At 40.8% G+C, this 113,976-nt stretch overlaps 3 protein-coding genes across 5 annotated transcripts; 2 read left to right on the forward strand and 1 right to left on the reverse strand.

Moving 5' to 3' along the window:
• The first annotated feature begins 1,144 nt into the window (after nucleotides 1-1,144).
• pebp1 (phosphatidylethanolamine binding protein 1) lies at nucleotides 1,145-3,358 on the forward strand. Its single transcript, XM_070833927.1, has 4 exons — nucleotides 1,145-1,328; nucleotides 1,632-1,741; nucleotides 2,216-2,316; nucleotides 2,889-3,358. Exons 1-4 carry the CDS (start codon nucleotides 1,194-1,196, stop codon nucleotides 3,104-3,106), a joined length of 564 nt encoding a protein of 187 aa, XP_070690028.1. The 5' UTR covers nucleotides 1,145-1,193; the 3' UTR covers nucleotides 3,107-3,358.
• A 1,071-nt stretch (nucleotides 3,359-4,429) lies between these two features.
• Nucleotides 4,430-69,906, reverse strand: taok3a (TAO kinase 3a). Its single transcript, XM_070833295.1, has 21 exons — nucleotides 69,886-69,906; nucleotides 43,957-44,086; nucleotides 36,891-37,148; nucleotides 34,124-34,195; nucleotides 33,223-33,324; nucleotides 32,815-32,860; nucleotides 31,939-32,035; nucleotides 31,346-31,459; nucleotides 30,064-30,155; nucleotides 29,738-29,831; nucleotides 27,115-27,196; nucleotides 22,884-23,051; nucleotides 21,267-21,464; nucleotides 18,778-18,915; nucleotides 13,454-13,690; nucleotides 12,273-12,401; nucleotides 11,051-11,254; nucleotides 10,437-10,676; nucleotides 9,719-9,931; nucleotides 9,019-9,201; nucleotides 4,430-5,823 (listed from the first exon to the last, which is right to left on the reverse strand). The coding sequence occupies exons 3-21, from the start codon at nucleotides 37,020-37,022 to the stop codon at nucleotides 5,662-5,664; spliced, it is 2,703 nt and encodes a 900-aa protein (XP_070689396.1). The 5' UTR covers nucleotides 37,023-37,148; nucleotides 43,957-44,086; nucleotides 69,886-69,906; the 3' UTR covers nucleotides 4,430-5,661.
• Nucleotides 69,907-72,894: 2,988 nt separating this feature from the next.
• Nucleotides 72,895-80,521, forward strand: suds3 (SDS3 homolog, SIN3A corepressor complex component). Of its 3 annotated transcripts, none has more exons than XM_070834332.1 (12): nucleotides 72,895-73,096; nucleotides 74,740-74,809; nucleotides 74,942-74,997; nucleotides 75,658-75,729; nucleotides 76,751-76,770; nucleotides 76,888-77,044; nucleotides 77,296-77,391; nucleotides 78,126-78,187; nucleotides 78,297-78,318; nucleotides 78,706-78,811; nucleotides 79,726-79,810; nucleotides 80,382-80,521. In XM_070834332.1, exons 1-12 carry the CDS (start codon nucleotides 72,985-72,987, stop codon nucleotides 80,478-80,480), a joined length of 957 nt encoding a protein of 318 aa, XP_070690433.1. In that variant the 5' UTR covers nucleotides 72,895-72,984; the 3' UTR covers nucleotides 80,481-80,521. The 3 variants fall into 3 exon arrangements, with proteins under 3 accessions (XP_070690433.1, XP_070690434.1, XP_070690435.1); XM_070834334.1 differs by lacking the exon at nucleotides 72,895-73,096 and adding an exon at nucleotides 73,797-73,903; XM_070834333.1 differs by lacking the exon at nucleotides 78,297-78,318 and having other exon boundaries at nucleotides 78,126-78,191; nucleotides 78,688-78,811.
• The last annotated feature ends 33,455 nt before the right edge of the window (nucleotides 80,522-113,976 follow it).

Here is a 113,976-nt window from a genome sequence, read left to right on the forward strand (position 1 = left end):
TATTATTTATTTTTCTGGTTCAGTTGTTACAGTCATCAAATCTTGTTTCATATATGTTGACTGCTCTTTTCTATTGATGCATTCTTTAAATACCAGTAAAAGATTATCCTCAATTGAATTACAAAAACAAAGATAAAAATTCTGCATATTTGTGACATGCAAATATAAACTACTGTCATAAGGAAGATTATAAATATTTGCCATTTCTGGTGATCAACATGTAGGGGAATGATGTGCACTCTAATGTATGTGATCCTGGAGTCTGCAGGTTGTCAGAAAGACTTAAAATGCCTGATGCGAAAGCTTTAAAAATTTAACATGACATTTCTTTTTTAATGAAATGAAGTCTTACAGAATGTTTAATTCTTTTACATATTTATGTTGGGAGAATACACATAACTTGTGTCAAGTTGAAATAACACTATCAACCTGATATCACTGGTTGTCCAGCAGGCCATTTTTCTATTTACAACATCTGGCTATATCTACCACAGACCTGCCACAACCTCATAGAGGCATAATATTGTATAATAATATCAATTTATCCATCAATAGACAATGCTCTCATAGATTGTCTCTAAAAATGGGATGAAAGTGTGTTAATGGAGCATGGGGGCTGGAGGAGGGACAAGTTCAGGACATGTGACCTGATTGACAGACATTTCGGCGAATCACAATCCGTGAAGCAGCGAGGCGACAGCGCCCTCTGGTGGTCACTTTGATGTAGTGTTGTGTGTGCCATTCACGTGTAGTTAGATTACTGGGAAAATATAGTTCATCACAGGGGAACAAAGATAAGAAGTAATGAAAAGTTACCTTACTCTACATTTGACGTGGTGGTGAAGGAGGTTAGTATAAATAGTCACAAAAAGATCGTTACTATGGTGAAAAAGGGCACGAAACTTAGTCAAATCTATAAATGGGAATTCACATCAAAACTATCAGAGATTATTAATGCCACAGCAGGGAATTAATTAACAAAACATGATTATCATTCACTGTAATTATTTAAAGGCTGATTTTAATTTCGTGAATAAAGCTAATATGGATTGAAATGGTTCAACTTGTCAGCTAATCACACAAAAACTACACTGATGTTTATATTTTGGGGCGGTACGTGAACGCAGCACTGTAGCAAGTTATTTGCGTGCCTGTGTGAAACGGTGCAAGTCAGCAGTCACGTTTAACTCAAAATGCCCGTAGATTTGAGCCAGTGGACCGGGGCTTTGGCCCTCCAGGAGGTCGAGGAGAAGCCTGCACAGCCTCTGACCATTAAATACGATTCTGAGGAAATCGATGAGCTCGGCAAAGTGCTCACGCCAACACAGGTTAGTCAGCTAACTGATGTTTGCTAGTCAGGCTAACAACGTAGCTAACGATAGCTAGCTAAAGAATGCTATCTGTAAAGCTTTAGTGCGAGTATCGTGCTACCGCGTATTTGTTTTAACAAATACTGCTTCGTTTGGTGCTGTTTGCAAATGTTTTGGCACGATGAATGAGGTTACATCATGCCTCCAGCATGTCTGCAGCTGTGGTCGGTGGCGAACAGCGCCCCCAAACAAAGCTGCAGAAGCACAAACGTGGAGCAGACGTCCCAGTTTGAACAGTTTTACATCCGTGCTCACATGCAGGTGCAGAATCGACCCACCTGCATCGAGTGGGAAGGATGTGACTCCAGTAAGTTGTACACTTTGGCCCTGACCGACCCCGATGCTCCCAGCAGGAAAGATCCCAAGTTCAGGTGAGAAGAACCTGTTCAATCATACACTAAAAATATGATGAATTACTAAAATGTGCAATTCATATGCAAGTAGTCTGACTTGTGCACTTTGAGCACAAGCACACAGAGGCCTGCACACAGAGACTTGGATATATATTGTGCTTGGAGCTCCAAATCAAAGTGCTAAAGTACAACCTGGCCTCTGGTTTGCTTTGTGTCATCAGGTAAAACCAAAAAACCTATGTGTGTCCTGATGATTTGATCATTAAACTATACCGTTCATTGCAACAGTTCAGAGGTTTAATAAGTGAGTAAACTGTTACTAAAAGCACACAATCTGAATGACGATGCAAAATTCTTATGTGCATCAAAAGAGAGAAATCATCTCTTGTACATAAAAATGAAGGCAGATTTTGACCTGTCAGTGTCAAATGATTTTAAAAGCATATAATTATTGATAATTAATAAATAGATTTTTTTTGCCTTTCACTGAAGGGAGTGGCACCACTTCCTGGTGGTCAACATGAAGGGGAATGATGTGCCCTCTGGCTGCGTCATGTCCGACTACGTGGGCTCCGGTCCTCCCAAGGGCACAGGTAAGAAACACTGTTAAAGTTAAAGACAAATATTGTTCCTCTAGATCAGGGACCACATACAGCCCAATTTGATCTCAAGGGGGGGCGGGACCAATAAAATCACAGCATAATAACCGATAAATAATGACAACTCCAAATTTTCCCCTTTGTTTTAGTGCAAAAAAGTACAAAGTACATTCTGAAAATGTTCACATTTAAGGAACTATCGTTTTACAAAACATTATGAACGACCTGAAATTTGTGTTGGCCCCTGCTCTAGATAGTGATTATTAATGTACGTAATCCTGGAGTCTGCAGGTTGTCCGGGACAGTGCCTAATCAGAAAACATTAAAAATGACTACAACATTGAATTTTTTTTATGAAATTAAGTCTTACAGAATGTTTAATCCTATTACATAATTATTTTTGGAGAATACACATAACTTGTGTCTAGTTGAAATAACACTATCAACAGGACTGTTTTTAAATTAAAGACATTTCCCTGGTCGTGCCTGGCTTCAGTAATTTATTCTTTTAAGAGGCAATTTTCCATCATCGCTAATGTAAAACCCTCTGTCTTTGCCCCCTCCAGGTCTCCACAGGTACGTGTGGCTGGTGTATGAGCAGCCCGGCAGCCTGTCCTGCTCAGAGACTGTCCTCACAAACCGCTCTGGAGACGGCCGCGGCAAGTTCAAGATCCAGAGCTTCAGGCAGAAGTACAAGCTGGGAGCCCCGGTGGCGGGAACCTGCTACCAGGCAGAGTGGGACGACTACGTCCCCAAACTGTACGAGCAGCTGGCCGGAAAATAAACGAAAAGACTCGACCGTAGAGCGTTAAGCACTAGGAATTCCCTCTGAAGCTGTTTGTCTATAGGAAATTCCCCCTCCTTGTGAGAAGCAAAAAGCCCCAACAGTAACAAAGCATTTTTTTTGTGAGCGTGCCACTTAATAGTTTTTTTTTTTTTTTTCCCACTGTTGCCTACTCGAGCTGTGACAAAAATAACTGCTCCTCTTGGTGATGTCACCTGCTTTATTCTGCAATAAATCAGTTGAACACTGCAATGGTTGCATTTGTTGTAGAAATGTTTAGTGATCCTGTGGTGGCTGATGAATGCTCAATAGACCCATAAGACCAACCATAAACTATAAAATAATTATGAGGAATAATGTGAAATTGGTTCCACTTAGATCTATAAAATTAGAAACCAAAGCTTTTAAGCAGTGTAGGTGGGTTACATTCAGCACCTTGCAAAAAGCATCTCATTTACTACAAATGTGTCGGCAGGTACAATATACCTGCGTTTCAACTAGAGGAACTTGGGTCTAAATTTGGTCCCTGAGTTGAAGGTCCTTGCTATACTTCTATTCTTATACTTCTCCTAGAAACATAACGTTACTGAGCAGTTCAACAAAATCCTTGGCGGTTAGTGACATAAAATGTAGCTTTGTTTGCAAATATTTTACTGGAACATTTAAGGAGACAGGTTAAGAGGAGTCCTGCAGACAGGAGTTATTGCCTTGAACTTTGCTCATCAAGCATAACTTTATTACCCTTTACTCCTAATGACCTCAGCTCGATGTCCCCACATTTGCTATATTTGATGATAATTTGTATATAAAAGCCTGACAATCACCTCATCTTTCCTGTGTAGTGCCGTTGTTATAAGTAGTACAATTTAAATCACTCAATAAAAAAAAAAAACAGAAACCTACATGGTAGTTCCATTTGAATTTTGTGCTCAGGAAAGTTTATCAGGTGGAATTAAAACCAGTTTGCTAGTTCTGCACAGTAAAAGTGATGAAATGCTGAAAACTTGACCACCCATGTTTTCAGCTCTAAGGTCAGATTGGAGCCCTGTAGAATATTATATAATATAATATTCACACAGTAAAACACTGAACCTCCAAACTGGCAAATTTAACTTAGCAGGTTTAAACTACTTTATTTCTCTGGGTTTCTTATCTGGTTTCTGCTGTTCTACACAATGAATATTAATACATTTTTTTATTTAAACAGGTGGTCTCACCGAGATTGGGATCTCTTTTCCAAGAGAGACTGTACAATGAAAAACAACTAAATTTGATGACTATATGAGGCTTCATATTGAACATAACACGTCCTTAGTTTGTGTGATGAGCACTTTATTTACAAATATAATTAAAAGCTCTGACAGATTCATGCTTTCTTTTAACCTGGAAAAAAAATTAAAGTGCATGCAATAATAAAGCATCATACTGGTCTGGTTTATAAGAAAATACACAGCTTGAGAGTTGTGTAAAGCAAAAAAATAAAATAAAATTTTAAAAAATCAAATGAAAATCCCATTGATAGATGACGGAGCCTCAAATACTATCTGAGGAGGGGGGAGGAAAAAAAAGCGGCTTTAAAAATTCTTTTTTGATTTGAGTGACAGTTAAAATACAATACGAAAATAAGTAAAAGCTCTCCATAAATCCTTCTATACACAAAGTACAAGTCCCCCCACCCCCCCACATGAAGCCCTTTGTGCTAGCTGGGAGTTGGAGTTCACGTGTCACATGTATTATTCACATTGGCTGCTAGTGCAGAGAAATCAGTACGATACACATGTCCAGTACCATGATTCACCCTCCCCTCAGTAATCAAATGAAGGAGTCACATTTATCAGAGGCGTACCTGTATGTACATCGTGATATTTGTCTCTCGAAGTATCAAATTATTCAAATTTGTCATAAAAATGTCCTGATGAATAAATACCAAAAAGTGTTGAAAGAAGCAGCGCAGACGAACGGCTGCAGAAGGATCGGCTGTTTGATTTATCGCTTAAAGAGAATTTTTTTTCCTTTTTTTTTGCACTGCTTGAGACCAAAAAACGAAACTAAAAAAAAAAAAAAAATCAAACACCTCTAAAAAATGCATGGTTGTGGAGCGATTTCGCTCATCGAACTGCCCTCGTTTTTCTCTCCCTCCTTCTCTCGTCTCTCACTTTTAGTCATACCAAAAGTGTAATCATTGCACAAGAAACAAGAAACACTGTGACTATGTTATCATTATTCTTACAAAAACATGACAACTACAGGAAGTTATCCAGCATATTTTTTTGTCATCTTGTGACACCATGAGAGGCAAGGAGGGGGAGGAAGTTAAGGTGGGTTTGGGGGCACTAAAACCTGCCATCGACTCGGTCTGACCGGCCCTGAAACCAGCTGATTCTGGAGCCATGTGTTGTTGTTTTTTTTTTTGCGTCTGTGTGTTTGAATGAGGGCGTCAGCAGCAGCGAGCACCTGCACTGTCAGGTCAGGTCAAAGGAGAGGAGGGGTGTACTGAGGCGGACGGACGCCCAAGGACCACGAGAGACGGCGGCAGCAGCGTAGACAGCAGCCCCTCATCTGTAGTCGTCCTTGGGAAGGTCCAGGGTGCCCAGGTTGCCGAAGCCCAGCCGCATGCTCTCCATGTCGAAGCTGTCAGTCTCCCGCTCCTGGCGCTCCAGCAGATGTTTGATCCGGTCGGTTCTCTCCTTCTGAAGGGAAACCAGCTCCTCTTCAATCTGCAGGAAACCCAGAGGAACACTTCTAATCATTATTATTATCTAATAAGTTAAGCTTTTATTTTGATTGTAGTTTTGGCTTTATCTTATACAAATCTTACTTTCTCTTTCTATTTTTTAAAAAATACATTAATGTGGGTCTTGTCATAAAAGATGTAGACACATTTTTAAAAAATCAAAATTCAATGCAATAAATGAAATATCAATTTTTATAGTGTATACTGTGTGTGCAAAAACTGAAACTGAAAAAATACACTGTTAAACAGCCCATTACAACATTTCTTTTTTTGTTTTTTGTTTTTTAAATCAGAGGTCTTCCTCAAAGTTGTAACCGCTAATTTGACTTGTGAAAGCACAGGTGGAACAAATAACACTAATGCTGAAGTGTTCCAGTAAGCCAGCAGGCGTAACTCCTGCAGTTAGCACACATAGATGGAAATCAGCAGCTGTTATCAGTGGTATTGTGTTTGCACGTCCAGCAGACTTTTCATTTGTGTTGTCAGACGTCTACACAGGGCCAGTGAGGAGATGGCTAAAGGATCAAAAACACAGCAGCCACAATATAAACCAGGTTATTTTAACTTTATGAATGATCCCATGCAGGTGTTGGCAGTTATTCTGGCTGATCAGACCTGGACCATCAACAAAATAAATGCATATATATGTATATGCAGGACATGCCTGCTGAAGATTGCCTCTACGCAGAGATTTGAAACGTTTATTGAAACCTTTACTACAAGTTCATTTTTTAGGTCTAATATTTAATTAGTATTTGCCAGAGGTAGATGCAAGAAAGAGAAGTGTTGCAGTTAGATGTCGTTCAATGCAGCTCAGAACAAACTGCAGCCTCAAAATGTACAATACACTTCTGACACAGTCACACTGTCACCTTTACCAATGCTGTATTTACTGCAGGGCCATCGTGTTGGTTTTCATCACACTGCAGAGTTGTTCATGATGTTTGTGTGCACGTGACAGGTGGTATACTGTGATGCATGTAACTGATGTGCATCGTTTCATACTGCGATTGTGTTAAGTTGTATTAATCGGCTCTGGTTGTGGCCGACGCAAGTTGTGTCTGCTGGATCTTTCGGCCGAACACCCACATGAACTCGGCACGCACATCCACAGGTGCAGACAAAGCCCCGCATGGCGCAATACGGCAATCTGGCCAACTACTGAGCATGCACAGAAAACTCCAGACTTTGACCATGAACCGAACCCGAGGACAATAGTGCTTCTAAAACCATGACATCATCCCCGTCCCAGAGTGCAGATCTGGATGCAGCCAGGAGATGGCGTCAGACCGCCGCAGCGCTCTCAGACGCCACTGGACCCAGCAGAACTGGATCAGGGCGGCATTTCAAATGTCTCTTCCTTTGTTGTCGGAGTGCTGTCTACTAGACTGTGGCGATGACGTCGGTCACTTTGCAAGGAGGCGTATTCGGCCGCTCTAATCTTATCACATGTCATTGGTATACACGGCAGGTTGCCCGGACAGGCAAATAAAAGATGCATCTCCATCGGGAGTGTCATGAAACAGAATTAGAGGGCACTGATTATAAAAACCTTGTCAGATGTATACAAAAACAGAATTGAAATTACAACAAAGTATGAGAGCTCGGTGTCAGCTTGCAACACAGCTGCAGATGTCGTAATTCACACTACTTCATAAATGAAGCAATGAAAATCTCGCAGGTTTACACTAGCGTGATTTTAGCATATCAAAGGGGGTGTAAGCAATTTAGATTGGACACATACAGCAACCTATTAACTAACTAACTGTATAAATTGTGTCTTATAATAAATTCCGATGACAAAAATGTCGTAACAAAAGAACAATACTGTTGTCTAGAGATTTCACCGCCATTAGGAGTGTGTGGGAGAGAAATGGTTGTCTGCTCCCTGCAGGAAGGCATGCCACTGTCATCACCACCTGTGGTGAGGGAAATCTGAGTGTGTGTCTGTGTGAACTCATGAATGTGTCTGTCTGGGCCGCCTTTCATGCCCGCATCTGCCTGCTGAGGTGGATGCAAATGTGTATCCGGACCTGTTCGCTGAAGCATCGAGGCGTGCTCAAAAGCCAGCGCTGGACTGTTTGCCTTTCAACTTATTACTGCCAGTTTGTGTTTGTCTACACACGTGCATGTCTCAGATCTTTAAAAGGTTTCTCTACTTCCAGCATGTGATGAACTGTAAGTCCTGTTAGAGGATGGAAAACTCTTACTGTTTATGTTCTGACTTTTTCTCTGTGTCTTCTTATGCAGGGTGGCATCACTACATTAAAGTTAGTCACAATTATGGGGTTTAAATGAGCAAATGACAAAAATCCAGCTGTCATACAGAGATACAAGTAGGAATAACTGCACAAACTGTCCGACAGTTGTCTCCTCAAAGGCATTCGTGGTGTTGCATTTGGTTGTCCACACAAAAAGTGACTGAAGTTTCCAACAAGCTCTTTTAAGCAGATGAGGGGTTTATTTGACTGGAGATGATTAAGACATGCAGCAACACTAACACCTCTAATTATTGAGGTCTGTAACCGACTTATGAATATCATCATTTTAAAATACACAAGTTAGCGTATTATTCAAATATTTTCTTTCAAAAAAAATTCTTAAAGCACACTGTCATTGGCCTTAACTGTGCCTAACTGGATTTTAAGTTGCCTCCTGTCTCTCTGTAGTTGTTGTCTTGAAAATTCTTATTAATTGTCACAATTTTATTTTTACATGTCTTTGTCCTCTCCTTTTTTTTCTCTGCATTGAAAAAGCACTTTGGAGAATTTGTGTTGTGTTTCTAGTTAAAGGTTGACTACAGTATGTGGGTGAAAGGACTGGATGTGTCTTGAAACTCAAACTGGTGGGGGTCTTGTAAGTTAAACACCATGTTTAGGCCAAAACATAAGCTGTTTTTACACGAGAGGGAATACTGTAAATCCTCCCATTTTTATTTTAAATTCCATATAGCCATCTTAATAAAGGCTTCTCACTTTCACTTTTTTGTATTTTTAAGAAGTGTGCCTTGAATTACTTGGGGTAATCAGTTCTACTCTTGTGGACAGTTGCATATATTTCCTCTGTTGGTTTTCGATTAAGTTGTCTGCGTTGATAGAAGTCGGCTGCAGAAAAACTTATGTATGTCGTCATATAGTGTGGCTCCTTTAAAATGACGGGAGCATTTCCTTCACCGCACCTTTTGTTCCAGGTGAGCCCGGCGCAGCGACACCTTCTGCTCCAGCTTCTGCTGCTCGCGCTCGTGCTGCGCCTCGGTCTGCATCTTGATCTTGCTCTGGTAGGCATTGAGCAGCTCCATCTCCTGCTGCAGCTGCTGCCTCAGGGCCTGGCACTCAGCTTCCTGGGCCTCGTCCAGACGCAGCTGACACAGCCGACCACGGACCGCAACAGGGGAGAGGAAGGTACAAAGAGGCAGAGAGCAGAGAGAGAGAGACGGAGAGAGAGAGAGATGGGTAGATGGGAGGGGGTACATTGATAAGACACACAGAAGGACAGAGAGAGGAGAAAGAGGGAATAGAGACAGACAGAACAGAGGGGAGTGGAGGCAGTGATGACGGGGTGGAAGAAAGTGGAAGGGCAACAGGAGCAGACAAGACATGGAAAGGGGAAGGGAGGAGGAAGGGTTAGAGATTTGTTAAAGATGTGATGACAGATTGTAAATAAGCGCAAAACAGAAAGGGGAAGGTAGAAGAGAAAGAGAAAAGACAAGATGAGGACGTACAAGGAGAAAAATATCAAAGCATGAGCAACAGGAGAGAAGTCCTCAATATCTCCTAAGAAATTACGTCTGAACTTCTTTGTCTTGAAATGTGCCCTTTTAAAAGAACAGCAAATTAATGGCCAGGAAAAAATGATCATGTTAACGTCTCTCCGCTCACCGCCTGCGAGGCCATCATCTCGTTGATGCTCTGCTCGTATTGCTCAGCCAGGATGGCCAGCTTGCGTGTCTGCTCATCCTTCAGGGCCTTGAGCACCGTCTTGTGCTCGGCCTTGGGCGTAACTTCCATCTGATGGTGGCGCAGGGCCTTGTACTGCTTTGTTTGCACCTTACACGTGTCCTGAAACTGCTTCTTGATCTGCAGCTCCAAAGCCTGGTGGAGTGGGCCGAGAAACAGTGAGAGGAGGATGTCGACACTTTAAATTTACAGCACATTAAACTCATTTTTAAGTTAGCTGTAGTTTAACTCTTTGTCTTTGGTCATGCCTTAAGAATGCTGCCGCCAAAGGTTAAAGGTTTAAAATAGCCAGGGGCAAAAATCTGCACTCTAGTCTTTGTTATCCTCAGAAGCACATCAAACTGGAATGACATTCAGAGATGACTCATTTTGTATGTTCCTTCACCATTTTTTCCAAATTAATTTCTTACATCCATCTTGCATCAGTGCTTTATCAAAACCTTCCAAACATAAAAGACATTGCTCATGGCTTGCGCCATCTTAGACGTGGATCCATTTTGCCTTTTCAAAGAAACAAGAGCATTTTAAAAAGGTTTTTCACACACAGCCCTGCATTTCAAGTACCTGGGTCCTCATGACAATAGCTGCCATATCTTTAAAATTCTGAATCAAAAACGCTATCATCTTTACGTTGACTCACTTTGAGGTTCTTGGGCTGCTGCCGGAGCTCCAGCACATGCTTGCGGTGGAGTTCACGCTCACGTCGGTTGTTGTATTCGATCTGGTTCTCCAGCTCTGTCTGGTGCTGCAGGCGGATCAGGTCCATCCGCAGCTTCTGCAGGGTCTTCAGCTGCCTGTGCTCTAGTTCCTGCATGGACTCGTCATGGCGGATCAGCATGGCATGCTCCATCTCTTTTTGGGTCTTTTTCTTGTTCAGCTCCTGGGAGGACCGAGGGCAAAGATAGAGGGAAACAGGGATGAACGTGAGTGAAAACGTGACGACAGTTCTGTGTATTTTCCCACAGAAAGCGTTTGGACCGAGGATTTCATCCAGGTTTACACAGCAGCTTTTCAGATTATGACATTGCTGCCTTACTTCACCTTACAATAATCTCCTTAAAGTTAATAGGAAACACCTCATAGATCTAAAGAACAATGGGTGTAATTATTAAGGTGGATTTGTTAAGGTTGTTTGCTGAGAAAAATATTTTGCTTTCATAATCATGTTGGGCCTGTTCACAGCAACATCACAAAAGTCTCTTTTTCATTTATTTAATCACACATTAGTATTAGAAGGATGTGTGTGCTCCACACCTCTCGGATCTGTTCCTGCTCCAAGTCGTGCCTCTTAATCATGACTTTGCGCTTGAAGGCGCGGCAGTTCCTGTCGTAGAAAACCCTCTGCTGGGACAGGAGATGGGCCTCCTCCTCGGCCTGGGAATGCTGCATGTTCTCTTTGTGCTTGGACAGACGCTCCTGTTTCTCCTTCTTGGGTGTGCTATGGTCCTCGTTCATCTCCTGAGAAGGGGCGAAAGGTCAAAGCATTGAGGAATTATAAGAGGAGTTTGTTTTTGACAAGTACAGGACAAAGGATGGCACTACTACTGAGTTAATATTAGGCCAGTTACTTTAAACTGTGATTAGTAGGTATATCTGACATTTTGGGTGGATAATTTATCTGTTATTAAAGTTGAATTTATCTGCGTGAATATCAGTTCAAACAAAATAAGGTTGGGATATCCATCATAGGAGGTGGGTGAAGAACGATCTAGTTTGAGATATTAGTGTAATCCAGTGGATATGTGAAAAGTGTCCAAACTAGATATGCAAATTTTGAACCTGAAAATGAACACAGCTTCCATAAATACTGCTGAAATACAGAATAGTGATGACCGTATCTAGTGTTTGTGAAGAAAGCATACGGCAAACTCCAATTGACCTTCTGGCTTGAACTACAGATGACTTTCATAGCCAGAGGAGGTTGGAAAAAAATTTCAGCAAAATCTATCCCCTCTCAGTAGGAGTCCTCTTTCTCTTTCATGGGCTTTAAGGTAATCTACAATTCGAGCTAATGCACTTAACACATGAGCCTGATCCCCGCTCTCTGTGGTGTCTAATTCCGTTATAGCCCTCAGTTGGTGGGAAATATCTCTCCCTGCCAGCGATGCTTTCTTTTAACTGTGCTGACCTAATTTTGGTCACTTATCTTGTCACTGAAAAAACACAGTGTATCACAGCCCAAGCCCACAGGAGTATTCTCTGGACTCAATTTCAAAGTTGTGGAGGCACACAGATGCACATTGTGCGTATGGATTTTTGGTTTTCGTGTATATACATGTGTAGGAACATGGTGAGTAGGCTGAGTCACTCAACACAACTTCCAAAAGACCACTTCGGAGGTAGTGAACGTGCATGTTTGTGTGGAGGAGGACTGATTCAACACTTAACAGCATACAGGACAGTGTGTCACACACGAGAGAGGCGTACAAAGGAGCTCGCCTGCGGAGGAAAAGGGAAACCAACAAATGTGGCACACCTCCTTAATCTTCTCCTTGCAGAGTTTGTACTGCTTCTTTTGATTATCCAGAAAGGTGGTCAGTTCCTTCTTCTGTTGGGCCACAATCTGCTGCTGGAACTTCTTCTCATCCGCCAGCGCTGTCTTCATCTGAGGGACACATGAAACAGACAGGGGCTGTTACCTTAGCACGGAGGGCTTATCTGAAGAAAGATTACATGCTCACCACTAAACAGTGAACAAATTAAGTCATGTACTTACTATGGTTGTACAACACTGCCTGCAATCAACAGTATATCAAGTTAAATTATCAACTTGACTTTGTTTCATTTTTCAACCTCAAAAGGCCAAACAATGACCATTTTTAAACATTTTATTGCCAAAGCGAATCCATCAATCGATAAAATATAATCAATTAACGATGAATAGAACCATTAGCTGAAGCCCTAAAGCGCATGTTGACTAATTATTTTATGTTTGTCATGTATATTATGTTATAATATGACACGTTAAAGACTGGACTTATTGGTTGGTAGGGCTTTTTATGTTATTGGCTGCTAATTTGAAGAAGACTGCAATAGGTACAAATTTTGGTCTGTAGGAGATTCATATAGTCATTTGATAACAACCCATTTTTATGCCATAGGACATCTTGTTGATGTTTTGTGATGTAAGCCAGTAGTCTAGTGACTTAGCTAAGTGAAATGTCACTCACGTGTGACATGTGACATTATGTGTTTATGCATGTTGGTCTACTGTATATAACAGATATACTATCTCCCTGGCTGGTCTGGCATGCTGCGTGCTAATCACATAGATATGCAGCTTGTTTTTCAGAGCGAGACATTCTGTGACCCACTTCTGGCCCTGTGTTTCATCTGATGCATCATTGGGTGGCAGCAGTGTGTAAACCCTTAAAAAAAAAAAACTTTCCAAAGCATTCAGTTCGAGTTTGGAGCTTAATGGTCTGAAACACTATAATTTTTGAAAGCAGTTACACCAAACTTTTCACTTTTCACCAGCAGTTATAGAATAATTCCATGTTTTTCCAAAGCAGACCTTATTCCCCAGCCAACTGTTGCATGGCATACATAGGCCAGTGTGATCACCTGTGAAATAACTTCGGGGTTACTGTGCTTCTGCATCCACTCATACCTTTCCACTCATATCCTATAACCTCCCCAACCCCTTGTGAATCCCACCTCCTTCTCAGTGTGCACGGCGTGGCGTTTAGCCAGCTTCTCCAGCTCGATGTAGGCGTTGTTGGCCTGCGTCTCCACCTCCTTCTGCAGCTTGAGCCGGTGCTCGTCCATCTCGGCTTTCAGCTTGTTCTCCAGGGCGATCAGCTGCTTCTGGTGCTGCCGCCGCATGCGCTTGTAGCCCGACATCTGCTCCCGCAGCTCGCTCTCCTGCTCATGCTCGTGGATCTGCTTGGTCACCTGTGGAGTGAGAAAAGTTAGGAGATCTGAGCGCTGCCATATCAGATTTTTGATCAGACTGAAAAGCCAATGACTGACCGCATACACAGATTAAAGGGTATTGCATACAAACAGCAACGCTTAACATGTCAACTGTTCTTTGTAAATATGCAACATTTAAGTATCCAGGGTATCTTCTCCAATACGAACTGAACACAGAATCAAGTCAATACTGTGAAGCGTTACAGTTCAACTGTAACTACAATCTGCAATCAGTCAGTAACAATTGTCAGTTTTACAGAGGAAATAAAAAGTTTCAACCTCTGATAGGAAGTTAAAAAAAGAAGTGCTTTACCACTAGACCCCAACAAAAGCTCTTTCATCTGACCATTGCACATACACAGTCACTGCATAGATCAGGCAACCACAAAGGTCTCAAATGTGTTTAAGCCAGATGGCAACATTAAAAAAAACAAAAAAAATATTAGACAGCTACATAATTAAATTTAAACTAAGACAAGGACCGTACTGGCATGCACCCCTTTTTTCCCCGTTTTTAAAAGCCCACACCCGACACACCAACCTGAAGACTGAAAGGGTTCTCCACATCTAGGTAGTACTCGCTCCGCATCTTCTCATAACTTCCACCTGAACTCCTCAGGCCAAACATGATGGCAACTTTAGCCAAGTACACCAGCATCCAGGAACCGTGTGCAGCATCCTATGCCCGACGGAACCCTGTCTGAGCTCCGATGCCACCCTGAGACCCCACCCTTACTGAGCGACGACCCCCCTTCCCTGTCTTTGGTTCGCGCCCTGGGCACGCAGAGGCCGAGGCAGGCGTGTGAACTGTGAATGAGGCAGGCCGACTCCGCGGGCCAACAAGAGCACAGAGCGGCTCTTTAGTCAGGCCAACGTTAAGCGGCGGACAGCAGGTGGGTCACATGAATACCTCATTGAGAGTGAGAGAAGTTGGTGGGGGGGGGGGTTAGAGAGGAGCAGGCAGAGAGATGAGGGGAGGGGGGTGATTGCAAAGGAGAAACAGCAGAGTGACTGGGAGAGAGTTATAAGGAAAAAAGAAAAAAAACGGAAATAATGAAAAGTAAAATAAGAGCATCTAGAGGGAATAAGGGGGGAGGGTGGGGGGGTTGGCGTGGAAATAGGTGGAGGTTGAGCCCCCCCCAGTCAATCCTTAATCTGTGCTGAATCAATACCCCACTGTAACAGCAGCTCCCAATCCTAGTCACTTGCCTCACTGCCACCCTGCATGCTGCCACAAAGGGCCAAGTCACGTCATGTGACGGCCTCTTTCACACAAGGCTCAGGGACTGGAAAGGAGATCATATTCAGGGAGAGGAGGGAGGGGGGGGCGCATGCAGGCTAAAGGTGAATGTTCCAGTGGGATCAGTGGGAATTGAGCAGCTTAGTTATTTTGCTTATTTTGCAGTTCAAGGTACTGAAAAGACATGATTTGTTGAATAGAAGAAATGCTGTGTTTGTGGTGGTCAATGTGAGAAATGTGTGTAATAACCCATAAGCAGGGCCACGCTCACATATTGTCTTCTTGCTTTTTGTTTGTATTCAAGCTAATAAAAACAAGAGTGAAATTAGTTAGCAGCTTTATTAATTATACAGCTAATATTTTACTGGCTAATAGCAGAAGAGTATTTCTTCTTCCAAAACACAAATCATGTTCTTCCTTATTACATTAAGAAAATACAGCATTTCTGGCCCAAACTGGCTCTTTGTCAGGTACGAGATGGAGGAAGACACGGCTGGACTTTGAATGTTGCTACAGATGTACAGTAACATATGGTGAAGTCATCTGGCTAAAGGGGGAAACAGAAAGCCTCCACAGACCCTCTTTTATTGTCCTGTTTTCCTGTAGATGCACAAATGTGGGGGGCTCTTTGGTCTCATATATCTGTTCGGGCCTCAAAAGGGATGCAAGTGTAAAGGAGGTGCATCTGGTTTAACCACAACCTCTGACATTCACCTGTGAAATACGTCTTTTAACTCTTCTTCTCTCTGCTTCATAACTAGAGAGCAGATACAAATTAAGCCTGTTGCTTTGAGTTATAAGCTTTGCCAAAAAGAGCTGCATGTTTTGATGCGTCTTTAACTCGACTGCTGTGTTTTTGACGATCTGCAACCGCAAGCTGAAGACGAGTTGAGCGGCAGATGAAATGTTTTACAATGTCACCTCTGATGCAGCCTTGCGCTTCCGTCAGTTACTTCATCTGACCTATAATAACCCCCACTTGCTGGTTATGTCTCACACTCGTTCTCCTTTTTGCTTGAAATCCATCTCTTTCTGCTGTTTCCCTCCCCATTCATCCTTTCCCCTTTCCTTACATCTCCCTTGATAATTTTTCATCCTCTCTCTTATCTGTCCCTCTCTTCAGTTTGAACCCTCCCTTCTCTTTCATGCCTTTCTCTCTCTCTCTCCCTCCTTTTCCCACCTTTGCATCGAATCAAACTCCTTGTTCTTCTTTGTCAGCCCACATCTCAATCTGCGCTGCTCTTTTGTCTCACCTGTTTGTTTATCTGTCCTCCTCATCCCCCTGATATCTGCCGCCTGTGTCATCCACCACGACTTTCCCCTCTCCAGCCACCATTCTCTTCCCCTTCATTCACGCTTGAATCTCTTCAAATCTCTCTCCATCACCATGCTTTTCGTCCTTTGTCTTTGCATACTTTTGTTTTTGACAACATGACTTCTTACTGACTGTATGTGTTTAATCTTCCCCTTTCTCTGTATAATATTCCCTTTCTTTTCCTGTTCTCCGTCCTCCGCTCTTTACTTTCTCTGGCGATCCATCACCCTTCACCATCTGGACCCCCCATTCTTCTCTCTCAGTCTGTCTTTGTCTACCTGCTGATTCCAGTCTCAGCGAGTCGCGGCCAACCTGAGGACGTCTGCGCTCGGCAGAAAAAGATGATGTCATCTCTTCCAGTGCCGGCAGGCAGGCAGGACCGGCACAATTACACCACACAGATGCTGTCGTTTACGAAATGCGCCTCTTTTCAAGAAAGGCAGCTTCAGTTACACAGAGCTGCCGATAAAGAGTGTGTCACCTCAGCTGCTTACTACTAAGGTATATTTTGAGCGTTTGTGTGTTTTGAGTTTTGAGGTATTGTTTTTGAGTTAGTATTCTGTAGTGTGCTGACAATACAAGTGATGCTGAGGTGATTCTTGTATAGATAATTGATAGGAAAAGCAATGAATGAAGAGCTGGGGAGAGGGGAGAATGTTTTCTCTTTTAAAGTTAAATGTATGTGAGTAGAGAACACAGGATACAACTCCCCGTCTTTTGTGCAGAACAACAAATTTCCCTCAACTTTCCAGAACACCATCTTTGAGTAAAACATGCTTATTGTCACTATAATCCATCAGTCGATTAAATCTGTCACCACAGCTAGCAGCAGGTTTGCTGTCTCTCCTATTAATTATTATGTTTGGTGTAGCAAACATGAGAAAGGAAGATAGTGTGTGTCTAAATGGTGAATAATTGGTATAGAGGAGTGTTTCCTACACAGGTTGCCATTTTCCTTATAACTATAACTTTAAATGAAGATTGCTGTCTTTTTGCCAGTGATGGGCTTCCATATTAACAGGGACATTATATTACTTTTTTCCAAACTTTGTTTTAGTGTTTGCATTACTGAATAATTTTCGGATATTTTCAGAACAGAACTCTATTCTTATTCATATTCAACAAGAAAATCCCTCTTGTTTAAACTGTTAAACATACAACTGGTGACAGGGGTCAGAAGCACATATTGCTTCGTTTCAAGGGGTCACCAGTCAGACAGGTCGGGTATGGAGGCTTCTGAGGACAATGCTGAGAGTGTTTCCCACAGTGAGACACGCACTAGAAATGGAACTGACATAATGCTATCAGTGCTTAGCTAGGTGTCCACAGAGGGAAAAGTACAACATTAGAAATGCAAGGCACCTCATCAATAGATGCATCAGGGTCCATTCTTGTTACTCATTTGGGAATGTGACAGCTTGTGTTATGAGGGATCCTGCTTCACTGTGGCATGTTTTTATTCCCAACCCTCCAGTTTTACAAAAGGTGCTCACTAGAATTGTTGCACTTCCAACGACACTGAATCTCACAGCATGGATATCTGAACACACAATGCTGGACTGTCAGTTGTTCGTGCTCTGGTCAAGGATGGCGTAAGGACACAGACGCACGCGCACACACACACACACACACACACACACACACCTTCTGTGCTTATGCTCGCTCATGTCTGGTTTAAGACGTAACAGCAGAAGGGGCTCACAATTAAAACCAGTGGGTCATGGATGGCTAAACACACACATACACACATACACTCACATACACTTACACACAACACCACAACTACTAGTTACTAGAGCTGGTTTCCATGACAACAGACAGGGAGGGAGAGAGAGAGAGAGAGAGAGAGAGAAAGAAAATTCCACCCCCTTCAACTCAGAATATTGAGTCAGATCTGAGAATGATGTATTATCAAGTGCGAGAGAAAAAGGAATAAAGGAGAGGGCGGAGGGAGGGGAGTGGTAATGCAAAGCGTAGTACAAGAGGAGAAAACAAAAGGAGTGAGGTGAATGAGCGGAAAGAAAGCAGAGAAATGGGGATATGTTGCCTAGACGGGGCCAAAACTAAAGAGCTAGTGACCGAAAGATGGACTGACAGGAAGAAAAATAAATGTGAAATAAGTGGAAAAGGGGACTTAATTTTTTTAAAAAAAACCAGCAAAAGGACAGGAGAGCTCACAAAGGACAGACAGGCTGCCTTTAATATAGATTTTTAAAACATCAGTTTGTTCGAACCTGGATCTACATCACATTTCTTCAGCATGGTGACATTATAGTGCATCACAACCACATTCAACGTTCAACCAAGACAGCTTTTAACAGAGCAAAACCAAAAAATGTGCCCTGGTATGCTGCAATTGCGTACACATAAATCTGGGGAAAAAAGATTTTGGGATTCTCCAAGAAGCATTTTTTCCCCCATTTTTTGGCTTTCAAAGCAACACGACTCTCAAGGTGAACGTCTGAAGAACATGACTTAGTATCACGCGAAGAAGAGTGTTATCAAACTTACCAGCGAGGCTGATTTTATGGTGGCGAAGCGGCCCTGGTTCTTGTAGTTCTGAGCCTGGCTGCCCTTGTCGGAGGAGGCCGGCCTCAGCCCTGCCCGGTGGTCCCTGTGGATCCCATCGTCCCAGTTGTACTGATGGTCCTGTGGGACACACACACACACACACAGACAGCACGGAGGAATTCAAACTGAGTTCAAGTCATCAGTCAGGTCACAGAGTTGTAAAACAATACAAATAAAATAAATGTCACTAAGTGAACGAGGTATAAATATGAAGATGAACGCTTCACAGATATTAACCCACTAAAACCTGTTCCAGTGTTTAAACTCGTCATGATCTTTCTGACTTTTTAAAAAACAAAATATTCATATATATTCTTCAACATCTAGATGTCAAAAGGAATGAGCATTTGCTAAAACTGTGTCAACTGTAACTTTGCAAAACATGATGAAATGTCAACACTCAGTCCGCCCGTTAAAGACTGACTGACATTTTTCAGGATCCCGGGGACCGGAGAGTCGATTCATATGAGGAGGGAACTTCATCAGCATCTGAAAACAATGTGTCACTTTCATTTGTTCTCAGCTCAGCCCCTGAACTTGAAACAGCACATTGGCTGTCTGTTCCTAAAGTGACATCCTTATTCATACACTGTCAAAATACAAAGAGCACACGAAGAAAGAGAATGACAGAGCAGTGACAGTCCTTTCCTCACAGGTTTTTGAGTCATATGAGATATTCAATGAGAATGTTAGGCATTGTGTTGACCTGTGTGTGTGTGTGTGTGTGTGTGTGTGTGTGTGTGTGTGTGTGTGTGTGTGTGTGTGTGTGCGCGCAGGATGACAGAGCTGTTAAGTGGGGAAATGGTGGGGAGTGTGTGCCGCTTGTCGACATGTGTACACAGCCTTTGTTCTCAGAGTGTGAACGGTGTCTGTGATGAACTTGAAGCGATCTGCTAAACAGTTAGGACTGTGTCGATGGTTTCCATGGTTTCAAAAAGGGTGTGTGTGTGTTGGGGGGTGATTACGCATACAGTTGAAAACAGTAAGAGAAATCCAGAGGATGTTTGCACAGAGCCGTGTGTCCTTTCCACTTCCGAGTGCACAGTTATTACCTCAGGAAGGAAGTGACTGTAACGTGGCATTTGTTGATTATGCTCGCTGTCTTTTTATGTACTCACTGAGACTGAGACTGAGATTCTTAGAAACCTACTGCAACAGTACACAGTTTGATCAAATCAAATAAGAGGACAATTACCGGAAAGGTAAAGATAAAGGTAAAGGTCCTTGTCTGTAAATCAAAGTTTTAGCTCCACCAAGGATGACTTAATTTTGGTGGTGTTTATTTGTTTGTCTCTATATCAGAAGCACATCTGAAAAACCTGAATGGAAATAGAGTGTTTGATGAACAGATGGGCCTTGTGTGAATGAACAATTGATTAGACTTCTGTGGTGATCCGGATTTGGGATTTCAGCCATTAGATACTTTTCTTCTCTTTTGCCATGATGAAACACTAATCCTTAAGAATGGGAATGCTTTATTCCCTCGGGCTTACTTCTACAATTGCCACGGAGCGTAGTGGAAACATTACGAAGCAAGTCTGCGGGTCGCCAACTCACACTTGATTGATAGAAGTCAGCTAATTTGAAAAAATAAATTTGGTAAAGAAGAAAATAAATGAAAAAAACCTTTATATAACCACAAATTTGTGTTTAGGAGAAAAATTCAGACAGGATTAAAAATTGGTTGCATGCTGTCCATAAACAACTAGACCTTGTTTTTTTACTTCGCATCTCTTAGTCTTTGTTGTCACGATTTTTTTGTTTGTATTATTTGAACAGCACAAGCTTTTCTGATGTTTTCCCATAACATTTTTATGATGTCCTAGTGTTTTTTCTGTGCTGATCTGTTGTGGCACGACGGTGGCATCATCATGAGTGGTGACTCTGTGCTATGCCAAAGTGTTCATTCTGATTACAAGAGTACACATCTCAACTCTGACCTTTTTATAGCTTATTGTCCATTTGTTTGTCTGACAGAATCTTATGGTGCAGAAAAAACTGGGATTTATAACTCTGTATGGATCCGTGCTAGTAACTAGTAAGCAAGTAGGCAGATAAATCAAAATATCTTGAATGCTTAGACTTAGACTTAGACTTCTTTTATTGATCCCCCATAGGGGTTCAATACATCTATTTTATTTTAAAAAAATTTAAAAATATTGTCCGCTCTTGTATTACTAATGGGAATAAATTATGGCCATTTTAAAATACATTCAGATGAACAGATTTGGAACATGACAGATGGTGCCAATGAAGGGGTACTTGGGCTCATCTCATCAGACAAAAGACTGTAGGAACCACTGAGAAGTGCTCACATTGCTTCCCAGTTTGCAGCTGTGTATTTTGTATGGTGCAACTTGTAATCAGTACCCCTGCCCTAAATACTCACCACCTCTCCCAATCATCCAAATTTCAGCGTGGACCTTTACCTTCTTGGTGTGTGGGGAGGATTCCAGGGTGCTGCTGTAGTCCTGCGGGTGCATCATGGTCATGTCGGAGCAGCTGTCGTCCAGCACCTCCTGCATGCTGTTCACGCTGCTGCTCTGGCTGCCCGTGCTGACCGACGTGCTGGGGATGGAGTGGTTGCTGCCCAGGCTGTTCATCTTACAGCTGGCTGCCTCGCTGTCCTGCACGGCAACACACACATATCCATAAAGACGTGCTTCCACAAATGGTAACTCAAGAGTCATGAAATTGTATACAGATGCAAACGTACACAAAGTCCCATGTCCTTCATCCCCCCAGTATGCACATGCCTTTCAAAAGCTCATCATCATCATCTAAAACAGTCACCTAAATACAGAGGAAATGACTAATGACTCTGGATTGTATTAGACACAAAGTTATGATTAACTGTCTATAAATAAATTGCAGACATGTGACTGTATATTTACCTGAATCAATTCCTATGTTAATGCACATTGCTCTGACTAAAGTGTCTTCAGATTAGAGGGCCACTTGTCGTGTATACACGATAGATAAAGGAATCAAACTGCTCAGGTTTTTGTTGCAGCAGACAATTTAGTTAAGTCTGCAGTGACGGACGGTATTAGGATGGTACAATCAGCCTCTGTATCTGCCCCTGAAACCAGAAAACGAGGTTTGAGACTGCAGGTTTTCTCTGTAAAGCCTTCAGCGGCATCTTGTTGCAGCGAGGTCTGGTGGCTGCTCTGGTGGCTGCTCATGTGGTGTAGGATGACACTCCTGCGAGCTGCCTGTTCATGCCGCCTCAGGCCAGGTCAACTAAGGGACATTTCATCTCAATGTCAGACTACTGTGGCTGTGGGAGGAAGGCTCCTGTTTGTTGTGATGTCAGAGTGCTGAACTGCTGTGAGCAGCCAACAGCTGTATTTCTGTGTTGTACTAAACCTTATGAGAACTAAAAAAAAAAGCAATTAAGAGGCCACTTTGCACAAATGTACTATATCTGGTTCCTCTTCTTTTGAGACTTTAGTGCCTTCTAAGGGTTACATTAGCATCACTGTCTGTGCTGTCAATCTGAGCACAAACAGTCGTGCATGTTGACTCAAATAAAAAAGACACTTGCTGGCGGTGGAGCTTCTCAAGAGATAAGCTTTGCTGAATATCTTAGGGGCTGGGACTGTTAAACTGACAAAGTATTAGACAAGATATTTTTTTAGACAAAACAATTAATCGATTAATCTAGAAAATAACTTGCCGATTAATTGAAATTACAAACTACATTGAGTTGTAGCCCCACACTGCCGTGTGTAACCTGTCCTGACTGTTGATTATTGCTTTTTAATTATTATTCATCCATATTCTAATGGCTATTGTCTCTATTGGTTCTATTATTGCTTGTGGTACTGTTCCCCTATGATTATACAAACACTGTGGACCTATAAACAAAAGGGACAGACTTTTCTTGGAGGTGAAATTTAGAGAATTGCTAAAAGAATTTAATCCTGACAATCTCTATAATTGTCACGTCTGTATCACTTCTTTTCCACTGAGACTGAGTCCAATCAACTCCTCCTCTTCTTTCACATTAACCCTGCCTTCCTCCCTCTCCCTCCGACTCCCACCTCCTCCTCCTCCTGGCTCTCTCCCATGGGACCGTTGTGTTTCTCCTGGTAGAGGATCTTCTTCATCTTGCGGTACTGCAGGTTGTCCAGCTCACGCACTGCATCCTTGGTCCTCTGGATGAGGTCGATGAGAATGCGCGGCGAGCGTTCCCGACGCACAAAATCATGCTGAAACAGGGGAAAGAGGGAGACAGTGAATTAGTTGAGTTAGAAGTTATTTGAAGGGGTAGTAGGAGGAGACAATTGGTTTAGAAATATATATATTTTTTCTATACAGTGCTCTGATGTAATTAGTTACATATCATTTTCATATCATACAATTTATTGATCTTAAATGGTTAATTTCAGGTTATTCTAATACCTTTTTTTCAAAATAGCTAACCAGCTATTTGTTTTCAACTGAAATTATTTGTTGCACACAAAATTTTACGATTCAAATTCACAAAACCAAACAATACGCATTTATTAGGAAAGCAAGGCCAAAAAAAGAAGTGGCATTCGCTGGAATTATATTAGTCTTAGAGGATCTTAAAGATCTTTTAAATTGTGTGTAAAGGACATGTGATTTTACACTATAGGGCCATCCACTTCTTTAATTCAGTGTATTACTTTAATGAGCACCACCACTGAGGCCGTCACTAGAGGGAGCCTGTTGGTTGTTTAGCCCATCCTGAGAGTCCCAGCACTCTACATCCACTAGTACACTGAACACATGGGATCTGTGTAAGATTGTCCATAAAAATCGATTTTCATAAATACTCTTAATCCTTTTCATTCCAGTCTTGACTGTGTTTGCCTTGGCAACAAGTTAATGAAAGCTTCAAGTTAATTATATCATGAAACAAAAACAGGCACTGAGTCATGTGCTGATAATTAATTGAGAGGTTTCAGTCTTTTGATCTGGATTTCTTTTTTTGTTTTGGTTATTCTGGCCGGTCTACAAATACAACCCTGAAAAGACAAATGAATTTAAGGTTAGAGTCATAATTATATACAGAGTATGATAGGGCCGCACTGTTTTCACACTGGATATTAGCAGCTGAAAACACATATTACTACAGCAAGAGAATTAAATATCAAGGTCAGGTTTTCTTTATAAAAACATGATTATTTGATGGTATGCTTTAACACATTTTTACACTAAACTGACCGGAGAAACTCATTCAGAGCACATTGCTAAGCTGTGACCAGTTCGACTGTAAGAGAGGTTTCTATAATTTGATAGAGGTGTTATTTGGTGGGGGTCAGAGCATTATGCATTTATATAGTTATTTACTTTGTGTTACATAACCAGCAGGTCAGAGTGGGTATGTGTGGCTGGTGGCTGTCGGGGAAGAATGAGGTGGTGATGATGTTTCACTTGTTTTTATTTATTTTTGTACTTTTTAGCAATTAACTGTACACACAGCGAGATGGGAAAAATAACAGATCTTCTCTCCCCTGTGCATCCACCCACTCCACCACACTCACATATTCACACCTGCTCTTAGTCACTCTCATTCATAAAATATTGTGTGCTCACATGGCTGAAATATATGCAACTTTGGAGTACAGGACTCAATATACATATATATTTTTAAAAATATATATATATTTTAGGTCTATTTCCAGCTCTCTCTCTGCACACCTTCCTCTCCATGTGACAGATGCTGGTGTAATGGGTTAGTCAGGACACAGGGGAATGACATCACAGTCTGAAAATAGAGATGAGAGTGATTTGTCCCGTTTTCTGACGGACCTACACCAGAGTGTGGGTGGTTGGCCACCTCCATCCCATCGACCAGTGAGAAGTTATCTGCAGGATTCTTCCTCATTATAAGGTTAGTGTTGAGAAAAAGCGACAGTTTCCAAATTAGCTTTAGTGCCTTGTAGTGTATGTATACTGTAGTCGGGGGTACTAGTCCATCCTAAGGGATTTTATCCATTAGGTATCCTCGCTTTGTGATATTAAATGCATTGTATCATATATTAGTATATTTGTATTGATGTATGCACTTTACTTCGGCCCATCTTGTTTACTTCTACTGCAATTATGGTAGCAGTAGTGACAATCCCCAGACAGTAAGCCCAACATGCTTGATATATTAAAAGAATGGCTTAACATTCCTGTTTCTTGCCAAGAGTCAGTGAAGGGACTGATACCACTCTTATATCTGGATAGTAGCTGGAGCCAGCAGCTGGTTAGCTTAGCTTAGCATAGAGACAAGGGGAAACAGCTAGCCTGGCTCTGTCCAAAGACAACAAAAACCACCAACCAAACTACCAGCATCTCTAAAGCTCAACAATTAACACGTTATATCTTATTTGTTTTATCTGTTCAAAGCTGTTTTACACTGGATTTTTACAGGCAGATTTTTTAGTCTTTGTGCTAGGAGGATACACTGATTTTCTGTTTTGTATTATTGTAAACTGAAATATCTTTGGGTTATAGGATTGTTGGTCGGGCAAAAAAAAAAGAAAAGAATTACTGTGAACACATCCTCTTGTGCTCCAGGAAACAGTTGTTGCACTGAAAATGTGGTTTTGCTAGTTAATTTATAGGACTAAAAAAGACATACACCCAAAAACAAACAGCACCCAGAGCTATTTTTAACTGTTCACTTCTTAAACGATGGGTACTTATGGGAGGAGGTCACTGAGAGGTTATTATTTCATTATGTATATAATTACTATTCCTCTGAATGAGGTATATACAGGGAGAGAGCGTGTTTAACCTGAAGCCAGAACACTGATAGCTCAAGGCCCCCAGATTAGTGACCTGATTTCCCCTTTAAAGAGCTTGGAGGGGCATGTGCCTGTGTGTGCACTGAAAGGAAAAAGTGATTTTGTGTGTGTGTGTGTGTCTGTCTGAGAAGAGAAAGTGGGGTATTAATCATAAGCTAACACCCCACCCCCCCAAGCCCTTCACTATAAAGCAGCCCCTTCGACACTGATCCAAAGTCTGTTTGGTACTTATCCCTCTTTAATGGTTTTTCGCCCAGGATTTGGGTCAGGGGTGTTGGGAAGAGTGAATTCCAGTCTGAACGTTGATCATATCCAGACGGCAGTCCGTTGCCCCTTATTTAACAGCTGCCTAACCTCACACCTTTCTCTCCATCCTTCCTGAGGTGAGACAGGTGTGAAAACTGCTGCTTGAGCTCTCGCACTGTTAAGCGTGATCACCGAGAACATAAAACTCTTAGTGGGCCAATAGGATTACCTGTTGGTCGCACAAACAAAAAGATCAACTCCTCAATTACAGGGAAGCACAATGATCACGCAGATCCACCGCATAGGTCCATTGTGTTTTTGTGAGCCGTTATTGGGCAGGATGGCTCAATAAATGTCATTATAAAGGCTGACTTGCAGCTGTATTTCCTTCTCAAATCTTTATCTTCTCAGATCATTTTGCCTTTTATTTGACAGATGACAGTGGAGAGTGACAGGAGGGTTCATGACTGTCCTTGGAAATAGCAGTTAAAAAAAAAAAATCTCATGAAATCCATTAAGGTCCACTCTTAAGTAAATTTTTCCTGGAACTTTTAAAAGGTACATCTAAGAGGACCTTTGAGGACCTTTTGATAAAACTTTGTTTTGGAAAAATAATAAAAGTAGGATAGAAAGGAAGAGAAAGGGGCACCCTGGCGGCCTACAGTTTAAGGCACCAAACCTAAACCCTGATGCACCCTGTTTGTATCTAGCCGGGTTTTTTTTGTTCCTTTCCCTTCTCTCTCTTCCCTCATTTTCTATCATCTCTCTTCTGTCTAACTGTCAGTAATGGCATAAAATGCACAAAAAACAACTTGAAGAATTGTCCAACCTGTCAAGAATAACACTATAAAATGGAAAATCCCTCAATACTTCTCACTTTGCAATTCTTCTGGCTTGCAAATAACAAATGGAAAGATACTGAATGACTGTACATATATAATGGGCAGCATCAGCATTTAAAAACCCATGCGTGTTGGATCCTGATCAAAGGATTCATGCGAAAGCGGCGAATACACGAAGTTCTGTGGTGCCCTGAAGGACCATGGCTAGAAGGCGCAGCACAGGAAATAGAGTCACAACAAAGAAAATAAAAAGAGAGAATAAGCCGTTCTCAGAGGGGTGCTTGAAGAAGACACTGTGTATATGCTTGCGTATTAGGGAGCCGTGGGTGGGTGGGTATGACTCATTCACATGGCTCAGGGACTGACTGAGACAGGAAGTGAGGTCACAGCTGGAAGGATTACAGAGAAAGCCCACTCACTCGTAGCAGCTCCCCTGAAGAGGGTCTGTCCTGAGGAATTTTCAGTAGGCAGTAGTCGACAAAGCTCCGGAAGGGGTCAGACCTGGATAAGGAGCAGAGTGAGATGGAGGTCAATGAGTCCTCTTCTCAGTCAAACATATTTAAATCAGAATAACTTAAGCAGAAATAGCAATGACGCCTTCAGCCACACCTACTGTACGTACTGTCAATGACTGTTTAACATGTTGAGCAATCTCTTCATCTGTTGTGCCATGTTTATCATATCAATGACTTAAACCAGAACAATGCTATGTAATCTCTTCGTGTAGCCACATATATGAACCATATAAAGATTATGTAAATATGTGGGGCAATAAAAATATAGGCCACTGGAGCTGTGGAACACTGTGCCACTGACTCTGATCTAAAAATATGCTCATGATAACACAGTATATTCAACACAGTATGTTTTGGTTGCTCCTATTCATTAAAATTAAGTAACCTGTGGTGCAATGTAATATTTTGCTAGACAAAATGTGCATTCACTTTCATTATAGAATCAGTAAGTGTACCAATACAGCACCTAGCTCCTCCTCAACCTTTATATCCAATGTCCTCTGTCGTTAGCCAAGGTCCATGAGTGCATTTGTATGTCATGCCAATGTGTGTACAGTGTGGCTTTGTGTATGCGCACTGAAGTTACACTATGGAGCTGATGTCTCTACTAGTCTCATCTGGCGGGATGTTGCTAACGCCTCGGGTCACTGGAGCTCCTCCAAAAATACCACAACCCTGCACCGCCCCACACAATCGCTCGCCTCAGCACGCTGCTAGAAACCAACGCTAATTTTACAACAGGCCTTTTCCGTCATAAGCAGCAAATCCTAACTTAAAAGGCTCCTCCTGCTTCATGTTCGTGATGACTTTCCCTTTGACAGAGCCCACGATATGTGCTCTCTTTTAAGGTCTAAAAATGTTATTTAATCGAGAGATTGGTGGGAAGACACAGGAAGGCCACTGACGCCTTCAGGCTGCTCTGAGGCAGGCAGGTAGAGAGCCACGTTCAGCCTCTTGCCTTTGTCTGTGTAGAAAATTCTTGCAACACATGACAAGGAGAAAAGAGGACCACACACTTCATTTTCATACCATAGTGGTGATAGCGTGAAAGAAGCACACAACGGTAAATTACAGGGAGAACATCAAACGTGGGTTTAATATTTGATGAGTGCTGTTACACCCAAGAGAATTGCACCTCACATGCAAAGTGTGAGCAGTGGCAACTGCAACTCAGAGCAACCTTGGAATATTTGCTGCCTCGCTAATTTCCTGCTAGTATCCGTTAACATCTTTTTTGCTGATTTGGATCACTTAATGCATTTACACTGCTACATAGCTATCCTCTTTTCTGCAGTGTCCAAGTTGACCTTATTTCCTACTAAGTCATTCCATTCTCTGGACTTTTCTCTCCAGGTTTGTGCAAGCTCATACTGAGTACTTGTGCATATAGAATAATTGTGAAAACTAGTATGGTACATAATGTTTACATTGATTAACATAAAAGATTACTGTACAAGTAAATGGAATATTTGCTGGTTAGTTGTGAATATTTAACATGAAATAGTTAGGGAATTGTGGCTAGTGTACACTGTAGTATTCACCTTCCTGCTGTGGCCAGCCCAAATATCTTGTTCATAAAATAATTCATCTTCCTAAAATGGAGTCCGCCAGGCAACAATGAACACCCATGATGTTATGAATGCTTATTTTTACAACTAAATTATGAAATCTTTTTTCTCGACAGACACTGAGGTGATCTGTATCAGAAACAAATCAACAATTCTGCACAGTTTCAAGTTCTGAGGTGAACTAAACATGAAAATGTTATACTTCATGATGATATCCAGTAGCACAACTAGTCTTAACTGAAAAAAAGTCGCTGCATTCCAGCACTGTGAGTGAGATGCTGTTGCAAAGACACACCAGAGAGCTGTTTAAAACCTGCTGGCTTAAATTTAATTGCTTAAAGTTTTTTGATGTCTGGAAGGACAGTCTCTAGAGGATCTATTAGCATCTACAATCATAAGCTGTGAGGCTGAAAGCAGCATAAAGCTGCATAAGGAAGGCTGTTTTCACATAATATGTTTAGAGGTCTGTGTACAAAGAAACATCCTAGTTAGCAGGGCAAACACACAAAAAATGTGACTTAACTACTAGAATAATATTAGAATAATCACACTGCTTTGTTTTGATGTTGATATCCATTTAAATACGCCTATAGCCCAGCAGGAATGGTGTGGTTATTTACTCGGTATTTCTTTGGTAGAGGTTACCCAGGTAATTACATAAGAGACTTAGAGTGTGACCTTGCACAAGGCCTGTCGCAGGGATCACAGGTCGTGCAGATTAACACAGGGATGTCTTACCCTGACTGAGCACAGATCGGATTGGGCTTTAATATTCACGGTTGACTGGAAGTATTGTATCATCAGTTTCACTGGATTTTTTCGATCTGTGGACAATTCTTTTAGTTTAATTAAATGACCATTTCTGTCAGTTTTACTGATCTAATCACTCCTCATTTTTAATATTAGGGATTAAAGAGAAAAAATCATAATAACATTTGGGAGGTGTGTTTTCAACTCACCACTCATTGGACTGTAGCGTGGGAGAGTCGTTCTGTGCGATGTGATATAAGGCACTCATGGCATTCATGTTGAACAAGGGTGGTTTACGCTCCGCTAAAATAAAATAAAATAAAGATGGGAGAGTCAGAGATGGATGGAGAAGAGCTTTCACAATCAGCAATCAGTTTCCTCTAGAATGGGGCTGATTAAAGTTTTAAATAAGGTCAAATAAGACATATTTCTTGCCCTCCTGTTTCACAAATAATTTTGAATCATCTTAAATGGGAGGCATTTCTGACCGCATGGGCTTATAGATGCATTCTTTGACTAGCACGTGTATGCTCACCAAGTTCAATACAGGTGATCCCCAGGGACCAGATGTCCACTTTTCCCTCGTACTGACCCTCGTCCATGGCTAGGATCACTTCTGGGGCCATCCTGAGTTCACAGCCATGCACATGCAAATACACACATAGACACACACAGTTTATTAAGTATGGGGAAAAATCCATGAAAATGTTATAATCTGCTAAGCCTCTCTGAGCTTTTAAAGACTGGTATGCTGTGATAGCAGCTCAGTTTTTGGAATATACGCGTGTTTCTGTAAACGTGGAGTGCCACAACTTGCGTGTTTGTGAATTTAACATGACCAGTGAGACAAAGCTGTGTGCTGCTGGCTTTTGGCATCATGAGAGTCGACACTAGTCCAGCTGTTTATGTGATGAATTTCACTCACCATCAAAGCTGCATGATGTGCATTAGTGATTATTATGTTGGGTGACATAGAGCTGATGTTCTACACGTGAGGGAGGATGTTACTGTGGTTTCTGTAACATTATATTATAGATTGACTGTCCTCAGACAGAAACACATGTGCTTTTCAACCATGGAATATTTAAGATTGCTGGCCTCATCAAGCTGTTTAAGTGCTGTCTTTCTGTCATTCAGGGTTTAATTATGCAAACGTTTCTTTTAGATATGTATTGATTATTAGAGAAAGAGCCACGATGCTAACACAATGGTTAGCATCTGGTGTGCAAGAGGGAGCGCTGTCGCTGCTGGAGAACAGCGGAGGGTTGAAAACTAATGGTATGAGCGATGAATGTGTTGTCAGTTTTCTCACTGGCTGCATCAGTGATTACCATCTTGGGCATGATGTACTCCTCCCCTTCTTTTCATAGTAGGACAATTAACACCCTTAATTCTTTTTCTCATGAATTTCATTTCATTAGTATTGCTAGATCTATATAAACTTGCTGTAGTGACATGACTGAGGTGCTCATTCAGACACATAACCAACATACTAAATTGCCATCACATTTATGTAACAAGGTGCATGAAAAGGACTCTCAAAAAATACACATCTGTTTGCCAAAAAAGGGTCCTATAATTCACGAGACTGGCTTCAGGTGTCAAAATTCAAAAATCACTGACACATGATGGCAGCAATGTGAACACCACATCCATACGCAACAGCAAGAAAACTATTTGTAATTTCCATGCAAATTCTAGAGCATTTTTAAATAAATAAATAAAATATCAAACAAATATTCCAGTTCATGTTAGACATGGACATATGGTAGTGCAACGAAGGACTACATGTTCTGTGAAGTCTTGCGTATACTGACCAGTAAGGTGTTCCCACAAAGGAGTTGGCAGGTGAGGCAATGGAGGCAGAGCCAAAGTCGGCCAGTTTGACCTGACCCAGCTCAGTCAGCAGGATGTTACCAGCTTTCACATCTCTGGATGGGGAGAGGTGGGTGAGGTGGGTGAGGAGAGTGAGCGTGAGTAGAGAACATATAGACATAACAGCCAAGAAAAAACACCAGTTCCAATGATCTATTCGACATTACACCTTTCCCTCGAGTCTGACTGATCACTGGTGTGGTCTGTTTACAGATATCACATTTAAAATGGCATACAACCCATTGAAATGAACATGTTGGATCTGTGACAACACAGAGTTATCAAAAGCATTCATATGGCTCCATTTCTGGATGCCACTCATATTTGTCTGCCATAAAAGATAATATTGTGGACACCAGAGAGATAGCAATGTTCAAGAAGGATGAGCACAGACATGAGTTTTTACAGCTTAATTAGTAACCGCTGCAGTAAAGTGAGGACAGGAGTGCCTCTCATCTTGTCTTATCATGTTTTTGATAAAGTCTCTGTATGTTCCTGTTGGGAAATGTTGGAGCATGGAAACAATCTGACTCACCTGTGAATCATATTATGGGAATGTAGGTAAGCCAGTCCTAGCAAGGCACCGTGGGTAATGGCAGCAATTTCCATCTCTTGGAGAGGTTTCTTATGAACTTGGGGATAAATAGGTGCAACGGAAATTAGTAGAAACCCTCTAAAGACTTTAATTATATAATAATAATGAACTATAGCAGTTATACACAAATGCCTACAAAGCAGACAATGCTTCTCCATTTAGTTTAAGTGTAGGTTTATTACCTGATCAAGATCTTGCCAAAATATCACAGTTTTAGAATTAAAAATACCAAACTCTCCTGCTGATAAAGCAATAACAAAGTACTCCCTTGGCATCTACCATATGGATAAGATGTAAACAGTTGTAATAAGGGCTCCTATGCTGGCTCCCTGTAGACTGCTGCAGTAACAGAGGGACTACGTGTCATAGCAAAAGGTCACGGCGGAGCTATGACTGAGAAATTTCATAAAGGCTAAAGTCCCAAAAGAGGCCAGGGCCAACTGTCGTGACTGTGTTTCTGCGTCAGTGATGAGTACACACGTCGGTGCTTAAAATAACACATTAGGCTCAGGTCAGGAATGCTTAGAGGGAGAAATTTTAGGGAGTTCAAGCTTTGAAAACTGGAAAATGTTGTTTAGGGCTTTAGAAAAAGTAGTTACCGGTCAGCTAGAATCCAAATTTCAGTAACACAGACATGGTCTTCCAGCTATAGAAATCTCATGAATCAAAGTGCCCAATGTCACATCACTAGGCACAGTGACTTCCCAGAGAAATGTTAAGCTTAACACCCTGATACTGACAATAAAAAAACGTTTTAAAATGAAGTGTGTGTGTTTTTGTGTGTGTGCACACATTAAACATAACAAACAAACTTACCCTCTAGTAGATCTGATGCGGAGCCCAGGCAGTACTCCATCACCAACTGAAATAGAATACAGTCACAGCTACATAAGTAATCATTCACATGGTGTAAGCCCGTTCATAAAATGTCCTTAATACAAAGCTTCAGGTCAGGTTTGTGAAAACTTGGGAAGTTTTTCTCTACTGCACACTGATCATATTATCTCGTCTGCAATGGAGGTGGTACTGATTACAAAATATGCAGAGGAGCAGTAGAAGGCTGGGGGGAAAAGAACAGTTGGTAGGAGATCAGAAAAAATAAAGATAAAGAGGACAAGAATCACACAAAAGGGATGGGATGGAAAAGATAAACCAACAACATTGAAGGACTGAAACAAAGAGGGGAACTAGGACAACATGAGATGTGGAGAAGGATCCACTAACCCAGGCAGTGTTGTCTTTCAAGTAGCAGCCTTTGTACTCAATCGTGTTTGGGTGTCGCAGCTGTCCCAAAAACTTGACCTCCTTAATGATGTCCTGCCACTTCTGCCAAAAAACAAATTCAGACACACAGATGGTTACACGCTACAGGTACAATCACAGTAACACTTAGGCGGGCACCGCTGTGACTTTGATTGCATTGGTGCAGCTCGCCTCACTATAGTAATCACTCACACAGGTATAATAGTTTTTACACAGCTGTTACCGACAGGAAAGTCTTTTAATAGCACTGCAACAAAATAAATGATACACTGTGCAATAAAATCCAAAACTATGACAGCTAGCTCTCTGCTTACCAGAAGAGTTGATATAGCAACCGAAAGGGTCAGCCGGGGGGGGGATCTGACAATGTCATGCAAGAGCCCTAACATTAAACCATCACTCAACAGTCAATAAGAAGTAGTATAAAAAGTTTATTAAACAGAAGTGTGCTCGAGTTCAGCTGAAGTTTAAACTGTGATCACAGCCTTCTGAAATACGCTTGTTCCTTATGCCTAAACTTATTCAGTTGTTTTCTTGAGGGAGGCACGTGTTTGATCCAAACTTTGCATCTGATGGTGAGCTATTAATTCTTTTCACAGTAAATTTATTCCTTTACGGTAATTAACTGCCACAACTGAGACATCTAACAGTCTCACAAGCTAGTGTCAAACTTCGTGTGAATATCATTAGCGCCAGACTGTTGTGCAGTTTGTGCCAAAGCATGAGGAATAAATGTTATCTGACTGTGGCCTAACCAAACAGCCACTTGACCTTGAGCTTGAGATATGGTTCAGAGACACAACCACCAACAGTGGTGATGTGTTTACAGTGGCACCTTGGTTTTGAAGGCTTCGGGACTTACTTCGGTAGTCTGCTTGCCATTATAAGACATCTTTTTGATGGCCACCACCTCATTGGAGTAGGAGTTACGTGCCTGGGGAAGAGAAAAACAAAAAGAAAAAAAAAGAGATCAATTTCTAGTTAAGCTTTGAAATTTGAGGTCTAAAAACCTATACACAGACAACTCTTACAAACAGACACAAAGTAATCGTTCCACAACACATTTTTTTGGTCCCCTTGCCTTAACACACTCACTATAAAAAGAATCTGGCATAAAAAAATACGGAACTGACACACATATAACATAATGTAAAAGGAGGCAACCCTCTCTATTAAAATGTTGCATCAAAATTTTTACAAAAGCATCACATGCAGTATTGCATTAACAGAGTGGTACAGCAGGATAAAGATTGTCTGAACTAAAAAGAAGCGAGATTTCATTGGACAGTAACTCTTAAACCCCATATTTAGGATTTATAAACATTTCATAAATGATAAATGTCCGATAATGAAGTTGTACAATGACAGTTTAAGTTTGATTAAAGTATTTGGCAATAATTATAACTTCTCCTATGGAAGACGTTTTATTATATTAACACCATCATTAGTGTTTTATTATACTGTCTATCATCATCTGTTTATAGACCAGCCTCTACCCACAGGTGCCCACAGGAGGCCTTAAAGTTGATGACAAGCACAGTAATAAACACTTCTGTTTACAAATACATTGTTGCATTATAACCCATTTATTAGATGTTAATATACTACTTATAACTGCCAAACAGGGGTTAACCTCACCAGCATTTGGCCTTATGGACAGCTAGCCTGCGGCTCAGCCTAAGCCCTTATCTCAGCTTCATCCCACTTACAAATGAATGGGAATTTCATGTTGAGAATCAAATGGAATTACAGTAACAGCAGGCAACAGCAGTATTCCCATTTGACTTTTTTTCAGATTCATTTGATCCATATGATTGCTTGTCAGTTCATGCATAATAGCCGTTCCCTCTGGTGTAGTGTATAGATAGATGGCTATAGAGAAGTCATGTACACTGAAATATTGAAATGCATTGAGGCTAATTGCCATTGCAGAAAAAAGGGGTGTATCAATAATTACCAGAGGCTAATTCATTCAGCATACGCTACAGTTGTGTGCGTTCAAAGCCCTGGTGGTGGGCCTGCATACTCAGGTGGGGGATTTCCTCTTGTTCTCCTCTATAATGGAGTTCCTCCTTAGTCTTCACATGCATAAAGAAATGTGTGCAATTGCATGTGCATTCATAGTTTGATATATGCATGCATATACAGTAATAACCAGAAGAATATGCACACATTTACCTTTCAATCAATCTTTTAACCTGCAGCTATATTTTTGAGTATTAGAGTTGCAGCCATTTACTTCTTCAATGTTCAACAATACAAATAAATCAAAGTACTGTAAAAACACAACTTATTGTCTGAGGTGGCTCAGTAGATTAGTAGTAGGTAACGTCGTTTCACTCAAGGACCCCAGTTTTGAATGTCCTTGCATTTTATTTACAATTTATGCAGCATTGTGTTTTGTTGTACTAGCATGACCACCAATGTCATGTTATATCCTCTGTTTGTATTTGGAGAATGCATATCTGGAAAAAAGACATGGGCTCCTTTCACTAAAGCTGCTCTGGCTAACAGCTAAAGCTAACAGTGTACCAGTTGTAATGCGGACAGCATAAGTGTGTCAGTGAGCACACCGCTGGCATCAGGGCAGGTTTTAGACACACACTGAATCCTGTTAGCCAGACGGACATGGGCACCAGGGCCACTAGTGATGTATTGGGGCTGTGTGTGTGTGTGTGTGTGTGTGTGTCATGACATGGGATAGAAGAGGAAAAAAAAAAAAAAAATCATGCCCCACTATGGACAGCTTCTGTTTTTCTATACCAAGAAAACAGCTGTCTTAGTAGAGAGGGAGGAGGCTTATTGCCCCCAGCCCAGCATCTGGGAGAGGAGAGGAGAGGAGAGGAGAGGAGAAGAGAGGAGAGGAGAGGAGAGGAGAGGAGAAATTAAGAGAAAGCAGAGCGATGCAGCATGCTTTCAACCCCCCCTCCACGCAGCTTTAGAATCAAAGGCTTGATGAGTAATTAGTGATGATGAGATTAATAAGAAAGGCTACAGAGAAAGTGCTGAGAGGGAATCTTCCACTCAGCCATAATGTAGCAGGCTACATTTAGTACATGTGTACAAATGAGTGAATCGATAAATGAATATGTAGGGTAACTAGTTAATAAATAAATCAAAGCTGCATTTGTATATTAACAATCGTCATGCAGTAAAGAGTTCAGAATGTAGAATGACTTCTTAAATGGTCATGACCCTTGTTCACATGCTGTGTTTTCTTTCAATTCCATCAAGGTCCAGTCAGATTCAATCGATAAACTTTACTTACAATGACATTAGACTTGCAATGCCATCAAATGGATATCAAATCAATATACATGAGCGACACTCAATATAAAAAGATAAGTCCCATACAAAAGCAAAAATTATTCTTATTCCAAGATAAGAATTCCAAGAGAATACGACCAGGACAGCAGCTTGTATACCTTTTTTTTTTTTTTTTTTCATGTAATATACAATACGACCAAGGATCTCTTCAAACTTATTTCAAGAGAAGACATTTGCATAGTGGTTGGAATCCAGGTTAGATGAAGTCCTTCAATTTGTGTTCAAAAACTCTTTCAGGGACTTTCGAGAACCTTCATGGCCTGTAGAAACCAAAATACATTCAATCATGAGCTGGCACTTACAAAGTAGACGGCCCCAAAGCTGCCATGTCCGATCTCGTGCAGGTCACAGAAGACGTCCTCGGGGTCATCTTTGAAGAAGAGGTCGGCCAGCTCGGGGTCCTTTGGCACCCCTTTACGTGTGGACGACGGCATTATGGGCTGGACATGGGCTAGGCGCCGGGGACCGAGCTCACATACACACTACTGCTGGTGCTGCTGGTGCTGCTGCTGCTACCGCCACCAGATGTCCACGACGGGCCCGGCATTGGCCAGCTTGACCTGGAAAACAGAACAGTGAAGAAGACAGATGATGAGCTGATTACATTTTGTTTGCTGTGCAGTGCACTGGACGAGACTGTGACATTTGTTTTTCCTTCAGGCTAACTTTCCTGATCCTCTTTAATTTGACACTAAGCTGTTGCCAGCAACACAACTTCTTGTGCCAGAGAGAATCGTTACCTGACCCAAGTGGGCAAATATTAAAGCTTTTATCAGTAGGGTGTAGAGTTACTACTAATATAAACAGTGTTATATTCATTGGTATGTAGTTTAACTAATGCATGATAAGGCATTAAATTACACTGGCACATACAACAACAACAGAGGTTGGTCATTGACACCTGGGAGCCACACATTGTTAGATTTAATGTTACTTAACAGTCCCAATAATATCAACATTGTGTGTGTGTGTGTGTGTGTGTGCCCCTTTGTGTTTGCATTTGTGAAGTTCATGGACAGCTGATTGGTGATAAAACAGGTGGAAAAAGTCATATGATGACAGCTAGCTGTCTAGTCCTGCTGCTCATCCAAGTCACAGTCACACTTGCTCATGTAAATATGCGTGTACACACACAGACAAAAAAAACACACACTTGACAGGTGAAGCTGAGTCACTGATGCATCATTTCCACACATGGACACAGTTGCCTGTATGCGTGCAGAGACACACACTAATGCTAAATGTTTTGTATCACAAGGCTGCAGCCAGGCCGTCAAGCGTGTATGCATCCTGGACACCCTGCTCCAGTTAGCTTCGCTGCACACGCATCACACACACACTCATCTCTCTCTCTCATCCCTGTTTCTGTCTCGCTCTCTCTCTGCTCATGAAATCTCTGTGCACATCAACCAGATGCAGCAAGCAAATCTGGCTGCAAAGGCCAGCCCCACACAGAGCAAGCTGACATACAGGCAGAGGCAGCAAGACACACAAGCACCCAGGCCAAGACACTAAGCATCAGCATCATCCTAATCCCCTGCTCTTAAAGGGATCCGAGCCATCACACAAACTCCAAAAATATCAGTCTTAAAGGCAAAGTCCTGTGCCCTCTGTTCTATGGCACCAGATGCATAAAGATGGCGGCCTCAAAGGTTTTTTTTGTGGGGGGGAGGGGGGTTCATTTCAGTATGGGATTCTCGGGCTGCACTATTTCATTGTGGAACTAAAACAACAACATGTTACAATCGATTACAGATTTCCAGGGATTTTTGAACAAACCAACAAACTTCACTAAGAAGTTGTAAAATACAGGAGGTATGCAGCACTCAAGTCTGGCCTCGAGGTTCAGCATCATTGTACTCTCAGTAACACACATTCTGCCAGTGTTCATGTGTTTAAGACCTACATGAAGAGATGCTTGGTATTTTGTACTATAATCCTGTAGAGTTGGGGGAGGAGGATATGGGTGATCGTTACCTTTCAACTTTGGAAAACACTGATTCCAAAAGCTTTGTGTTGGCAGTGAGGGGGGGGCTATGATTTTATAATTCATAATTATAAACACATGATGCCTCCTAAATCACCATGTCAAGCTGCTAAAATCGACAAAGCTGCCATAATAGAACATCTCAGCAGTGGGAATGGCAGCCAGTCATACTATAGCCTCACCTAACTTAATTTCATGGCATTGAGCTTTGATTTCTCTCTAAGAATATCCCAGAACATGCATGGAGACCATCATAGAGTTGTCACATAAACAACAGGCATGGCACGGTTTCAGTTTACCAGCTTACATAATAATGAAGATCATATATACAGGCTTACATGCTTCTTGCCTCAAGGCATCTCCTGGTCACTGAGGCTTTTTTGAGAGGCATGAAACCCTAAGCTGAGGCCTCCGCGCCTGGGACAGAGGTGTGACGAATGATGAATGAACAGTACAGCACAGCAATGTACAACCTGTGGGCTGTATATACTATTCATGGTTTATGGCAGTTCAGTGAAAAACACTTGGTTAAACTGCTATTTTTATTTTTTTTTCATTAGATGCTTTGTGTGATTCTGGTTCTTTAAATATATGAACACTGTAAATTAGCCATCAGTACTCTGTTGTTTTATATATGTGCATATTATCTTATTTCAAACATAGTACCAACAAATTTATGTACATATTCAACCATGCAGTGCCTCAATTTGTATGTATATATGTTTATGCTTAGGTCTTTGTGTATTTATGCATGTATTTCACTGTGTTTTCTACCTGTTTACCTACTATATGAACTTGCACGTGTCCATGTGTGTTAGTGAATCTGTGTGTCTCCTGGTTGCATCAGCGCTGTCGGTCTCTCATCTCTCCTGCTGGAGCTTTCCAGATAGCTACTGAAATAAACCCTGACACAACCCCCATCTCAACTGTCTCTCCATCAAAAACACACCCACAGCACGAGCACACACACCCACACCCACACACAGTATGACTATGTGCTTTCACTAATAGAAAATATGGCAAGAAGAAGAAGGTTACTAAATAATAGAGAAAAACAAAAAAAAACAGGGAGTAAGAAAATTGGACAGGGAAAGAGAGCGGGTTCGACAGAGACAGACAGACAGAGTCAGCGAGCAGTTTTACCCCATGTGAAGGAACTCTGAAAGAAGATCAAACCACAGTGATGGAAGGAGTCGGCAGATGAGTAAAAAACTGATAAAAATGGAACAAATGAACACTGGAGTCATGTGATTACTCTGGAGACTCTGCACACCTCCCTCTCACCCTCTTTTCCACTCTTCCTCCTCCTCCTCCTCCTCTTTCTCCTCTCCTCTAAGATGTGTGAAGTGATGCAACATGGCAACAACAGGTTGTAACACGGGGGGCTTGGTAAAGCTGCTACTAGTCCGGCAAAGCCCGGTGTTTGGACAGTTCGCTCTGCGTGTGTGGTTACTCTGGATCTATGAATGGTATTGTGCTGAGAGAGAGCTGATTAGGCAAACGGCTTAGACAGATTAAATGCTTGGTGTGAGTGAGCGAGTGAGTGTGTGTGAATTCTTTACTACATGTGCACTACTACACACCCCTGCTTGAGACTGTACTTAAGCGCAGGTGTGCATTTGTGTGTGTGTGCAGGAGTAACAAATGCCTTGCATGCATGTACTGGTGTCTGAGAGAGTAAATGAGCTGCCGTGTGTGTGTGGGGGTTATTGTGGGGGTGGGTAATGGTGCTACCAGATTTGCTATATACAATGAACTATATGTCATAAAAACAAATTATATGTAAGAGATTATACAGTTCATGATAATCTTGCCTGGACTGCACACGTGTGCACACACACACACACACATGTGCAAATACTGCAGGATTCAACGTTTTTTGAGGAATAATAAAAACCATTTTGTAGAATAAGTCTTGATGGCAAACATCTAAAAGTTTTAACTTGCCCAAGGATTTTCTAAAGCTAATAGGAACTTAGTGTTTTCCCCTACATTTTAATCTGGTGTTGTTGAAGAGAAACTTCAGAAACTTGTGACTAAACACTGATGGGCTCCAATACATCACAGAAGCCGGTCCAATTAATTTTCAACGCAGCAAATGCAATCTAGTAGACACAAGATCTAACTTATTCGTATCCGAAACTCATTCAGGGACTTCGTCACTGCTTGTATTTGTACATGAACACACGTAAGAACACTTAAATATGGGCCAAAGTTCAACATGTATGCGCAGGAAACAAACAAACACTGTACACTCTCCCACCCCCAGGCCCCCAGTTGGTGCTGTTATGACTAATTGATGTACCAACATGTTATTGCAGGACCATCAGGCTGGTGAACCATGTGCTGCAACACACATTTAAATGGGACATCACATTGTCTGCGTTTGGCCAGTTATATACCAGTGTTCTTTTTGTTTGACATGTATTTAAAAGTTTTTTTTTTTTTTAACTTCGAAAAACTAACCAAAAAAAGAAAGTTTGATAGAAAAGTTGATGAAAACTGCAGTTTCTTCTGTGTGGACACTTTCAAGGGGGATTCATCTCATTCTCCATCTTATCCCTGCATGAATTCCTCCAGTCTTGTCCCTTAACTGCTTCAGTTCTATAATGCTTTGCTTTAATTTCTCTTTGTAACTTCATTCTCTTTTATCAATTTCTTTAAAAAGGAAAAGCTTTGACATGGAAGAAAATGTGATTTTCTTATCATTCATTTGGCACTCACTCTCCTGGGCTCATCTAAACTCTCTTCTGAGTGCAAGTGAAGTGCATGCTTCCGAGGTTATGTGTGAGCATGTGTGTTGGGGGAATATACAGTGTGTGTTTACAAAAGTATGTGCTGGTGTAGTGAGTGAGTATGTGTTCATATTTGCATATACGCATGTATGGAGTGTGCGTGAAGATACATGTGCGCCTTTATGCCAGTGAGAGCACACTAGGGCCCATATGTGTGTGTCAGTTGTGTGTGTATGTGCGTGTATTATAGCCAGGGGGTTTAGCGGCTTACTGGCCCCCCTACCGGCTTTAGGCAGGAACAGGAATTAGGCAGACTGTGGGAATTCTTACTGGGATTAAAATCACCAGCTCTAATCAGAAACGGAAAAAAAGAACTGGTAAATCCGCCAAATTGTGCGTGGAGACATAGTATGAGAGCAGTGTGTGTTTAAGTAAGAAAGAATAAGAATTACGTAATGACTCAGTTCACTTAACTCCTTTCATGACATTATGTAGAGTGGGCTTAGAGCTTTTGGAGTGTGTGTCTGTGTGTGAAGGTGCATATGTATGTATGAGTGAGCAAGGAAGCCTGGATCATGCATGTACACATAGAAAAAAAAATTAAATCAGAGCACTTCAGTATTCCTGTCTAATAAAAACTTAAAGACTGTGAGTAGATAGAGCCTCACATCTCACCAGAGTGCAACATCCCTGGTGACTACTCCATGCACGTGTGTGACGTGTAGAAGCCTGTGTGCATGCCTACTGCATGAAATTAAATGGGTCAATCTCGTTATGAATGATATCGAAGCATATTTAAATGTGTAAACCCGTCTCTGGGTTGTATGGTGATGACTAGCCAATTTCAAGGGCCAAATGCGATGGGGTTGTTTCTTATCAACGGATACATCTGAAGTAGCTGTGAATCGACACACGTGGCCATGCATGGTTAGAGCGTAGGTATCCATGCATACACACACTACCTTGGTAGCACAATAGCTTAATTCAAAAGTCAGTTCTCCAGACTGGGCCCTGGTGGACTTCAGTCATATGTAATGTGATGTGTCTGAGGCACTCACCATCTTTATATGAAGTTTGAGTATTTTTGTTAACATTAACCACATTTTAAAAAAAGTCGGTGACTTTTTTAATATACAAACAATGAGATGGCAGCTAAGGTGTCACCTGAAAGTGAAAGTTCTTTCTCCATTTGTCCCCAGACGTGTATAAACTAAAAGGTTTCCATGTTTCTGAATTGGCAGATGGTAAACAATGATCCCATCTACCTGGTGCACATCGCAGTGAATTCTGCTGATACACCAACACTTGTAGGTGGATGCATGTTTTCCTTTTTATTTTTACAGGTTTACGTTTCTATCATTTCAAATGTTGTAATCTTATTATATAAGGGTCAGCAGGTATATAAGCATCAGCAGATTGAGGGCTCTGCACACCCACACAGATGTTTTTGAATTAACCTGACTGAACCTTTGCTATGCTGGGAATAACATGAGGTCACCAATCTGAGTTTACGAATAAGGATTATAAAAGTGAAATTTATCCCGCCTGCACAGGTTCAAGAACCGAGAAAGGAAGAATGTGTCAGTCAAACATCAACAAGTCCTCATCTTGCCCTTAGGACCGAACTGAAATTGTTCCCCTCTACCACACCCTATCCCCACAAGCTCTCTTCCCACTCAGGGTGTGACTCAAACGCAAGATTTGCCCACGGCACAGAATGTGCATGCGTGCAAACACACACACACACAAACATGCCTGCCTTTTTTGTGGCAGAAAGCACAGAAAACGCAGAAAGCGTGTAGGCGCTTTCTGCCATGATGACAAGTTGACAGAAGGATTTACATTATTGGCCAGTTCACAAAAGACTCCAAACCACAAACAAACTTCCTTCAATCACTGCAGCTTAAACATGTAAGGCAACCTTCTATAGCAAGTTAAAGGTAAACATTACAAAACAAAACAAAGTGAAATACGGCTTCAATAATTAAACTATTTTGTTTATGCTGCCAACAAGCAACCTCACATTGTTTTGTTGCAGCAATCCCCACACACAGGAATTCACACGTGCATGCATGCATGCACACACATGCCGAACTTGAGAAAGCCATGGTGTAGGCCAGAGAAACTTTGCCTCCTTTCAGAGTCAGCTTTAATTCAGCTTGACAGAGGGTTGGTTAGCTATTATGGACATCAGACAGCCGACAGGGCAGCAAGCTTTCATTATGACGCAAACAAGACCCAGTTTGCTGTCGGCCGATGCCTGAGCTGACTGTCCAACTGCAACATGAAGGGGAGTCTGACACACACATACACACACAAATACCTCTACTGTACAAAGAATGGAATTGATTGATTGGGAACTGCAGTGTGACATCAATGACACAATGTGACTTAGTCTATTAGATGGTTGCAACAATCTTTTTACCGGATAAATCACCTGTATAGCTTGACAGACATTTTGCTTAGTTGACTTATTTGCATGCTGGAAGATGCAACAAATTAAAGATATTGGTAAAAAAAAACAACAACAAGATAATAAATGGTTAAAAAAAAACAAAAAGCAGATGTGATGTGTATAATGAGATGCTCTGATGTAGAAAAATTATAGGGAAGACAGTGTAAGAGAGTCAAACGTGCATAACCTACCTGTAGGAAATGTGTAAAGAGGGTGTCCTATGAGCCTCTGTCTCCCTCCCTCTGTCCCTTTCTCTCTCCTTAGTTTAATCCCAAAGTTGACTTCTTGCCAACGTTCCTCATGACTGGAATAACACTGAACCTGAGACATGAGAGAGGGAAAAAGACAAGATTAAGATTAAAAGTAAATAAATTTGAAAATTGTGCCTGCGATAATGTGACTACAGCTGACCTGATAATTGCATTAATCAATTCAAGTAGATCAAAAGAACATTTATCTGTAAATATTCTGATAATAGATTAATCATTGAAGTCATTGTCTTTCAAAAATGTACTGATTCCACTTGTCAAATGAGGTGATGCTGTTTTATTTAGTCTGAAATACCAGTGGGCTTTGGGATAAAACAAGGGATTTTATATGGCAAACGATTATTATATTGAGAAAATAATCTGCAGTTGGATTTATAATAAAAATCATCATTAGTTGCAGTTGTAAATCTAACCTGTTTAATGTCAAACTCGTTTTTAAACATGGGTTTTTCACTCGTCTTTTTTGACACTGATGATGTTGTGACTGAGTGCAACTTCTGCAAATACCCAAATGCCAAAAACGTTCCCTTCTTTTTTTACTGAGATATTATCAAACCTATGATACACAAGAGCAACCTCTACAAGCACCTGCACAGCCATTTTTAGGCCGAGTCAGATTTTAGTAATTCGTAGATTGCTTTAAAAGCACAAAGGTTTGATGTTTTGCAGCTCATAAAGCATGAGGATGAGAGGAAGGTTATGTTCTTCTAGAGCAAACAGAGGAAAAGCTTTCAAATTTCCTCACAATAGCAGATGGTGGAATGACTCAACAGCCAATGAAAATCTCTAAACAAGTCAGTTATTATCCTCTCTACAACTCCAGGATCCACAGCGATGATCCCTTCTTTTATCAGCTTCGAGAAAGACGACAGTATAACTTCCACCACGGAAGGTTCAGAGAAAATGTGGTCTCAGTTCTTAATAGGACTGCCACAAACAGCATCACAAATACAAGATAATGGCTGTTAGTTATCTTAGTCAATAATACACTGTACAAGGCGCTGATGATTGCTGGATCTTACCATTCTGTTCTAAACAGACTGATACTAAGTGATCTCGCCCTCGTTTCACACGTGCTTGTCCATATAAAGGGTCACAGCGAGCCCAGTGTCTATCTCGTGTTTGCAGCTCAGCACATCCTCTTACTCCCTCTTTCAAATAGCTCACATGAGTTCAAGGACTCTACACACACAGCGCTGTGGACAAACACAAGCTCTAACGCGCATTCACCCACAAGCGAGCACAGATTCAATATTTTGCCATTTCTCCTGCACATACACACACATAGTTTCACACACACAGTTTACCCACACGTACGCATCAAATCTGAGAGAGTTGTTCTGACAGCAGAGCGCCGTCAGCTATTGGGCTGCGTTTCGATTTGACAAGTAGGTGCTGCTGCATCCACTGAACATTACCGCTGAAAACGAGCTGACCCCAAACTATATACATTGTCATTTACAAGACCGGCACACAATAAAACCAACTGTTGTCCACAAGCAGCCCGACGATCAGGAAGTACAGAAGATCCTTTATTCAGTATATAAATGGCCCTTTGACCTTACTTTGAGCCACAGTGGAAAACAGCTCCTTTCTTCCTCTCCTCTACCTTTCCCATTTTATCAATGCTTCACCGTGCCCTCTTGCCCCCACCCCCCACTCTTCTTGATCATGCCGAGCAGCAGATTGGGGGCTCAGAGGATATGCATTCAATAATAAAAAGGAGGAAGGATGGAGGGATGAGAGAAGAAGGAAAACATTTATTGTGCCCCTTCTGAGTGTCCCTGAATGATTTATAACACAAACTGACGCTTGCATGAGCCTATGGGGAATTTGTGACTGCAATTCTCCTCCTCCTCCTCCTCCTCCTCCTCCTCTTCTTACTCCTCTCTCACTCCACCCTGCTTGGCATTTGTGACCAACCAACAGATAGAAAGAGAGAGAGTGAGAAAAAGTATAATGGTGAGAGGTGCTTGTTTCAGGCTGTTTGTGTGCTTTTAAATTGGTCTCATTTTAAAAAATACAATCTCATCATAAACTACTTTCCAGGCAACAACTAACAATTGATCTCATTGATTCTGCCAATTAGCAACAGTTTGAATCAAGTTGAAATCTTCTCATTGGAGAAGCTGGATAAACAAATTGAAACAAAATTGCGATTTTTTCCTTTCTTTTTCAGCAGCGATAAATCTGTTGCTTGACTGATCAACTAATTGACAAATGGTTTCAAATAATCTGGATTTTTGGTGGAATATCATGAACGTCTCCTTGTACAGGGCAGGAAAACTACTTGATTTGGAGCAATAGCATTACATTGCCCATTAATGTCACTGTATATTTTATGCACAATATGGTAAAAACGAGAAATAAATACTTTTCTTAAGCTGATTTTCAGTAGCTAAACAACACAGACGCAAAAGGACACATCCAGGATAATCATTGCTCATATGCACATGTTGCATTAAAGGAATAGGTCGGGGCCAGGCATGATAAAAAAACAAAATAAAAAAAAAAAAAAACAGTTAAATTCCCAGAGAAGGCGAGAAAAAAAGTCTGAGAAAGAGGCACAGTGGATGTGATGGAGGCATGAACAGAAACAACACGAAAAGAGATGAGAGAGAATCCAAAAGGGAGCAAAGGGACTTAAAGCCAGCAATGATCCACTTCCTGATTTTTGGGCCCTGCTCCTTTTTTAGGTTAATATTAAGCTGCTTTTCACAGACAGCTTGGACGAACTAAATTAATTGGATGGTGCTCACAGAGTGCTTCACAAACTACAGCAGTCAGTGCGAATGGTAGAGACAGAAAACATACCTAAATGCTTTCTCTCTCTGTAACTTTGTGTATTGTTTTTCACATGTTTCTTCCAGTGCCTGTGGGGTCAGGTAGTGTAGGCTTTAACAAATATAGTAAGATAAACATCACACATCCCTGCTACAGTAATACCACAGGCTTTCTGACAAAGTACTGGCTAATGATGAAAATCTTGATATCCAACTCCTACTTTCCATGCCTCCTGTTACATGACACACGCTGTGATATGAATCATAAATCCTGAGTCACGAGCCGTCAATTTCCGAGGCAGAACTTGGCCAAGCAAACTGTTTCGACAACCTTGTAAAGCATTTCTGTTCTTGGACAAAGCAATCCAATAGAACAGCTTTCAGAGGGATTGACCAAACAATTCATCGAGCTGGATGTGATATCAGGCTTCAAACAAGGACTTTGGCCAAGTTCAGGCCTCTTTCTGTTCTAGTTTTTCCACATAATGACTTTTAAGAGTTCATGAAATGTGTGTACAGGGAATGATTCCCGTTGACCAGGAGCCATTAAAGAACCATTAAGCAATGTGCACACTTAAAGCACTTCAAACAAACACACAGCTGCTTCTAATACTTTCTCTGTGTTTATTATAAATTTGAGCCCCAATTTCATCGATGATAATGAGACTCAGTGTTCACAAATTTAACACTTGAGGATTCCCAGAATGCCTGATGATGACGGAGATGGGCTTTTGATGAGTCATGCAGGAGGTAGGTGTGCTGTAAAATTCAAATTGCACGTCGCATAGTGAAATACTGCTTTAAATAAAGCTGAGACAACCAAATATGAGGCGATTTCCACAATACGTGAAATTCTCCCTGGATGAAAATAAACTAATCCACTGAGATAGAAAGAAACTAAACATTATGTCCTGCTTATCCTGCCAGGGCGGCATGGTGTGGATTTTTATAGCAGTGACTCATTTTCACAGAGTGAAGAATATATACACACACACACACACACACACACACACACACACACACATACATACACATACACACATACACACATACACACACTCCACGCTCTAAAGCAGGATTTGGAGACTTCAGGGCAGCTCTCATCTCAGGAGCTTAGTGACACTATTGAGACATGCATGCTTACAAACACACACTTACACACATGCACGCGCACGCACGCACACACACACATACACACACACACCCCCCCAAAGACTGCTACCTTCTCAGATTAGCTTTAAGGCTAATGCCAGCATAAATGTGGGTGTTGGTGGATTGAGGGACAAATACGAGACAAAAGTGGCCTATGCACAAACTTAAAACCCTGGGCCAACTCTAATCTGTAGTTTATTTGAAGCGATTTCCTCTTGTTGCCTTAAAGCAAAAACAGCACAAAACCTCACAGTGGCTACCCTTCTTTTGTTGTCGAGGTTTAAAAGTTGAACTTGGCACCAATGACCTTTTACGAGACAGAGTGAGGGTCAGAAAAAACATGAGTGCCTTTGGGGACAACTTTTGAGCAATGGTTGTCTTTACAAAAACTCAAGAACTTGCTCTTGAACAAGTCATCAAACTGGTCAACAGAAGAATTGCGATTGGATATATTCAACAGGTGCAACATGCGTATTCAATGGGGCTGGGTATACTCAATACCTTCAAAGTATCGACTGAAATAAACCACAGGAAAGATACCTGCAGCTGATCTTTTAGTAGACAGATCTAGAAAACAATTACTACATATATGGTTTTACTAGCAGCCAATCACCAAAATCATTCTTTGAGTTAATTATATATATTATAATAATATTAACACAGCAGCTAAAACCCATACAGTCTGTGGTGGTGAAGTCAGCGTAGAGTTGGCAGCTCACCGTGCCAAGATGCCACCAAAAGTATGGCTATACTACACACCTGTGACATCTGATAAAAATAAAGGCATGCAAAGCAGAAAGATTATCGCAGGAAAAAAACAGCATATGAATAACAAGCATCAAGCATGGAGAAAAAGTATCGAATTAAGTACAATCGCTCCTCTATGTGTCAAAAATAAATGATTAGTTGAAGGAATACCTTGATATTTTTATAAATTCGCTTATTGAGATGTTGAGATGAAAAGACTGATACCAGTCTTGTATCTGTACCTTAAATAAAAAGCTAAAAAGGTAGAAGATGGTTATCTTTGCTTTAACATAAAGACTGAAAATAGAGGTCGAACAGCTAGCCTGGCTCTGTCTATAGGTGGAAATCTGCCAACCAGCACCTCTACAGGTCACTAATTACCATCTTATATCATGTTTGTTGAATTCTTTCAAGCATGTTTAACATAAGCTGGACTGTTTCTTGGCCTGGTGCAGTTATTTTTTCATCTGGTCCTTCTGCTAACCTCAGCTAAGCTGACTGTCTCCTGACTCATCATGTTTAACGCAGATGCCATGAGAGTGGTATCAAACTTCTCACCCAAGTCTTGACAAGAAAGCTAATGATCATATTTCCCAAAATGTCAAACTACTTCTTGAAGCTACAACTAATATCATCCACCTGCCTTTCAGACTGAAATGCAGCTTCTGAAAACCAGCTGAGAATGCAGACAATATTTTAGCTATTATTAACTACTTTTCATCAGCTGGTATTTTCCCCTTTTTTTTTTTAAATCTCCAAGGTGCCATTTGTATAAAAGAGTTGACAAAAAAAAATGTCTCCACTCAGCTGATTTCTTTTAAGAACGACAATCAACTTTTTGAAAAACCAACCTGGTTTCCGCTCCCTACGCAGCACTGGGACTGCTACAGTCATGGTCACCATCGAGTTACTGCATGTAGCCGTCACAGGCATGTACTCCATTTTAATTCTCCTTGACCTCAGCTCAGCCTTCAACACAGTGGACCATAATGTCTTAATGAGCCGTCTGAGGAAGTCTGCTGGCCATCAGTGATGTGGCTCTGGATTGGTTCATCTCCTATCTGTCCAACAGGTCCTGCTAATCATGTTTAGACTTGGGCAAAGATTTCCACGGCTACACAGATGACAACAACTTGTCCCAACAAAGCCTGGTACCACTAATGTTTCTTGCATTATATCCTGCCTTGCTGAAATTAAAAACTGGATGTCCAAAACTGTCCTGCAGTTAAATGAATCCATATCAGAACTGCTAAAATTACCACCTCAGCCTCGGTGGTAGCAGTGTTAACAATCTCTCCACTAGTCTGGGTGTTTTATCTAATAATGTTTAAAACAGGCTCACAACCTTGGTGTAATTTTTGACCCAGAATTGTCTTGATGCTCGTGTTACCAAAATGGCGCCGTCTTGCTTTGCCCAAGTGTGAAAGCTAACCCAGACCAGGTCATTCTTTTTGTCTGCAGACTTCAAAAAGGTCATCCATGCTTTCATCTCTTCCAAACTTGACCACTGCAATGCTTTTTAGTCTGGAATCAGCTGTAGTTGATACAAAACGCTGCTGCCAGGCTTTTAACATGTACTAAAAGAAACGGCCACATTACACCCATCCTTGCTGCCCTTCACTGTGAACCTGTGAGTTTTAGAATTGATTTTAGGATTTTACTCTTTTGGATCTCTTTTTAAGATCTTATGGCCATAACTCTTGGTATTATTTGCAACTTCTTATATTTTTCCAACTTGTTTTTTTTTTTAATCTCTCTTTATTGTAAAGTAACTTGGTGATATTACTTTTATTATTATTATTATCATTATTATCATCATCATCATCAGGAAGCTTAATCACCGAGTCAACCTTTCAAAACATCTTCCAGGGGCCTCATGCCAAATGTCAGTTTCTAAGTCAAAAAGGTAGATCTTTTTGTATTCATGCTGTAACTTTTGAATGGATGTTGGAATGGAGACACGTTTAAGTTCAAGTTTATCTACTGAGTGGTTAAGATGTGTTCCTGTTCCTGGTTGGGTTTCTTCCATTTTTTCATGTCATAACCCGTGTCGCTCTCCTTTTACCTCCTGTCTGGAATGTGCACCAGCATAGTGCATAGTCTCCCCTCTACATACAGTACATGAAATAAAAGATTAGCTCTCAATAGTGCCGACCAAAATCACTCACACTACGAGACTAATCGAAGGAGTGCTGCTTCTCTTTTGCCCTAAAGTTTTAGGTCAGTATCAATCTTAATCTCCATATTGATGAAGATAAGCTACTTGCAATACTGCAGACTTACAGGGTATTGTATAGCATAAAGTAGCACAACGACAACACGTAAAAACCTTCACTCATGAGAAGTATTTCAACACTGTTGTTTTCTTGCACATGTCCACATATAGGATTCATGTGTACAGTGGCAGCTATGAAATATTAAGCTAGCCTAGGGCATTTGAATGGTGTTTGGAAGTGGCCCGAGTCTATGGGGGAAAGATAATCTCTCTCCATTATGGGGCTTTGGACTGGTATGCTATTGCACTGTCATTGTGTAAACTTCATACGCCAATATGGTTTTATCACTTACGCAAACACATACCAGCATACACACACACATATGCAACCTTTTAGAGGAATCCCCCATTTATGTAATTAGATCTGTCTGCAGTTATTTGTTTTAGAGCTCTGGTATTTGATTAATCTTTAAATGGAAGAGACATTTTTTAAGCAAAAATGGCAAACTCACACATTCCTGCTTCTCAAATGTGATTATTCTCCAGTTTTATTGATCCTCTTTGATACTAAACTTAATATATTTGGGTTAAAGACTGCTGGTCGGACAAAACAAGACACTGAAAAACTTCAACTTTGAGCAGACAGGAAATGTCAGCGGGAGAGGGGAGAACATGCAGAACACCTGCTGGAATCGAACCACTAACTATTCAACTACAGAGGCAGCACCCCAAATTGATTAAGAAAAGAAATGTAAGGTTAATCAGTGATGACCCTAATCACCAGTTGCAGCCCTTATCTAACATTTCTGTCAACTAAGTTGTAGATTATTCCTACCAACATTCTCAAGTTGAAGAAAAACTAAATAAATGAATGTTTAACACTACTGACCAGTTTTTTTTGGGAGCCTGCAAGGATGCCGTTATGTGGCTTTCAGACAGTGCACAATAACACTGCCTCACTGAAAATGTTGACAAAAAAAAAATCTGTCTTTCAGGTGGATTGCAATGGAAAACGTATATCTCAGTGCCCTGAGGATCACAAACAGTCAGCAAAATCCTTCCAGCCAAGTCAAAATCTCAGAAATAATATGACATAAGGCATACGTTAGGCAAGCTCACACACAGACACATAGCTTTGGTCACACACATTCTGGCGCACAAAGACCTCTCCTCGTTCACTGTGAAAGCTTTTTTAGAGCAATCCCATGAATCCAGAGGGGTCAGTGTGTGTGTCTGTCCCTCCGGAGTGAAGCCTGAAGTTTTCTCTATTAAAGCCATTCATCCTCTCTGGCAACTATCAGTGCTAGCGCCTTTTCAGCTGAGCTTTTTTTTCCTCCAACCTGGTCGATATTGTGTGTGGTCGGCTTTCTTGTTTTTTTCCCCAAACCCACACAGTCGTCTTTCACACAACTTCACAATAACAACACAATCTCGGCACTGTCTTTATCCAAGCCCCTCCCTCTTTGAATAAACACAAACGTAAATGCACACGCACACACACTGAATGAAACAAGCAGACACACTAAGTGCAATGTCACCGAGCGCTGTCATCGGGCTGTTAAATTATTCAACAGTCCCTCACAGACAATTTTGCACATCAGAGAAAGTGAGGAAGGGGGAGCAGGGGTACCTCTAGCAGGGATCGAGTGTTATAAAGATCAACAGGTTACACACACACACAGACCAGGATAGGGAGCTGGAGGAGCAGGAGAGTAGCACCTTCTGCTATGAGGCTGCAATTTAACCAAAGCAGGTGATGTTACTTTGCTTTTGAAGTGAGAGGGCTACATATCCTCTCACTTGACGTACCATGTAATCCTCTATAACCACCGACTTAACAATGAATGTTGAATTTCCTTAAATAGTTTATACAAGGCCGTGGGGGACCGTTGCTCAGGCAGTAAGGAAAGTTGACCATTTATCGTAAGATTGGTGGTCTGAATCTGAATGCACCTGATTAACCACCCAGACAAAATCGCAATAAACAAGGGAGAGAATGAACTGAACACACACACACCTCTGTTCCACTTTTAGATGGCTGCGATTGTTGACTTTTAATGGCTCTTGGTTGCCCGATAAAACTGGTGATACAGAGGGAAGACTGTGGATATGTTCATGTGTTGTGAATCCATGCAGAGAATTAAAGATAAGTAAAAGCCTTAAAGCAGTTGTGAGTGCTCCTTTTTGAGCTTTGAAAAATGCCAAGGCTCTAACCATTGCTTCCTATTTCTTAAGGAAATCTTTAAGATCTAAACAAATTAGTTTTTGTTTTACTTAAGACTATTTGTATTAAGACATAAACATATTAAAAATATATATCATGTAGACACTGTTATTAAAAGTCAAAGTACTGCTATGGATATCAAAAAAATGTTGAATCATACCCAAATCTAAGAACAGTTTGATAATATCTTTGTCATTCTACTTTGTGAGCACTTATTGCTGCATCACGACAGCTTTGCAGTGTACCATGTGGCTTTCGTGACATGCCTGCAGTGAAACACATGTCCAAATGTGGGAGTTTGATGTTTATGTAATTTCTTTTGTCTTAGGCGCTCTATTTTTTGAAAACCCTTGTAGGCCTCGCACAGTACCAGTTCATTATTTTAAAAGCATGACTCCACCAGCGCCACCTCCTCTAAGCTGACTCACTGAACAAACACCAACATGCACGTGTGTTGGATTTTAAACAAATTGTGTCCAAAAAAAAAAAACTCATTCAATTAATCTGGAGCGATTTTCAGAGACTCTGCATGTGCACCTTAGCAACAATGCCTTAGTCATTGTCCTCAGGAGGAATTTGAAACCAATGAAAAAATAAATACATAAAAGGAAAACTTGATCACCCTGGGGCTCACACTAACACCGTGTCCAGACATGAGGCGGAGCATGAGCGGCATGTTAGCAGAGCAGCAGCTTCAGTCCTCCTTCAGTGTCGACACAGGATGCGTTCAGGCAGAGTACTGAGGGTAGGACACCCGCATTTTGGAAGAGCTCAGAACCCAATACACAGTCATGTGAAATGAAGGAAAATGAAGGAGCATAGGATGATTGAAAAATGTCGCTGAAATGCCTCCTGTGTACGCACACAGTGAAGCAGACCTTCCGTTTTCAAACTTGGTTAAAATCTATCCTACATTATCTTGGTTTCTGGCCTTGGGTCAACAATAGTACAGAAGAGGGCACTTTTCTATGCGATTGTATAGGCAGAGTTTATAGGACAAGTATGACTGGATGTGTTGTGTGCTAGCAATGCATTTTTCGATTAAAATGAAGAAAGTGACAGAAAGGTCGTGAGGAGAGGATGAAAAAGAAAGAAAGAGAGGTACGGAGGAAGTACGTGACAAAGGGGAGAACATGTTAAGATGGATGAATCTCCATCTGTTTCACAATCACAAAGTAATTCACTCTCATACACACACACTTACAATACAGGGCAGAATACAGGCAAAGACGCAAATGAATCATTTTCATTAGAAACATTTTTCAGTAAAGAATTACAGTGGTCCCTCGTTTACTGCGGGGGTTACGTTCTAAAAATAACCTGCAATAGGCGAAATCCGCGAAGTAGTCAGCTTTATTTTTTACAATTACTATATATATTTTAAGGCTGTAAAACCCCTCACCATACAGTTTATACACTTTTCTCAGACAGGCATTAACATTTTCTCACATTTATCTCTTGTTTGACTTGTTTGTTTGTCTTGCAAACAGGCAGCACTTAAAAGTCACACTGTACTGTACAGAGACACGGCACAGAGATTGATTGACATTGGTCTACAGTCCCTTAGCCAATCAGGACGCAGAACACAATGCGCGTTCATACACTGTAAAAAAATCCGCGAAACAGCGAGGCCGTGAAAGGTGCGAGGGACTACTGTAGTCCCAATGAAAACAGTCAATAACATGGTTTTGTCTCAGTGGGTTCTTAACCTTTTGGCCTGTGAGCTCCTAAAACAACACAGTGTCCAACTGTGATCCTGGACAGTCCAGGAGCAGTCCTCCTAAAATTTCACATAAAAAAATCCAAAAATATAGAAATGGTTATTCAACCATTGTGGCCCTAGAATGTTTTCTTATTACCTCTCTTTACAAAAGGTCTTTACCATAGTTTGGGAACCATTGGGTGGCCTCGAGTAACCAGGACTTTTCTCTTGAGTTTATCTAATGTTATTTATATAAGTGTTGAACACCAGACTTGAATCTCATTAAACTCCAATGGCTTTTCCACAGCAGATACTTGTCATGTCAATTAAAAATCAAAAATTGCTAATGTCGGCACAGCATTTAGGAGTGCCAAATCTAGGTCTCTGGTATTGCGCATGCTGGATGACTGACGTGTCTCACTGAAACACTTGACCAGAAGAGAGCCATAATTAATTTGTTTGTTACCACTGTGCATTTCCTGCTATGACACGCTGTAACTAAGTGCTATCAGTTGGCACAAATTCATATCTGCAGAGTATGACAACACAGAGGATAAATCGTAAGGGCACAACAGCTGTGGTGAACTAAGTAGGAGCAACGCCCCTGGTGGGAAGTGTCAAAAGCCGTTTCCGTACAAGATAATCATCAGTGCATTATTGTTCCACTGATACTGCCATCGTGAGGCAAAAATCCAACGAGGCCAAAGTGGAAGATGTTTACTGTAGGAATGGAAATCAACAAAGTTAAAAAAATACATAATTTTTTTCTCATGGCTGCTGCAGCTGTTTTCAGCCTCCGTGCGAATGCTCTCTTTTAGAAGAACACTGCAATCTAAATGCTTAGTTCTCGTTTTCGACATCTCCGTGTTACCAGGAGCTGGTGTTGGCGAAGAAAAAAACAATGTGGGTCTACAAAGTGGACTCAGGAAGTTTTCAGTGGGCAGGGAGGTCACATGATCAACAGATCCCCTTATGACATCATAAAGGGAGCCAAATCTAAACAGTGTGTTTTCACACGTTTACTGAAAGATGGAGCAGGATGAAAAAGACAGAAGATGACCTTTTCTCATTGGGGACCAGGGACACATTTATGTTGACATGACAAAAAGAGCATTTTGCATAATATGGGACCTTTAATTTAAGGACAGGAAATACAATTGTGCTGCACGCTGTTATTCTAACTTTGTTTGGCTTGTGTAACCAGGAAGGATGCTTGGTTACAGCTGCCAAGATCCAGTGTCACCTACTACAGCTCATAAAATCTAAATTCATTACACAATATTGCAGATGGGGTTATTATCAAGACATTAGAGATCAAAAATGTGAGTGGACACACATCCCCAAACAAGCACAACCTCATTGTCTTCAGAGCATTTTTTCTTTACTGCCGCCTGCTCAGGTGGTGTTCCTGCAGGCTAATGAGCCCATATCAGAGGTTAATGACAGGACTGGGTGACTGGAGACCAGTCAATCAGAGGGTTAACAGGGTGTAATCTGTAAAGCATCTGCCCACACACAAGCCAAATTTAATCCATAACGCTGACCTCAGGTCACTGGGTTCAACAGAGACTCTGTCAGAATCTGTCTACATCAGCTCATCATTATGGTCCACACTTTCAATAGAAAATTTAACACAGTCTCAATACTTCATAGCCAGTGGCAAATGATTTTGCACCAATTTGACAATAACACACTCATCTATTATCATTTTACTTGGAATATAAGTTGATTCAGGTTTTAGCTGCACTAAAATGTACACACTGGTTCAGCTGCTTAATGAATACACAACCTTACCATTTTTAATTCTGAACAGAAGCTAAATGCACTTTTTTTCATGGACATGGTTAAGTGGTCATTAGAACTTGAAGAATGTAAGAATTACTTTTACTCATAGTTACTTGCAGGCTTAAAAATGCTTTCGGCCAGATTTGAATACACAACAACTAAGACACATATAATGTACATAAGTGGTAAGAAAAAACTAGCATCGAGCAACAAAGGCAATGTTTAACCTTAACCAGCATTACAGTTTTAATACTACAAGAATAGAACAGGGAAAAAATAAAATAAAACAACACAACACTATTATTAAATTTTTAGACTCTTTTCCCGCTGGGGCATTTCCCCTGCTCGTACATGCTTACACCATAACAGCATAATCAAGAATAGCAGTCACGTGACCAAAGCAAATTATTCTCTCAGTTGGGAGTATGATCTAAGGGAAATTCTGATCTACGTGAGGGTGTTTACAAGGATTTAAATTGGTAATTGTTAAGTTCACAGAAAACTATTCCACACCAGTAGTTTAGCGTTGGAGACGGGGAATGTAACAAGTTTAACACATAAAATAAACTTGTGTATTTAAGATGTCCTTCAAGTTTATGTTGCAGTGAAACATCAATACCATGGTGCATTTAAATAAGCAGCTTGCCCTACAGACAAAATAAAATGACATCTCTGCTGTCGATTCACAAAAAAGGGAAGAGAAGAAGACGGACAACAATTAAAGGGTGAATATCAATTAGGTTTGGTCACAGAGGTCTCGGCCTTTGGGTGACGAGCTTTTATTGACCCTGGGTAACACACAGGGCTGCTGCTGGTGCTAAACTGGTGTGAATGCCAAAGACGGGCCACTCGATAAGGGCTGGTGTTTTCATCAATGTGTAACGCTCGCTGCCACTCGCCACATCTAGCCAGGCTCAGCTGGGGCTCTGGTGACGAGATGGGCCATATCGACAAGGCAATAACCCTGAGCCTGTTTATGACACTATCAATTCCCAGCTGTATTGATTTTTATTGTGGCTGCAAAAATACTCTTCAGTTGCACACCCAAACACATGATAGCTGTGGAATCACACATTTGCTCACAGGCAATGATAACAAAAACAAACAAACTAACCACAGTTTACAAGTGCACTAAGGCACATGTGCACACAAGGGCTGAAGACCTACATTTGGTGCAACTATAACAAATATTTAGGTGCATGCACACATACATGGGCTCATAGAAATAGTGGTTCGTCAGACAGCGTAGCAGTGAGAGCTATCAGTCTGGGGCTGTTTGACATCAAGGCTGCATCAAGGCTGCATGACAGCCAGTAAAGATTAGCTATGATTTGCTCTCACTGTGTCATGGCCGAGGTTTTAGCCCCACATTAACTATCCTGGTTCTCCAAAAGACTCAAGAACTCTTTGTATGCGAGTCTTGGAGGAGGCTCGTGCTTAAAGAGTCCTAGCTGTGTCCCTGAGACCACAGTAACAAGTGCCTGTGGTCAAACGCCTGCACCAGCTTGTGAGTCATGCCGCTGCTGTAGCCCCATTCTGCTATCCCACAAGGCAATGCAAAATGCATGAGAGCGTTAGAGTGTATGAGAGAAAATGTGCAAACACACAATCTTTGCACATGTACATAGCCACACACATGCATGGAGAACACATGTAATCATTACATGAAGTGCTATAGTCATTTAATCAGCAGCGAGCACGGACACACACAGGCAGTGGGACTTGTGGAACTACACACCAGCTGATCTAGTTTCAGCTCCAAGAGTGTGTGTGTGTGTGCATGTTTGTATGTGTACATAGGGAGGGCTGAGCATAGAGTGAAGTGCTACTCTAAAGCCCAACAGGATTTTCCAATCAAGAGCAGCAGAAAGATTAATAGAGGCCCATTGCATGTTCTGTAGTGGAAGCAGCGCAGAAGAGAAATTATTACACTGAGTAGGACATGCTGCTGCCACTTGACGATTTTTTTTTTTAATATTGAAATATTAAAAAGACTCAAATTAAGAGACAGGTTTAGCTGCCATTAGCTGGAGTGCGAGCCGTGCTCCAGTGCCATGAATGGCAGAGTCAAGCTACCACTGTCCCTTGCATGCGTCCACCTTTCCCAGATATAATGACAGCCAGTAAAGATTAGCTATGATTTGATCAGGTTCCCCCTCGTTTTATGATCTGGTGCGAGAGACTGAGAGCAAAGACTTGCCTGAGGAAGTATTGAAATCTTTTCAGTAGCGACATTGACTGCCCTTCAGACAAAGCCAGAGCAATGAACATGAGTCTACTCTAAATCTCTCAGCTCAGTGAATGGATTCCATGTAAGACGCCTGTGCTGGGTGGATGAGACGCCCTCTCTGACTTTCTTGAAGGCCGTGTTCTTGGAAGAAAACGATGATGTCATGCAGTCGGGGGCCTCACGGGATGGCGGGGGATGTTGTGATTCACAGTTATACATTTATGGCTAGGACTCCCAGAGCTGTCAGCCTCATAATAGACTTGATAAAAATGTCATGCAACCACTTGAGTATCACTAGGAGCTATTTTTTGTAGGACCCCGTGGCTTTTAGTTGACCATGAAGAGAAGAAGATACAAAAATGGGATATGGGTGTGAGGGCTTATGTGCCAAAATCTGCAAGTAGCTCCAGAAATATACAACAAACTTCATCTTGCTCACTGAATGCTTACATGACATAGTTCGCCCATTGTTTGATGTGTGTGACAGAAAAACTGCTGTGTGTCAAAGTCAACACAGAAATGACTTGATCGTCATAGCATTTGAGAAGCAGCGGGTAATTTGACTCATCTAGCTAGTACACTAATGGTTGAGATGCAGCAGAAGTCTAAGCATGCTAACCTACAGCCATTCATCCCTCCTCTACCGTTAAAAAAAAAAAAAAAAAAAGACAATGATTCACTAAAACGAAAGAGAAAGAGATGGAGGAAATATAGCAGAGGAAACCCCAAAAAGGAAACATGCATCTAGGCCACTGAGTCATTTCCCTTGTGCTTTGCCTCTTCCCCTTCTTCTTTTTCAAATATACACTGACAGTATAAATTATGTACATCATCACTGGGGTTTACACAGAGTGGGAGAGGGCCCATGGGTTTTATGACTTAGGATTTCAGCTTTTTATCCCCTGTAAAGTCTGTCCGCAATTAGTTTGGGAATTAATTCAGGCTCAGAACTTAGCCTCCCCCTTCCTATTTTAGATCTGTACTGATTCATCCAGGCCTCTTTTACACACACACACACACACACACACACACATACATATACCCTCACTAAAAAAAAAAAAAAAAAAGAGAGAGGTGGAGTAAAAACTAAAATATTTGCCCTTTAGAGGATAGATTTTACCCACACAGATGACTTAAGGGTAACACCAACACTGTAGTAACAACATTTTTGCTAATTCCATGCATAGAGTGGTACGGTTATGTGTGTTTGTGTGCTAGAGCTGTAGATGTTCAGGCTGATTATATAAACAAACAATAAAAAATAAATCAATGCGCATCAATATGCTTACTGTAGCTAAAGCACTGGGTCTTTAAAAAGTCAGCCACTGAAGTATTGATGAGTTTTGTTAAATAACTGTTTGTGAAACTACCCAATAAAAGCAGACCAGACAACAGGCAACACCTTGGTTAGACCAGGCTATGATAAAGATTAAAGATTCCCCTTACTGTGTCAGTACCGAGAGAATCCTACTGATGTTCTAATACATAACCAGTCATCAACACAGCTTCCCTTTACGCCCATAAGAGTTTCTGATTGAGTTGAGATTTACCCAGAAGTGAATAAATAATGAACACTGAATCTTCTTCAACCAACCATTAATCACTTCAGCCTTATATAGGGCTGCAAACATCAGTTACTTTCATTCTGATTTTTTTTCCCCTCAATAAATCGATTAATCTAAATGTCATAAAAATGATGGTCACAAGGTCTGAGATCCCACAGTGGCCAAGTATAGCCAAGTGCTCTGTATGTGCCTTTCTTGCCTAGTACCCATTAGAGGAAATTCAGCTCACTTTTACTGACTGGGGAGCTCAGTTTTTCACTCCAAGACACGCAGACAAATAGATGTTGTGACAATGTCAGATTGTCCTGCTGCCTCTTTTTCTTCATTTATTCTGTTGTTTTCCCTTCATTTCTAACATTCACTGTTGCTCCAGGCTCTCAGTTCCTGGTGGGATCTATTAACTTCTGCAACCTCTCACACCCTGTCTCTTTGGGAGAAGGGATTGGAGAGCAGTCACTGGATCCTTCCAGGAAATTTTCAATATCACCACATCCTTTACTGTAACTGTGCAGTCAGATCTCATTCGTACTCACAGATCAGACATCATGACCCCTACAGTCTACAAAACTTTTTTGTTCTGTGTTGCCAATCAATAATTGCGTAAAACTTTATATTGCAAATATTTGTAACAGCAGAGAAAGAATCCTTGAGAAAGAACAGAAGGAATAAACAGACAAAAGCTCTTAGACTAAATGGATGTCAGGGAGCATCACATATGGTAGTGCTACGTGTCGTCCATTATAGCCCTCATCATATCTATCATCTTGACTGATAACAGTCATTTGTGAGGAAGTATCAGTACTCAGGCCCAGCTTCTTTAATTTCCCTAGAATGTGGTGGATTTTCTGATACTACTCAACCGAAAAGCCTCAATTCGCATTGTCCCTCTAAACTTAGATGTCGTCAACAGTTAAAAAGCTTACCAATGAGTGACTGCTTAATTGTCCTGTGTGTTACAGTCAGCACAGAGCCTATCAGCAATCAAAGCCAGCCTGTGATTAATGGTGAGAACAGTAACTTGAACCTTGACATCTTATCCGAGCAATATTGGCCTTCTTCCTGCTGCTTCACTGGGAATTGGTTAAAAACATACAATAGGCTTTCCAATTAAAAATGGCCCTTGTGTCACACCAGGAAACAATAGCTGGACACAGGTCATGAGAGCTGCCCTCTATGAAAAGCCACAAAGGGTGTGTGCATGCATCTGGTTCTTTGATAACCTCATGGCCTGATAATTTAACCATTTCATCACTTGCCCTCTGGGACAATATCATCCCTGCAATTATCCTAGGGTTCATGGCCTCCTGGCTTTGCAGTGCTGCACATCTGCTTCATTTGTATTAGTGCATGACGAGAGCTTGTATGTGTGCGAGTGAGGGAGGAAACAAGAGCAAGAAAGAGTGAGGGAAGTAGCGGGTTGGGCTGTTGACTGGCAGAATTCCCTCCAAGTCATAGTTTAATTGGACAATTGTTCAGTTTAACCTCAGGCTCTGTGGGTTCACAAAAGCATACTAAGCTATCCTAGCATGGACTATTAAGCAAAAAAGGGTGTCGGAAGTACTTGCTTTGGCTCTCATTGCCTTTTTTCCCTCATGTGAAACTCATATGTTCCCTCATGCAATATGGCACACCATTCACATTTAGTCTGATGAACCAGGGGTTAGCTGAAAGCTCAGTAGGAGAGATAATGGCAGCAACTACGGCAGAGGGCTGAAGTGCAAGAAAATATCTAATTCTTTGACAGAAATGGCATAACCTCCTTGATTTGTTAGCCACGATGTTGTCTCGGGCTATAAATTATCAGTGGGGAGTCAAGTGATAACCATATACAACCAGGCTGATCGACAGACTTAACTAAAAAATAAAAAATTAAAGTCACATTTAGCCTGATTCATTGCTGGCTGGCGAGAGCGCAGCACAATCTCCCCCAGATTCATCAGAGGCAAATCTCCACTTGACCCAATGGAGGCTGTCCAGTCACAGCATTAGGGCTGCACAGAGCTTGGGCAGACGCCTAGATTCTCTTGGGACTGGGGGGATGGGGTGGGTTTGACGCACACTCTGGCAACCAGCAGATGAGGAGTTATCAAGCATTTGCATCAGGTTCTGCGGGATCCAGACCAAAAGGGTTCAGTGTGATCTTCATCCTGGCGACATCACCCTTAAAAGCCCTGTGTCATTTTTTTTTTGGTAATGCTATGGAACGAAAGCTTGTAAACAGTCATTAAATAATACCAATATTGGCCACGGCGCCCGCTGCCGCACAGCCATGGACGTGCTCCACCAACACAGCAGTGAAATGTGCTTTGCAATTGCTCTTCAAAAAACATGAAAGACGAGTTCAGAAACATGCTCCAAAGGCGCTGGGTAGGAATTATGATGGAGAACTGTGAGACACAAAAGCGCTTTGGGCAGGCAAAGAAAGCTCCCAAAATAGAAGAGTGCGATGCAGTGTATTACCTCACCCCCACTCACATCAGCAAATGTGTCCATCACAATCATGCATCCTGAACCTTGATGACATGCCCTAGTCTGCTAAACTAGCAGTGCATACTGGAGCTCTCCCAGGCGGTTGCATGCTGGAGAGAGTCAGCAGAACGGGCTCAGATTGTAGGCCTATGACATGACACTTTCAATTTTTTAAAGACTCCTATTACAGTGAACCATGTAGTTCTAAAAATACTCCTGCCTAAGCCCTTTCCTTCATTCTGCCGAGCTAAATTAAGCCCTAAGCCCAGGAGGGGTGGTGGTGGGCAGAGATAAGACAAGTCAGCCATCAGCAATGGTGATGTCTCTTTGGGTGATGATGATGGCTGCTCATAATTCCCCGGCACTTCAACTTGGCCTAGTCATGGAGGAGCAGAGAGAGGCTTGCAGATTTCACGGTAGAGCTGGAGACAGATGTAACTGGACATAATGGGGGTTGAAAAGAAAGAGGGGGGTGCAAACTCATGGTCACAGCTGCAACCTCGCCAGAGGATTGGAGGCGCGCTTCTAATGAAGGGCTGTAATCAAGTCGCTCATGCTAACCTCCCACACCCAGTGAGGCTGACTTGCCAAAATGCCTCTCTTATGACAGAGGGTTTAGTATGCTTGAGGAAGAAAACAATGAGGGGAAGAACAGTCCATGTAATGCACCAGAAAGAATGACGTATTTAACAACCAATCTGTTCTGCATTTTGGCATATAACATATCAGTATTGCGTGCGGGTAAACAAGTTAAGCCAGATGTCACACTAGTGGAGAGCCTATGAAAGGCGAGAAAAAAAAGATTAAACCTCCAGGTGAATAAAGGCTGGCATGTGCCTCCAGACACAAGCCTTCATTTAAAATGCCACAATAAATTTCTTTAAGGTGTGCGATATTTTTATTGTGAAAACTTCAATGTGTGACAGCTGGCTCCTACCTCTGACCAAAGATCTAAAACGGTTGGTAAGACAAAGACAATTTTCACCAGCGCGAGGTGGCGAGTGACAGCAGAAGTGGCACACTCACTTGGGAGGCATTTGTTGAGGAGACATCTGTTGGGCCGTGACTTCCTCCCCTCTGAGATAGCTTTCAGTAGACCAAGGCCATGACTCAGGTCTGCACCAGCTGCCTGGCCATGACTAGATACATTTCACATTTTTCCTTGTGACTCCTATCGTGGTCAGTGGTGCAAATAGTTTCCATCAAATGCTGAAGCAAATGCAGATAAAAGAGGTTGTGATCATGTCTTGGCCTTTTTGGGCCTTCGTGGACCTGGATCACCAGATGGATTATAAACCAGACATTTCTTTGTGTTTTTACAGACACACATTTAAAAGTAAATTGAGAAGATAGATGATTGAGTCTCTCTTGTGTGCAAACACTTGCCTTGATGCCCACCAGAAGAAGGCTTGCACCTACTGTGCAACCATAAGGCATGGGCATGTTATTATTATATATTAAATTACCCATGAATGGATTCATGGGTAATTTAATAAAGTGCTACTGCTGATTAATCCTGTTACCAAATATCTGTACTGGTTCTCTCTCTTGCTGGCTTCACAAGACCATGATCTTGCAGCAGTGCAGAGTTTTGCTGTCTTTTGAAATCACCATTAAAAGCAGTACGTGTTAACACATCTGCTAGGAGAGGAGAGGTGGGGGTAGGGAGGGCATAATTCTCCTTGTCATCTGAGACAGCATTCCTATATTAGACATGCTAAACCAGATCACTGCAGAACATTAAGCCTGACAGCAGAGGTTTAATATTTGATGCGCTCCGCTATCATGGCATAAACCACCAAACTGCCGTAGCACTGGCTAAACTGACAATTCCCTAATACATTTTTCAAAAGTCAGCCTTCCATCACAAGGAAGTGGAGGAATGTTCATCACTTTCAGCTGAGAGTTGTGAAAGATGCTGAGATGGATTAGTCAGCAGGGAGGAGAAATGTATGCTTTTTCCTGGTGCTTTCAACAGGTTGCCCTAGATGCAAAACAAGATCTGCCAAGACTTTCTCCACTGGCATCAAGGGTTTCAACTTTTGGAAAATATCACAACGGCTGACAAGAGCTGACCTAACACACGGGTATTAAACTCATTATACGGTTGGTGGCAAGCCACAAGCCTGTCATGGTTCTATGACAGCAGAGCAGGTAAACTTGTTAACTTTGACATCCACATGACCCCAGACAAGAGGAGGGAGAGGAAGGAGGATTCAGAAGACATCACTTACTAGGTCACAACAAGGCAGAGGAGGCTGTCTAAAGCACTGTTTTCACTGCTAATTAAAATAGGCCCAGGTTCTATAAAGCCAAAAGCCTGCCTGTATGCCTTCTGGTTGTTCTTAAATTAGACAAGTCAAGAGACTGAAAGAGATCGCATTAGGCACTGCAGCACATTAGAAGAGCTGTGATGCAGGAGCCCAGACAGGCAAGGTCGCACCAACAATTGTAACCACTGTAGGCTTTTTCCAACGGGGCGGCAGTGATTATTTGTTGTACAGATAAACTGCTGTAGCCTTTAGTACATAATGATGACATATCGAAACACACTCAGCAGAAACAAGAAATGCTTTTGATTGAGGAGTGAGAATTGATGTTTCTGTTTTATTGAGTCCGTTTCCTTTTTTTAAAGTAATGTAATTGACGGCTCCCATAAAGACAAAGTCTCTCATTAAGATCAGCGGTCAGGCTCAGCAACAGGGCAGAGTCAGAGCACACCAAAGGCCCGGACACACCGGGCCAATGTCGAGCCGTTGGTCAGCACCTGTTTCCCCAGTTTTTGCGATGCTTCTCACACTGGCAGCAATAGTCAGACCTCTGTCTTAATGGGTGGTGGTTACGGTTACATCCACCATCCTACGTCCTCCGCTTTTCCTTTTTGAAAGACGGATACAGACTACGACCATCCGCTGACATGGAGAGTTATTTCCACTCACACAGGTGCAAGAACGTATGTGAGAGCGAAAAGAACATATATGTAAGAGCGAAGAAGTATCTCGTAAAACCTACTCAAGTGGTGAATCACTTCATTGTATGCAATTTATTACTGTAAGCTTATGTTCAAACAGGTCTTTAACAGGTGATAACAAATGTTATGTGCATGTTAATTGTCATCAAAGTGCCCTATCCATAACCAGGCAAATGACAAAAAAAAAAAAAAAAAAAAAATACTGTTAAACTCTAAAAACACAACAGGAAAAAAATTTGTGTTACTTGTGGAATCCTAAACTCAGACACAGTCTGTATTGTTTTTGTGTTTGTACATGAATTCAGTCACAGTAGTTGGGAAGCACAGAGGAGATATTGGTTTTCCTCTGGGGCCGAAGGTGATTTCTACTTCGAGGCCAACCCCCTTTATTGTAAACAAACTGTACACTTGCTGCCAAACTTTTTCTCTGGTCCATGCACTTTCACCATCACTTTCTCTGGTGCTCGCCCTCTCACACAGACTCAGAAGGAGTGTACACAGTATTCTGCAAAACAGCTACTCTTAAAAGTACAATTTATTTAAAATATTACTACGCAAGTACATGTAATGTAAATAACTATTCACACTTTACTACCAAGCTCTGCAGAGTTTGAATCTGGTCACTAAACTTGGGGATGTCCTTCCTGCAGTTCTAGACCGTGCAAATTTGAAAGCTTTTCGTGGATTTAATGCCTCCATGGGAAAATCCACCGATCCCTGTCTTAGTAAATGAATTTAGTACAAAATGCTGCAGTCATAAATGCAGATGTGAAAGTAATGTAACTACCCCCCCTCAAGGGTTTCAGAGTGAAGAGCTGGAGAGGAGAGGCAACTACCCATTCTGCTTTATATTTTAAACTACATTTACAACCAGATAATCCAAACTCATTTCCGGAGCAAGTTACGCCTGTTGCCAGAGGTGGAAAGCTGTTTGTCCTAAGAATCCCAACGCCTTTATTTGCATGAATTTGGAGTTTAAAATATGATAGTAAAACTAAATATGAACAGATGCCATGCATGACATGTTCACCTCATAATCATCATACTTTGCCAATTAAGTGAGAAGTCTTTTAAATTCTAAAGCCCCATTTTTATTGGTATATTTTGGCACAACAACTTGAACAGTGCAGTTTTTGTCACGCCAACAGCTGCCTCAGGCTCTTTATGCGGGGTGCTGTACAGGATCACCCACTGTTGCACCCAACGGTGTAACTTCACCTAGTCTAGTCTATAAAAATTGCTTGTCTATTATTTCAGTGATTGCCTCTTTATGTCTGTCACAGTGCAGCACTGCTCTGATGACATGTCATTTGCAGCTGTATTATTTGTATTTTATAATTGTTTCAGGTCCTCTAATACGATTTCTGACACCGTTAAATTTGTTACGTTTTTGTCTGCTGATTTATGAAGGCAGGACTGGAAGCTCCACAGTGCACAAGTCTTCTTTTACTCTAACAACAGTTTGGTGAATGAAAGTTTTGGGTTGGTGATTATGTCCTTGTGAAAAGGTGTCATTCACTAGGTTGAAACCATAGACAGTATATAAAGATGGATGACAAGTCTTCACTTCCTGCCACTGTACATAAATGGATCCAAAATATCACAGATACGTGCGCTGGTGCGTCATTTCGAGCCAGAGTCTTTGTAGTGGTGATCAGGGGTTGGAGCCATGCTATCGAGGTCCCGCCCAACTCTTTACTGCAGCTCAGCCAATAGGTGCCAATCAAGATGTTTTGGCTTCACCTTTGGGGAGCTGTCATGTCATCCATCTTTACATGCAGTCTATGGCTGAAACAAGCCATTTACGACAAGTTTGTGCAGTTAAAAGGGGGCTGGTGAATCAGAGTGGGAACACAGAAAACGTTGTTCCATGACGGCCACTGTACAACAACAAATTATTATTTCATGTTGTCGGGATACCCCTAAAAAAAACTGTATTCTGACAATTTTACTTGAGCCTAATCTTAAACCCGATTCAAATCCATCCTGTGTGCAAATGGGTGCCCGCCTTTAGTGTGAACATGGCCTCAGTGTGAGCATATATGGCTCATGTCCCCACACCACCCCACCCCGTCTCTGACAGCCACATCAGCCAATTGTCAAGAGCAGCTGATGTGTCCTTTCCCAGTGCACCCACCAGCACGCACAAGCACACGCTCGCACACAAACGCTGGTACTTAAAGGGATTTGTGCAAATTCACGAGAAGACCCGAGCTAACGTCTCAACAATCTCTCACACAGCTCTATAAAAAGACATGACTGTTAGCAATATGCTTATGACTGCCTCTGCCTGTCTTACTAGACAGGAAGCTTGTTGTCACAATCTGTATAGAGACTTGTAACATCCAGAGTTTAACAAAGGCCAAATAAAAGCAGGGGGGAGCATAATAATTCATCCATAACTGTGAACAATAGGCTGCTGATTGGGTGCCTGACGTTTCAAAGCGTGAACTATAAAAAGCTTTTACCTGACCAGATGTGGCCACGCTCACTGTACGAGAAACAAGCGCTGATAACCTGCGTATCATTTTATGTATCACGAGTAAAACATTTACCTGAAAATGGCACCGTCGACTTAAAATCAGAAATGCCCTAGAAACCATTGCTAATGAGGAAGTGTGCCACTTTATGTTCCCTCTCTCGGTTGCATGGTCAATGGGTTGCGTATGAGCCTACTGGATACGGATGATATGAACAAGAAGAGAGGACTTGCACAACAGCCCTGTGCCCTTTGAATGTATGCACACTGGCTGCAAAACCGAAGTAGGGCACTGAAACTCTTGGACTGGAAACATAATGGCAAAGAGACTGCGAAGAAGAGCAAAACACATTACCAAAAAAAAACAAAAAAAAAAACTCGCCTATTTCCTCATGAAATAACATTCTCTTTAACTGACATCAGTTTGACACGACTTACTCAGCATTATCTCAAGATGACTGAAGTCTACTCTGCAAAACAAATGTGTATGAAATGAACACAGCTTTGGGTTTTTCCACACTACATCCCTACCTTGCACCTGAGAATAAGAAGATAGTCAGAACCATAGACTCTATAAATCGATTTAAATGACGTGCAGGTGCAATGTCATCATATGGGATTAAATGCTCCTTGAAATAAAGCTTTGTGGCACAGTTTAGCAGTGAAACGCGGCTCTGCTGCCTGCACACACACACAAACACACACACACACACACACACACACACACACACACACACGAGATGACATCATGTTGGGTCAGCTTGGGTTTTAGTGCCCAGCTTGCTATCTGCATCTGCCATTTCGAGCGCGTCATGCCAGCCTACATTTACTTTTACCAATGCTTATTTAACCAAGCACCGTCCTGCACGCAGGAGAGGACCTCCAAAATAAAAGATGAATGAATGACGCGCTGTTGTTGTGCTGGCATTGAACGCAAAGCCAAATATTACAATCGAAATGGTAAAAAATAACAAAAAACAAAGTGTCGAGGATGCAGGCAATGCTCGGCTGGTTGACGGGTGCAGAGAGGCGTAGCGGATGTAGTGGTTGGGGTCATGTGTAGTGGACGTTTCACCGTCTCAAGCGAGAGCCATTGTGACTGTGCGCTGATAGTAAAAAATCTCACTCACAACAATGTTGGATGCAATGGAAGGTACCACAGTCATTCTGGATGTGACACACTCACGCAGGCTTGGCCCACATTGCATGACAATGCTGAAATAACACGCAGGGCAAGTTTACATAGCGTCCAGCCGCCTTGTCGGCGTTAACATTTTTTTAAAAACCCCCAAAATTGCACACTTCATTCCAACCTGTCATCCGTTTGCTCTCCATACTCACCCCCTGAGGGACAAACCAAACGGCAAAGCGTCTTTTCCCCCCCGTCAGCTCTCGGCGTAGCATCCAAATTTCAGCGTAGATTTGAAGCAGGTGCACACACACACACCAATCAACAAACATGCGCTTTGGAAAGCGAACCTCTCGGTGCGCTCGGTCCCTACGCAGACTGGCGTCCAAACGGCGCTCACCTACAACTTCAGGTGCATCCCGCGAGCGCCGTTTCTCGTTAGTGCGTCCACTTTTTGCTTTTTTTTTTTTTTATTTTGAGGGGGGGGGCGCGTTTTGGCTGCAGCGGCTCTGCTCGGTGAGACATGAGGAAGTGCTCGTTTCAGTTTTAGTGCGCGAGGCAGTACGCACGAGCTGTTATTATTAACCTATAACTAAAGGACAAAAACACAAGAGCAGAGCAGAGGAGGAAAAGAGTAACCCTCACCTTTTGTTGTTAAAGTCGTCGTTGTTGAATGGCGAAGTGACTCCGGGTGCGTTTAGTCCCACTCTGAAGATGTCGGTGTGACTTTACCAAGTGCTGTCAGTCGGTGTGGACTTCCTGAATGACGGAGCAGCGGGAGCACAGCCCCCCGCCCGTGTGTGACAGCTAGTTTGACAAGACAGGAAATAAAGTTGTCTCATGCAGTGAACAGCGGAAAAAAAGAAGGGAAAAAAACGTGTATTTCGCACTAAATAAACACCAAATTGGATTGTTTTGCAAGTATCTTATGCTCAAAGGATTAATCCAAATCGCATGCAAAAGCACACGGATTTAAAATATCTCCCCCGTAATACTGCTTTGTATAACAAGTGCTAATGTAGAAGTAAACGAGCAACGATCCTACACCGTATTTCCTTTGCAAATCATTAAACATGCATGGACTGAGTCATCTCGATTCTGTTGCAACTTCAGTGCTGGCAACCCAGTCCGTCTCCTGAATATACTCAGTACAATGCTGCCACCTGCTGCTGCACGTTTCAAGTTCAACTAGAACACTCGCTACATCGTGTGTCATGTGTTTATCACTGTCAGGAATTTATTATGGCCATAAGAATTAACTACCCTGACTTGGACTAGTGAACAATACACTTTATTATTAACGTTATTCGTTTGGGAAACACCCCAATTTACAATTCTGAAGACTATGGTTTCTCGTTGACACCTCTGCCTCCCTACAAAGTATGTCTGGGTAAAGTTTTCTGATATCATTTATTTGTATTTTATTCTAGTATATACTTTATTTTAAATCTACTATAGTATGTTTGCATTTTAGATATTTTAGCTTTATATTTAGATAACTAAAGTAGGTTAACTATCCTAACTATAGTAGAATTAATAAAATAAATCTATCTATCTATCTATCTATCTATCTATCTATCTATCTATCTATCTATCTATTTCATGACATTGAAGCAAATAATAGCAGTAATAATTAGATTCTTATAGGCAACTGAATACCTTATTGTGGAATTTAACCACAATAATAAACACAACTAAATCAATTCAGATTTTTTTAAAATTCAGTCACAAGGTGTAAGTTTCAAACTCAACCAGGGACAAGCAGCTGACAATGAATGAAACAGATCAAACCTCTGTCCTGTTCAGGTTATGTTTTGTCACTCGTGTGATCCAAAGGTCTGCCTGAAACACACGTGGAGAAAGTATCCTTGGGAGAACGAATGATCAAGTTTGAATTTTTCATCTTGACTTTTGTTGTGCACGGGGTCTTTCAATCTGTGTCCGTTCATGTAGCCACGATGCTTCCTCAGGTTTTTTACAGTCCAAACCCCCAAAATATTGTTTGTGAAACTACTAACAGAGCACAGTCAGTCATTTGACCTCTAGATTATCAGACCAACACACATCCGAAATGGGCCCAAAACCACAGTCCCTGGCTTAGGAGGCCAGGGCCTTATCCATTAGGGCCTGGGACTTTTATTTTCAATAGGGTGCCACTATGGACAAGCCAGTCTTTTTCTTTATGGTAACAATGGCTCTATAATCCTTTTCATAAAAGTTCAGTTTCTGTGGACAGGGATGGCAGCCTCTGTGGGGTGGAAATTCATGACATCAAGAGTTCAGTGCCTGCCTGATGTAACCTTGGCTGCAGACTAATTGTTTGGTCTATAAACATCAAACAAAACTGAAAAATAAACAGTTTCCAAAAAGGAAACCTGATATTCGATATTCAAAAAAAAAAAAACATCAGTGTACTGTCACAGAGGACTAAGAATAACAGAAAATATTCACATTTGAAAAGCTAGAACCAGTGGTGTTTGAATGATTTTTGTCAAAAGGAAAAAACAAACAAACAAAGACTTCAATGATTAATAATAATCAAAAACAGATAATGTCCTAATCTATAAAAGACTAATGGTTTGGTTTGGTCTCAAAAGCAGTGAGTGATCAGGCTTTCCAAAGGTGGGGTCCACATCTCCTGGACATCCTGAGGTGGAGGGTTAAAGAGGGAACTAAATATTTTACACAGGATCAAACTAGTGTCTTACCAGACTGTTAGCACTGTTTGGTTTTTAATATACATGTATATGGGCCCTACTACAAATACTACAACCACTAATAATTATAATAATAATATACCCTATCCTAAGAGTAATTTCAGGGTCATAGCTACACTACAATTACACACACATTTACACATAAATAATCATAACTCATGTAATCAAATTAAAATATTTGATATTATGTTCTTGGCTGTTTGTAGAGGGCTTTGAAGCAGCCTTGAAGTCACAGTACTGGGATATAGTGATAAAGTTCACTGATCAGTTGTCTGACCAAATATATGTGGGGTAAATAAGGAACAATTTACAGCTGCTTTGGGGTCTACGAGTCAAAAATATCTTGCAAGTGATGAAATAAGCAGGATAAACATAAGCACTGGAAAACAGTAAGGAGGAAAGGACATGGTGGTGGCTAAATAGAAAAACACTGTGCAGAAAAACTAAAATAATGGGAGCCAAAACAAAGAGACCCTTCAGTCCCTGGTGTTCGGAAATATGCCTGTTTAAATATTTTACAATAAATTTAAATGCGCGTATAAATAACACGTACATTGTTTAATGTTATCTTTAATTGTAACATCGTTATTGTGATTGTTTGCAAATTCAAATTTATGGCTATTTACATATTGCACGTTAATGTTACAGATATTGTCTACAGGCATCGGGTTGGACAGCTTGATGGTCGGAGGTCCTGACAGTTGTAGGCGCTGTTCCAAGCAAGCTGCAAAACACAAATCGATTGTTTATTTTGTGTTTGTTTACATTTTCCAAACGAACAAATGGCTTCGACTTTGCTCTCACCTATGGTGGATTACTACAATGATGAAGAAGAACTTGATAGCGTGGATGACGACGATGATAGGAGTTTCAGGGGGAGAGACTCAGAGGAAGGTAACGTTAAACGAATTGACCACCAGCTCCGGCTCGGTCTATTTGTTGGAAATTAGACGGAAACGCGCGATGTACTGCATAAATATTATCTATTTTGATGCCGCGTTTAAAGTGATACACATATTAAGCTCGAGTGAGAGCACTTATCGTACAATTCGGCATGCACTTTTTTTTAGCACTTCTCAAATCAAATTTTAACTGTCTGTTCCCAAAGCTGGAGCGCCAACTAAGTTAGTCCAACGCGAGCTTCAGCCACACGTCGTTAGCTTGCTAGCCGCATGAGACGATAGCAACCTGACTCCTGCCAGCCAAATTTCTGCGCAGCCAAACACTTCTTAAGCAGGTGATGTTAAACTAACGTTAGCTAAATCTCTTTCACTGGCTGAACGTTCGTCATTCGTGGTTAACGATAATATCTCAATTAAATTCGCCATTGTTTACATACTAATTAACGCTAGCTAGCGGCTCAATACTAACATCAATCAGCTCTAACAACATTATTGGCCAGACCAGCTTTACGTTATTGTACAAAAACTCGTTGCCAACAAAGTGTAACTGTAAGTAAGCATAAGCTAACGTTAGACGTGTTGCAAACACGATTTTTGATAAATGATGTTTCAAAAGGGCTACACGGCGTCAATTAGCCGAGTAGCTAAGCTACGTAACGTTAGCTCCGAGCATTGACAGGTCGGCAGGCAGGCTGTGTCCACTGCACTGCCCTTTTCACACTACTCAGTGAGACGGGACGGATTGCAGTGAAAGATAAAGAAAGACAGGAGGAGAGCAAGGCGATGACGGCACAACAAGGTTGGCTAGTTTCCTGACTTTCAAGCGAATAGCCGGACTTATGTTTCTTCTCCTCTGGATATGTCGGAGGTTCTGTTTTACGCCTAACTACGTGAGCTAGAATCGGGTTACTCTTTTAACAGTAGACTAGCTAACTTAAGCTAGCATATTAATGCTAACCGAAAATGAAAGCTGCTGTGTCAGCTTAACACGACTGGGCCTTACCATTCTCTTGTGTCGGGGTTTGAAGGTAACTTCAAGGTGCTAATAAACTTGGCTCCCAAGTTTGCCACATCGCACGAGCTTAAACATGTTAGCTTTTCTTCCTTGAGAGAGTTGTCGTTGGACTGTCAGCACGGCCAAGTTAGCAGAGGACCGTACCTGATTAATCCCACCATGGGGGCAAATGCTTGACAATCAAAGCTTCAGTAACAGCTACATTCCTGTCGGTCGTCATATTAATGTCATTGGATTACATGTACTAGCCTTAGCTCTTTCTTCCACAACTTTTCCCCCCTCTGATGTCGATCTGAGAATGCAGAGTGTGTGAGCTTTCATGGCAAAATTGGATTTTCCTTAGTTACCTAATCTAACAAGCCGGAGGGCATACCCAAGCAAGGGTGTTCACCATTACCTTACCAGTGCCACGCACGTCCTTTGATCTGCACAGAGCTCGTCTGTCTGTCTGTCTGTCTCAGCTTCTTTGCATCAATGTGGTTTTGGAAAAGCTGAGAAAAACAATGTGATTATCTCGTACTACAGCAGGCTGAAATAATCATATGCAGTGTATTTTAAAACAGAGATTCAGTTTTAGTTGAGGAGTAGTTTTGAAATGTGAGTGATGCCCTCCTCCACAGACACGGAAGATGCCAGTGAAACAGACCTTGCCAAGCACGATGAGGATGACTACGTCGAAATCAAAGAGCAGTGAGTGTTTTGCCGACCAGCTGTTTTGACCCGAATAAAAAGCCTTTGATGCTGGAAGTGTTAAATGTTTGCCCTAATGCTGCACGCGGTGAAAGGAAATGTGATATCAGCTGTGGTTTATTTCACTTGCAGAATGTACCAAGACAAACTGGCCTCTCTGAAAAGACAGTTGCAGCAGTTACAAGAAGGTAATCGCTTTGTTTGTTATGACTGAAGCGTGTCAGGAATTTTCCAAGTAGAAATGACTGCTGCTCTGTATTGGTTGGGATGTGTGAGTGTGGGAATACAGGACACAGCCAGATGCTGACTGGTTACTCATAGCGGTGGTGAGGGATTACGTCATCACGCCATAAAGGCAGACGCTGTCTCTGGATAAAATGAGAAACCAGCTGAGAAACAGATGATAACTGATGGCTGTGAACAGGTCATTTTGAATCATCAGGTTTGTTAACTGATAGAAACTGTTTCCGAACAGCTGGCTGGGCTGTTTCATGATACTGTAGCACCATCAGCTGTCCCATAAGCTCTTTATTAGTCAGACAAATGTTGAGTGTAGAAACTGTGGAGTGACATTTTGTAGATCCAAATGCAGGCTCAGTGTAACACAGTCTAGACTGCAGGTGGCTGATGAGAGAAGCAGGTCAAGGATGCCAAAATGTTCCAGTGAGTTGCTTTAGCAATATTTCAGTGCAGCTGCTGGTATTGGATCGTTGATAACTTCAGAATGTTTTTCCTCTCATCCTAAACAACCACCTAAGTCATAATTCGATAATATCATTAAATATTTATAGCAAATATTGTGATTCTATAGGTGTTCGCTTATGGCTCATGACACTTTGGCTTCGCAGGGACACTGCAGGAGTATCAGAAGAGGATGAAGAAGCTGGACCAGCAGTACAAAGAGAGACTCCGAAATGCAGGCAAGTTGAGTAATTTAGTGGCCGCGTGGACCGTGCTTTGCTTCTGATGCATCAACACAAACCATGTTTGGAGCAGAATGTTAAAATTTTGGAATACCTCCTACTTTAGCTTGGTTTGTTAGGCCCACGGAGAACAATGGCAAATAAGAGCACCTGCAAAACAACTTGTTGGAAGTGAGGACCAAGAAAAGAGTTTATGGATATGAGAGGAGAAGTGTTGGCCATGGAAGTATTATATGCAAGGCCTCGATTGAATCTCACATCAGCTGTTTGAGAGGGGTGGTAAGGCTGGCATCCATTATGAGCACTGATATCATGACTAGTTGATTGAACCGGACAGCGTGAGCATAGAAGTCGTACATCATATTGCAACAAACTTTCAGGAAAATTTGTGCTCACAAAAGGACTAAGCCATCCAACTTTCTTGTGGCTCACAACCGTCCATCTGTCCATCTTCCACCATTTGGCTCTGTTTGATTATACAGGTTACTTCATTTTTGCTGACTCAGTGGTTTGTTTGTGATCAGCTTTTCTCCTTCGCTTGCTGCGTGAGCCACATACTCAGTAATTTTGATGACTAAAAAAGTAGAGGTTTGCTTTGCCCAGAATTCACAGCGGAGAAAAAAAACAATACAAAGAAAAACACAGGCTTTGTTAATTGACCCACAATAGCCCCAGTGGAGGACAGTAGTTGCATTCATGAACAATTGATCAATTGACAACTGAATATAAAAATGTCAACAGAGTAAAATACAGTAAAACATTTAGGCTATTCCCGGTTCCCAGGAGCATTATTTTCTCCCTTGTTTTTAAATTCATACATATATTTACTAAAAGTTTGTGGGTATTTTTCCTGTAAACACCTATTTCTGTGTCACCCTGCACTGCATCCTGTTTTCTGATCATGAGGGTAACCACAGCGGACTTCATTTGCCAAAAGTCGGATATAATGTGCCAGTAAATTGACTCTGAACTGATGTTTGCTCTACATGACCAATTCTGTTTTTCTTTCCCTTTACAGATCTGTTTCTGCAGCTCGAGGTGAGTATAATTCAACCTTGCATTAAGTTCATACAGAATTTACTTTTACTTTTCGTATGCTAAAAAGCAAAAAAAAATCCTTTTTCTCAATTATTTCCATCTCTCAACCTTCTGCAGACAGAGCAGGTGGAGAGGAACTACATCAAGGAGAAGAAGGCAGCAGTTAAGGAGTTTGACGATAAAAAGGTTGAACTGAAGGAAAACCTAATTGCAGAGTTGGAGGAGAAGAAGAAGATGATCGAGAATGAAAAATTAACAATGGAGCTGACAAGCGGTAAGGGAGCCAGAACAGGATTATTAATCAGGGACTTGCTCAGCAGAAGAGGGAAGAAATGGGGTAAAAAAAAAAAAAGTATGTGGGTGGGAGTGAGAGTTTTTCTCTCAACAGACTTTAATATTAAGTTGTCTGACTAAGTTGGACCTTCATATATAGTAAATTAAAATGTTCCTCCTTGCTGATTAAGTTTAACACCATTTGGATGTTGTTGTTGCGTCTCAGTTTGTCACTATGTCTTTGATACGTAGACTCAATGGAGGTAAAACCTATCATGACTCGGAAGCTGAGAAGACGGCCCAATGATCCAGTCCCAATACCTGACAAACGGAGGAAACCTGCACCAGATATCCTTTACATATATTTGCTGTCTCTGATTGGCAACAGTCAGCTGTGAGGAGTGGATTATTCAGTATTATTTGCACTGGTCATATTTGTACTTCGCCAATATAGATTAATTGTAATAGACAAGTCTGAGGTGTTTTTGTTTGTTTGTTTGTTTTAATAGACCAGGCTCGGGTCTGACTCGGGCTCATTTAAGTTTGCCCACATACGTGCAGCAGAGCACACGCAGACCACTGTGTGAAATGCTGTTATGTTGATCATATTATAATATTATACATACGCATATTATTCACATGCGTTACACCTCAGTTGACTGTGCAGAGCATCAGGGAGAAGTCGAAACATGGCGTAAGCCTACACCTATACGAATAATAATGAATTATATAATGAATAATGAATTGTAATCATTTATTTATTTGCTGCTGGATCTTGTAGCTGGGCTTTATTCCCTACAGTAACTTATGCGTCTCTGTAATGGACTGTCGGTAATATTTGTGGGTATGATTGTTGGTGGCACTGGCACTTATTTTTTAGGCCTATGATAAATTGAACTCTTAGGTGTGTGTGTGTTCCTGCGTGTGTGGTTTGCATGCATTAGAGAGAACTTAAAGTAATATTGTTGTCAGACTCAGACTGAAAAATTGCAGCTAGAACTTGAATAGTAGGTTTTGGCCTCTGCAGGCCTTCTAGATCAGATGCATTTATTTTAAAAAAAACCCTCCTTAACTCTTCATACCTCAGCTAAATTATTTGTTAACAGATGAACAGATCATGGAAGATCTAAGAACACTTAATAAGGTTAGTGCTTCTTCTGAATTTCTTGACATTATTGATGTTCCTGCCAAATCTTTTTTCTCTATTGTTTTTATTTGTTTCCTTTAAAAATGTCGCACCTTCTCTTTTACAGCTTAAGTCTCCAAAACGGCCAGGTATGTCAGTGCTCATCTTTTGCAGTTAATTTCCACTTGGCGTGCATAATGAGTTCTTTTGTTATAGAAATACTTCATTTACGGGAAATAGGTACATTCACTTTTTTTGCTGAGTCAGATGGGACATCGACATCGTACAGCAGAGACTACACAAAGGCTCGAGCCATGAAATAGTCACGTGCCCCCATAACACCGCAACATGTTGCACTTACACTGAACTTATTGAACAGACGCAGAGAAGAATGGTATCAATCCTCTCATCGCCCTGTCCTTGCAGAAAGTGAATAAGCGTATTTCCCAAAATGTCCCAATGATTCCATAACACATTAAACTGTTGTTCCATAAGTTTTGCATGGTGATAACAATCAGGTGTTTCTCCCTCTTCAGTGTCTCCCTCGTCTCCAGAGCACGTCCCCTCCGCTCCCATGGAGAGCCCCTCCCAGCGCTACGAGGCCCGCATCGAGGAGGGGAAACTTTACTACGACAAAAGATGGTAAATTCGAAGTTTTCTCCTCAAAACAATCCAAATCCAATTGTGTCCCCCTGTACATTTGCCAGTTCTCACATAGCCTGACTAGAGCTTGTGTCACCACTAGGTGGCCACATTGCCATGGGTTGGATGGCTATGGTGTTTGGTTTCGTCTTCAAAAGTCATTTTAAAACCGCTTTGATAGCAGCCTCTTTTTGTCTGAGCTACAGAGAGAGAGAGATTTCTCAGGAGCCGCTGAATAAATGCTGGGGCTTGAAGCGACCATAAAAATACATATTCAGAGATAGTTGCTGCACTCTGCTGTGATGTAAAGAGAAAGGGAATGAAAATCCAGACACAACTCTGATGCCCTTCTGTTTGAGAGCAGAACTCTGCACCAGACATGTCAGAACATAAGGTCATTTGAAGAGGGATACATATAAGAGAAGTCTGTCTTATTAGCAGTTGATGCAGACAGAGGAGGTTGAGAGGAGCGAGTTGAGAAAAGTGCAGCTGAGCACTTTTCTTTCAAGGCAAAGTCTCATTTATTCATCGCTAAAGGAGACGCCACCACCGGAAAGCCTTCTCAAAGAGCTGCAAGGAGGCGTGTGCGTCATCATTCTTCTGTGGGCCCTTAATGATCAAATGCTTTGGTTGTCAGTCTGTTCCCCTGGGTTGGTTTCTGTCCTCTGACAGTTTGGAGACATTAAAAAAAATATAACAGACTTTTTGTTTTGACTTTTCAGGCCAATTATCTATTTAGTGCCATCTCAGGAGAAATGTGGTTTATTCAGCTGGGTAAAATTATGTATAATGAACGCCTCTCCTGTCTGCACTTATGCCTTTCCCTCATTCCGCACCTCGAATGCCAAATTAATGCTGTGTGTGTTTGTTTGTTTGTTTGTGTGTGTGTGTGTGTGTGTTTTTTATGCTGACAGGTACCACAAGAGCCAGGCCATCTACCTGGAGTCAAAGGACAACACAAAGATTAGCTGTGTCATCAGCTCAGTGGGGACCAATGAGGTTAGCTTTAGCGCTCAATCCACCTCCTGTTGTGCACAGAACTGCCTCTAAGATGAGGCTGGTGCTATTCTATATAAAGACCGATGAGTTGATCATACGACTAAGTATTGTTTGTGTAGCCAAAGCTTGAAATGTTTATTGCTCTGTGCCATCTGAGCTCCACTGTTGTCCAAAAACCGCTGAAAACACATTAATGAGCTGCACTGGATGACACGTTCCTTGATTAGTATAAACACACACTGCGGCTTATTTTGAGTCAGTGCCACAGATTTTTTCTAGTGTTTGACTAGTATTGATTCCCACTCCAGTCAACGTAACACTGTCACTAAAAAGGAGTGATCATTGGAAAAGGGAAGTTCATCTTTCCGCTGAGCATTCTGATGGAAATGTATGGCGATACATTTCTAGTTGAACATGGAAATGAGAGTGCAGGTTCGCTGCCGTCTCTCAAACTGACTTGTCGTAGGTGATGGTGGTTTGTAGCGACACGCCTTACACCCGACAGCTACTTTGGAATGCGTTATTTCCAAATGACTATATTGAGGGACTGTCTGTTGTCTTTGTTCTTCAGATCTGGGTGAGGAAGACGAGTGACAGTACAAAGATGCGGATCTACCTGGGACAGCTGCAGAGGGGAGCGTTTGTCATCCGTCGACGGTCGGCTGCGTGAAACATTACCCCACCCCTCCCTTACCAGACCCCCCCCCCCCCCCCCCCCCCCCCCCCCATCTGCTCATTTATCCATCCATCCACCCGCTCATTCATCCACTATTTCCCTACATGGTGCATCTCAGCTTGACAAGTGGCCTCTTCTGGTCTTCATCACACACACACACGCACACACACACACACCACACACACCACACACACACACCACACACACCACACACACATCCCGTCCTCCCTGGCCAAGAACCTCAGATTTTCTGTTTTTCCACATAAACCAAATACTAGTTCAGTAACAGTGCTCATACACACTGCTGACTGTTTTCCAGCATTATTTGTCACTATGTGGCATGAGCGTGAAGGCAGTTCGTGGTCACAAACAAGCCTGTTTTGATTTTTGTCTTGTGCTGTCAACACCATGCAGTCTTATTTACATTTACCATTAAGTTATTTTTCTGGAACAGCCCCATGTTGACCCTCAGAAGCTGTCTTCAAGCCTTTCAAACTGTCTCTATGGCGACGTGTAACAAAGCAAGCACTGAGAAACAGATAAGGAATTGCTTTAGGTTTGGCTGAATATCGTTAATCCCTTGACCGAAGAAGTTGCAGTTTCCGTATACCAGGATTCATGCCATTTTCAAAAGAATATGCCTTTTGCACTGTCATCGAGAAATGGAGGCTGCTTGCTATGCTGGTGGTTTGTCCTACTAACATGTTTGAAAGTCCTATGTATTAAACCTTTAATTTGTTATTTGAAAGAGAAATATTTTGAGGGTTTTATGTTTGTTTTTTTTTTCCCCCATTTTATGCGATCCTCCCTGTATGCAAATGATCTGGATTAGTCCAACTGTATTTGCATGTGGAGCATTAAATTGACTTGAGTTGTATTGTTACATTTTATTAAAATGTTCTCTGTGTTTTATTAACTTGTTGCAAAGGTTCATTGCTTATTTCTTTTTCAGAAATAAAACAAACAGGTTTGCAGGCATTCAACTAGTCATAGTATCCAACAATGTTACATCCTCAATGTAAAGACTTCACCAGCAAGACAGCAAGTCGTGCTAACAACTCTGTGGTTGAGCATATAAAATCTGTAATCTGAATATGTAATCTGTAAATTTCATAAGCGAAAGAATCATGATAATATACGTCTAATTTTATGCCTGCAGTTACTGAATTTTGACCATTTGAGGGCAGCAGAAACAAACTGAACACTGATATTCTAGCTAACTTGAGAGAGAGACACAGCAGAGTCGGGAGGTAATTCTCTCACAGTTCATAGGAGCAACCTCTTTCATGTACAAGTAGCCCTGTGATCCACTGTTACTATGAAAATATTGATTTCAGCCAAATGAGCAAACATCAATATACAATTGTTCCACTGACGACCTGCATAATAGACATGGACCACTGTTGGTCCATGAACCCCAGATTGAGCAACAGTCTTTTAGAGAACAGCTCTATGATTTTTATAGAGCATGCTCTTGCTCTGTATCGCTTTTGACATTTCTGATATGTTAAAGGAGGGTAAAGACAAGCATTCAAATTGCTGTGTGTTTTTCCATCTCACTGCTCATATCTGCAGGGAGATCTTTCTATACACCACACTTTTTTTTTTCTTGATCTTTCCAGACCGAGCCACCTCAGGGGTCCACCACGCTCACTCAGGCCCTCAGCCATCCCCCCACTTCATAAACAGCTGAATTATTTGGCATTCAGCACAGGGCTCCACCTTTTCCCTCTTGTGTGTCCTATCGCTTCAACCGGATGGCATCTTTCACTTCTCCTGACTTAATGACAGAGCCTGACAAGGAGGGCAATTACTATTTTGCGCTGCTGCACAAAGTGCAAGCCTCATCTCAAAAGGCTTGTTGCAGCCAGGTGTGATTGCCCAGTCTCTTGTGAAGGCATGAAATGAGCTGATAGTGAATGTGATGCCTGTCGGCTCCCTTTATTACATCCCATGTCTGGCCTTTGGTGAAATGTGTTGGCATCAGTCTCATATCCACCCACTGTGTGTCATCAAAGTGAGGCCCCTTGGAATCAGGGCCCCACTGAAATCTGATTTGCCTTCTTGGTGCCCCCCCCCCTCCACTGAAGTGACTAGTTGTAAAGCAACAAGAAAGAGAAGCAAAATGACCACAAAAAGATGATAAATGACCACAAAGAGACACAAAACAACCGTGAAGAGACGTCAAGTGACCCTAAACGACCCATAGCTGTAGACTATTTGGACTTACAAATAGCAGCTATTTACTGATATTATTTCATATTAAACATTTTTAAAGTTGGTTACTTGGCATTCATTTATTACTCTAAACAAATAATGTGACTCGTATTAAAGTATAGTTAATTATTGTCAAGAACCAGGGCTTTAAATGTAAGTCTCAACACATTTTCCTTTATTTCATAAAGGTTTCTAAACCCTCATGACGGATTCCTCTGATATTTAGGGGGGAAATGTGAGTAAGTGCTGATTGCTCGAGGTTTACTTGACTGGATTTTCTCTACTGTTTAGAGCGCTCCCACTTGACCTCAGTGTCTTTCTTACACATAAACAATACTCACACTTAAGTGGTGTGTCGATGACCCATTTCACTGCCTCAGTAGCCCAAACCCTCCCTTCTCCACGTCCATGTCTTCCAAATGATCCATTTCTTTGCTCTTTGGGACTGTATCACTCTTAAGCTTTCACTGCAGGTGGTTTCTTAGACTGTCTTAAATCAATATGCTGAGTAAGCAAGGGATCGAGAAGCATTTGAGCAAGCAGACAGTTCTCTGGTGATGAATCAATTTTTCCTCATGCGCCATGTCTATTCACCGCTTCGAAAAACACCTGCTGACACTTGAAACGCGCAAAACAAAAGGAAGCTCTCCAGCCTTCCATGACCAGAAGTCATTACAGGGCTCTGGCAGTGGTTTGGGTTTGTTGGTAACTCTCACTGGAGCTGTTATACTCTTCGGTGGTTATTGCTTGTGCGCATAAAAAGTCACCCAAGGCATCAATAAAAATCCCCATTGCAGTCTCCCACCAGCCCCAGTTCCTGCACAAAATTCCCTCTTTCATCCTCTTCTCCCTAAATTGAGCATTCGCTCCACTGCATGTTAGCATTTCCATGCATGGCTACAGGGCGGAGAGCTGCATCTCGCTCTGTGCTATCTGGTGGGGACCGAGTGAGATCCCGGCAGACTTAAATTTGCCTCTGGTGGTCTGAAGAGGGGATGGTAGCTCCTTGACAACCCTGCTAGGCCCTCTGTGTGTGTGTGTGTGTGTGTGTGTGCCTGTTCCTCCAGTTTATCACTCTCCAGCAGGTTCAACACTGGGAGAGGAATTTTATTTACAGTACAGGCTCCTCATGTGACTCTTGATGTTTGACCCTGGGTTATGGAATAGAGTTACAGCCTTACTGGACCATTTGGCAATATTGATCATTTTAAACATTTATGTTGTTAAGCAGCTACTGCTCTTTACAAAATCAGGTCAGCGTATCAGTTATTTATACACTCGGCATTATTCTGTTTAGCTGCTCTTTTGATGTTGCTCACTAAAACGGCATAACAGAAAGCAGAAGTTAAATAAATCATCTGTCTTGGACGCCAAGAAGCGGGTAAAATGTATCTCGAATGATGAGTTTGTGTACTGAAAGATGTTTTATTTGTGCCAGATGTGCAGTTGTCCCCCTCCTCCTCTGCTTTCACAGGCCCCGCTTAAAATGCTCCCAAATAAAACCGAAGCAAACAATTTGAGAAAAGCTTAACACCACTTATCATCTGATGCTAGTAGAGCACGTTTATTTTTGGAGTTTGAAGCGTGAATCTGGTCCATGAATAAAAAGCATATTAAAACTCCTGTTTGGAAGCAGTGTGTTTTTCCCACTTATTAGAGCCAGGAAAAGTTAAGCTTGTACAAATTAAACTTTTCTGTGTGTGTGTGTTTTCTTTTCCTCTCTTAACCCTTCTGCTAATTCAAAGAGAATCGCTTAATGACGATGGTCTCCTTTAGACAACGTCTATGTTTCCAGGCCTGTCTTACATTCTCTCTTTCCCACAGTTTTATGGGATGCAGCGTTATCACAGCTCACTTTTACTTTCGAGGTGGGGAAAGTTCACAAGATCCCATCGCTGTCAGATAAACCGTGTGATTTCCTGACTGTTGTTAATTCAATCAACAGTGTATTAACTATATATTATAACTATATATGTATATTTACGTAAGTGTATTTGTGAAATGTCATTAGTAAAATTTTGAGGTATTTTCACATTCACAGATTAAGAATGAAATACAAAATCGATGTAATGATACTTTGGAGATGAAGATTTTACAGATTTTATATAAATATATAAGTAGTAAATTTCACCATGACAAACCATAATAGTACAATGATACTTTGACACTGGATGGTGCATCAGTGCATCAGAGTTAGCAATCCAGTAATACACTGTTGCCCATAAAGTTGGAATAAAATGTTTTTTACCTCTTCTCATGAAATGATTGTGACAATGTGATTTATTCTTGATAAATAAAGTGTATATCTTCTCAACTTCATTGATCAAACTCTTCCAAACACATCACAGTTACCACAATTAACCTTTGCAAAGTGTGTATTCAGGCTTTAACAAAATTGGGGGTATTGAACAATTATTCCAACTTTATGGGCAACAGTGTATATATATAACACTCACAGGGGCCTTTTTTCTCATAATGAGTAATTTTACTTTTGATTAGATTAGATTTTAGTGTTTTCTGATGCAGTTTTTCTTGCATCAAAGATAAAATCAGACATTAAGTACATTCAGATGATGTGATATTGCTTCTTTAACTTGTGTAAAGGATCTACTCATTCAACCACAGCTGTTTGTTCGCTATAAGGAAAGCCCGTCCTTCATTCACTTAATGAAAAACTTGCCAAGATGAAACTCTAAAGACCCATTCTGCCATAAAACATCAAAAATACACAAAATACCTCACAAGGTCATAGAGTTGTACTTCTTCTTCTTCTTCTCTAGTCATGTACCTATGGATGACTACAGACAGTCATGTCATGTCCCCTACATAGTAATCCAGCCTTGGCTGAGCATGACCATGACAGTAACCAGGGCAAGTGCGACATACAGAATAGATTATTTCTATGAGGAATGGCAAAATAATGGCAAAAATCCCCAAGAGGGAGTGTTTCACTGTCATTATTCTCCTTATTTTTTTGTTATGCTTCAAGGACTACGCCATGGACAGTGTGTCCGGTAAGAAAGATTGAAAGGTAGAAAAGTAGCTCCCTGGATACCACCAAGTTCAGCATGGCAACCGATGTGCAGACATGCTTTAGTGTATGGGAATTATCAGTTTGTGTAATAGAAGATGGAAGTAATAGAAGATGAGAGAGAATGTGACATAGAGTCACAGCATCATCTTGACATGAATATTCAACGGGATAACAAAAAGCTTAGGAATCAAAAGGAAAGGGCATAAGTGTAATGAAATAGATGTATTCTTTTTACATGAATACCACCACTAATGCTTTTGTATCATGCCATTTAAATTGCTATTCAGAATGAGCCACAACAAGGTTTTACGCCCCGATGATCTAAGATAACCTTGGCTTTTTGTTGCTTCATATTTGGAGATTTCTTTCACTATGTAGAGCCATAGATCCGAATCCTTTTCTGACATTTCTGACACCAATTTTATTTATTTTCTTATCGCACACCAACGTCAGAACACCGTGATTTTGCCGCTTCACCAAAGAGCACACGTCTGGTAATGTGCTCTCAGCTCTGAGCAACAACCTTCACACTGACTTTGGCGTCCAGTTGGAAAAGTGAGATCACTCTTCCACTGATAAGATTTGCTCTGATAAGAAGATATCTAGTGAGCCATCTCAGTCTCTCCTCACAAGGTCCCCAAAGGAATCAAAACTTTGCTTCCTCTGTAACCTCTCTAGGGGCATCTTGGCTTTCTGCATATTTTATTCAGCGATAAAGAGAAACATGGGGAAAGGTTGGAGGGGGCTTTCATGGATTGAAAGATGGACCACGAAGTCATCTGTTAATAGCTTTCAGAATATGTTTGTCATGCAAATTCTGCATTCATGGAGCTCCTTGAGGTGCTCCATCACCACAGGAGAGGCCCTACCTTGAAAAGACAGATTGCGTCTTGCCTTGTGGGAGGCAGGGAGGCATATGGACGATGCTGCCTGCATACAATGCATCTTTCCTTCGACCTGTGCTATATTTTGGTGCAGTGACCTTAAAGGGACTTAAAACAAGGTCCCTCCTTTTTCGGAGCTTCATCAGACGTGGATATATACTGTAGATGTGGACGTTGTCACACCTACTCTTAAAGGAATAGTTTGACATTTTGGGAAATGCGCTCATTGCTTTTTTGCCGAGAATTAGATGAGAACTCAATGCCGCTCTCATGTCTATACAGTAAATATCAAGCTACCACCAGCAGCCATTTAGCTTAGCTTAGCTAGGTCCACCTAGTCTTGTGTTTGTGGGGAATTAGGCCCATGAACTTCTTGGTCGGGTGCAGTTCATTCACGCCGTCAAGAAACTGGGACACAATCCCCCTTCGAATCAAAGCAATTTTAGTTTTTGTACAGGTGAAACAAAATATAACATGTTAATAAGTGAGCTGCTTGGCAGATTTTCTCACCATAGGAAAGAGGCAAGCTAGCTGTTTTGCCTTGTTTCCTATCATTATGCTAAGCTATGCTAAGCTAACAGACTGCTGGCTGTAGCCTCATATTTACTATACAGACATGAGTGGTATCAATCTTCTCATTTAACTCTCAGCAAGAAAGGGAATGTGTGTGTTTCCAAAAAAAAAAAAGTTAGCCTAAACTGTTAATAACATTGATAAATCCTGAAAAGTAGAATTTGTTCTCCATGTCACAATGGGGCTATCCAGATGTGTGCAGCTACATCAAACAAAAAAAAACAAAATAACCAGACTTTGATGAACGGAGACACACTAAATGATGTAGATGACTGAGGGCATCAGTTGGGACTATAGCTTGGCTGTCTAACCCCTTTTTGTCAGACTTTCAGAGTGTGAAGATGCACTGGCCATCATCTGTCCTTCTGGCTGGTGTTTTTCTCACCAAATTAAAAGTCCAAATGCTCTATAGAGTTCAAACAGACTTGTCCAAACATGCCAGAAATGTGAATGCAGAGGTAAAAAATCAAATCTTTTTGCAACAGCCAGACAGGCTGGGGCAGCCAGACAGGCTGGGGCAGAGCTTACCTTCATTTGTGAATTCATAAGTGGATCGCTACTAATCAACTGCAGCCCCAGCAACCGAGGAGAGCAAATTAAAAATTAATAAGGTGAATGTGATTTAATGAATAAAGTCATTGAGCTTTCCCTCATCAGCACACCTTTTTAAAAATGGGACTGATATTCTTAAAGGCTTCGGCAGAGGGTTGTTGTCATCTCTCTTTCCTTCTGTCTCCCACACTGTTATTGTCATAGTGAGGGGAGGTGTCATTTCCACAGATCAATGTCCTCTCACAGTAATGGCTTCAGATGCCTAACCTAAGTGAATTCCACGCTGCATTACATTTTCACTATCCCAGATCAATATTTAGTTACTCTGTGTACATTAAGAAACTGTGGTATTGATAAGACACAAGTAGCCTACGTATCTTGGTCACGACTATTTGAAGGAAAAGCATGATTTTATTGGGAAACACGCTTATTTGCTTTTTTTCGAGAGTTGGATGAGAGCAGCTCAGACGCTCAAATATCCACGGAAATCCCGTGTCACTGATCTCATCAACCCTTTTTCTAGCAGCATTACGCAGTTAAAATGATTAGCTAGCGGGATATTTGGCAACTAGCTGGTGAAGAAAGGTGAACATCAAGCAGCCCAGATCATTTTCCCAGCATTGGTGGTGACCAAAGCAGAGCTGTGGTCGTTATATATTTTCTTCTGTCTTCTGTTCCAATTTGGCCATTAAAAAATCAATTCTGAGCCAAATCTTACAGAGCAGAGCGTATGCAGACACTGTTACAATGACAACATAGTGGATAATTGCAGTATGATGAACTTATGACCCTCCTCTACTCTCACTGTTCCTCAAATGCTGCCTGCCCACCCACATGAACATCTCGCTCCTTTCCAGTATTATTAGCGTAGATTGAGCTTGGGACATTTTCTCCTCTTTATCGAGGAGGAAAAAGAGGGAAAACGGACATGATTAAAGCCCATTGATTGTGAGATGTCTTCACGAGGCACTGAGGAGAGCGCTGAGTGCTTGCCAATGCCTCATTTGAAGTGAAGGGGAGGGGATAATGGATTCCATCTTGCCTTCTTTATGGTTTGTGACAGAGTCGGGATGTCATCAGTTTGATGGCACCATCGTCGGTCAGTTGTGACCATTGCTGCAGCTGTAACAGCCTTTTTGGGCTGCACATTTGCTGGCAGCACAACCGGTGGATAGGTAACAAAGACACACCCTGCCTCCAGGGATTCAAGCTAATAAAATAAGAAATGTGCTTTACCATGATATGATACCTCTGCTCCCATTAGCTTTATTAGAACTGAGTGCAAAATTACTTCCAATTAGTGTTTCCTAGACAACATACTGGCTATGCATGGTAATATTCTTTTTCTCTCAACCCCCGCTTTTGCTCCCACCGTTTTTGCACTTGTCAGGAAATTGTTTTGCCTCTCCCCTGGCCTTTCAGAGGTAATTTTGTGTTCGGCTATGTCTGGGCTATTGAGAAAGGCAATTTGTTTCATTCTTTCTGTGTTCATGCATGTGCAGAGCAGAGCAACACACATGACATTTCTGCATGGATTTGTGTGTGCAGTTGTGATATATTTGAGGATCCTTTCTTGTTTTACACTTTGCCTCAGTTAGTGAGTGGGGATGTTATTTCCGACATTGTTCCCAAAAGATTATTTCTGATGTGAAGTGAGTGTGAAGATGAAAAGCAGCAAGATGTCTCTCGTGAACCAAGCGCCTGGCAGCCGGCACACTGTGCTAGAGATGCCATGTCCCATGGAACACAACATCTGTTTCCATTAGATCCGATTATAGCGACACCCCGCCTCAGAATACATCAACTGAGTTCAGGCGTTATAGGTGTCGCATGCTGATGACTTCACTTCCCATCTGCCACGGTTTGAGTAATGGCAAAGGAAAATGTCCAATTCATTGGAGAGTGAAATGCAATCACATACCCTCTCACAGTGGAAGCACATCAAGCTGCAGTGCTTAATCTAAGATTTTTCTGAGGATTGCAATACAGGGACTCAAGTTCTCTGTTTGATGAGTTTACAGTGGTCTAGATAAGCTTTATACAACATATCACATGTATTTAGGGGCGCAGGGCTGAGAGTTGCTCAAAAAATAAACCCTCTGACGAGCAACATCATGTGTTATGAAAAGAACAAAATAGCATAGCTTGTCTTATATTAATTCAGTTGATTATAAACTAAATCCTTCCCATAAAACAGCAATTGTAGCGTCATAGTTTAGCATCTCGGCACAGCAGGTCTGTCAAGCTTTGGATCTCTCCATGTGGTGTGGAGAGATCCGTGGGATTGTAATAAGAGCAATAATCTGCATTTAAACGGCTTGGACCGTGGTGCCTTTTTTGGGGCCTTTTCGCTTCAAACATGCAGTTTTTTGTAGCCATAAAGTGAACATTGACAAAAACAGTAATTTTACCAGAGCATGGGGATGGGTGGCCTGCTGCCGCCTCGATGATTTCATTTGTTTGTGCTACTGTTGGATCCAAACTAACCCTTTTGTTAAAAAAAAGCTTAATATACAGCAGGGAAAAATCATTTTGATTGGTCATCGTTTTGAAATGGTTTCTATCCTGACAATACAAATGCAGGTGACTCACTCAACCTGTAACGCCAGAGATTCTATTTGTGATGATGGATATTCTTATTATAAAACATCACTTGAAATCCTTTTGCTCATGCTGATAAACTGTAGCTATAACCTCCAAACATGATGATGTTTTTTTGGTAGGACAAAATAAACATTGTCCAGTTGTGTTTTTAATACCTATAAAATGACAAATGGCCATGCAAGGACAAAAATATTCACCACTAGACCCCAGACAGCTGCAGGCTGGAGTGTATAACCACTGTGGCATTACGAACCCTGGCCAGAGGCTCTCTGTGGAGGTCTGATTGACTGAGGCAACGTTTAATGATGCTGTTGTTTAATGACGGCGGGCATGAAATGATGCTATTCATATGCAGCGGGAGCACTTACCTTGTGTTTATGGCAGACAATATCAAGAATGTTTTCTCCTTACCATTTTGTTTGCTGCATCACTGAGGGACATTGCAAAGATGCATTTGCTGGTAGCCTTCAAAGATACAATCTGATCTAAGATATGATGATGCAATTAAAACTATTTAAAAGGATTTGTTGAAAGACATATCTGGTATTTTTAAATTTGGGCCTTGAAATGACTGGTAAGCACTAAACTTTCAGAACTCATCTATTAGATTGCCCCCACTGGCAGCTGAGAATTGGCAGGAAATGGGCTACATTGTCTGCAATGTAATGCTTGAGGGCAGTTGCTCTTGACAGGCTTAGATTGTTATTTTTAGTGTCTGATGATATTACAGAAAGAATCTCTACAGCCATAGACCTGTAAGATCCTGTTTATTTAACCAGAAACAGCTCTTATACAGTATGCATGTTGCTTAGTTCAAAGCCACCAGACTCTATTGACAAAAACAGTACTTTTATACTTTCTCAGCTGCTTCTGTCTCGATCAGTCATTTAGTTTGTGTTCTTGTGGGACTTTGGTGATTTAAAGGCTTAGTTTGGATCTAACACAATATTTCTGTAGGATACAATAACACAAACAAACTAGCCTATTGAGGCAGCGGGGAACTCTCGGCCCGGGCAACACAAGAGGAACACTGTTCATTTACATGTACTACTCACATTGGTATTAAACACTAATTTGCTGTGCATGGTGGAAGGTCATATATACTGTATGAGAAGTGGTAGCAAACCATAGTTCACCTTAGCGTAGCTGTGGCTGGAGGAGCAGACTCAAGTTGAGCTGGGAACTCTGGTTACTCATTACAGATAATGCAGTGATAACTGAATAATTAATTGTGTCCATGAGAATACTGCCATTAGTTGCATCTCAAGCTGTAGTTTAATCGAGCAACAATTAAATGCAGCACTCACAGAATCCGCACTGTGAGAAACACAGGGTGACTGCCCACCCACATTACCAGTAAAACTCCTTGTGTTGGTTTGTTGAAAAAAAGAAAGTAGTTTCTTTTAAATCTTTTCCCAAGAACTGTAGAAAGAAAAGGTCACACTGAAATAGGGTTAATTATGTGGACGCATGGCTCAAAGCCTGCTTTTCTTCAAAAGAAGCTGAATGCTTACTTGCTTTTTCAAAGCTGCCTGACATAGAGCCAGCAGACAGAGAGTTTTTAATTAATTAATTAATTAATCTAACAGGGGCAGTGCATATTAATGAACATTGCTGTAAACATGCCAAGATTAGGCAAAAGGCTAGTGCTCATCGACAGTCCCTGGCCAGATATTAGAACACATTCCCTAAAAACAAAAGAACAAAACAAAAAGAGGGTAAGATAAAACACAGTTATTGAAATAGGGTGCATGCAGCAACTTGTAATAGAACATTGATTAAATTGCCGTGTTACATTAGAAAATGTTGACGTTAATGATACAGCTAAATATGACAACAGGCAGTCGCCAATGAAGCATAAAATGCATGAAGCAAGCAATAGGACAACATTAAGCAGTATTAATCAGATATTAGTAGACGCAAGCAGGCAGTGCCGCATATTGGTCATGAAGAAAGCAACAGCACAACATTAAGCAGCGTCTTACTTCCAGGAGAAATGAGATTGTAATGACGTCAAGACAGCTGGCACTCCTCCCTGAGGGAGTAATGTAAATGGTCCTGCAAAAACATGGATAAAAGCTGACTCCAGATGTCCAGAAAAAAGGTGACAGCCTGCCAAATAGTGGATCTGATCAACTTGACCTTGTCAGTTGTCTTAACCAAAATCTAAATTGTGACTGTGATTTTTTTTTCATTCCATCATAGAAATAATTAGCATTTGCAGCTTTTTCTCACCATTATCATGGACTAGGACTAGGACTTTTTAAAAGATATTTTATGTGCAAATAAGGCATTATGATAATCAATAATCATTATACCTGCTTAGCACCGGCATATGAGCATTGTCAGTGTGTGCATGTTAGCATTCAGCTCGATGCTTGGCTGTAAACTCTTAGTGTTCTTAAATGTGCTCTGTTTTAGAATGTGGAAATTGGACAGTAAATGCTGTTTATTAGACTAATTAACTAATTTCCGAAAGAAATTTCAGCTTAAGTTCCCTCTGGCAGAATGATGGTGCGGCAGACAGCACCACTGCCCCTGGGTCAGATGGTCTGAACCTGCTGAGAGGAGGCACTGAAGAGGGAGTATTCATTCAAATGTTGAAAAGCTGCCTGATAGTAAGGATTTCATCCGTGACTGAAGAAAGGATGCAAACCAGGATTGTGTCCAGTGGCGGCGCAGCTTGCCTGAAATTCATTCACTCATTCAGTCATATTGCAAAAGGGTTCAAAAAAACATCCAAATTTCCCAGCATCTTCATGAAAACTGCATGAATATGAGTGGCAAACTGTAAAGATATGTCAAAATGTCTATAAGAGAGCCTCTTTACACACAAAGCAGTGAAATTCAACCCTGTAATTAGGTTCGTACACTAGACTGTAAACCGATCACAAGCAGTAAAAATAAAAGCCCACTATGATGGACACAAGCAGTTAACATCCATCACCTCTCAAACTGCACCGGTGGTGTGGCAGTGAAGGACTTCAGTTATTGACCTGTCATTATTCTGCCTCCATGGAGACAATCACAGTAATGTTTTCAGATGCCAGATCAAAGTTCATTGATAAACTATCACTCAAAACCTCTAAAAGCTGCACGGCAATTGCAAAGACTTGAAACCTGCATAACTCACCACAAAAAAAAATTATTCATGCCATACGTATTTTTACACACTCATGATCACAGGGCTTCAGATATCTTTTAAAAAGCAAAAAACTGTGAAAAAGCAGAAGCACGAACCTCAGGAAGGTCGCTGTGAGCAGCCATCAGACTTCATGAAAATCAGGGGGTTAGATGTTATTGGACCACAAGGTATAACTCCACTCTCTATAAACAAATTTACAAGAAACACACGCCCACTCACACTCACACACACATACACACACTCTCCTATCTTGTGTTTTATTCCTGCAGAAGTCCCATGTGAGTGCAATATCGGATCTTTGTCCAGGCTTTAGCAAGACTGATAGCATCACCGAGACTCAACAAAGGTCTCGCTAATCACAGCTGCTGCATTATTGGAACATTTCTCACCTATCTGTGAAGAGAAAATCCTGCGTCAGCACCATTTCCCTTTTTGTTCCTTTTCCGCAGTCTTACAGATTAAAATGGCTCCAAGACTGAAGTTTTTTTTTTCTTCAAAAGGACTCAATTTTGCTGTAAAGCAGAATAACTGTACTGTTATACTATAGTTGTTTTGTTGGGGGAGAAAAAAGTTAATTGTGACTTTCCTGTGCATCCACAATAAGCGCCATTATTTCGCTGGTGCTGTCTTAATTAGCTGCTCTGCTTTGTGGAGACAGATGGATGCGCATTAATCCACACAAATAAACCCAACTAATGGGGACACACATAACGACTGCTGAGCTGATTATTGACATGATTTGGATGTGAAAACAGATTGGACTGGATTGGACCGGGCCTCCCCCCGTCTGGATATGTTGGTGTTGATCATCAGCAGATAAAATCGTGCTGTGTAGTGTTTTATAGCTTACCGCTGGTTGCTGTCTGTGTTAGTTTTGGAACAAGAAGACCTTAAAATTGGTGTTCTTATGTAATTTAGGAGTAATTAAATATAACCCCAGTCGGTGTGTTGTGGAAACAATCTTTAGGTGTGGTTTCAGTTTGTAGGTTTCAGCTCATCTTCACGTTAATCCCAAGCTTAGGACACTTGAAGTAACTGAAGTAACATAAGAATAAGAATAAGAATAAGACCGACTTTATTTATCCCAGAGGAAATTGTTGTGCCAGAGTGCGGTACAGAGGTCGTCACAACAATACAAAATATTAAAATACAAAATTGAACAGAAACTTAGGCAGAATAAAATACAATTAAATTAAATAGTCTGTCCCTTTTTAAAACAAAAAGTACAGATTGAAAAGAACAAATTTGTGAGAAGTGTCACAGTGTGTGAGGTGAAGTGTGCAAAGTAGGTGAAACTATACAGAATAGACTTTAACAATTAAATATGATATGTGCAAAGTGCAAACTGCAAAACGGGAGACAAAGTGAAAGGGAATGACCTTTACGGTTATTGCACATGATTCTGCTGAATGAGTCCGTTACGTGTCCCTCCTGCTGGTGGAGGAGGTGTTATACAGTCTAATGGCCACAGGTAGGAAAGACCTCCTGTGGCGTTCTGTGGTGCACCTTGGTGGTCTGAGTCGACGACTGAAGGTGCTCTGACAGGCTATCAGTGTGGCGTGCAGGGGGTGGGAGGTGTTGTCCATGATGCTGAGCAGCTTCTTCAGCATCCTCCTCTCAGACACCTCCACCACAGACTCCAACTCGACTCCCAGGACAGAACCAGCTCTCCTGATGAGCTTGTTGAGTCATACATCACTGTTTTCCAACTGGTGCCTCACTTGTACCCTAGAAGGTGCTTTTGCAGCCAGAGGGTACATGAAAGATTGTGGAGGGGGTCAACTACTTTGAAAAAACAGATATCTTAATAAGAAAATCTACATATTGAGCCAGCTATAATACCAGAACACTACTCTATTACTATCGCTATTTCTTGTTTCTGACTGACACAGTGATCATTTTCACACCTTGCGACAATTGCGTAAGAAGAAAATGCACACATCTGTGCGATGGCACCACTGACCAACAGAAACCTGGTTTAAAATCATTAGCGCTATTTGATAGCAAGACGCGCCTACATAGGAGGATTCACAACATGCGTACACTCTGCATGCTACAGGTGTTGGTGCACCTGACTTTTAAAAGGGAACTAAAGGTTGTAGTGATACTTTTCTGTTATGGTCGTTCTAAATGAAGAGATGACACCTGCAAGAGAACAAGGAAAGTACCCAGTCTCCTCTACATAGGGGCTGGTGTACAGTCTGGGTATATCAGTGCTGTCAACAGTCCAGACCTATGAGCACCAGACTTAGACATAAATATTACACAGACAGGCCATAAGAGTAATTCTGTATGTATCGAATGTAAACAGACAACCTGGTGTCATAAAAGCATTCTAACAAGAGGCGACACTCACACTAGTTTCATTCATGTTACACCCAAAACGCACCTATTATCAATTCAGAGAGTAAATACAACCCCTTTGCACCTTGTGCTTTACTTTGTGCTCTAGACTATTTGCCGTTTGACTAGATAAAGTGGAGATGGACAGACCCTTGCCGTGCACATTAGACTAAGTACTACAATAGATCATTTAAATAGGGTCCTTAGTGTTGAGAGTGCAAAATGAAATTAGCAAGTGAGCAGCAAAACTTGTGGATAAATGGTTGATGCCATTATCCATAAAGGTGGTTGGTAAGTCCAGCTCAGCCATTTCAAGTGTTGGCCTAAACGCTGATTGTTGAATTGTATGACAAATATCTAAACATCCAGCTCAAATCAATTGAAATGAGCACATTCGTGACATGACATGGCGAACAAGGGTTACTTGAGTTCATCTAACTTGAGACAAAAAGCTTGGGAATGGATGTAGAGCTTGTCATTATGGTGATCAGATATTTAAAACCTTATGATTTATAATGGTAGAAATAACTGCATACATTGTCCGTATTCAGAAATGTGCTTTTTTTTACGGATACACAGTCAAAAATAGCTACAAGCCAGTCATTAATCAAAGACATGTATTGCATATGGTAATTCCAGTGTCATTATGCCATTTTGAGTTACATGATTAGAGCAAATAACTTTTCATGTTTGATAAGGACAATTAGCACTCTGGAGACCACCTACTAAGCAGCCCAGAAGGAATGAATACTTTAGGAATACATTATGTGATAAATCAGATTAGCCCTTTCTTGTCTCTGGGTGTGCTGAAACTGATCTTTGTGGAAATCTGCAGCTTGACATTTTCTGGAAGAAATATGACCCGGTCTTTTATCATGCCTCTTATAAACTGTGCAATGGTATGCCTTTTCTTCATTCCAAGGAATATATTATAATACTGTATGAAGCAGCAGTGAACGGTGTGACCATTTTCCTCACATTCTGTTTGTGTGACTGAGACTGCTTCTTCATTCGTCTGTTGCAGCTACAGATCTGCCCATCATCTACTTTGGAAACCTGCTCTTAAAAACATCTCAGTACTCCTGGCTTTGTTAGGCTGATGTGCAGAGCCATTCTTCAGAGGAATGTTTTCAGCATACAGCTCTGGTCGAATACAGGCTTTGTTTTTTTCAAATGTAAATTATGAAGAAGCTGCTCTTTGCCTCTCACACTGTAACATAATAACCTTGTATAACATGAAATTCTTCAGGTACAATAGCTCTGACTGACTGAGATGTGTGGCGAGATCCATACAGTCCTTGGTTGGATCAGACTCTGCACGAATGAGACATAAAGATAAGGCTACATTATGAGTTCACACCTCTGAAGCCACTACGCAGTAAAAAATGTGACTTTGATTGAAAGGACTGTCCTCTCATTCTTAAACCTAAACTTACTGCAGCACCCTCACTCTGTTTTCATGTGGTCTATCGGAAGTTAAAACAAGAAAAGGATTCATGCACTTAAATCCTAACACTTTGGAATATTAGATAATATTGCAAAAAGCTTTTTATGAGACGGAACAAGTAGTTACGCAGTAAAAGGGAAATTTGCAAAAACATCATATCAGTGTGGGTGTGATCACTGTGAAGATGTTCCTCAAATTAATACATAAAACAATTCTAAAAGTTATATTTCCAACTTGTTTTCACATGGTTTTCCCACAGTATGATGTTCGAATGGCGCTCTTTCTAATATGACGTCTTGTTGCGCCCTCTTCTTCAACAATGGTTGAATGGAACCCGAATGGAGAATTAGTGCCACCAGCAATTAATCTTAATGTGTCAAACTCTTAAAATTCAAATAACAGTGGAAGGTGACACATTTTTCACAATTTTTTTGATTTTTTTGTTTTGTTTAATTTTGCACTACATTTGTAAAAAAAAACAAAAAAAAAAACTGCTGTACATTTCTCTGTGCATTTAGACAGGAGGCAGAGGAAAGCTTCTCCTCACAAGCTGGAGCTCTTAAAGTAATTGCAGCACCTTGGACAGTGACAAGGGTTTGCTCTCAGCAGACTCTCATGTAATGCATTTCTGCTTTGTGTTTTCATCCTGCTTTCATAAGTGCCTGGCTGCTTCCATTTCACCAGCTCCTCTACAGAACAGCGGCTCAACTTCACAGCACCAGATGTTGATACAAAGCCTTAAGACGTGTTTGAGGTGCAAATTGGTGCTCTTCAATAGCTACAGCATCTCCTTTTCTTTTAAAAGATCTTCTACCTTTGGTGACTCTCTCTCTTCTCCTCATCTACCTCAGACTTTCTTTATTCTACATTTCTTTGCATCACAGGTTCAAAAAAGCGCTTGAAGATGAAGCTCTTTCTTTTGCATCTAAATTGAATTATTTATAGGTTAAGGCTTCGTTTTCTGTTTTATTGGTTTTATTAACAAGTTTGACTTTTCAACATAAATGCAAGAGTCGCTCATTAATAAATGCATATGTTGACAGTGATTCATTCCACCATTCCTCCACACACACGCAGTTCGCATCCATTTTAACCTACTTGTAATACCAATCTGTTAGACATAATACAATAATGATGATACAGTGCTCTGCCGTACACTGCAGATACGTTTCCCCATAATAGCTTCATCATCAGCCGTTGCTAATTCCTCTGCCATGATCACCATTATCCTCAGGCTTTCCATCACATGATTTGTATTCATTATGAGTTTGGAGAGAATTAACACATGTAGTTATTATTGCATGGTGGACATAGCGTAGAGCCAGCCCTCGTGAAATGCACATACTAAAGTCAAAGTCATTCAAAATCCCATTTAAATAAAGGTACATATGATCAGCAAAGTAACAGAAATATACATGCTGTAGAAAAATAGCCCATGTGAGTGTTCCCATTATTAGATGTGTAAGCAGTAAAATGTGGACATGTTATACTGTTCAAGTTGGTTATAGTTGTCGAACATTTTTGCAACACACATATCTATCCATTTTTTGAACTTTAATCTTTATGTTTTGTGAAATTTTTACCTCTTTTGGCCCTAAATAGTTAATTTAATGAAACCACCTGAGAAGTTTAGAGGGGAAATGTCTCAGGGGAACAGCTCACAACTTAGGCCCCAGTTTCTGTTCAAATTAGTAGCAAATTAGTGGGAATCACTGTTTTAATCTTGAACAATGAGTCACATTTTATAAGGTTATTTGATTTTTTTATTTAAAAACTTAAAATGTTACAGCAGTCAGATAAATGTACAGTAAAAATGACAATATTTCCATCTGAAATATTGTGGTGCAGAAGCATAAAGCAGCATAAAACAAACACACTCAAGTAAAATAAAAATACCTCAAAACTGTACCTAAGTACAGTCCTTGAGTAAATAATGTAACAAAAAGTATTTTATTGGCTGTTTTGATACAATAAATTGATCCTGTGCTCTTTGTGTCACCTGTTCTACCAGCACATGCACAAGGATATACATTACATGAGCACAGAGGGGACATAACACACATTTCTGCTGAATCCACAGGCTGCTAACGAATATGGCTGCAAGCCACAATGAGCAAGTTGAATAGAGAAAGCAAAGGCACCTCTGCTACACTGATTAACCAAAACTACAAAATAGAAACCATGAATATCAAGGTCTGCCACAAAACCATTTCCAAAATCAACAGAAGCTAATGCTGCTTTTGATGTTGTCAATTATATCACAGACAGGCTTACAAAGGTTTTTTTTTTTATTTCAAGTGGCTAACAGGGTTTAGTCAGTCAGCTGAAGTATCCACCTGAAACTTCATTACTCGAGCTGGCTTCTGAAAGGATCATTGATTTGCTCGTGCAGCAGGCTGACACTGACCTGAAGCCTCTGATCACTGACTGGGATCAGCAGGGCTCATCATTTATCCTGTGGCATACTGCTTGCACTGCACTGCATACCCCCCCCCCCCATCCTCCTGAACACACCGCTCTCCGTCTCCTCAACCCGTCAAGGCCCAAGGCTTCCACTGTTATTTTTTCTTACTGTCAACAGATCCCATGAAAACATCAACATTTTACAATGAATTGATCCCACTAACAAGTATTGTATCCAAAGCCTGATATCTCTCTCTCCTCTGTGCCACAGAGCTCTATTGTTGTCCATCTGTGACATGTTCTTTTATTACCATGACTGTCAGCGCTGTAGTTTATTTTGAGTCAACTCATCCCCTTCTGCTGCCATAAATACCCACTAGAACTCCAAATGTGTCTTAGTCCACATCTGAAAATATATCAGCGCTATTTCTTCCTGTTTGACAACTGTTTCTAAAAACTACAGTGCCCAGCTGCTTTGGGAGATCACTGGGCAATTTTTAGAAATGCTTTATATTTGTAAGCTGTTTTTAAAGGTTTTAGTCTTCAGCCTGAACAAATGTACTTCGGGATGTAGAGAGAGACAAGGTAGGGGAGGAGGAAAATCTTTAGAGACACACTGATTTGTTTTGGTCTGTTCATGATATTGTTGACAATAAGAAAAATATAGAACAACAACAAGTTTTATCTATTGTTTTGCCCTGTAGTGGTGATTTACCTGATGCATTGCTGATATTTTGTGTGGTAAAATGTCTGTCTAGAAATGTGAACAAACCGGAGTCAACAAATGGCTCAATCAGGCCTCCTTTCCCAAATCAGAGGGCAGAGCAGCACTCACAGCAGCTGGAGCATCAAATGGACAGAATAAGAGAAGCTCAGCTGATATGTTTATACAATGCTTAAGAAAATCCTCTTTTCCATCCCCGTCACTGCATGCAGTGGTAGCCTACAGACTACAATGACAATTGGTAGCCCTGCCTCCTATAAATTGCATTTATATACAACCTGGCAAGTTGGAAAAATGTTGATACTGAAGGTATCAGTAAAATGTTCACTAACAACGTTTTTCATTTGTTTTCTGTGTTTCATTTCAGAAGTATTACCTTTTGTTTTCTACCCAAATCACCAAAACATGATCTTTCCCTAATCTTAAAGTTCAGAGTTTTGAAGCGGGCTTGTATTATTTATCCATAGTTAGAATATTACCTACAAGGATATTACCTGTGGACAGCAAAAAAACATAGTTTAGCCACCTAAAAAAGGCCCTCCTAAAACAAATCAAGTTGTCCGTGCTATTGCTGCCTTGATCACTGAATTAACATGTTAGTTGAGATCCAAACTAACCAGCGACACACAATAACACAAGCAAATTGAATGATTGAAGCAGCAGTAGAATAGAAATTCCTGTATTCTGTTAGTAAAATTACTGTTTTAGCTTTGATGGAAGTGAAGAGAAAGACAGTGGTTGTGAAAAAGATGTCCGATGCAATAGTAAAAATATTCTAATTATTGCATAGAGTTAAACTGACGTTGTTCTTAGGTGGGTATTTTTAAGGTGGCTAACGTGTTCATAGCAGTAAATTGGCTGCTTCTATAAACTGTTTTGTGCTGACGGCCATCATCTGGATAAGTACCTCATACAACCCCACCTCAAATTATCTGAACTATCCCTTTAAGCAAAAAACCTTGTCTTGTTGTGCAACAAAAGGACTTTGGTTAAACTAAACCACAGACCACAAGCTCTTGACTCCGGTGTGAGAGTCATGCAGTTTGTGTGCCCAACGACCTTATCGTGGTAAATACATGGAACATAATCCACATAGTTATAACGTTTGTCTGTAAAATATCATTATGAAAACAATTTAGTAATATACAAAGGTACTTTCTATGAGACTGGGCTGTAAGTGGTCATCCACTCCACATAACACCACTCAGATAGGGTACTTTTAAAAAGAATTATGACTTATGCTAAATCAAATTCTCCATTTAGTCTAAAAATAAAGAAAAAAAATAGCATTAAAAATGAGAATAAACACAATTTTATGACTGCTTAAAATTAAATTTCACTCATGGCAAAAGCTCCCTATTCATGGGGTGGTTAATAACACACATTAGAGTTTACATATCCTCTCTTACATGCTGGAGACACTTCATATCTGGCCCAGAAAGATCATTTTTTCCACACTGCTTAAAACCTCTAAACTCCACTCAGAGTAGCTTTCACCTAGCAGGTATTAAATGGCTGCTGGCCTTGCAGAGACATAAGTGCCTTCTGATAAAGTCTTAAAAGCGGACTGTCGTGAGGCCACAGAACATATATCCTGTTACCACTGCTGAGTGGTCGTGTTGTGAGTAAAGTTTTGAGTTTGTGGCTCCCAAAAAGGTGGAAAGATTCAAATGTGATAAAGCTCTATTTTCTCCCTGGCTGTCTTTTCTCGCTAAATTAGGAAACGGCATCCATGCACAGACACAATCACTGTTTCTTTACCTTCAGGGGAAAACACATCCATCTCAAGATTGTGATTGCCATTTTGAAGTTCTCCCCGCCACCCTGTTTCAAACTTTATCAGCAGCTGCAGTCTGTTTACACGCTTCCTGACACGATTTCTGATCAGCTGGTGATAAAAAGGAAATGCTTGATGAAGTATCGGGCGGCTGTGATTTGATTTGTTTTCTCATTGAGGAGACTTTTAACTCACATGAGAAGGAAGTCTGTTTTTGTGTGAATTAAATAGGGTTTTAATCTCACTGCCTCAAATGGATGATCAAAGGGCCTCAACAATAATTAGAAACAACTCTGTATTAAAACAGTCTGACCATGTGGCGTCGTGATATCAGAGGGGATGATGTCTGTGCAACCAAGGCTGATTAAAGAAAATCCACTCACTGTGATGACAAAAAGAAAAATAAGACGAGGGATTTTACTTTTGAAACTCGGACTGATAATAGCAGGAAACAACTGTGTTTAAAAGAAGAAGCAAAATTATTCCTATAACAGTTGATATGGACTCTCACTTTCCCTGCAGCTCTATTTTCAGCCTATTTTCCTCACACACACACACACACACACACACACACACACACACACACGTAAGGGATGAGTCAAGATGATTCCTGCATCACCCTGTCAGGGTTTGTCATGCAATAATGTACATTATCCTGATTATTACATAGCTTCATACTAAAGAAATCAACAATTTGACACAAAATACCAACTTAAGAAATGAATTTTTTGGTTTAAAAATGACTTAACTGCTTTTGTAATCCGCACTGCATCCATAGCAAAGGTCTGCTATACAGACCGTAGAATGCCGTAATTGACCAATCAGAATCAATAATTCAACAAAGCTGTGTAATAGTGTTTGTTACAGCTCACCTCTTGAATTGTGATGCCATTAAACTTAAGGTTATCTGCCTCATCAGTGTTTGTCATTTTGTCTTTGTTTTGGCCTTTTGAGAATCCCAGAAAATGTCTTTTTATGTAACATTTTATATATTTCTAATTTCTTATTTACGTGTGCAACAATACAACATAATCACCTTTGATTCAAGAGAGCTGCTGTTCACTGCATTGATTAAAACATTAACAAAATACAGGTGAGGATATAAAAGATGAATATCTTAATATGCTTGACTCATGTGCAATGAGGTCAAATCTAAAAGCGCATATTTACACAAATAAGATGCCCAGAAACTGGGGACGGGTGCGATTAGTTGAATAGTCGATTAAATGCAGCTGAGGCTATTTCATGTATAATGACTGTTAACTAGTTATTCAGCTGCCTGCAGCAGCAGCTCTCGCTAGGAAAAACTCTATTGGAAACCTATTGTAGATTTTATACATGACACTGACAAACAGTATTTAGTTTTTAATGAATGAGCAAAGCTGGAAAAGTTCAGGTGATGTCGAGTTACACATATTGAATGTTTTCAACCACCTTAAAATGTTGAATGCTAAAATATTATACTTCAGAGGAAAATGACGGCAGTCTGATTTCTTTTAATTTCTGCATGAATAGATTTTTCTGTTCAAAACACATGGTATCTAGAAGTTATTGAAATTGCGCTTATCAATTTCTTTATGTTAGGAATGTATCATGTATAACACTATAGAGTGTTTTAGTCAGGCAGACGGACATTTAGCAGCTAAAGAACCACATATTATTTCATTCAGATGTTGGTGGAGACCAAACCAGAGCTATAAGAAGAGTGAATATTGGACTTGTATTTCTCAGGACCTGAGAAACCGTTGCTCCTCCATGCCAACTTAATGATATACTGTATATGATGATACATATAATATGCTACATCCATATGGTCCTGTTGTATTTAAAGCTGCTTTGCTGTTTCCAAATGGCCAAAAAATAAAAAAATTATTGTGTTTTTTCCTCTTTGGTCATATTCTTCAATTATCTATGTTTTGAAACATTATCAGGAACTGTATGTATTCTTTCTTTATTTTTAATCTAAACACACCTGACGGGAATTAAATGTGTGCCATGTGCCACTCAAAGGCCATGTAGTTTTTTTTTTGTACGATGAGCATAGATAGAAGTAATGGATCCCATAAGAATATCGAACGCTGTACTGTGTGAATGTACTGTATGTGCAGATTTATTCTCTCTCTGCATCTGATGGATGCAAACTGTTGAGTAAAAACAAATGGACATGCACAGGTTTCTGCACAGACATTTTCCTCAGCCTGCTCACTCCCATCTCTAATGGCCGCATCAAGCCACAGAGTGATTTCAGGAGGCAGGAAGCAGGTGAAGAGCAGCAGCGGAAGTAAATGGAGCTCTAATGTGGCAAAGTGAGTGAGCTGCTGTGTTAGAGTTAAACAAACCACTTACTTTGTGTGAAAAGCTATTGCCAGCGATTAGGAACAAGAGGCCCGTTTCCCTTGGGAAGATGTGCGCTGTTTTTTCTTTTTATCAGAACTATTATTCTAAAGCTTCTGAAGCAGCCTGTGGAGCAGGACAGTTGAGTCATTCAGTGTGTAATTATTGTACTTAATACATCTGATGTGCTGATGCATTTGTAATTTTATTGTCTGTATGAGTGCTTCCTTGTGCCTTGTTTCTAATTTGAATTTTACAGTCCTGACACATCACAAAGTAGCACAGAAACATCATCTGTTGTAGAAACTTGATGACAGAGATGACAGAGAGACTCTCAAGTCAGCTGGGAAAAGGGTATTGCCGGTCAGTTTAAATAGCTTCTTTCTATTTTTTCTGTAGCCCTTTATTCCCCATGTTATTTCATAAAAATACATACATTTTCTTGCTTTAAGGTGTTTAAACAGGCAACAGAAAGATCAAACTGGTGCCAATTCATCTAAGCGTTCGTCCTGTCAATCAAACTGAATTTGTTATTCAGCACACACAACAAAACACTCACGAGCAACTGACGTGGTGTAATAAAACAATCTGTCGCCTGCAAAATTGATCACTGAAACCCTCTCCCTTTGTTTAGTTTGTCATTAAAGGGTACGGCAGCTGTCCCACGGGTGCTTGGTATTCAATCAAACCATAGGTATCCAAACGTCAATTTCATCTCAAAATGAAAATCACGCCATCCAAAATATTGAGCTGTTTGTTGCCACAAAAATAATGCTGCCAGAGAAAAGAGGCAGGTTCAATCTCTACTCCCTTCCATGATTATATATTTTCAACTCTGTGAGAAACTGAAAACATTTATGTCTTGTTTTCTATGGAGCTCAGTTTCATGTTCATGTTTCACTCTACTTTGTCCACGACACATTTCTAAGACTCAGAAAATGTCTCAGTCATGCAGGAAATGGCCAACCACTACTTTCTGAGAGCTTGACTCTCTGCTTTTTGTTTTATGATTTTATTTTTGTGACACTGGAAGACCCTGTAATGGTTTTCTTTTTTGAAAGAACTTGCTTATTAAAAACCTGGTGCTTGCTAAGACTTTTATTTCTATAATTTTCTCTTTAAAAAGCAGCACACTTTGTCTCTTTTTTGCTCAGAGACAAGACTGATGGAGCCCTTTTGAGTCTTTTCTCCAAAGTGAGTTCTTATGAAACCCAAAGGCAATCATATTCCCTTTTAAGATTTTCCTTTTTTTCACTTTTAATACATATCTTGAGGACAAAATCGTTAAATACAGCTAAGCAGTTCATTTTCCTCACCACACAGTTTAAACACCCTGTGGTACCTTTATGTAGGCGGGTGTGTTGATTGAGCCCACGAAGCCTTTGCCCTTAAGTTCACCCGTAAAATAAAGTACAGAAATGTTTCATTTTATACTCCAACCTATCTCATTTGCACAGACAAACACTATTAATTTCTACAGATGAAAAAAAGGAACTCTTGGAATCTCTTAATATACTCCACCAGACAGATGTGAATTTCAGCACTGATCACAAGCAGGACTAAGGTCATTGATCAAGGTGAAGAAAGTATCCTAGAGAGAACAGTTCTCTGTGATTGTTGGATGTACTTGTACTTGGATAGTTGCTATTACTCAACATATTACTATTTCTGAGACACACAAGAAAAAACACAGGTTGGATTGTAATCATAACCGGCGGGCAGCAGCACACAACATGTTCTGTACGAAGATAAGACAATTGTAAAGGAAAAATCGGGAAAAAACCACACCATGAAATTTCAATGAGAGAAGAAGTGAGGGAAGAAGACGGTTTCAGATGTGTGTCGAATACAATAAGGTCACATTATGCTTATAGCTACTTGAGTCATCGTGCAGGAATAGGTGCAACAACCCAATCAAATTAGCCTTAACAAGAAAATGACAGGTTGCTGCGGTGGAAATGGAAAAGGATGAATTCCATCTTGCTGATTTATGTGGAGAAAAGAAAAGTAAGCTATTTTTTTTGGCAGTTTTTTTTTCTCCTCCTCTGCATGATTCATCAAGGTGGTTAGAAGAGTGCCAGAGTATTCAGTAGAAAACTATCTTGACCTGATATCAAGGATAAGAACACGAACATCTCAAAACATTCATGTATACATACATACGTACGTATGTATGATTTATTTATCATGGGTTTGAGAAAATATAATTATGCTGCAAGCCTTTTTATTCTTAATTCAGTTACTGTATATAGCTGATTTTGAATGACTTCAGTGTAATTGTTGTGCACATGAATAATAAAGATCTTAAACTTATTAATTTATTTATTCATTTGGATGAGCCCCCATTTTGGTTGAATGTTGCAAAGCATCGGCAGAAGGCAGGCGAGAAGACAGTTAGCTGATGTCAACAATGCTGACTTCAGAAGATTAAGAGAAATGATCTTTGTAAATGCATTACGAGGGTGGAAAAGCTTTCAACGTGCTTGCTGGGCCTCAAGGAAACACATGATGCATTCAGGTAACGTAGACTGAATGTTGTAAATTACAAGGTGATTTGAGAGGGAGAGATAGGCATGTACGATAAAGCTGTGTCATCACCTGATGGTGGAAATTACACAATGAACATGGAGTGACCGGTCGGATCTCAGACAAGAACAACAAAATAAATAGAATGAAATTAAGATCAGGGTTGAAAGAAGAAGCCTGGGAAAACATCATTTGCATGAAGACTATTCATACAAGCCTCCTGGTGTGCTGTAAATCACTTTTTATTTTGTCATGATTTCTGCTTTCATCATAACCCAGGAATGTTTACTTCTGAATACTCTGCATAAAGTTGTACTCTTTTTTTTATTTTTCCAAGTTCATGTTAATAAATTCCACAAGTTAAAAGTTTTGAGGGTAAATTATAGATGTTCTTTTATCCTCCAAACCACACCGCAGTGACTGAGGCTGCACTGAAGTGCACCCCCAGAGTTAAACGTAGTCCTTTGGTCACACTTTGAGTCTGGGAGGCAAAGCAGAGGTTTGAAAGTGGAGCGCGAAAAGGATTCCTGAACATCCTTCACAAACAAACCTCTTCCCTGCAGACCTGAGCCTCCACCCTGGTGCGAACCTTGTTGTAATAAAGACATTACCGGCCCGGCTGTGAACCTGTGATAGACGCTCAGCTAATTTTTCATTTCAGATCAAACTGTGTGACCGACGGAGATAGACAGAAAAACAAGGATTCCACCAAACACTGAGGTAGATATTTTACTCTGTTGGAGGAGTTTGAGTCTTACCTCTACTTGGGTTCACGACCTGTGGATGGTTTGCATCAACTGTTCATGCTACACACAATAGGGTTTTTTTTTCAGAATCCTGTTATTCTTCTGCAATAAAAATGGCAGTAGGCAGGGTAACGTTACAGAGATACAAATCTGGAACTGTTTAACTTTTAGGATTTTGATCTTTGTCACAACCTAGTGTTATGATGTTAGGGTAGGATATGAATACAATTTAGTCATTTTTACAATAGTTACACACTGATCCAATCTGATAATGACCCTTTTAGGTGAATCTAGTACTGGACGTGATGTGACTCATCCATTTTAATACACATTCTCTGTCAATGTCACTGTAGAATTCAATGTTTCAACTCTCAGTTACATCCATTCAGTCACAGCTGCTAACACTGTTTTTAGTGCTTCTGCATCCCTGTTATCTTACATAAAACAGATCCCATACTGTGAAGTATACACATTTTAAATTTGGATAAAAGAGGACACTCTGTTTAGGTAACAGAATCTGTATCAGGGGAGAAAAAGTCAGCGTTGAAAGGGAGCTTTCAACTTTCCTCCCAGCAGGGGATAGGGTTCATTCAGACTAGTCAAACTACTATTTTCAAGGCCAAATATTCAATTTCATGCTAAAGTTTAGATTTTATTTGAAATTTTTGTTATGCAAATTTGAAGTCTACTAAATTTCAATAGGTGGAGTACAGAGAGACTGTCCTTCCAAGAAGAACAACAGTATCAGAAATTTCAGCAAATTACAGATGTTTTATGTTAAGATGACAAAATCCTCCATTAGCCGTAGTCAGGGAAAAGCAAGGTGCCGTTATGATAAAGGCATGATGTAGGGCAGATGGATTGGTGAACAAAAAACATCAAACTGTCCATGGGCAAGAAATCTTGAACCCCAAATTGCTACTGATGGTCAGAGGAACATCTGCATGGTAGCTCGCTGCCTGCAGTGTGTGTGTGAGAGGCAACCTGGAAAGGATAAAAACGCTATATAGGTAAATGCAACCATTTACAATGTTGGATTCTTTTAGTTATGGCTGCCCCCGACTCTTAACCACGTGTTTATTACTGCAACCATGACAACAAAGGTCCCCTGACTTTAGTTGTTTAATAATTTAATGAATGTATTCTACTACAGTGCAATCTCTTTGTTATATTTGTATATACTGCATAGCTTTTTTATTCTATTTATTATTATATTATATTCTACTTATATAGGCATCTGTTGTTTAACTTATCTTTGCACTGTTGTTCTTGTTCTTTGCTGCTGCAAGTTTGCAAATTTCCCCAATGTGGGACGAATAAAGGTTTATCTTATCTTATCATATCTTATCATATCTTATCTTGTCTTAACCCAAGTCATGATGTTTCCTTAAACCTAGTTGCTTTCATGCCAAACTCTAACTAAACCATAAGTGTACTTTTTTTCTTCACATCCATGATTTATTTTTCAGCAGGGATTTGGTTTTTGGAAGGCACAGTTAAATTATAGTGTTCTGTCGATTATGGCATCAGATCAGATAACACTTTTAAATATCATTGTAGAGGGCATGGATGAGTATTTTATTGTTTATTTTGGAGGAAGTCTTGGGTAAAGACAATTATTATGGCTTGGGGCTTATTTCAGTCATTTCTTTTAACATTTCTTCCAGTTCTGATGACACTGTTTAGTGAGTAACTAAAGTAATTGCTGAGGTCCGGGAACATCGTCACAACAAAGTCAGACAGGGCAAGAAAAGAAACCTGGTACGTTCTGTGCTGCAATTTTACTCATTACTCCCTCTCATGCAACAACCAACAGCCTAAATGTGAGCTAAAATGGGTCAGAAATATGCGAGGTAGCCAGTTATCACCTTCAGCAGGATGTGGAATCTGTGTGAGGTTAAGAGGCCACTACCTGACAGGTCTGTTAGCGTTTTTTTTTTTTTTATTTATTGTTTCTTTTTGTGCTTGCCCACTCTCTTTAAATCATGATTTTTTTTGTGTGTGTGTTGGGAGCATAAAAAGAAAGACACATGCCTGCACCAAAACATACTTTAGTGGGAACGAATGGGAATCTTCAAAAATTACACTTGGTATGAGGTTCATTTATTTATTTGTTATTTCTACAACACAGGGTAGCGCAACAAAATACAACTTGTGTGGTACGCAAGACAAAAAAGAAAGAATAGATGCAGTATGTGATATGACATCTTATGTGTGTACTTTGATAAGATAAGATAAGATAAGATATTCCTTTATTAGTCCCAAGATGGGGAAATTTACATTACTACAGCAGCGAGTTACAAAAATAGAGCGTTCAGTACAATATAATACAAACAATAAACAACAAGTGGACAGTGACGTAAACAGGAGGAGATATAAAAAGTATTTACACATATTTTTTGTATAGAAAGCTGCCACCTGACCTTGGCTGTAGCATTCAAACATACTCTGGAGAAAAGCTTGCTGACATGTTTTATCACCAATGATGCCTGCCAACCAAACCGCAGGGGCAGAGTGAAGGTTAGGCTCTCTGCTAAAAGCAATACAGAAAGAAGAGGAGAGCGGAGAAGACACTCCGCCTTGACCTCTCTTTGATGGACATATTTCCCCTCAAACTAAATGAGTGTGTTTCCTTCTGGTGAGGGATTAGGGAAAATATGAATTAGAAGAATGTCTGCCCTCTGATTTTTTTTTATCTGCCTTGAAGAGTCTCATGCAATGTGTGCAACGCAGGAACACACCACAGGCTTCTGATTGCATGTTTTATGCAAACACTTGCAAATTTGTAATCAGGATACGTCAAGCTTAACTTTTAATATTCAACAGTTGCATTTACAAGTTCTGCATTTATATTATCGTATTGTTCTTATTGTAGCTGTATGTTCATTTTGGAGGCAAATATTTCACCATTGGCGAACGAGGATATCCTGAAAACGAAAAAAAGATAAAATTCAGTTTCTGAACGTCCTGACTGTCTGACCTCAGAACCTGAACGCACTGCAGTCTGCAACAGATTTATTTCAAGCAAAGGTAGCAAATGTGATAAAACATGCAAAAACATGTTTTATCCATAAACCCGATGGAAAACAATAGAATACAGAGAATTCTGTGACTGGTGCCAAATGCTCAGCAGCACCAGGGAGGCGGTTTCAAAGCAGAGAAACAAAACACTGAATTCTTAAAAGCCCTGTTTGCTTCTGCTTATTCTACAGTGAACAATTCATTGTGGTTTATGGTTTTCATGCAGCAGATATATCCAGAAAAAACACAATGCCCTTACCAGTATATTTCCTCAGATGTTCTAATTGTCTAACTTGGTTATATCTTATATCTTTTTCTTTCTAATAATGGGACTGTTTTCCTGAATATACTTGTTTTTTTTAACTAAATAGTTGAATAGACGTTGAATGCTGTTGTTATGTGACCTCACCTTGGTTGTAACTCATGATATATTTTAAAATATGTTCAAGGGATAGTTCAACATTTTGGGGAATTCGCAGTTTATTTGATCAGCTGCCAGGCAGCCACGCAGGATGTTACTGGTCTGACGGTTGATTGGTTAGTCCTGACTAAAAAGTAAAAAACAACTATCGGATGGATTTCTGTAAAAGTTTGACACAGACGGTCATGGTCCCCTGAGGATTAATCCTCATGACTGATCTCCTGATTTTAAATTTGTCCAATACTTACTTTACGACCAGATGCCTGCAAAACTAAACTTCTCGTCAGTCTCAGCTGGTTTAGTGCTAATGTAAGCATGCTAAACTAAAATGATGAATATGATAACACATCAGCATATTAGCATTATCATTGTGGGCATGCTGCACAGACATACTAGCACAGCTGTAAAATTATAGTTTTGTTAAGGCTTTTCCATCTTTGCTGCAGGAAACTGGGGATGAAACTAGCAAATAAATGATTTATGTCTTCTCTGATTTGAGAAGAAGAGAGCCCTCTATTTAGCTCCAGTCTGGCTTTTATACAAACACATGCAATCCCAGCTTCACCCTAATAGATCTAAATCACGGAGCCTGAGGAGACTCATTCTCGCTCCTCTGATATTTCCATCGCCTCCTATTAAGAAGTATATCTCCTCCCAAACAGGTGAAGCACTGATGCTGTTCCGAATAGCTGCAGTAGATGCGCGGGTACTAAATGAACTCTCACAGCAAACAGGAAAGCTTAACTGCTGCTGAAATGGATGCAAGATGGGACATGCCTGGATCTGAAATTATTATCACAAAATGAAGCAATGCATGTAAAATGTAGCAGGAGAAATACATTTTGTAAGGCCTATTGTTTTTCAAGTTGTTTCACAAAGTCACCAAGCATCTTTCAAACATAAAAGAAGATATGTTCTTGGAGAATTGAAATCTTCTCAGCTTGTTTATGTTTCACTTTGAAATTTTCATTCAGCTGAATAAGTAAAGATTAGAAAGTGACAGATCAATCATTAAGGGGGGAAAAAATTGTCCACTCTGTGTACTTTTCCTGTCAAGTCTTTTTGGGCATCTGCTGCAACAAAAAGCTGCTGGAAATAATAACTGCAAGTTTGAGAAGCTGATAATGGTGATCTGAAAGAATGTCAAACCATTAGACGCCGTGAAGCCGCTTTAACTTTTGGGCATTGATGGGCGAAATGCCACACATTCAGTGGTCTGACTAATGACTAATTGTGTAACACAGAGGCTTTTATGATTCTATCTGTAAAACCATTTATCAAAAACAATTCACAGCAAAACAACACAACACAACACAACACATGATGGACGCACCGTCTTAATGGCACAGGCAAAACAAGCAGTCTGGCAGAATGGCTGGACGGCAAAATGAAACATACATGAAGACACTTTGGTATGGTGAAAAAATAAGTAAATTATATCACATAAAACTATTAATATGATATAGTATAATACAATATATTATGCATTCTTGCATGTTTTCTCCTTGTGTGAGGAGCATCTAGTTGTAATTTCCATTGTGGTAGACAGCAAAAATGCAACATGCCATCTACTGTTGCTATTGCTGGTACTGTCTACCGGCCTCACCTAATTTTACCATCTTGCTCTCGTCCACTAAAATGATATCCGGATTGCCATTGCCAGATTTGCCTGAATTCATCTGATCACAGCATCAATCAAGACCAGACTGTGTTATGAAATTTAAGTGGAATTAACAACAAAAATAAAATAAGTGTTGATCCTGAATGAAAACAAAATTGTAATAAATTCACTTTTCTCAATTCTTTATTGTCTGAAGTAGCCATGTTAGTATTCTGTGTATGTTTGTTCAACATTTGTAGGGATTTGTGGCCAAGGTGCATTGCTCAGAACAGAGCATCTGTTTTTTATATGAATCAGACACAACATGCATTTAAAGCAGGTGCCTCAAACACCTCCAACGCTCTGAGAAAACGATACAGACATGAATTTACAATGTCAAGGAGCTCAGGTAATCAGAGAAATGCTGTGCTGTACCCAGGCATATACACACATCCATGAAAAGTGAAAACACAGCATGCATGTTTGTCCAATCCAAAAATCGATTGCAGAAGAGGAAAAAGTTAATTGTGTGCCGGGTGGTTTTGTTTTTCTGGGTAATTGGGTAGAAAAAAATCAATGGCCTCCCTTTCATTTACTGGGGAAGGCTCATACAACTTTAATTCAAAAATACAATGACCCTAACATGTTTTTGCCCTTTTACTATCGACTACAGACCCAGAAAGTTTTTAAAGGGTTCCTGCTATGCTCATTTCCAGCTCTACATTTTTATCTATCTATATTTAACTTATATAGGCTCCATATGCAGCCCCTCAATTGTCACATCTCTTTTGTCTGAGCTCCGAAGCATAGACATATATACGCAGACACTGCATTGACTGCTTTGGTTTGTTGCTGCGATACATCAACATCACTGCTGTATAGGTCAGACTGGCCTATAAACACATACAAGTAAACATGAAACTGCGTTTTTTTCCGGATAAAAAGCACTATAATATTTACATTTCTCCACCAATTTCAATGACTCATAGCTTCTTTTGGCAAACAATGTTATGATGAATCGCTGCTACCGACTAGAATGGAGTGTATAGCGGCAAATGTGCATGCATGGAATGCTGCACCGACGCAAATCTTCAGAAGTAGTACGAATGGAACAGTACAAGTGTTCATGGACACAGAAT

Source organism: Pempheris klunzingeri, chromosome 7, assembly GCF_042242105.1.
Source record: "Pempheris klunzingeri isolate RE-2024b chromosome 7, fPemKlu1.hap1, whole genome shotgun sequence".
In the NCBI taxonomy this organism is placed as follows: Eukaryota; Metazoa; Chordata; class Actinopteri; order Acropomatiformes; family Pempheridae; genus Pempheris; species Pempheris klunzingeri.

Coding starts and splice junctions, on each gene's coding strand:
- suds3 (XM_070834333.1), top strand. CDS start 72,985: ATGGCTTCGACTTTGCTCTCACCTATGGTGGATTACTACAATGATGAA. Junction 74,998..75,657: donor GTTGCAGCAGTTACAAGAAG/GTAATCGCTTTG, acceptor TTGGCTTCGCAG/GGACACTGCAGGAGTATCAG. Junction 79,811..80,381: donor GCTCAGTGGGGACCAATGAG/GTTAGCTTTAGC, acceptor TTTGTTCTTCAG/ATCTGGGTGAGGAAGACGAG.
- pebp1 (XM_070833927.1), top strand. CDS start 1,194: ATGCCCGTAGATTTGAGCCAGTGGACCGGGGCTTTGGCCCTCCAGGAG. Junction 1,329..1,631: donor AAGTGCTCACGCCAACACAG/GTTAGTCAGCTA, acceptor GCTCACATGCAG/GTGCAGAATCGACCCACCTG. Junction 2,317..2,888: donor CGGTCCTCCCAAGGGCACAG/GTAAGAAACACT, acceptor TGCCCCCTCCAG/GTCTCCACAGGTACGTGTGG.
- taok3a (XM_070833295.1), bottom strand. CDS start 37,022: ATGCCGTCGTCCACACGTAAAGGGGTGCCAAAGGACCCCGAGCTGGCC. Junction 31,460..31,938: donor TCCCATAATATGATTCACAG/GTGAGTCAGATT, acceptor CTCCCCATCCAG/AGATGTGAAAGCTGGTAACA. Junction 27,197..29,737: donor ACGCTACAGTCCAATGAGTG/GTGAGTTGAAAA, acceptor CTCCTTATCCAG/GTCTGACCCCTTCCGGAGCT.